Source organism: Notechis scutatus, chromosome 1 (genome assembly GCF_049901735.1).
Source record: "Notechis scutatus isolate UNSWTSFEM ecotype Mainland chromosome 1, rNotScu1.2, whole genome shotgun sequence".
NCBI lineage: Eukaryota > Metazoa > Chordata > Lepidosauria > Squamata > Elapidae > Notechis > Notechis scutatus.
Window position 1 is genome coordinate 322,626,199 of NC_142009.1, and position 139,773 is coordinate 322,765,971.

General features: G+C 41.7%; 6 protein-coding genes across 35 annotated transcripts; 2 read left to right on the forward strand and 4 right to left on the reverse strand.

Moving 5' to 3' along the window:
- Nucleotides 1-6,415: 6,415 nt before the first annotated feature.
- On the forward strand, nt 6,416-10,100 carry KLF2 (KLF transcription factor 2). The gene is made up of 3 exons (XM_026670918.2): nt 6,416-6,983; nt 7,475-8,324; nt 8,871-10,100. Exons 1-3 carry the CDS (start codon nt 6,483-6,485, stop codon nt 9,044-9,046), a joined length of 1,527 nt encoding a protein of 508 aa, XP_026526703.2. The 5' UTR covers nt 6,416-6,482; the 3' UTR covers nt 9,047-10,100.
- An 8,669-nt stretch (nt 10,101-18,769) lies between these two features.
- Nucleotides 18,770-70,054, reverse strand: EPS15L1 (epidermal growth factor receptor pathway substrate 15 like 1). Of its 22 annotated transcripts, XM_087952502.1 has the most exons (27): nt 69,969-70,025; nt 68,325-68,480; nt 65,015-65,056; nt 63,132-63,221; nt 61,184-61,231; nt 60,765-60,860; nt 60,503-60,559; nt 59,536-59,661; nt 58,930-58,989; nt 58,355-58,591; nt 57,380-57,537; nt 57,004-57,160; nt 55,936-55,998; nt 55,256-55,341; nt 53,635-53,707; nt 51,259-51,420; nt 50,657-50,854; nt 48,871-49,035; nt 47,268-47,379; nt 46,957-47,007; nt 45,151-45,287; nt 40,983-41,046; nt 40,578-40,666; nt 39,076-39,123; nt 36,784-36,913; nt 30,552-30,757; nt 18,770-19,413 (listed from the first exon to the last, which is right to left on the reverse strand). In XM_087952502.1, the coding sequence occupies exons 3-27, from the start codon at nt 65,036-65,038 to the stop codon at nt 19,267-19,269; spliced, it is 2,784 nt and encodes a 927-aa protein (XP_087808628.1). In that variant the 5' UTR covers nt 65,039-65,056; nt 68,325-68,480; nt 69,969-70,025; the 3' UTR covers nt 18,770-19,266. The 22 variants fall into 22 exon arrangements, 21 of the variants coding, with proteins under 21 accessions (XP_087808628.1, XP_087808624.1, XP_087808630.1 ...); XM_087952498.1 differs by lacking the exon at nt 68,325-68,480 and having other exon boundaries at nt 69,969-70,054; XM_087952504.1 differs by lacking the exon at nt 55,936-55,998.
- Nucleotides 70,055-70,567: 513 nt separating this feature from the next.
- CALR3 (calreticulin 3) lies at nt 70,568-85,209 on the reverse strand. 5 transcript variants are annotated; one of them, XM_087952521.1, is made up of 9 exons: nt 85,081-85,203; nt 80,059-80,163; nt 78,164-78,367; nt 77,834-77,928; nt 77,141-77,350; nt 71,849-71,962; nt 71,612-71,755; nt 71,359-71,451; nt 70,568-70,872 (listed from the first exon to the last, which is right to left on the reverse strand). In XM_087952521.1, the coding sequence occupies exons 1-9, from the start codon at nt 85,160-85,162 to the stop codon at nt 70,732-70,734; spliced, it is 1,188 nt and encodes a 395-aa protein (XP_087808647.1). In that variant the 5' UTR covers nt 85,163-85,203; the 3' UTR covers nt 70,568-70,731. The 5 variants fall into 5 exon arrangements, with proteins under 5 accessions (XP_087808647.1, XP_087808648.1, XP_087808645.1 ...); XM_087952522.1 differs by having other exon boundaries at nt 80,059-80,160; nt 85,081-85,200; XM_087952519.1 differs by lacking the exon at nt 70,568-70,872 and adding an exon at nt 70,894-71,207.
- C1H19orf44 (chromosome 1 C19orf44 homolog) lies at nt 85,143-92,851 on the forward strand. 4 transcript variants are annotated; one of them, XM_087952518.1, is made up of 9 exons: nt 85,143-85,278; nt 85,515-85,914; nt 86,017-86,120; nt 87,127-87,418; nt 88,877-88,944; nt 89,243-89,681; nt 89,788-89,883; nt 90,241-90,407; nt 92,437-92,851. In XM_087952518.1, exons 1-9 carry the CDS (start codon nt 85,246-85,248, stop codon nt 92,518-92,520), a joined length of 1,683 nt encoding a protein of 560 aa, XP_087808644.1. In that variant the 5' UTR covers nt 85,143-85,245; the 3' UTR covers nt 92,521-92,851. The 4 variants fall into 4 exon arrangements, with proteins under 4 accessions (XP_087808644.1, XP_026526707.1, XP_087808643.1 ...); XM_087952517.1 differs by having other exon boundaries at nt 85,179-85,423; XM_026670922.2 differs by having other exon boundaries at nt 85,515-86,120.
- CHERP (calcium homeostasis endoplasmic reticulum protein) lies at nt 92,838-109,227 on the reverse strand. 2 transcript variants are annotated; one of them, XM_026670920.2, is made up of 18 exons: nt 109,111-109,227; nt 106,260-106,433; nt 105,210-105,391; nt 104,492-104,629; nt 103,490-103,641; nt 102,759-102,870; nt 102,573-102,662; nt 100,326-100,566; nt 99,686-99,864; nt 99,110-99,539; nt 97,985-98,223; nt 97,557-97,690; nt 96,891-96,977; nt 96,268-96,417; nt 95,173-95,283; nt 94,848-94,942; nt 93,951-94,136; nt 92,838-93,419 (listed from the first exon to the last, which is right to left on the reverse strand). In XM_026670920.2, exons 1-18 carry the CDS (start codon nt 109,148-109,150, stop codon nt 93,415-93,417), a joined length of 2,745 nt encoding a protein of 914 aa, XP_026526705.2. In that variant the 5' UTR covers nt 109,151-109,227; the 3' UTR covers nt 92,838-93,414. The 2 variants fall into 2 exon arrangements, with proteins under 2 accessions (XP_026526705.2, XP_026526704.2); XM_026670919.2 differs by having other exon boundaries at nt 102,573-102,870.
- An 8,526-nt stretch (nt 109,228-117,753) lies between these two features.
- Nucleotides 117,754-133,056, reverse strand: SLC35E1 (solute carrier family 35 member E1). The gene is made up of 6 exons (XM_026670924.2): nt 132,556-133,056; nt 130,074-130,144; nt 129,673-129,810; nt 128,172-128,297; nt 124,027-124,272; nt 117,754-121,974 (listed from the first exon to the last, which is right to left on the reverse strand). The coding sequence occupies exons 1-6, from the start codon at nt 132,968-132,970 to the stop codon at nt 121,735-121,737; spliced, it is 1,236 nt and encodes a 411-aa protein (XP_026526709.1). The 5' UTR covers nt 132,971-133,056; the 3' UTR covers nt 117,754-121,734.
- Between the last annotated feature and the right edge of the window lie 6,717 nt (nt 133,057-139,773).

Sequence of the window (139,773 nt, forward strand, 5' to 3'; positions counted from 1 at the left end):
TAATGCTGAAGCCATGGGAATCTGCTCTGAATTACAGTCTTGAGACGAATGTGGGAGAAGGCTTCAGACTTTTAAAGTAAGGTGCGTAGGGATTCTCATGAATCTTCCAACGGCTGCCAACATGAGGACACCGACAATGGTTGACAGAGCTCTACAGACATAAAACAGCTATGTGAAGGGCTGTTGTGGCTTATGGACCATCCAATGAAGCAAATACCAGGAGGAATTATCTCAGAATAACAGAGTTGGAAGGGACCTTGAAGGTCTTCTAGTCCAACCTCCTGCTCAGGCAGGAAATCCTATACCCGTGGTGGCGAACCTATGGCACGTGTGTCACAGGTGGCAAACAGAGCCCTCTCTGTGGGCACATGTGCTATCGCCCCAGCTCGACTCTGCCATGCATACACACGCACCTCCCACCGGCCAGATGCAGGGGTGGGATTCTACCAGTTCGCACCTATTCACTAGAACCAGTTGTTAACATTCTAAGCAGTTCAGAGAACCGGTTGTTAGAAGAAATTACTGGCCTAATCCTGTAAGGAAGGCAGGAAGGAAACATTCTGGTGTTGCTTACAGAAACTGCCTCTCCGTTAACCCTTATTACATTCTTGGCAGGACTAGGCTTCCTGTCTCTGGAACTTCTCTAGAGTTTTTCCCCCCTCCTTTGTTGGTACTTTGTTTGTGTGGAGTGACCATTCAAAGTTACAATGGCACTGAAAAAAGTGACTTATGACCGTTTTTCACACTTACGACTGTTGCAACATCCCCACCATCATGAGAGGCCAGGTGAGGAGATGCGTGCCTCGATGTGAGTGATATTGATTTGGCCACATCCAGCCAATAACATGACCACTAAGCCATGTCCACCCAGTCACATGACCACCAAGCCACGCCCACCACCTAAGCCACACCCACAGAACTGGTTGTTAAAAAATTTGAATCCCACCCCTGGCCAGATGGTCGTCGGGTCTTTGCCGTGCATGCATGGGGGTGGGGCGCATGTATTGGGAGGCTGGGTGCATGCATGGGGGGCTGGGTGCATGCATGGGGGTGCATGCGCAGGGGGCACACACATTGCATTTTATGTATTTTGTGTATTTTGCATTTTGTGTATGCTTTGGGCGCTCGGTCCCGAAAAAGTTCCACATCACTGTCCTCTACCATTTCAGATAGGTGGCTGTCCAGTCTCTTCTTAAAAACTTCCAGCGTTGAGCATGTTGGAGCACTTGCACTAGCCGTGATGATGCAACGTCTGCAAGAAAATAACCAGGCTCCTTGAGCACCAAGGACCCCTCGTTTCTACCCTGAGCTACAAAAATATTCTCCTTTATTAGCAATGGATTTGCTTAATGGTCGACGCAAAGAGGACCATAAAATTGGGTCAGGATGACCTGCTTTATGACTGTCATGATTTACGACCAGAATGAACTGGTGTTAATTATGATGCTAAGTCGAGGAATACCTGTACGCTTTCCATTTAGGTTGCCTGGTTTCGCTTTGCTTTTTGTCTTTCTCATGGCGCCACCTTTGGAATGAAGAGCTGGTATATGTAACTTTCATAAATAAACAATTGAGGGGAAAAAATGTGAATGTGAAGCTTCCTGCTTCCCTCCAAACATATCATGCACCGAAGCTCTCTAAGGTAGCTTTTGGTGTTTCTTTGCTGACCTTTTCAAGCTGCAGTTAGTATAACACAGGGATGGAATTGGTTTGGAAAAGGGAAGGCCATAACTCTCTCTGTGTGTGTGTGTGTGTATGTGTATGTGTGTGTGATCAAGCAAAAGAGAAAGGACTCCAATGGGCTAATTGAAGCTTTCCCTTCTCTTCTCCTCTCCTCTCTCCCCCTTCCCCTTCTCTTCGCTCCCCTTCCTCCTTTTCTTGCCCGTTCCCCCCCCCCGCCCGCCCGCCCATTTAGGAAACCAAATTGGTGTAATGCAGTGTTTTTTTCAAACTTGGAGATGTGTGGATTTCAACTGCCAGGATTGAGGACATTTAAGGTAATGAACTAGGAGCAGGGAAACCTGAGTTCTAGTCCTGCCTGAGGCATGGAATGCAATTGTGTGTCTTTGGGCCGGCCATTCTGTCTCAGCCCTAAGAAGAAGGCAAGGGCAAGTGAAAATGTTGCCAATGAAACTGCAGGACTTATCCAGATAGTTGCCAGGAGTCAAGACTGACTGGAAGGAAACTACTTTCAGATGTATCCTTCAGCGGTCAGTTTTAAAAAGGCAGGATATGGAAATTAGGGAGAATCCTAGGGATTGCAAAAAATAATATAAAAGGATTAGCTTGATACCCGTGCTTCGCTACAGAACTATGTGGTCAGCCTTAGATTTGGGGGAAGAAAATAAGGGGGAAAAAATTCTGCCTCTGCCTACTAGCATCCATCGGTATTCATCTGGCTAGCATCCTGTCAGTGTATGAGAGAGTTGAGAGCTGTTTGGAAACTCAAACAGTATTTGCTGTGTAAGCAAGAAGGAGACAGCAATATATAAAATACTAATACTCTGAAGGTCATTTTGAAAAATCCTTTCTTAGTGAGCACCTAGAAGCCAAGAGGAACATACGTGCCAAATTTCAAGTTTGTAGGCTTTACAGTTCTGGAGATTTTGTGATGATGCGTGAGTGGTATTTTGCTTTTATAGATATATAGATTTTGCTGATGGTCTTCAAAGATAAGGATGGCAAGTTGCCTATCATATGTAAAGTGTAGCATTCCTTTAGTAGCGGCTTTTCTGTAGGCAGGAATCCAGGTTCAAGTTATCTCTGCAGGAACATCTCTAGATGGCCCCAGGACAGTCAATCGGAGCCCAACCTACCTTACGGTGTTCCTGCTGATGACGACATAATGAGAAGTGAGCCACTGGATACCATGCTGCTACCCGCTCTGTGCATCCAACAGATAAGCAAGAGATAGATAGATAGATAGATAGATAGATAGATAGATAGATAGATAGATAGATAGATAGATAGACAGACAGACAGACAGACAGACAGACAGACAGACAGACAGACAGACAGATAGATAGATAGATAGATAGATAGATAGATAGATAGATATAGATAAAAATAGCAAACACGAAAATAATTTTGTTATTTTGCGTTCATGGGGAAGGGACTTTTTTTTTTTGCACCGGAAAACTTAGCTTCTGACATTTCGTAGCTGCAGCTTTTGCAGAGGAGCTAAAACCTTGTTTTGCAATAGTGGCGAATATCTGCAGCTCGGGTGTAAGATGAGGGTGAAGGTTCGTTCTCCGAACTTGTGGGTTGGTTTCCCAACGTTTCGTTGCCAAACATCGTAGGCATCAGAGGATCCCCTAAAACCCCGCTGAAGATGTTACCTGGCCAGGTAACGAAACATTCGGAAACCAAACCACAGGCTCGGAGAACGAACCTTCATCTTCCCCCTCGCCCCCAAACCGCGTTTGCTTGAGAGAGGAGAGGGTGTTTTTTTTTTATTTTCTTTTCACCAGCAGCAATCGCAAGAAATTACAGAAGTGTGAAATTATAAAGGCATGACTCACCACGCTTTGTGTACTAGGCAACCGGGCGTCTCCACCAGAAGGCAATCAGTGCTTCGCCAGTGAACTCTTCCACGCCAGCCTGACATCACCGTGGTGCAAGTTCACTCGCGCGGGCGGGCGGAGGAGTTGACAGTTGCCATGGAGACAATGTTTTCGCGGAGTCAGGAGCCGCGGGGTTTGCAACGTGGAGTTCGGGAAAACAAAACTGACGGCAACGTGGAGGAATCTCACGGGAACTTCAGAAAAAGCAGCATCTGAGCTGGGCGCTGCACACACACACACAGAAGCATCGTCCCGGGACGGAGGGAGGGGGACCCCGTTCATTTAGAGAAGGGGGAGAGCAATGAGCCCCCCTCCACCCCTTCCCTGGAGGACGGAGGGAAGAAAGTTGCAGAAGGAGCATCTTGAAAATGCGGGCGAGTGAGAATGCGGACAGAGCCATCCACACAGGGGGGTTAAAAGCAACCAAGGGGAGCAATTCTGTTAGTGCCAATACTGGCTCGCCCCACTCATATAGAGAGGAATGTGTGTGTGTGTGAGTGTGTGTGAAACACGTGTCCAAGGCTCTGATCGAAATGGGGACGCGCAGAAGCCCCTCTGAGCGGTTGAACGAAGCCACCCGGACTGTGAGAGGCGGGGGCGGGGGCGGGGTGAGGGCAACAGAGCCTTTGGAAATCGGTGGCTGTATTTTGTTCCCCGCTTCGGCAAGAGGGGTTCGACTAGATGCCCTTTCAGGTAGCCCCTGATCCCCGCGCTGCTATGGTTCAAGTCGAAGAAGACCCGAGCTCGCTCCCCCCCCCCCTGACTGTCTCTGCTAACCACCTGCTCCAGGACAGAAGTAAAGGCTCGCCGTCTCCCCCGTTTCCAAAAGCCCTCAAGCTTGAACTGGAAAAGAAAAAGAAAAAGAGGAGAAAACGGAATAGCTCCGTTTCAGTTCCCAGGCACGGATTTCGGGGTCTGGACCGAGATTTGCACAGATTTTATTTTATTTTATTTTTACAGGTAGGGTTTCCCGCTCCAATCAACTTCTTTCCTCTCTTCCAACTCCCCCCAACCCAACCCAACCCCGCATATCAGGTTTTGTCGGGCTCCCCCTTTCCCCACCCCTTTTGGCGCGCCGGTAAATCGTTTCTGGGTCTGCAGACTGGATCTTGCGGGGGCAAGAATTAGTAGCGGTCGTGGCGAGGCATCCCGCTTCGGGAGCCTCCGAGGAGCCCGACCGCCGCAGCAACTTCGAGGAGCTGGAAGCGAGGAGGGGACTTTCACTGCCCCTCCCGCCCCCACCCCAAGTTCGCCTCCTGATACGACCGTGACATCGCCGCCAAATCACAATCGCTTCACCCTTGTTTTGTTTCTATGCCGCCCGCTCATTTTCGTTTTCGACTGTTTTGGAGCCTGAGGGGGGGGAAAAAAACACACCAAAACAAACCTTTCCTTTTTATTTGGTGGGGGGAGGGGGTGAGCATGCGTTTGCAAATCCAGTCGAAAATCCAGCCCTCATAATTAACATTCCGTTGTTCTGGCCCATAGCTGAGAATATATATCTCGAACGGACAAGAGGGGAGGGGTATATTTGGCTTATGGGGGGAAGCGAAGGACAAGCCCCTTCCCAAAGCCCCCAAGAGACGCATTGGGCGGGATTCCTCTCTCCATTGAATCCTCGCGGCCCCCTCCCCCCCCCAGTTCCCTCAGCTTCGTTTCAGCAGCCCGATCCAGCCGTTTGGAGCCCCTCTGAAGCGCGGAGGGCTCTTCCCCCTTGGGAGAAAAGGCGGGAGGGCGAGCGAAGGGTTAAATCAGAGCTCTCCAAACTTGGCAAGTTTAAGACTCGTGGACTTCAACTCCCAGAATTCTCCAGCCAGCTATGCTGGCTGGAGAATTCTGGGAGTTGAAGTCCACGAGTCTTAAACTTGCCAAGGTTGGGGACACCTGGGTTAGATAAATGCTATCTAACGGTTTTGTTAATGTTCTCATCCCACGGGGGCCCTGTTGCTCTCTGTCTTGCCTCGCAGCCGGGATGGGTTTTTTTCGCGCGGGGACCTTCCAGCAATAGTTGACCGTCTGAAATACCACACGAGTGGCCGAGTCCAGACGTTTCGTTGCGCCGTTATCCCCGCCCTGGTCCATCGAAGCCGACCTGGTTTACCCCAATGCCTTAAAAGTCCATCAAATAAATCACAATGGTGGTTTAGGGCGACGTGTGAACGCTGCCCAAGGCTCGGCGTGCTCCGGTCTCTAAGCCAAGAGAACCTGGAGAGATTTCTCCTCAGTTCTCCTTCACGAAGGATTCTTTTGGACTGTTCGGGAAGAGATGGCGCCAGCAACCGACTGAGTTCAGCCTGGAAAGTGATACAACTCCCGTTATTTCATCCAGCTGCTTATGCGCTTGGCAGTCACGGGAAAGCACACTTCACATGCCCAGAGGCACGCCTTTTCAAATGGCCAAGACATTTGGGGGACCAAACAAAGAGGTAGTGAGGTGGAAGGGTGCCTGCAATTCCTCCCCCCACACACACCCCGTTTGCGTGCTGTCCGAAGCGTTTGACGGCCATATTCATTGCAACACCGAACTACAAATACCCTCCTTTATTGGTGAAGAGGTAGCGGTCTGCAAATCCAGATTAACTACCCCGGCGTCCACAAGCTTCCACCTTTTTGCTCCGGATTAACCTACTCAGGACTCCTTGGGCTCCCTCTAAACCCGGGAGGAGCCGCGCCAAAGACAATGCCCTCGTGATGTATGGGGACCCCCTCAGTTACGTTTGTTTGGGTCCAAGGTCGTCACCTTTTGTCTCCCCCAACGTCAAAATGAAGCTTAAAGCCGTTGCCGGAGAGACCAGAGGGATAATGGGTATAAATGCCCGGCGCGCCGGGTTTAGGCATCCGATGCCTTTGAGGCGAGTGGGAGCGTTGTCGCTTCTCACAAGCTCGGAGAAACTTTGCGTTTCGTTGGGTGTCTGCGACATGGAAAACTCGCGCCAAAGACCATCTCGGGACCCAGGCAACCTGGGCAGCCAGCGTTTCCGTCGCGTGAAAAACGCCAGACCCGCGCAGCTCGAACCTTTGGCTCAGCTGCCGGGAAACAGTCCGGCTAAGCCGGCCATTAGCTCGCCGCGCCCCGAAGATCAGCGGCCGCGGCAACCAGAGCGCCTTCCTCCGCTCCGGACTCGCTCTGGCGGCTCTCCTTTTATAGGGGAGCTAAATTTAGGCCCGCTCGGCCAGGCAGGAGCGGTAACTGTACATCCCCCGAGCGGGCCCCCCCCGATCCGGAGACGCATTTCCTCCGTTAGCGCCATTGGCCTGCGCTCTTCCTCGGCGCGTCTTAAAAGCTCTCCGCCGCCGGCCAGGCCTTCCACAGCGCTGCAGATAGGAGAGCGGGGCAACCCCGAGGCAGACATGGCGTTGCCGGCCTCCAGCTTGCCTTCGTTTGCCTCTTTCCGCAAGGACAGCCGCCCGGCTTCCCAAGTGAGTGTCCCGGAGACGGTGGGGAGGGGACGGCCTCTCTCTCTGCACATGCTCAGAGGCACACCCGCTTGCCCCGGAGACGGGAAAAAAGGGCCAGCGTGGAAGCTTCGGGGGGAAGGGAGGTGGGGGGCTACGACCCTGATCAGCCCTGAGAAGTGGCCCCACTGAACTGGGTTCAACGCTTCGCCGGTTGCTCTCGCAGGAGCGCCGGCTCTTTGCCCGGGGGATTCGTGGGAAGGCGCCCTCTGTTCTCCGTCACTCCTTTGTGAGGCTACCTGGAAACAGATGCAGGGTTTTTTGGGGTGGGGAGGGATCATCCCGACCCCTCCCCGGGCCAGGCCAATGTCAATGGAGGCGGGTTTGGGACGAAGCTGCTTCCGCTCGCAGAGGGGTCTCCTCCCGCGAAGTGCAGCGGAGGGCGAGCGAGCAGGGTCCGGCCGGCCGTCTGGGTCAGCGCCTACTAACGCGCCCGCTTCTGCTCTCCTCTTCAGCAATGGTCCTGCGGCTTGGAAGCTGCGATGCCGCTCAGCCACTGCCCCTTGCCGGACCTGAGGATGAGGACGGAGGGGGTCGCCCCTATCAGGGACGAAGAGCTGAGCACCGTGCTGGATCTGGTCCTCTCCATGGGCAGCAGCGACAACAGCCTCCTCTCGGACATGCCTCGGGGAGATTACGCGAGACCGGACGATTATTTCGGCATCAATTCCGCGGCTGGATACTACAGTCCGTTAGAAACTCGCACGCCGACTCCCTATAGCCCCGCTTTCACTTCCGAATCGGAGCCCTCCGAGCTGGACGCAGGGAATTACGCCCACGGGCGTTTCTTCGTGGGCTTTGCCGGATCGCCCTTCGTGGACAATATTAAACCGGAGCCCGAAGTGGAGACTTACGAGCCTCTGCCAGGCTTGGGGCCCCAAGTCTGCACCAACATCAAGCGGGAGAACACCCCAGGCCCCTGCATGCTGTCTGGCTCTCCTCAGCTGCCTTGTGCTGAGACCCCTCCACTGAGCCCTGATGACCTGCTGATGGCCTCCAAGCGCCACGGACAGTTGATGCCTCTCTCCCAGCAGGGCTACCACCCAGGCTTTCCACAGCCTCAGTACCCCCAGAGACCCTCCCCTTATGGACTCTTTGAGGACAGCCTTCCCTGCCAGGCCTCGGCCTCCAGGACCCTTCTCACCCCACCTGCCTCACCCCTGGAAATGCTGGAAACCAAAACGAAGAGGGGACGCCGTTCTTCCTCCCGCAAACGAACCGCCACGCACACTTGCACTTACACTGGCTGTGGGAAAACCTACACCAAGAGCTCCCACCTGAAGGCACATCTTCGAACTCACACAGGTATGCATCGTTTCATTGCCTCCTAAGAGGAAAGGGGAGGGAAGGCAGATTTGGACTGAAGGGAGTAATAAGTAGCTTGGCCACACATTCTTCCATGAAGCTGGTAGGTTTAGCAGAAGCTCACTTTTCAAGTAGAAAGTTTCAGAGTAAACACACTTCCCCTCCTCTCCTCCTGAGGTTTGCAGGCATTTCTGGAGGGCTGGGGAGGTGGACACAGTGGGAGGCATAGTTATGCTGATGCAGCTGAGGTCATAATGGGTGTTTTACCTGCCCTAAGGGAGGACAGGGCAGGAGAGAGCACATCACAATGGACAGGTGTGAGGTATATAGCTGTCAGAAAGCCACAGGGACTTTTAACTTTTACAGAAGGGATGTTTTGACAGCCTTTTCCTATTTAGGATAAAGGGCAAGGCAGATACATTTATAAGGCATATAAGTTTAATAAATTAAAAAGAGAGATCCTTTCAGAAGGAGCACCGAGTCTGGTGATCACTCTTGGCCTGGCATAAATCAATAATTTTTTTTTCTCCTCTTCTCCCCAAATAGGTGAGAAACCCTACCACTGCAACTGGGAAGGGTGCGGATGGAAGTTTGCTCGCTCAGATGAACTGACCCGCCATTACCGGAAACATACCGGGCATCGTCCCTTTGAGTGCCACCTGTGTGACCGGACCTTCTCCCGTTCTGACCACCTGGCATTGCACATGAAGAGACACATGTAGCTTTCTCACACCTGTGGTGTGACCTGAAGTACTCTGGAGATGGGGGGGAAATCTTGTAGCTGGTACTACTACGTCTGTCTATGCAGAGAAAAGACTTGGGAATGACCCGAGGAAGCCAGTCGTTCCAGTGCTTCCTGAAGAGGCCAAGAACCTGACTTGACTGTTCTTTCGCCGTGGAAGAGCAGGACTTATTTATAGGATGGAGAAGAGACCAAAATGCGTGACTGCAGCCCTGGGATCCAAAGGCATGTAGCACTTGGAAGAAACGCAACGCAGATAAAAGTGTGGACGTTTTTAAACAGTGGTGCTGGAGGTGGCTATTATGCATCCCATGCACACAAAAATAACAAACAAAAAAATCCCTGACTGACCCTCACAAAAAATACTACTTGAAGCCAAAATTGAGGCTGTCATACTTGGATATCAGAGTCATCAGAGCTGACTCACTTGAAAAATCCAATTGTGCTGAGTAAAAAAAAAAAGAGAGAGAGAGAGAGAGAGAGAAGGGTGCCTCCCCAGCACCTGCTGGCTGGCTACTATAAAAGATGATACTGAGATAGCCATGGCAAATCTGAAGGATGCAGTGTGAAACAAAGTGATCCATAGATCACTTCTGGCCAAGGGTCAGAAATAACTAAATGGTTGGTGATGACAGAGAAGAGACAAAGGGCTGGCTGTATGTACATAGCTGACTATGCCCCAAACATAAGCTGTATTTGAGGACTGTAAAGTTTACTGCAGTCAAAAAATAACCTTATTTTCTGAGACAGGAGTTTCTCACTGAGAACATGCCAAATCTATGCTGTACACTCAAAGTGTGCACTCAAGGTGCCTTAAACTATACTAGAACTACTGGGTTACAGGTCCTGTAAATAAACTTGTCTTTGGACCGGAATTGTATAAATATTGTAAATAGTTCTTATACTGAAGTTGGACCATAAACAGGAGATAAAATAGGTTTTTTTTTTCCTCTGCCTATTCTTTTGTTTTAAATAAATGTTTTCTGAAAACTGTTTTAAAAAAAGACTTTTCTAAAATAAAGCATTTGCATTGATGTGTCTTTCGCCCTTATTTAAAAGTCATTTGCTGAGAGTCAAGTGACAGGATGAACCAGACTTGCCTTAAAGCTTCTTTGTGGTTCTACCGATGTCTCAGCTGCACCATAGGACAGAGCTTGGTAGCAAAACTCTTGAGTTCAAAAGCGATCAAGGCTATAATTTAGTCTCATTTTTAGTTTACTTGATGGCTATTTTGGTAGCACCCTCAAATCTCTTCCAGATGTAGATACAACTGTGCCAGCAGTAAACCCATGGGCGGTTTTGCTTGGTTTTTTTTTTTTAAACTTTGGAACGTAAACACTGCTTTTCAGTAATAATTACTGCTTTTCAGTAATTATGGATTTTTAATGCATGAGCTTTCCCCTGCATTTGTTCTCAAATGCTGGGTGTCACGATACATTTGTGAAGAAGTTGTCTTCATAAGTAGGTTGTAAAGATAACACTTTTAAAATGAGGATCAATTCCTAGAGCTCATTGGTTTTAATCTGTTTTTTAACTGGATGTTAAGTTTCCCAAAGTTGCACAGCAAGCGGATGGCCACACAAATGAAACTGAATAAGGTACTATACCCACTATACAATGCTTCAAGTTTTAGTATTAGAAGAAAGTAGAATCTTTATAAACTTTTCTCATAATTCTATACGCCTTCAATTTGTCCTCCCTTTTTCCATATTTTTCCCTTAAACAAAACCATTCAGCCGAGCTCCGGTCATATTTCTAGCTGCCTTTTCTGAGCTGCTCCATCATCATTATGCTTGTTGAGATAGAATGTCCCAACATGCATAATATTCCACAGATCATTACCTACCTCAACATAGAGAGGTAAAATCAGACTTCTAGATCTGGGCTGCAAAAATCCAGATGACTACAAGATGGCATCAAAGAGTTGTTCTGCAACTCTCTGCTACCATCTGGTGTTATTTCAGTTTTTTGCTATCTAGATCTGGCAGTCGAAGGTAAAATAACTTCAGGATCCAAAAGAAAATGAGGTTCAACCAACTCATTGGTTCTTTGCTGCCCTGGGAAGTTGGATATGTTGTCCTATCAAAGTCAGGTTGTAATGCTGGGTTGGGAATGTCAAGCGTTACAGGACAATGAAAGGACATCAGGTTGGGAAAGGCTTGGTCCACTGTATATGAAAGTCCTCACTACTATGTTTGAAGATTCTCCTGATATACCACTCAGTGGTTCTAGAGCTAAACAAAAGGATTATATGGAATAGAATTAAATCCTATCAACAGATTTAATCATGTCACCTCTTCCTGGTCAATCAGCACAGCAGGGTCATAAGAACAACTTCTGACTATTTATTACCCAAACATTGACATTCAGCAACATGGTCTTTCTTTAGCCCAGGGATAAGCATCCTGACTGGTTGAATATCTACTGAATTTCTCTTTTACACTATTTGAATCCGTGGCCAAGTAGATTGTAATTTCCCAACCTTCAATTTTACTGAGTGACCCAGGGTTTCAAACCTCAGAGGGGAAAAAGTGACTCTTTACCCATTTTATCCACACTGCACATAATTTTATAAATTCCTTCTTCACCCCCCCCCCTTAAAAAAACAAAACCAAAATGCTCCAAATTACATCATATTTTCTCATAAGGAAACTGCAATATCCCTGAACATTTTGATTGCCACTTTTTGCTATTTTTGCAATCTCCTCAAGAGGATGTTTCTACACAATATTCCAAGTATGTTTGTACTACATTGCCGTATTGGCAATTCTAGTTCCATAATTGCACCAATGCAAAATTTGCATCTCCCCCCCCTCCCAGCTGCTGCATTTGGGTTGACATTTCCACTGAATGTTCCACCATAACCGCAAAAATCTTTCTTGGTTTAGTCATTCCTAGGTCAGATCTCCTCAATTAACATCCCCAATACTTAAATGGTTAACTGGTAAAGATAGAAAAGGAAAACAAGTTTAAAATTTGCATGGAGGGATGGGCTGTTGTACACAACATTACTAAAATTAGCACTTCAATTATACACTTGCAGAAAATGACTGGGAAGTTATTTAAAGTAGCTGCAGAAATAACCACTCTGCTCTGAACAATGAAATCCTGTCATTTCTTTAAAGTGGCAAAACAAAAGTGGATTTCCCTTTTGAAAACACTGCCTAGAGAAGGGATTTTGCTGTTTTTTGATGGTGGGAGGCAGATCCTGTGTTTTCACTGCAGAAAGCATTGCACAATCCCTTCCAGAAAGTATGAAAGATATGCTAAAATGATCGTTCCGATTACTGCCATTGTTTCAGCTCCTCCTCCTCTTTCCTCCTCTTTCACCAACTACAGGGCACAAAGACATCAAAAGCAGCTTGGGGTTTATGTAGTGGTGTAATAAACAGAGAGTGTTACAAGAGCAATATTTATGCCTTGAAAAATTACACTTCTTCTTTCAAGAGGCTTGTTTGACCACAAGTGCCTTTCTCACAAGTTGGAAAGCTTACTCCAAATTTTGCACCTCCAGAGATCAACCTATATCCCATTTTGATTAGATCAAATATGTTTGCGGAGGTGATTCACACAAGCTAGCCAGCTCTTTATCTGTATTTGAACTTTATCTGTATTTGAACTTTATCTGTATTTGAACTATCTGTATCTGTATTTGAACTTTGCTGTAAATCACCGAACATTAATTAAAAGCTTATTAGCCACCGGGAACTTTAATATGTTTCAAATCTCATGGAGAGTATTCACATTCTTTGGAATTGAAAGTTGACTTGCAATATTTCCTCTGACTCTCCATTTCAGTGATTTAGAGTTTTTCAATTTCAACACTCTTAAGATTGTGGACTTCAACTCCCAGGATCCCCCAGTCCACATATCTTAAAGTTGCTAAGGTTGAAAGACACCAATTTAAAACATTTTAAACAAAGTAGGCATGGGCAAGCTTTTGGGGCACATTTAATTTTGGGGAACAAGATGATGATGCAAAGTGTTGATTCTCCTCACCAATGTCAACAGTGCCAGTTTTAAGATTACTTTTTTAGGATTGAGGAATTCTGGGGCTTGAAGTCCATAGATCTTCAGGTTGGACATCCCTGCACTATTGTGTAAGTATAGTATAGTATAAGTATTTCTGTATTCTCTGAACAATGCAAGGCATAGTATGTTGCTAAGTGGAAGCATCTCATTGTGTTTCACATTTTGGAAATAGGTATTTAAAAGGCAAAACTAGAATGTTGGACCAATCAGAGATAATCCATGTCCTATATTCAAAGCTAATTGGCAATTTCCCATTGATCTTGGAAAATTTCGTTCAGAGAAGATGCTTTTCTCATCCCCTATTTCCTTAACCTTTGGAGATCTCCTCTCTAACACATTTAAGCTACATTCTGAAGTTGCACAACTGAACAACAAAGATGCCTGCTTGCTACCAAATTAGGACTGCTTCCAGGGGTAGACATTTATGTCTGTTTTATATGGAGAAGGGTCGTCTAAAATAATCTTCTGGCTGAATTCTACAGAAAGCTGTATCTAGCACAATTATGCCGAGAAGGGAGTATCTGTCAGTAGACAAGAAGAACCTAGGTCATATAAAAAAACCACATCAACCAAAACAAAAGCTGGTCTGACCAAAAAAATGAAAATGAAAGCCATCCCAGAGTCTCAAATGCTCCAAAATAATTAACTTTTTGACATTTATTATATTGAACAATAACACCTCTTTTATATTAAACAATAAACATAGAACAATCCTACCTTCTCTTCCACTCCACCATGTTCTTATATGATAATTTCAAAAATAAATAGAGATACAGCAATGTACATATTTGAATATACATTAGTCAGCATCTGTAAGTTTGCCCTTTCCTACCAGATTCAAGGGATGGAGCCTAAGAGCAGGGTTTAGACTCCAAACTCACCTGAATGTATTCCTTCCATTAATAAATTCCTCTCCCACCAAATCGACAAAATGTTTGAAATTCTCTACCGATTCACCTTTGTTGATGCTTTGGAACCTTAGAATGAAGTTTAGCTGTTGTCTCTTTAAAAAAACAAACAAACCTATGTACCCTTTGCATTCTGGGACAGCAGAAAGGGAGGAGGAGAATTACAAAAGACAAAAGGAAACAACCTTTTTATCTTCCCTGTTGTCATTAGTGGCAGAAAGCCCTTCCTTCCCTCCTGAAGAGAAGCTAAAAATGTTAGAAGGCAGGCATCTCTATCATTTAGGGCAGGGGTCTTCAAACTTGGCAGTTTTAAGACTTGTGGACTTTAACTCCCAGAATTCCTCCTCCAGTCATGTTAGCTCAGGAATTCTGGGAGTTGAAGTCCACAAGTCTTAAACTTGCCAAGTTTGAAGGTCCTTGATCTAGGGCTTGCTTAAAAAGAATCCACAGTGACATAAAAAAAAATCCACTTGATCCAAAGATAAACTGCATCTCCTCTATGGGACGAAATGAACTTTGATAGAGAGGTAGGAAACTGGTAGAAAAGAATCCCATTTCAAGTTAAAGAATGAAAAGTGTTACAGACTCAATGGGATTAACAAATTATTCTAGCATAGATAATATGTGTCTGTAAAGAGGATGGACTGAGTAGTAGAGCAAGAACAGAAACTGGGGAATCTTATAGCACCGAATGAAAGGCAGGAATGAGGAGTGCGTGCATTTGTTCCCAAGCCAGAAATTCTTACATGCACACATTTTTTTTTAAAAGTGTGCTGGCTGACAGAAAGCAAAGAAGCAGCAAGCAGGAACACTCAGAGAAAGTCAAGAATTAAACTTACTTGTGAGGTACAAACAGCGCCCCAACAAAGTAGGGGGTAGCTGAACCAGATGACAACAGCAATACACCGTGTTCTCAAAGAATCATGAGGAATTTACTATAAAAAGCAAAAGTGAGTCAACGGTGGGCAACCGGGAGGCTGCATTTGCCTGCTTGATCTCACCACAGTCCTCACTGAAGCATCTATAGTGACATAGCAGTGTTACTAGGAGGGCAGGCTTCAAAAACACCGGCCTGTTTTTGAGGAACTTTGAGAGTTTATCTTGCAAGGGTCTAATATACTTACTTGCAAAATACTTTTTAGTGCTAAAGAAACCTGGCTATTTTGCCATCAAATTTCAGCAGCACAATCTGGGGGAACTTTGGGTAGATACAAAAAAGTCCAGAGTTTTATATGCAGCTTGCCCTGCTACAAAAATGCAAGGCCCAAGTGATGTGTCTGTGTATTTCTGCCTGTTTTTGCAATCCAATCAAAGAACTAGCCAAGCTGTAGTGCTTTAACAGCTCCTCTGCTCTAAAAACCATTTAAACCCCAAATGATGTGTATATGTAAAACAGCATGTAGGATATAGCCTAGGCTGCTAGTGAAAAGTGCTTTTTTTTTTTTTTTGCAACTGTAATTGCTATTGTATTAACCGTTCCTTCAGATTTAGGAGGTCAATGGTCACCAGGAACTCCTGAGAGAAGTTATCTATCCTTACTTCTTGAATTCCTTTAATTATTTCTCATCTCTGGATGTGAGTCCCTTCCTCTCAAGCCCCCAAAGCCCCCATTTTTTGCTAACAAAAAATGAAATGAAAAATCACCTCATGTACAAATAAAGGAAAGATGAAGAATATTATTGCAGCAGTGGCCAAAAGGAGATTTATGTTCATCTAAGAAGTTGCTTGGATGAGTAACAGAATGTCTCAGTTTAATAAACTTTGGTCCAGTTGCCATGATTTAAATTTTTTAGATGTTCATCAAATATGCATTTCTAGACTTGTCAGCTCAGTACATTAATCAGGATATTAGTTGCCCATGCAAAATTAGACAGAGATCTGAACTGTTTTTGAGAACAGAATGGGACAACTCGCCACAGCCAACTCATCATGGAATAATTTAACAAGTCAATTTAATTATTTAAAATAATTTAAAAATTATTTTGATTTTTGTCATTTACATTTTATTCTGTTCCTCCTTTTGCATCCTTTCTTTAATGATTCCATTCCACCATTTATTCAATATTAGTATAACTCCTGTCCCATGGTGTATTGGTCGTGGCGAGTTGGCTGCGTTGAGTTGGCCATGGTCAGTTGGCCACAGTGACCCATAGTCCTAGACCAGGGGTTCCCAAACTTGGCAAGTCTTAATTTGCCGAGTTTGGAGACCTCTGTCCTAGACCCTTTTGAGAAGCATCTGGCTGAATTTGTGTGACATGTTACATGTCATTTGTACTAGGACCTTGAAATTATAACTACAACTATTGTTTATTTCCAGATCTATACACTAAATATACACAACACATACACACAAACTATACATTATTTATGTACAATATGTAATTATATTCCATAACAGGCAGGTGATAATAAGAGCTATGGGAAATCTGCCAGTCTGTTTGTGTGTGTATATATATAAATACATCCAATGTCCAAAGCCAAGTAACATGGAGTAATGATAGATGAGCTAAGAGACAGTAAATGTATACAAAGCAAAATATATACAACATAATACATGTTTTTTTTTTAAATCTACGAGTATATTTTATTTACTTCTTAGTAAAAGAAAAGGGGCTCCAAGCCACTGTGGTTAGGGTTCATGGCACCCTCTCAATACCTAGAATGGTTTGCCTGAGCACCAGAGGGTCTGCATTTGGGTCTAGAAATATGCTTAGGTTGCATAAATATTGCTGAACATGACCAAGATTTGTTTTGAAGAGCTTTCCTGAACAAATCTCCGTAGTAAGATTTGCGGCAAACATGACTTACAGCGTTAGCTTTAAATTTCTACATACATTCTGACTATTTAAATGAATTGCCAACACTATTAATGGATTAAACAAAGAGGCTTAAATCTTGCTGTAACTGTGCCCCAAACTCATTTGTTCCAAGGCTGTTGTTCAGGATTGCCAATCAGTTTGCAAAAGCAGGGTATCAAATCTTTCTGGGACCTTTATTTTTTGAGCTCTCCAATCCGTATAGTTTGGTCCTGGATCTTCCCAGATTACAGGAATGGGTAGCAGAATAACAAGGAGAGGCTTAATCCTGCCACTAATGTCAAGGGTGGGAAAACGGGAAATGGAGATGAAGAATGGAAGTAAAGAGAGAGTGTTCCCAAAAGGAAATTGCAGCATGAATCCAAGCAGGATACCAAGCTGTGCTAGAAAGTAATTTTATTCAGGCACAGAGAACTGAAAAATTGAGATGGTATTGAGAGGTGGCTTCAGGAGGATTTTTTTTGGCGGGGGGAGGACAGAGAGGCATCTTGGAAGAAGAGACTTAATTCTCTGTGTATCCAAGAAAGAGGAATGCACAGTGAGATAAAGGGAGTCAAGGAAATGAAGGCACATCAGTGGTTCCTCTCTACAAATATCCTAGTAAGCTTGGATGCCACATATTCACTCAGGTTGGGGGGTGGGAATTAAAGCATTTTTGGAATGTCCCATAGGAATGACGACCACAGGATCATCTCAATAAGGGCTGTGGGAGTGTGCTGTATCTGTCAGGTTTGAGAAGATGCCATCCTAACAAAAACTATAAAGACAACTACTCTCACAAGTAGGCAACCAGGAAACATAACCCAGAAGGTATGGCACAAGAAATCAAGAATGGAAGACCAAAGCAAGCAGAGTGTAGTTTACAGTGGAAAAATCCAGTGAAGATGGCCTATCCCCAAGATAAATCATGGGATTCTTTTTGTAAAGTCAGGAATATTTTTCTGAATAAGGCTATGAGGAGATGAATAAGCTGATCCACTGAGAACTGATTACTTTATAAAAACAAGGTAGGGGTTATACACAGTAGCCATAAATCAAACTTTCAGCTTAATCCCAATATTTCAATTCCCTTGCCCGTTCTCTGCCTTTATAAGGAATCTCAAAGCCCAAATACATACGCACGTGCACAAGTAACCCTGAAAGTTAGCTGAAGTCAAATCCCAGAATAAAGGCCCATCTGGCTCTTCCCTAAATCATGGAGGACCAATAGCAAAAACAGAAAGGGTGAAGTTAAAAGAAAGCGTCCCATTTGCAAAGAAAGCAGTCAGTTGTGCACAGTTGGTTGAACACCAATTGTTGCATTGGCATTTCTTCCTATTAACTGAAGGCCTGCCCCCCCACCACCAACCCCCCCCCCCCCCCCCCCCGGCCACATCTCTCTCATCAACAAAACACATTTCAGAAAGACAGGCAAACACACACAAGGGCAGCCACAGTTCCGAAGATACCAAATCATTATTATTATTATTATATTTTCATCTGTTTTCCAGGTAACATACACACAACGGCCCTGCCCTTAGCCGCAACAGTTTCCCCTGGTTTCAGTATGATTTGGTGTTGGTTAAAAGATGCTCTCGTTTGTACAACAAAGCGTTTATGGTTAGAAGCGAAACTTCTTGTTCAACAAAGCGCACTTTTGGTTGTAGAGAGATCTGGGCTCAGAAGGTAACGGACTCTACGCAACCGATTTAATCAAAGGCATAAGGAGTCGCTTAATTTTGGCCTTCTCCCCTTACTAGCATCTCGGGAGAGAACTCAGCTGGAACCTTCTTCTCTCTCTCTGACAAGTTGGCTTTCTATAAACAGGGTAGGCTTTTTCACGGAGAAGCATCCTATCAGCCGAGCTTCCAGCCTATGGTTTGATGAACGTCTACCCTCTTAATTTATAAATATCTAGGGAGAGGGAGTTGTTTTCTTAAGACAAAGCACAAAATGCACAAGAAAGGAACTCTGATGACGAGTTGTATTTCAGGCCACTGACCAACAGAAGAAAAATCAAAAGAGACTTAACTACAGAATAAAAACAATCAATCTCTTTATGAAGATCACACTTCTCTCCCAGAGGCGAGTGGCAGCTTCCGTGACTGCGCTGACACTCCACAAAAAATGAAGTTTCGAGAGGCAGCTCCGTTAATGCTACTGTTTTCTGCAGTGCAGCAAAATCTGGCAGTCAGTGGGAAGGGGCTGCTGCAAGTTCTCTTACAAGCAACGTTTTCAGCCTAGAACGTCTAACTTAATTTAAAAACAAAACAAAACGAAAAGACCGCCGTGAAGCCAAGCCCATCAATAGCAGTTTGCTCCTCAACAGTCAGCCCCACGGGTAGCTGGAAGTCATGAGAAAAAAACGGGAAAGAAAAAAAAAAAAAAAAGGAAAATGGCCCAAGGACATCAGGGATCTAGAACAGGTACCGGGAAATAGGTCTGCTTGATGGCCACCCTTGCTTTTAAGAAGTTGGCATGTCGGCCTTACTGAGTGCAATGGCCAATTCCAGGTCTTCCTGCTCTTGTCTTCGCCATCGCGCCAGCCTTTCCTGCTCTGCCTTCTCACTCTCCCGCTTGGCCCACGCCAACTGCTGCTCCTCATTGCCAAGCTAAAAAAAGTAACAAAACGAGACTTGGTTAACAAGACAGAGAGAAGAAAAAGCTCAGGGTGGTAGCGGTAGCAGCAGCAGCAGCAGCAGCAGCATTTGGGGACAGATCCATCTCCCACAACCCTCCATACCTGACTTGTATCAGTAGGACCTAGGGATGGGAAGAGGTCGAGGGTGGTCAGGAAACCTTTCTCTTTGCTAGTTCTACTCATTTTTCTCCACCCAGGTATCGATTAACATTCCCCCCATGTTCCCAGGACCTGCTTTCAGTTTAATCTAACCTCTATCGCTGATCACCAAAACAAACGCTTGAAAGATGACCTAAGTAATCTAATGCTCTCTTTCTGACCCGTTTTTGTATCATTGGTCCATTTCACCCTCTAATGAATCAAACCAAAATGCTGTCTTGCCTGGGCTTTTAGAATCTTTTCGACTTGATCCCTCTTGCCTACCAATATTTCATTTTCCTCTATGGCCTCAAACTCTTCCACATATCTTGCTTGATACTAGAATTCCATTATTACCTCTGAATCTTACTGGGTTTTTTTAATGTTGAAATTATGTTAAGATTCTGCACTATAATTCCATAAAATAACCATTTTACATAATATAACTTTGAATTGTATTAGACTTAACAAACTATTTAAAAAAACTGCAAAACCCAATGTTTGTCTCTTGTAACAGAGAACCCTAACAAGTGCCCATGTATCTTGGATCAGGCCAATTTGGAGTGCTCTTAACATTTGGGACAGGATGGCTCATGGCTTGGATGGCAATGTTGTGTATATGTTTGCTGTTTTAGCTGTAAGAGCCAATTTGGTGTAGTGGTTAAGGTGCTGACCTAGAAACAGAAGACTATGAGTTCTAGTCCCACCCTAGCCATGAAAGCCAGCTGGGTGACTTTGGGCCAAACACTAGGAGATTGAGAGTTCTAATCTCATTTTTGGCATGACTAGCAAGCTGGTGAGGAGACTTGGGCCCAATCATTCCCTCTCAGCCCATTTCCCAGGGTTGTTGTTAAGGGGAAAATAAAGGAAGGAAGGAAGGAGTTACTTATAAAGTAATAAAAGGTGGGATAAAAATACATAATAAATAAATGTGGCTTGTGTTACAGTTACAGTTTACGGGTAATTCTTATTTGCAAAATGTTAGTGGATTCTCAGCAATCATAACCAGAGGGGCTAAGAGCTACATTTGGAGATGCTGCAGGTTTCCATCTCTGCTGTATAGGAAGGGTCCCAAAGGGTCTCTTTCAGGTTCAAAGTCATATCTGATACGGGCTACAACTATGAACATTGTTGCTGTCTTCTTTTTTCTATTACAAGCTGGTATTAAGGGAAGAAGAAAGAGAAAACACACACAACGTAATTCTAAAAAGGATACCTAACATAAAAGCTGAGATTTAAAAGGCTCTTCTGGGCTTGGGTTTAAGTCTGCTCTCTGAAGAGATATACTCTATAAGGCATGTAGAAGCCCTCAAAGTCAAGACCTGATGCTTCTCATTAAAAAAAAAAAAAAAAGAATTGGGGAGCATGGGATGAGAAATATTTTGTGGCCTGAGACCAAAATTCTGCCCGAAAGGCAGAACAGGGGATGGATGGATGGATGACTGGTATAAAAGCAGCAGCATCTGTGAGACAACCAGTGTAGTGCAGGGATTACATTTTTGATGAGACAAGGCCTAGTGAGTTTATAGCCACCCCTGTCCCCAGAAACTCAGCCGGACCAATAATTTTCTCTCAGCTCAACCTATCTCACAGGGTTGCTGTTGTGGGGAAAAAACTGGAAGAGGGAATGCTACATATGTCTTCTGGAGGAAAGGCAGACTACTGTATAAATCTAACAAATACATTAAAATAAACAAACGTTGCAATCCTTTGCTAACACACATTGAGGCCACCACTAATTACAAGGTGAGGGGGTCCTTGGTGCTCTCTGAGTTTGGTTGTTTTCTTGCAAGAAAACAACCAAGCCCAGAGAGCACCAAGGACTCCTCATTTCAACCCTGAACTACAAATATTCTCCTTTATTGGTATTTACAAGTTCTCAGGTCAAATAGGACAGAACTAAAATCATGTCTATTGCATCTTTCCCATGCATAAAGACAACAACTGAAGCTCCAAGAAGAAACTTCTCAAAACCTGTTAATTTTCCATCTTCTCCAGAGCAACCAGTTTAGTGAAGAAAGAGGAACTTCTCCTCCAATGCCTCTTTATTTCTTGAATTAGATATCAGGCACACAGCTACTGAACAGTCAGATGACAGCATAAAGTTTTTAAAGTGACCCCCTGAAATAAAACTACACTCTCCCAAGTATTGAAGGATGAAACTATTTTTAATTGCCCAAATAGAGAAAACACGGAAATAAGAAACAAGTAGGATCCAATCTGGGTAAGTCATCAGCATCAGAAGTTTTGCCTTCCGAACTTTTGGATTTGTGCGGGAGCCCATCTTCAGGGAACTTCTCTAGGGAGTTCTGGTTCTGGTGACCTACCCATATTGGATCCTGCAATATTGTCCTGGGACACATATATTTGCCTTCATTTGTATAGAAAGTAACGTCCAAGAAAGCCAAAGGCATTTGTTGAAGATGTTTGGGGAAGACACCAGAATTAGATATTTATATACTTATTTGTTGGTTTTCAAAGCAAGATGGGGCAGTTTTATACAGGAACTTATAGGTAATGATGGTAGTATACTGGAAATCTAGTGAAACAGGATCACTTCTAGATATAGTTTCAAAAGGACAGGATAGGGAAAGCAGCAATGATAAATGTGGGACATTGTACAGTAAATCAAGAGAACATAATGTCAAATTGCAGAAGGAAGGGACTCACAGCAACTAACCATACTTGGCATCCACGTTCATTCAGTAGTACTAGAGAAGATCCTGAAGGGGAAACTTAAATCAGGAAGGAATCTAAAGGAGAAATCATTCCAGCAATTTAATATGAGGATAACTGAAATCAATGATTCTCCGACTGAATTACTGTAGCAACCTGACATGAGTTTCCAAATTCAAGTCTTGTCAAAATAAAGAGGTACAAATTCTACAACTCTAGAAGATTAAACACAAAGTCATGAAACTGAATCAATGGGATGCTAATTTGCATTTAATCCTAAACAGTAAACAAGATCTGCTGGATATATTCTTGAAACAAATGGAAAGAAGCAACTGCGTAAATATAAGTTTAGAGCCAGGGGGGCTCAGTGGTTAGAATACAGTATTGCAGGCTAGCTGCACTCTCAGTGACAGAAATTTGATCTTCACTTGGCTCAAGGTTGACTCAGCCTTCCATTCTGCCAAGGTTAATAAAATGAGGACCCAGACTATTGGGGGCAATATGTTGACTGTGTAAGCTGCTTAGAGAGTGCTGTAAAGCACTATGAAGCAGTATATAAGTCTAAATGCTACTGCTATTCAAATCATGTATTAGTAGAATAAACAAAAATAAGTTCAATAGTTATATAAAATTGGAAAGGATTTTATTTTTTTTTAGAAAAGAATGGTTTGGTAAGAATGTGGTTGAAAAGGAAATTCAACAGGCCAAATCTATCCAAAATAGAACAAACTCTGGAGATCATATAGTCCAGATGTCCAAACTTGGCAACTTTAAGACTTTAACTCCACATGACTGGCTGAGGAATTCTGGGAGCTGAAGTCCACAGGTCTTAAAGCTGCCAAGGTTGGACACCTCTGATCTAGTCCAACCTCTGTCCAGGGATCCATTACTAAGCAGTCTACTGTTTCTACTTGCTATTAGTCTTGAATAAAGACAGGTCTTTGGCCTAGTTTTGAAGAGCTATCTTTACATTCTCAAGTTCTTTATAGCTCTCAAGCAGATCTGTTTAAAAAATGACTATACTGAGTATGCTGTACTATACTGAATATAAATAAAACAAATGAATATTGTTTACTTAAAATTTGAAGATTCTTTCATGAAAGGGCTTACCAAAAATCCTGAGGAAAAGGAGAGTTTTAAGATGAGGAAAACTCCTCTTATGAAGGAATATTCTAGTTAGGAGAACAAAATACACGAGGCAGCTCTTGCAAGGGAATGGTGTAAAGAAGAGAGAAACTACCAAGCCTCAGTATTGGAACTAGTACTTTTTAAGTTATTCAAGATGATCCAAACAAGAAGAACATGCAATTAGATGGTTCATGTTTGCTGATGACAAAATGGTAAAAGATAACAAAGGGAAAAAAAAGAACGACTCAACTCTTATTTTGCTACCAGAATGGGATGAGAAAGCTGGATTAAAGTTTGAATTATATAGAAAAATAATCAGAATACTCATTTACCGTATTTGCCGGCGTATAAGACGACTTTTTTGCCCTGAAAAACATGCCTCCAAGTGGGGGGTCGTCTTATACGCCGGGAGGACTCCGACTCCCACTTCGAGCTTGAGTTGCAGCCGGGAGGGAGGCTGGGGGGAGGGGGGTGTGTGTGTGTGTGTGTGCGGCGGCTGTAGGTTAAGGATGGGGAGCCCCGGGTGGGTTATCAGGTTTTACAGTGCTTCCAACATGTGCGAACGGTGGGAGAGCGGAGAAGAGAGCGAGCGAGCGCCCGCTGTGTGAAATCCTGCCGTCAAAGCAACACTGGGGGAGGCAGGGTATAAATTTACCAGGTTAATGTAGCAATGGTGATTAATGCCCAGAACATTGTTTGCGGGTATTGGGGTGTGTGTGTGTGTGGTGGTGGTGAGGAGAGGTTGTCCTTTGAATGCGGAAAAGTAGGTGTGACCTTGTGTAGGAAAATAAAGAGATCCTTTTTAGCGTGTTTGGCTTCTTTGCCTCCCTCGTTCGTTTGACGTGGAGATAATGGCCTTGAGGGCGGGAGGGGAAGAAAACTGTAGCTGGATCATTTCAAATTTCACTTACTCTCCTGCCTCACTTCAATATGTCTGAGCGACTCCAGATACTGGAAGACTTTTTGAATGAAAGTGTTACCTCCATTTTTTTTTTTAAAGAGGGCCACTTGGGGAAAAAAAAAAGATTCTAAGGAATTCCTTGTTTCTTGATTAAAGAGAAGGCATTGAATATACTGTTCCTTGGCAGCCTTTTCAGTGTCCGGGTTTTTGGTTGTGTGTGTGTGTGAGAGAGAGAGAGAGAGAGAGAGAGATCAGCTGTATTGAGAAGAGAACGTTTCCTGTGTTCTCATTTTATTTACAACATATTTTACGCTTAATGGTAAGCAATGAAAAATATTTTTAAAACTCATTTCTAAACTCCATAGCTATTTGCATATTCTTGGTTCAAAATTGGATTAGCTCATTTCAAAATTGTCCAAAGCAGAAAAGTGCGTCAAAAAAAAAAAAGTGCAAAAGTGGAAGGTGTGTGGAAGGGGGTAGTCTTATACGGCGAGTATATAACAAACTCTATATTTTGAGTGGAAATGTTGGGGGGTCGTCTTATACGCCCAGTCGTCTTATACGCTCGGCAAATACGGTACTTTAAAATCTCTAGGATCAAATGAACTGTGTCTGAACAAACTGAGGGTCTGCCCAAATCTTTATGTATCACCTTTGAGAAATCCTGTGGGTTAATTGTTCTGAGTAATTTATTAGGTGAAGGTGGGGAGTTGCAATAGCTGCTCCAAGTTTTGTTTTATTTTTATTAGGTAAAGGTAAAGGCTAAATGGCACAACTATTAAGTGGATACACTGGTGGCTCAATAACAATTCACAAAGGGTGATTTTCCTCCTCAAATTAGAGGGGAGAATCAGGCAAGGTGTAACAAGGTGCAGCTCTAGCACTCCTCCCCCAATTTAATCATCTGGATGAAGAAGTGTAGGGTATTTTTATTCAAATTTGCAGGTGGGTGAACTGCATGCTGCATACAGGAGAAATAAAATTCAAAACTATCTTGGTGGGTGAGAAAAACTGAGTTAAAACAGAATTCAATTCATCAGACAGAAATGCAAAATCATATACTTTAGGTAACGAAATTCCTATGCAGTGGCATAGAATGGGGAGTATGACTTTGGCAAAATTACCTGTGGAAAAAGGCACTGGAATAACAACTATTCTACTTTATTCTATATACTAGACCTCCTCCTTGAATATTGCTAATTCTGAGCATCACATTTGGAAATAAAAAGATTCAGATCATTGGATCTAATTCAGAGCAAGGGAGTAAGGACAATGTGTGGGGATTGGAAAGCTGAATGTGTTTAGCCCTGGGAAGCAAATACTAAGATAAGATATAATAATACTCTAACTGTACCTGAAGGAAAGCCATTACCTGTTTTCTAATATCCCAGATAGCAGAACCTGGAATAATGAGGTTATAGGAAGGAGTTTCTAGGCTGCGAGGTCTGTTCCTCCTAGTGATCCTGCTGGATACTGTCCATCCACCAGGGCGATGCAGAATTGAACACAGACCAAATTGTCTGCCCTGGGGAGTGGTTTTTTTTTTTTTTGCAATCCATGGATCTACAGTCATATCTGTTAAAATGCAAACGTGACCTGGATGCTGCTTTTGAGCATGCATGATGGCATTTTTTAATCCAAAAAGCAGATCCTGCACCTATGGGAATAGCAATAGCACTTAGACTTACATACTGCTTTACAGTGCTTTACAGCTCTCTCTAAGCGGTTCAGCCTATTGCCCCCAACAATTTGAGTCCTCATTTTACCCATCTCGGAAGGATGGAAAGTTGAGTCAACCTTGAGCCTGAGGGATTTGAACTGCCAAATTGCAGTCAGCCGGCAGTCAGCAGAAGTAGCTTGCAGTACTCCACTCTAACCACTGCACCACCGAGGCTCATAACACTAGGAAGATGATAGAAAGAAGTTTCTAGCTAAATGTTTAGAATAAAATACCACAAAACTAAACATCCTAACAGTACACTGAATTTAACAGTGGGACCAGTTACTCAGAAGAGATTTCCTTCCTTGGAAGTATTTCAACAGAGGCTGGACAGCTGTCATGCAGCTTTAATTTCTATTTCTGCACCATTCGGGAGCTGTAGGAGATGTGATGGCACAGTGTTTAGAATGTAGTATAGCAGGCTAACTCTGCCCACAGCCAGGAGTTCAACCTGACTGTCTCAAAGTTGGCTCAGTCTCCCATCCTTCCAAGATCAGTAAAATAAGGTCCAAATTGTTGGGGGCAATTGCTGACTCTGTAAACCGCTTAGGGAGGGCAATAAAGCAATATGAAGCAGTATATAAGTCTAAGCGCTATTGCTACTGCTACACTGCCTCTTCCAATTCTATAATTCTATGGTGATACTAAAACATTTAAAGTGGTTAAATAAATAAAAAAGGAATAGTGGGAGGTTGCAAAAATATATTCAAACAAAAGAAAATGTGACATTTTGCCTGTCACATAAAGGGACCTGTGGTCACCACAGAAAGCTCAATGAAAATGTTAACCTGGTATGCTATATTTTATATGGTACAACAACACAGAGAATTCTCTGCATAGTTCTGCTTACTGTACCATCAAGAGAATATAGCAGATTTGGGAAAATGTTCCTCAAAATTTCAAGGAGCTGGAGAAGGAATGAAGTTGCCTTCACTCTTTCTCAGAATTAAAATCTGGGCTTATTCAATAAAGCTGAATAATAGGAGGTCGAAAATAGCTATTTGATCCTACAGTGCAAATTACAGAACTCATTATCAGAAAATACAGTAGTACAGAAGGAATGGCAGAGCCTGTCGTGGAGTGAAAAGAGAAGTCAGCCTAGAATCTCTACATAGCCACAAGCTAACTAAATCCAGCCTCCTTTAAGTGCCATTGACCCGTTTCTAATTCTAATTCTAAACAGTCAGGTGCTGACTGTTATGAGACAGATTCCTGTGCACAGACCATTAGCAATAAATTAACTGAACTGAACTTTCACATGTGGACGTGCCTTTTGGGCCCCACAATGGTAGCCACCAGGATGAAAAAATTTAAAGATGATTTATAGAGCCTATGAATACTGGTAATGTATCAAATAGTACCTCACCTCAATTGTCCTAAGGACCTGCTTGGGCACTTCTTACTACAATTGCTGGATTAAAGGTCCATAATCTGATTGAACTAGATTTTTCTTATATTTAATATACTGTATGGTAGTCACATTCTTCAAGAATATCTCTGATACTCATGTAAATCTATCTAAGCCCAATGTCCATCTCATGTCTTCTATAAATCCATTATGCATTTCATAATGAAGGATTCAGTGCTTGTCCGGATGAAATCAGTTGCCAATTTTCTACACATAATTTAGTTTTTCCTTGTAGGAAAATGGCCTAACCTCCTGATCAAAGTGGGTACCCTATTACTTGACTACACCAGGAAAAAAACATGTTTTCTATGTGTTATGCAGCTGTGAAAAAAATTTCCTCTGTTTCCTCTCTCGAGCAAGGCTCAGTTTTCTGTGCTTGACACCTGAAAAGAGAGGCATGTTGACAGCTCCAAAGGGTGTGGGAGAATCAGGAATGTAATGAAGCCCATCCCATCTAAAATTGCCAGCAATGCAAGCAATGGAAAGGTCAACAAGTCCCAGAGGGCTTTCCCCAGCTTGGAGAAGTGGAATCATGCCAGTTGCTGGAGTCACAGCCTTTGCAAGGATTAATTTGGCATTCTGCAGGTCATGGATAACACAAGGCACAAGAGAAGCTAGCCTAACCCTCTTCCAGGGTCACCCTTCTGAAGCTGTGGTTCATGGACCTTAGGAGGAAGAGATGAGGACTCAAACCAAACATCAAGCCAGCGGGAATGCAAAGCTTAGCCCACAAAGACAACATCCTCTATGCTTTCTCGGTGCTTGTATTTCAAAGCAATAGTAGAAGAAAAATCAGAAGCATCCTCCTTGCTGCTACAGATGCATGCATGCTATGCTATGCACCAAACCGCATATACAAGCTGTAAGTGAAATTCAGTATTAGGATGCAACTAGGAATTAACTGTAAAAAAAATATATCTCCCACATGGCTGGCCAAGATGGGTAGTAGGGATAATCAGATTTTTAGCATAAGAGGTTTAAATGCACGTACACATACCCCATTGCCCCATTCATGTATACACACCCAGCTGGACGGAGGAACTATATAAAACTTTAGGTTAAATGGAGTTTAACATATTAAGCGTTAGAGAGGGGGGGGGGGAGAGAGAGAGAGAGAGAGAGAACTGACTGCTTCCATTGAAGGAATTACACAAGCTCTTTCTGAGAAGCGAGGAGGGCTTTGGGGGAAGGGGATGACTGGCTCATCCTCCTATTCAGGGATCCAGGGCTTGTATGAGTTATCATACCAGAGATGGCAAACCAAATGGCAGATTAAACACCAGAGACTCTTAGAAAGGTTACATAACCAGAAAGAAAACAGGTTTTGTGTTTAAAAAAAAGGAGGGGGGGAAGGAGGACAAGCAATTTTCACAGGTGGATTGTATAGCTCAATTTCTGCCGAAAAACTGAATGTCCAACAAGGAAAACAAGAGGTTGAAAGTGTCTTTGAAAAAGACAAAAAAAAGCAAGATTGTGTTAATGTAGGTTTTCCTGTTTATCAGTTGAACTTTAATCATACCAGCATTCATCTAAAATCTAGTACTAGAAACCAGACCTTTAAATAAATGGATGTTAAACAGACACCCCTTGCTTCTCGATAATGCTCTGCTGCACCATGGAAATATCTTTACTTGCTTAGCCTAAACTAGGCTGGACATATCCCTGTATGATCTTTTCTCAGAGGTGATCAAGAAGGAAACCGGTATAACATGCTCCTTGTTCATTCATCATGCACCTTTCCATGGGTACAATACCCCGCCCCCCACAATTATTCTAAATTTGCTTCCTTCCAACGCAGGGCAAATATTTATCATATATTTATGAAGAGAGGAAGCGTTCATTTACTGTTTCTGAGAGCTTTCTAAACATTGGATTGTCCTTAGCTCCAAGTAGCCTCTATTTCTCCAGGGTAAAAGAAAAATCTAATTTGGTAGCATTAAGACATATGGACTACAACTCACAGAATTCTGGGAGTCAAAGTTCACACATCTTAACGTTGCCAGCTTTGTGACAGTAGTATAGAGCTTCGATTGTGTAACTACAGTCAACCACCATCCTGACTTTTAATCTGTCTTATAGATGTCCCTGCCTCCACAGGGGCATCAGCAAAAATACTCTGCAGCCTGAAGCAGGCATATGACCATATTGTACATCTGATGGTACCTAACAATGCAATAAGGTTATTTCTCCATATCTATTCTCAGGCACTGAGTTCAGTATGTTGATTGTAAATTTCCATTTCCATGCTTCTACATATTTTGTACAACAATGATATTTATTATTATTCTATTATTCTCATTCCTAAACATTACATTGTTGAGACATGTCACTTTATCTCAGCTGTCCTTCTCTGAGCAAGAAAGTCAATCAGAAGTCTGATCTTCTCTATTTCCCTCAAAATAGTTGCCCCCAAATTGACACTTTCTGAATAAGTAGCAATTATAACATTCTTAATTCTTAACTGTCCCAGCAATTGGCTAGGGTACTTGGGCATCCTGGGAGTTGTAGTTTAATCATGTTTGGCACACACAAGCAGGGGAAGGCTTTTTAAAAACTACCGACGTTCCCACATGGCCTCGTTTGCAATTTATTTCACATTTTGTAATGTACATGTCTACTAAATGCGTTAAAACAAAGGTCTTGTGTCCTTGCAAATTACTGGCTGAAATAAAATCTGGGCACAACTATTAAACCTCATGTTAATCTGTGGAATACAGAAAGAAAGTGTTTGGTTGTAAAATGCTGAAAAGTTACAATAAGCAGCATTTTTTTTTCTGAATTCCAGAAGTTCCTGAAGGAAGCTTCAGGATAATAGTCCCCTCTCAAGGCCTCCAAAGAACTCTGGAAATTTGGAAGAAAAAGCAGTATTCCACTGGACAAGCAAGCAAACAAACCTCTCTAATTAGCAGCATCAAACTCAAACTCTCTTTATTGATCTGCCAAGGTGTTGGAATACCGAAGTAAATACAGAACTACATCAGGTGTGAGAGAAACAGCATGAAGGATTAAGAGACGAAAAGCTGCGGAAAGGAAAAAGAAGAAGAGGGGCAGTTGAAACAGAAACGGGGCCCAGAGGCAACTGCTGTTAGCAGCTTAGAAAAAGCAGCTGTTGATTCAGAGAGAAGGAACTTAACTTACAGAGCTGAAGTCAGCAAACCCCCGGGAAGAGTCTTTAGAAGGTTTACTTGAAGAGGAAGGAGCAAACAGGACTCTTCCACTAAATAGGTCCCCAAACCCCTTTTTACTCTGAAACGGGTCACTGCTGTCAGCCCCGAATGGCTGAAATGGATCGGGGGGCTTGGCAAAATCGGAAGACCCGACTTGGCTTACAGGAGGACTTTTACCTGGAAAAGGTTGAGAGAAAGAGAGAGAGAGAGAGAGAGAGAGAGAAGGGAGAAGGAAGGAAAGAACAAAAAGGAAGAAAGGGAAAGGTTACTTACCATAGAAAAAAAATATCTAACTCTTACCCAGGAAGGTAAAGCGTCCACCACTGGCACACTACAATGAGTTTATGAGTCATTAAAATTTAGAAGGGGGGCACTTTTGCATAGCCAGACCAGGCCCAGATTTAAATGGGACCTTGCTTTTAATACTTCTCTTCCCTCCCCAATATATCTGCATTACTCAAAACCAAAGTCATCATACAGAAAGTCCCAAGAGTATCTAAAAGTTTCAGCCCAACTAATAAGACTTTTTTTTTTTTTTGGCTGAGACAAATCTTATGCCATCTGGTATCTTTCAGGGACTGCTTAGGAATCCTGGGAGCAGCGAGGGGACATAAGGAACTGTGGAAGGCTAGGCCTTACAAACAAACAACCCCCCCCCTCCAAAAAAAAACCAGATGCAGTTCAAAGAAAGCTAGAATAATTTTCATACGATGATCAATACCACAAATGGGCTCCTGTCAAGGGTTGGAAAAAAAAACAACCACACACACACATTGCTGCTGATATTTTAAGTACTCTGTTGTTATCATTGCCTAATGTATTTTCCCTTCCCCCAAGTAAAACAGGTCCCTCGACTGAAAACCACAAGATTTTCAGCAGTTGCCTAAGTGGTGAACATAAACCACACAGAGGGCTCACTTCAACAAAATGACGATAAACAGCAGTTTTCAATGCAGGGGGGGGAAAAAAATCAAACAAGCACCAGCAGCTTCCCCACCCACCCCACTCCTGCAGCTCTGAGGGAAGACCCACGGGGGCAACGAGGAAGGCCTTCTTCCCGCCTATTTGGGGCTAGAGGAGGACTGCGAGGGGGCCTTTGGCCGAGCCTGCTAACCTGACAGGAATTGCTCAGAGTACCTTCCCTGTCAATTCAAACCTCAGGCTCAAAGCGGGAGGCACGTGCAGGGTGGCTTTGCGGCAGCTGCCGCAGCAGAGATTCGTTCAACTTCCCTTTTCTATTCCAGCAAAGCTGCCTTCCATTGAGTGAGGCCATTGAGGTAGCCCCCACCCAGTGTTTTCTGCTCCGGCTGGCGGTGGCTCTCTAGGGCTCTCGGGTGGCACTGTTCCCATGGCCTACTTCTTGGAGGTGAACCTCCTAGCCAAGTCCACCAGCCGCCTTTCGGTATGTTGTGTAAAGTTCATGCTCTAAGAAAAGCCACAAAATTTGTAGATGCACACGGTGGCATCGGATGTCTGCTTCTCCAAAAGCAGCCATCCCACTACAAACCGGAGCAGAGCTTCAGAAAGCAGTGTGCCAAAGAAGCTCTGGGGTTCAGAGAGGGACAGCAATTGGCAACCAGCTTCAAACTCTTGGGCAAGCTAGACAAATGATTCTGGGTTCAACTCCCGCCAATCTTCCAGAAGTCTTAAAATAAAGAAGACCGGGAGGCAGATCTCTAAAAGTTAAAAAGACTCTTCTGTTTTCTCCACCCCATCTCAAAAAAAAAAAAAAAAAAAAAAGCTATTTTCTCAACCCTCCCGTGTACTTTTGGGAACTCCAATCAACATTTGGGTTCAACAGAGAAAGCACAGAACCAGTCCAGTCTACACAAGGAACAGTGGGAAATGCAGAGGAGGGGGAGAAAACAGTGCTGAGACATTATCTGCACATGGGAGGAAGGAGGCCTGAATAAATTCCAGGTAAGCAGTAACCTATTACACCTTGCTCTTCTGCCCTTTGCTCAAAGCTGACTCGCCAATGGATGTTTTTCAAGGGAAAATTACCTAAACCTGAAAGAGAGCTGCACTAGCCCCCCCCACTTCTGTCCCCACCTGGAAATAGACTGAAGCGATAAATCCCTATTCTACCACTTCTCCTTGCTCTCTGCGTGCAGGCCAAGACCACGACTGAATTTGTGTGGGGTTAAACCAAGCAAGCGCTATGGGAAATAGTATCAAGAGCTGCTAAAAGGCTGTTGGGGAGAAAAAAAGTCACTGATGCCAGTTTGCTGAGATGGCCAGAGAGGCATTCACTGATCATTTTCAGTGAGAAGGGGCTCCATCCTAGCCTTTTCACAAGCAGGGCTGCTCTCCCCTTTCAAAGGGCCCAAGGCAGGATTGTGACTGCATTGCTCTCTCCCCAGAGACCTGATGCTGATGGGCGCAAGTTGCCCCCATCCTGCCAGATCTCATGGCAGCCCCCTCCTTTTCAGGTGGGGTTTCCTGCCTATAGTCAAGAGGAGGCAAAAAAAGAAAAAGAAAAAAAGGGAGGGTGCGGGGAGAGAGAAAGAAAAAAGAAAAACAGGAGTGCCCTCAGCTTGCAAACCTGTCCCAGGCAGTCCATCAAAGGACCTGCAAATGCTGAGGAAGCTGAATGTGCCCACATGGAGCTCAGCTCAGCTCCTCCATCAGAATGTTTCTCTGTTCCTAGACTGCCTAGAGAACTTTCTGATGAAGCTGAGCTGAGCTGAGCTGAGCTTGTGGGCACATTCAGCTTCCCCAGCATTTGCAGGTCCTTTGATGCATCCCAACCTTGCAGCGCCGTCCTTGCAGTACGTGATGGAAAAAGCCCGTGACCCACCGGAAGCACTTTCATCAAAAATGGCGGCGAGCTGGGTAGAAATGGCTTACCCGAAAAGCACCGAGCGCGGCCGCATCTTTGATGAAAGGCAGCTTCCTGAAAAGCTCACCGAAGCACTTTTCATCAAAAAGGGCGCCACAAACCAGCGGCCGTAGGACTTGTTCCACGGACTTGTCCGCTGACCGTGGTTGGGGACCCTGCTTTGATGGACTGTCTGGGACAGGTTTGAAAGCTGAGGATACGGCTGTTTTTCTTTTCTTTTCTCTCCCCTGCCCTCGCTTTTTTTTTTTTTTTGGCCTCCTAGATTGCCAAAGACAAGGCAAACATGACTTTCCCACCTAGCATGCGATCTCTCATCTCTGCATGCGCAGCCATCTCATCAATCCAATTTGTAGGGGGGGGGGGAAATGCCCACCCTGCACATAAAAGACAATCCCAGACGCTTTTTTGAGAATTCCCCCTGCCATTAAAATAAGGCTACAAGTGGAGAAAATCCAGCCACAAAACCTGTGACGGTACCTGTGAAACCTGAAAGCAATTGAAAATATCAGTAGCTGGTAAAATAAAAGGTATAATTTAAGTGTCCAAATAGATCGACCCAGATACCATAGGTGGCCTGGTGATGCGTCATGCAATTTCTTAATATTTCAGCCACAAGAAATGGCCTTCATTGATGTGAAAACAGAGTTTAGGTTCTGAATTCAGAAATAGAGGTGTTAACCACCGAGGCAAGCAATGGTGCCAACTCTGCAAAGGCAGAATTTCTCACCAAAGCAAACTTTTCACGAAGGTGGAACAGGCTAACGATGTTAAGAGATATATCTATGCACATGGACATATATTTGTTGTTTGAGGACTCCGTTTCGAAGACCTTAGATCAGGGGTGTCCAACCTTGGGAACTTTAAGACTTGTGGACTTCAACTCCCAGAATTCCTCAGCCACACCCCTGCCTTAGATATACCAAATGTTGCATCATGTTCGGTCTTTGAAAATGATTTCCGACATTCACATGTACACAAGCCTCTTCCTTTCAATGTTGTTGCTCAAGCAGTGTTAAAGGTCTACAACAGCCACGGAATTTCAGGTCAAATAGATAAGAGCACCTGATCGCAAACTGCAATCTCAGCATAACAAATTAATCAGTTAAGCTTTCTTAAATTATGGACTCTGAAAACACATCTTAACAGATTAGAAAGCTTAGCTTGCAAATTCCCTTTGAGCCCCTGAAAGCACTTTTACTAGAGCACTGCTTGAAATGTCTGACAACATTATTATACAGTGAAGCACCTCAGTCAGGAGGAAACAGCCTCCCTTCTCTTTCTGGCTCATCACCAGAATCTTGCAAGTATATTCATCCTATACATCTAGTTCTAGAATCTGCAGGGGGAAAAATGGCTCTGTTCTCATCATACTGATAAAATAAGCAGCAACATCTTTTAGAAAAGACTTGCTTAATCTCACACGGTGTTTGATTGCAAGCCTCAGCCAGGGTGGCCTTTAAATTAGGCTGTGACTGATCTACCAATTGAAAGCCATCTAATTTCGTTGCAATAGCTCACAACCTGAAAGCATTCTTATCTATGTTGAAAATGTTGCCTGTTTCATTGTCTCCCGTGGCCTTGACAGAATCCCTTGCAACCTCTCTAGCATCATGTCTCCATAACATAGTGAGGCCCTGGCAGCCCAAGGAGGCTGAACCAAATCCATCTGAAGATGATGAATATTGTATAAAGTTTGGCTTTGTGCACAGCAGACTTTCCATCCCGAAGCCTAAGCGGCTTCTTCTAACACCCTGATTGAGCACCCGGTCTGTCACGTCTCTTGTGCATTTACTCAAAAAGGGAAAAGCAGGCAAGCCTGCGTCAATGTGAAAGTAATTCCTGGAGGAAATACACGAAGTCAATTTTCTGCACGCTCGTGCCCAGAAAATATAATTGGACCAAAGCCGTGGCCAGTTAAAAAAAGAAAAGGAAAAGAAACAAACTTGATACAGACAGCAACCACCTGGATGAGGCCTAATGAATGTTTTGAAAAGAATGGTAGGTTTTCTGCACTATTATTGTTCCTTGCAGGTTTAGAAGAATACTATCACCCTACTCTTCTGTGTCAACAGGAGAACGTGCTTTCTGGTATTGCTAGCTGGCACTGCTGCTCAAACCATGTTAAGAGGATGTGAGTCTGGGTGGGGCTGATGCAGCTGGTCTCAGGATCACAGACCTACAAGGGCTACACTAAACTGACTTGCAATCACTGACACCCACACAGACATTTCCTGTACTTAGAAAAAAAAATCTGTTTCTCTCTTTTGAGGCTCAACAACTTTTACCTAGAAGCTAGATAGCGGTGAGCACTGAAAGATCTCTTATCAGCAGTTAGGTTCCTTTTTTGTTTTTGCACTAATAATCTGTTTGAACTCTTAGAAGAGGTCTTAACCAACGGTTTTTAGCAGATATTTAATGAAAAAAAAAATAAGGGAGGGGAGTTTTCATGCCCAAATGACTGAAATGAGCAACTAACCTCTGGCGAGGAAACGCTTTGAGATTCTTCACATTAACATGGTTATAGTTACATGGCTCCTTTCTGGACACTTCAGCAACATAGCATAGCGCTATCTGCAACCTGTGTTAGACCTTTAGCAGCAGGTGAGAAGAAGTCAATGAATCTTCTCCAGATTTGGAGAGGTGGGGGAAGAAGCATAAATTTTTACTTGTGTCCCATGCTGGCCAAATTGGGCAATCCAGGACCTCAACCAAGCCTAAAGCCAAGAAGTACTTACTGATACTATGAACTGTAGGATAAGAGAACCTGCCGGCCCAATTAACATTGCTAAGGGGGATTTTGAATTTTGTGCATGCATGCATGCATACACGCACTCATGTGCCTGTAAAACAAGATCACCGCAGAGAGAAACATTTGCATGTCATAAAATTATTTTATGACTTTTCCTGTTGGTGTCATGCAGGATGCATGGGACAAAGCAAGGGACAAAAGAGACCATGTAGCAATTTTGAACGATGTTCAGTCTTTTCAAGTCGTGGTGGAAGAGACAATAACAACATAAAATTACTCTGACTTCTATTTTCCTATTTATTTGGGAACTTGGGAAGTGAAAACTCAAGCCACCCAGCACAGAAACTAGTGCATAGCTTCCAGAAACCTTGCAATTTTTCCAGCTGAGGAACAGAAAGAGCGAAAGGGACAGAAACAGAGAAAGGGAATCAAAGCAAGCAAGTGAAAGTATAAGGGGGGGTGGGGTGGAGTGGGGGAGGGAGAAAAGCTACTCCCTAGAAAAAGTTTGCTTTAGAGGAAACTCAGGGAGTTTCACCACCACTACCCCTCAAAAAGCTGGCCAACCATTTGCTGTCATTGGTGAGCAAGCATCCCAAAAGAAATGTAACTCACCACTGGGTGGCTCAGGCCTGGGAGGCATATTTTTCTTCGGCGGGAGGGCAGGAGTGTCTGCTTTAGTCTTAAAAGGATCGTCAGAGAATCCAGCTCCTCCAAAAGAGGAGAATGGATCAGAAGCTGGAGGCTGCATGAGAAAGATCTGCATTTAGACTATTGCACAGAGAAGCCAAGGAAAAAAACAACAACATCCGGGGCGGGGGTTAGGGATGCCGAACACGAAGGAGGACAGGCTCCATTGCAAGCTTGTTGGGTGGCGAGGGAGGAGGGAGAGAAGGACCTTGGAAAGACAGCAGAGAAGCTGACAGAAGAATCCCCCCACCATCTACTCAGCAGCTTTGGGCGCCATGTCAGTGCTGGTTTTCACAGACACCTGCTTAACATGGTCGTGAATCCCATTTTGCCCAAAGGGCAGGCATGGAGTGAGTGAGGCAGCAGTTATACTTTAAGCTATACAAACTTGCACACATCTATGTCTGCAATAAATTTCTTCCAAAGTTGAGAATCACTGGATACATGCACGTACACACGCACGCACGCACACACACACAAAAACACTGCTTCTTAAGTCCCAGTATAGCTGTTTCCACATCTAAATATTAGAAAGGGGGGGGGAGCAAAACTAGACATATAATAACTGCAAAGGATTTGTCAATAGCAGGAAAACAATCCTACACTCAGACACAAGTTGCCATTGGACACAATGTGAAGCTGTGCTTGGGTTTCCTGGGTGGGCAGAGCTCCAATAAAAATCAATCTAATCGCTATCTAGAGTAGACTATCCTGGCATTTAGTGCAGGAAGAAATACAGAAGTCACTAACTTGGATTCATGGCATGGGACAGGGTTATCTGAGGGACTGCCTCTCCCCAGCTACACCAGCCCACCCCATTAGATACATCAGGCACACCGCAAGGACTATCTGCGAGGGACCTGCACTGATGGATCCCAGGAATTGGCCTTCTCTGCTGGAGCTTAATGGAACATTTCCCATCCCCCAAATTCAAGTTAGCTCCATTCCTGTCTTCATGTTGAGGAATCAAGACTCAATTCCTCAAATTGGTTTCGACCTGGTTATATCCCCAGGAACCGGCAGTATCTTAAGGTGGCTCCCTTATTCTGCGGTTGATACAGGCAGTCCTCGATTTACAATCACCACTGGGACCAGAATTTCTGTTGCTAAGCAACACAGTTGTTAAGTGAGTTCACCCAATTTTACAATTTTTTTTGTTAGTTGTTAAGTGAATCATGCAGTCCTTAAATGAATCTGCTTCCTCTACTGATTTTGCTTGTTGGAAGCTGGCTGGGGAAATGGCAATCACAAGCCCCTAGGACATTACAACCATCATAAATGCATGCTACGGTAGTTGCCAAACACCTGATCATGTGGCCATGGGGATATTGGGACAGTCATAAGGGTGAGGATTGATCGTAAGTTACTTTTTCCAGTGCCGTTGCAACTTCGAAGAGTCACTAAAGAAATGGTTCTGAATCAAGGACTAGCTGTATGTGGTTTATATACTTACTCTGTGCTTTGTATACTCTAATTTTTAAATAATATTTTGATTTTGAATAACGACTGTTCATATTTATGACTGTTCTTATAATCCCTGGTTTTATATTATTTTATTTGGTTATTGTATGCTGCACAGAGTAATTTTTGGTGAAATAGATGGCTGTACACATTGGATAAATAAACTGCTCCTTGAGAGCACTCCAAAGATTACAGGTAGTCCTGAGCTTACAACCACAATTGAGCCCAACATTTTTGTCGGTAAGTGAGAAATTTGTTGAAATTTGTCCCATTTTACGACTTCCCTTGCCAAATCTGTTAAGTGAATCATTGCAATTGTTGTTAGAAACATGGTTGTTAAGTGAATCTGGTTTCCCCATTGGCTTTGCTTGTCAGAAGGCTGCAAAAGGGGAATCACATGACCCCGGGGACATTGCAACTGTCATAAATACGAACTGGCTGTCAAACATCCGAATGTAAATCACGCCACCCTGGAGAGGCTGCAACGGTCGTAAGTGTGAAAAATGATCGTCGCTTTTTTCAGTGCTGCTGTAACTTCAAACGGTCACTAAATAAACGGTTGTAAGTCGAGGACCACCTGTACCAGGTTTTCTGAGGTAAACTCTCTCTCGTCACCAGTATATTTGACTGTTCTAGAGCCTCTGGAAGCTACTCAGACAAACTACTGAGCCTCCCACCTCCAGGACTGGCAAGCAGCTTACATCGGAATGCCAGAAATTACACAATGACAACAACAGAGAGGAAGGAGCTACTTGCCTGCTCATATGTCCTGCTCCTAAGCCTTCTAGAGACATCTGTTTGCGACTAAGAGAAATAAGGATATTGACTAGATGGAAGGATCACCTCTACTTTACTATCAACTCGAAAGAGCAGCAGTGAATTAGAATCTTGGTAAGAGCTTTTCACATCAGCTGCTATAGAATATCTGGAGGAAAGGTCCAAGGAACCCGAGACCATTTGCAATTAAAGCATGAACCCTTACGTTGAGTTTTGATTTTTCACAGAAAATATCCTTGAAGGCTAATCTTGTTTGTCCTGTTCTTCAGCCCCCTATCCACACATTTATAGTAAATATTTATGATTACTGTAGATTTGCAGAAGAAAAAAAGAAAGGTTTGGATAGGATAAAAAGAATATGAGTTTCCTGGCTGCTTAGCTCAGTGAATCTGAACACCTTGATGTAGAAAAACAGCTGCTGCCATCTAGTGGGATTAAGGGCGTTACATAAAATGTTTTAAACATGTAAACGTGTTTCTCTAAACCCTGGAATAAGATGGTTTTTGCTCCATAACCATTTCTAGAGCCCCACAGAATAGGCTGAGCTGTGGAAAAGAAGAAATAATGGCCATTTTACCCAATAATATGCAGCAACTATGTCAGAATGAGCCAAACTCAATTTGCTTCAAAGGTAAGAACTGCAGTATTGGGCACAAGGTGCTCACAAGCACAACAAAACCTATGAAGCTGGTCACACTGCTTGTGAAGGAAAAAAGATAATCCGATCCTTCTTTTGTGCAGTTCTTGGTGCTCTCTGAGCCAGTTATCTGCCTGCAGACATTTTATTACATGACTGCCATTAAGGTACAAAGGTAAAGGTTCCCCTCGCACATACATGCTAGTCATTTCCGGCTCTAGGGAGTGGTGCTCATCTCTGTTACAAAGTTGAAGAGCCACCGTTGTCTGAAGACGTCTCCGTGGTCATGTGGCCCGCATGACTAAATGCCGAAGGCGCATGGAACGCTGTTACCTTCCCACCGAAGTGATCCCTATTTTTCTACTTGCATTTTTACATGCTTTCGAACTGCTAGGTTGGCAGAAGCTGGGAGAAGTAATGGGAGCTCACTCCATGCATGACATGGCACTAGGGATTTGAACCGCCAAACTGCCGACCTTTCTGATCGACAAGCTCAGCATCTTAGCCACTGAGCCACCGCATCCCCTTAGGTAATGTCATTAAGTGCTAGTGAAATTTGGGGGTTTTCTCCCTGTTTATACAGATTAGCTTGCCCTGCCAGTATTTTGTGTGTGTGTGTGTGTAAGTTTTTGTCTTTAGTAATTCCTACTTTAGGGTATTGTTTTCTGCTTTGCTTGTCTACCCCCAGTCTGCCCTTTGTTCAGCCCTGGGCTACACATGTCCTCTTCTTTTGGAGTTCTTCAGTCTCCAGGCCCGGTTCCTGTTTTATCACAAACCAGCACTGCAGAAAGCAACCTTCCCATTTCCCTTAGCAAAAAAAAAGAACCTTCTGAGAGAAATTTACCTTTGACATTTGACTGAAATCTGCAAATCCTTCACTACTGTGGGCATTGAAGGTGCTGCTACCAAAGGCGTCTAATGTCCCAAAAGGATCTGAAAGCAAACACAAAAAGTGCAATGATTCTGAGTTTTAATTATCAAAATGCAAAATGAATTCTGGCAAATATGTCTCCTGGCTGGGGACACCTAGCCAGATCAGGTGTCTTGCAATGCGGGAGATCACAAGTAAACCTTTCCCTGGGCGCTTTGTGCACAAAATTCATTTACGATCACCTTTAAGCAAATACTACTGGCTGAAGTGGAATAGAAGTGGATGGATGTAAATATGGACGATGGGAAATACCAAAGCATAAACGATGAATTCAAACTTGTCGAGCAGGAGGAAAAAGGAAGACACCTCTATTCTTACCTGGCCCTTTTGAAGAAGACATGCTCAGAGTTAGGAAAGGGTCACTGTTCTCAAAGACTTTTGGCTGAAACAGAGAGCAGAAGGGGGAAAAAACCATTAGAAGAAGTTGGCTTGCTAAAGATAGGAAGAGAATCATGTCACAGGAAGCCCTCACTTCACAATGGCAATTAGTATCACAATTTCCATCACCAAGCAACACAGTCCCAAAGAGCGATATGTGATTGTTTTGCTTACGTGACAGCAGTTCCGGCACTTCTAATTGCCTTTGTTAAACCAATTCTCTGCTACTGTAAAGCACAATGTTGCGGGATCATTCAAGACCTCCTGCCAGCTTCCCCATTGACTTTTGCTTGTCAGAAGCTGGTAGTGAAGGCTGTAAATGAAGATCATGTGACCATGAGAGTCTGTGATGGCCACACCTAAAGGGCCCGATGGTAAATACCCCTCGTTTAATGCCACTGCTGATGAGTATCGATAAATGAGGACTATGTGTTATCACATTTAATTTATATTCTAGCATATCTCAGGATTCTTGGCAGTTCACAATTATGAAATAAAACAAGTATCCAGTTCATTTTTTTTTAAAAAAAAAAATCACATCAACAACCCTAAGAGTATTACAAATTGCCCCTAGGCTATCCACAATAACTCAGTTTCACAAGTTCCCAGAAGTTATTTCCACTGGAGTCAATCTTGTCTCTGGGGAAGCCATTCCAGGGGACCATGGCCATCACAGAAAAGCAATGCCTCTGAGCTCTGCCCCCTCATTTCACAGTTTCTCCTGGGAAAGATGTCTGAGGTAAACGAAATCCAGTGGTGGAGGCAATCCTGAAGATATCCGGGGACTAGCCATAACAGGTTTTATAAGATAAAACCAGCATATTTAACTGCCTGTGGAAACCTAATGGCAACCAGCACAGCATCTGCAGAATTGCCATCACACGAGCAAAGCAGCAAGTGCCGGACAGGACAACGCATGAACCATCTCATTCTGAGTGAGTTGCCCTTTTCAAGGATCTTCAAAGGCAGCCCATGTGAATATACTATAGCAGTCCAGATGCATGGTGATGTGGGCAAGGAGTTGTTGTAATAAGGGTAGAAGCTGCAACTGGCACAGCAGATAGAACTGGGCAAAAGACCACTTGGCCGCATCCTTTCCTTGACTCTGGAAGACTTCCAAGTCACAGGTCTGTTCCCCCAGAACATTTGCACAGAAGAACACTAAGTGTTGATCATCTGTGGAGACGTTCCAGAGCTCCAAACCTTAAATACCACCACTTTCACTCTGCTGCAATAATGGCTGTCTGCTCTGACCACCATGGATTTCTGAAATGCTTTCACTCAAAAGGCTTGTTTGACTTTATATGCTGGCTCCATTTGCCCAGGTTCTCAGATCTTTGTGATTTTATAATACATTGGGGCAATACTGCTGGATCCATTGCTGTTTTGCAAGTTATTCTAGAGAATTATTAGTCAATGGGGTGGAATAATAAGTGATTCTAAATCAAGGGTCTTCAAACTTGGCAAGTTTAAGACTTGTGGACTTCAACTCCCAGAATTCCTGAGCTAACATGACTGGAGGAGGATTTCTGGGAGTTGAAGTCCACAAGTCTTAAAGCTGTCAAGTTTGAAGACCCCTATTCTAAATGATTAAAACAGCTACAGCATCCAATTACTCTCTGGATATTGGAGCCTCCTCCAGATTGGTTATGGAGACTGGGATGATGCCATCTTTATGCTTTGTGGCTACTGTGCTGATATTATGTTGGCATTATGTTCCTTTGGTAAATATTTGGTAAAATCACAGGATTGGAATGGACCTCGAGGTCTTTTAGTCCAACTACCCTGCCTAGTACAGGAATCCTTATATCACCCTAGACCAGAGGTCTCCAAACTTGGCAACTTTAAGACTTGTGGAGTTCAACTCCCAGAATTCTCCAGCCAGCATAGCTGGAGAATTCTGGAAGTTGAAGTCCACAAGTCTTAAAGTTGCCAAGTTTGGAGACCTCTGCCCTAGACAAATGGCTGTCCAATCTTTTCTTTAAAACCTCCAGTGATAAAACATCCACAACTTTAGGAAGCAGTCTCTTCCGCTGTTTAATAGCTCTCTCAGTTAGGAAATTCCTCCTTATTTAATGTTTGGCTATCCCTCTGTAAAGTTTCCAAGAATTGCATCTTATTTTATCCTCATGTGTTCTGAGAATAAACCCACAGTCTCTTCCCTGTGACAACCCTTCTTGCATCAGAAATCTCTGCTTAGCCTAATCTTCTTTAGACTAAATATACGTCAAGTTCCTTTAACTACTTTTCACAGAATTTATCTTCCAAGCTTCTCATCATCTTTGTCACTTTTCCCTGTATTCTGTCCTCTTTCAGATTTCAATCACACGCAGTTGCTAAGAGACAATTTACTCCAGACTTAAGGAAACAAATGGCAGACAAGCAAAGGAGCATAAATCAAACCGTCTCTACAGGCTGCAAGGCTTGTCCTGAGTAGATTTCACTTTCCGAAGAAGCACACAGGCGGCTACTCAAGATCCAATCCAAAGTCAGGAGAGCCAAACATGATTTGTCAGCTGCTTTGAGAATCAGTTTTTCAGATTTCTCATACAATCAGGAGACGATGGCATGTCAGACACAGAAGATCTGATAGTTGCTTCCAACAAGGAAATGTGGGTCACAGCTGCCTCTTAAATTAAGGCTTCAGCCAGCTGTATTTAATTAAGGCAAGCACTCCCTTGTTGGCAAGAAGCCTAGCTAAGCATCTTTTCTCTCTCTCTCTCTGTCTCTGTCTCTCTCTCTCTCACTCTCTCTGTCTCCCTCTCCCTCCCTCCCTCCCTCTCTCTCTCTCTCTCTCTCTATCCCTCCCTCCTTCTTCCCCCCACTGCAGAGTCCTGGGGCTTTGAAGCCACACTGCATCGTCTGACAGCTGCAGCTTTGCTGATGCTGTCTGTGTTTGATCAGCTTCAGAAGATTCCTCACTTGGTGTCTTCTGAGGCTGACACTCCATCGGTTCAGCTGAAACAGCTCCTTTACATTGAGAGTTATCTACGTCAGTAGTCGCCAACCAGTGGGCCGGGGACCCCTGGTGGTCCGCGAGAAAATTCTGGTGGTCTGCAGAGAAATGTCACCTCCAAAGCACCCTGCAAAGCAATTAATCCAGGCTGCGCGGGAACACAAGTCTGCACTGCCCTTGTGGGAACACAAGGCTTGTGTCGCTTGCATTGTGAACAACACGAGGTAGTGAGGAGAGGGGGGAAAGGGCAGAGGGGGGGAACTTGCCCCACTTGCCTTCCCTGGCCACCAGGCTGCTTCTTTCCGATTCTTTCTTCTTCTGCTTTTGGCTGCATGCAAGGAAAGCAGCAACAGTCTTTCTTTCTCTCACCCAAACTCCGCCAGAAATGAGTCTTTGGGATCCTGGAAGGCATCTTGCTCCAAGAGGCTGCGTAGGCGCAACAAGTCTCACAAAGACACATTTCTGCTGCTTCTCCTGCTTTCCTTGCATGAAGCCAAAAGTCTCTCTCTCTCTCTCTCTGTCTCTCCCCCTGAGAATGGAGCTGGAGATGGTATCCTGCGATCCCAAATAAAGAATGATCAATCAGTAGGAAAACAGGATGGGGAATTTTCCTGCAGACTTTTTTGGGGATTTTCCCAGGGTCTCTGGTCCGTGGGATTTTAAATTATGAGTTTGGTGGTCCCTGAGGTCCAAAAGGTTGGCGACCTCTGATCTACGTCATGGGTCATGACATGCTGTTTCCGGTTCCTTGGCATTCTTTTGTATTGTGGTGACCAAAACTGGACACTGCATTGCAGGCGTGGTCTGACCTGTGCAGCCCAGAATGGTACACTCACTTCCCGTGATCTTGATTTTCATATGAATAACTTATAGCTTTAATGTAATGCTTTCTTATTGTAGATTTTTAGCTATACAGTTGTGGATTTTATTAATCTTCCTTTTTTGTTAACCATTCAACTACAGTGGGGCAAAAGTCTAAAGCAGGGGTGTCAAACTTGCGGCCTGTGAACCAGATGCATCATGCACTGGCTGCCCCCGCCCCGTGATTTAGCAAGGGGGGGAAGTGGCAACACGTCACGTGACGACAATGTGATGCCATAAGTTTGACACCTCTAGTCTAAAGAATAAATAGAATAAGCCAAGCCTTCTTACTTTAGAGGGCAGTGTGGAATTTTGCAAGAATGGGTCTGAAGTGAATGGATCACTTTTTTCAGCCTTTTTAAAGAAATCCTCAGGCACAGATGTCCGGAATGGGTCACTTTCTTTAAACGGATCACCTCCAAATGGATCTGATGTAAGACAGTTAAAGGTAGAAGATTAACAGGAGATTAAGACAAATCAAGTACAGGAAGGCTGATTTTAACTGAATGTTAGAAAAGCCTTTCTAAACTACAAGTACAGCAAAACCCACTATCCAAAGAAGTAGAAGGTGTCCCTTCACTTAGATGTGTTCAGGGGACCGAGGACTGTCTATTCTGGAATACTTTAACTTAAATCATTGAAGAAGGAATTGGACTACATGGCCCTTTCCAACTCGATGACTCTACAAATTTAATAGCCATTTTAATGTTAACTATTTATATATTCAATTTATATGCTGCCCATGTCGCTGGGAGGTGAGACTAGGAGGCTTAGTTTACTTTATTATCATTGCACCTTGTACAACGAAATCAAACACCATCTTCAGTGCACATCATGACCATGACTATGAAAATAAACACAAACACACATCCTTCACCCTCCACACATTGAACTGGAAACCCCTGACACCACACCAACACTGCACTATACAGCAGAATTCAAAAGAGCTATTGCCCTGGGATAGAAGCTGTTTTTCAGCCTATTTGTCCTTGTTTTTATTATTCTGTACCGTCTGCCAGATGGTAATAGTTCAAAAAAAGAATGCCCAGGATGAGATGGATCTTTGAGAATGTTTTGAGTTTTCTTAAGGCAGCGGGAGCTATAAAGCTCTTCCAAAGAGGGGAGAGGGCAACCAATGATCTTCTGGGCAATGACGTTATCCCTCTGGACTGGAGTGCTTTCCTAACTGCCACTGTACAATTGGCAAACCATACAGAGGTGCAGTATGTTAAAATGCTCTCTATGGTGCAGCAATTAATTACAATAATTAAAAGCTAATAAAAACATTAAAACATTAAAGCAATAGATAGTCACATTAAATTAATTAAAAATGACAGAGATGAGGAGGAAGGGAACAAGATACAGGGGTGAGGGGAGTTGGGGTCTTGTCTTAATCATTAACCACTTCCAGAATGTGCCCCTAGGCCACTTGGCAGAGCCAAGTCTTCAGTCTATTTTGAGGGCCTAAAGGGTGGGTGTGGATTTCATTGGGTGGGGGGCAGAGGTGGGCTTCACATGATTTAACAACCAGTTTGCCTACTGGAGAACCTTCCGCGCTTGCACACAGCTTCAAACACACGGCGATTTCATGCACGCGGTTTCCAGCACACCCTCTCGGGCAGCCGCGGTGAGAAGAGCGGGCAGGGCACGGGAATCAGCTAGGCTGTGTGGGCAGGGCAAGCGAGCCAGAGAGTGAGATAAATGCGACAGGATAGCACCGGGGCGGGTAGGTGGGCGTCAAAACTACTGGTACGGGTGAACCGGTCCGAACCAGCAGCAGCCCACCACTGGGGGAGCGGGAGAATGGGGAAGAACAATGTTCCAAAGGGCAGGAACCACAGCAGAAAAGGCTCTTCTCCTGGATAACTGCTACTATTCTAACTATGGGATGCTTTGCTTTGTTATGATGTACTACAGCTAGTTTTAATCACCATGCATGAACCTACCAACTATAATTCATATTAGATTATATGGTTTCCCCTTACTGGCTTTTGTTACAAAAATACTACTGTCTAGGCACCTCGCATCCAGAGACAGAAACTCTTTTAACTTTTAAAGTAATAAATAAATAATATGAACCTTTAATATGAACCTTACCAGCTGCTGCAGGAGGCTGTTCAGCAAAAGGGTCATTCTGAAAAGGGTCGCCTGTGTGAAGGAAGAAAGAAATCAGAAATTAAAAGCCACCGAAACCAACACTAAGAAAATAGGAAGTTGAAAACACAGTTTTTAGGTGCATTTTTTCATCAAGAGACATGTTTTTGCTTTGCTTCTGAAATGTCTTGATAATGAGAAACAGTGCACTTGCAGATTCAAGGCAGACTGTTAGCAATAGGCTGTTGCTTCTGTCTTTTTTGTCTGGGCAGCGTTTAAAGTGCCAAACAGCCCCCTGTCCTATGGAAACTTACTGCCTTTGAAGGGATCTGCTCCTTTGAAGGGATCTTCAGTTTGGAAAGGATCCGTCTGCAACTCCTGGGCATTATTGCTGAAAAGTAGAGCTTTGTTCTTGAATGGATCATCCTGGAATCAAACATAAAATGATTACGAAGGTCAGATGAACAGCAGGCAAAGGTGCAGGGTTTAAAGGACCTCTCAATCAAGGTGGCCATGATAAACATCACTTAATATGATACTCTTTCATAGTTTCAAGGTTAGCTCAATTTAACCAACTGCATCCTTATCCCTAATTTTAACTCAATAGCCCTCGTTCTAGACATGCTTATTTATCTTGTATACTGAAACTATATTTATTGGACACCAAAATATACCTTCATGGGGCTGAAGTGTAAGGTGGCAGGCATTAGATTTTGTTTTTCTAACCATTTTTTTTGCAGCTTTTACATTTTAAATTAAAAATGAACTTCCAATGACAATGTGGCTAGATCCTTATTAATCATTAGTAGACCCTTATTAAAATCTTCATATAATGGACATAAAAGTCCTTTTTTAACATAACCCAATGGGCATCTCCTTGCAGCTCATCTGAAATCTGCTAGGACTAGACTCCACAATCCTGATATTTGGGCAACATAAAGAGCTGCGATCCAAATGGGTAAGACAGGACAAGCTATCCAACAAAAGAGGGTTTCTTTTTTAAAATCAAGAACTTTATTTTTGCAGAGGTGGGCAACCCATTATCAATTTCACCCAGTCTGTAGTCCCTAGATAATTTCCATGAAATCTGCTACAATCTGTAGCAAATGCAGAATATTTGGCAGCATTATTTCCAGTTTCTAAATTGGAATAAAGCGCAAATTATTCATTTCAGTTTCTCATTTCTCTAAGGCCATCCTCATGCTATCAGCTGCATATCCTTTAGCCCTCAGAGGATGATGTTTTTAAAATAAAAGCGCACCCCACCAGCTTCCAAAACACTGCCAGCTCCCGTTGTCGGGTAATCCTCAAGACACTAGCTGATCTGGACTGATATCAATGAAGCTCAGCAGAATCAGAACTTGCTAGTAATACTTGGAGATCACTAGGAAATTTGGGGCTTGTGAGCTGGTCAAAAAATATCCCCAAACAATGGCAAATCGTTCCATAGAGTTGCCAAGAAAACAAGATTGGCCTATCCTTGGAATCACCAGGGGACAACTTAAATTCAGTGAAGGTTTCATTGCCATCACTATCTTAGGGTGAAAAAGATGTTGAAAAACACCAACTGAGAATGGAGAAGAGGGTAGAAATGGGTGGCATCAAAGGGTGTGTTCTTTTCCGCTATGAGGGTAAAGGTTCGTTCTCCAAGCTTGTTCTGAAGAACAATGACATCCCCTAAACTCTGCTGAAGATGTTGCCTAGCTTGGTAACAAAACGTTTCGAAACCAACCCACAAATTCAGAGAATGAACCTTCACTCTCATCCTACATCGGAGCTGCAGATATTCGCCGCTATTGTAAATTTTCAACTATTCTTTTCCACACCTTTTTTTTTTATTCCCTTCTCTCCAAACACATTCCTCCACACCTAGGACCACGCACACATGTACTCCATCTATTCTACACAATTTCTCACCAAAGTCCCAAACCCGGCCCGGTCTTTTTGGATGTTTCCCTCATTCAGATCTGCCAGGTTAGTCATGCTGCCACTGTGAAGTCCATTTAAAGCTTCATTGTATTGTTCAATGCTCTGGTTGGCTTCCTGAAGGGTCTCTTGAAGCCGAGATAACTTACTCCTTGCCTGTAAGAGGAAGGATAGAACCAAGGTTAGAAAGAGACCGCTGATTAAAAAGCTTTCATCTTCCCACCTACAGGCCTAAAGTAATAGAACGGAAACTGGAAGGAGCCATTTAGGACACTTGTCCAAACCCAGGGCAGATTAAAGCATTCTGGACTGATGGCCTCTGCTTGAACATAACAAGTAAAGGGGAATCCACCACCGCTCTGGATAAATAGTTCTACTAATGTATTTCCCAAAATACAACCTACCCTGAAAACAAGCCCATGCCAGATTTTCACACCTGCGCCTAATATAAGCCCTATCCCAAAAATGATTCGTAATTAAACCCCGCCCACTGTCTGGTTGTACAAGGTGAGGCATGGCAAAGGCATAAAAATCAAGCAAGGCCAGGGGTGGGGGACTGAAGCCCACACTGCCTGCTTCCGCTTACCTTAGGACCACCACAGCCAGGCCTCCCATGCCCCGACACCTGTCGTTCCGCTTCCCGACTTCTTCTGCAGCTTCTTGTGGCCACTTGTGGCAAGATACCACGTGGCGCACTGTGCCACTGCCGCTGCTTGCACATGCAGTGGCACAACAAAACATGCACCCTCCTGCCGCAAGCAGTGGCACGATGAGCCATGTGGCGTCTGGCCGCGAGTGACCGCAAGCAGCTGCAGAAGAAGTCAGGCAGTGGCGTAACTGATGTCGGAGTGTGGGAGGCCTGGCTGCGGCGGTCCTAAAGTAAGCGGGTAAGACTTCCCCCGAAAACAAGACTTGGTGTTTGTGGCCGAAAAGAAAATAAGACTGGGTCTTATTTTGGGGGAAACACAAGTATCAAGTTATATTTACTTTTACATACAGTAGGTTTTCTTATCATCTTAAAAGGTAAGAGGTGCAACTTTTAGATCACTTTCACCTGTACCCCTCACCACCACTCATTTAATGATCGTTTGAAGATACAATGTCACTGAAAAAAGTTCTATAGCTGAATCCCCATAGTCACAGGATCAAAATTTGGACACAACCACATATATTTATGACAGTTGCAGCACTTAACAATTACAATGATTAGCTTAATAACTGTTAACAAAAAAAAGTCTGAAAACTGGGAGCTTCTCACTGCCTTGTTTAGCAATGGAAATTCTGTTTCCAATTGTGGTCATAAATTGAGGAGTGTCTCTTCTGAATACCTTTAAAAATAAGGCCGAAGCATACACGTTTTTTGCACTCTGATCTCGTACTACAATTTTCAAAAAAATGACATCAGAAAAGGTTTCAGTATTTGTGAAAACATTTAGAATAGGTTTTAGGATAAAAGCGGGATTTTATGTTTTTGTTAATTTCCCCTTAAATCTGGGGGTTAAGTTGAATAAAAGCTGCAATTAAAACCAAAGCAGGGAGATAAGGGATTGTTTCCTCTTCCAAGAGAAAAAAAGTGGAAAGGGACTTTGGCTTTCAGAAATGGAAAACCTCTAATGAATGGATAGAATGAGGCACGTCTCCTTAAAGAAGAGAATAACAATGTCAGCATGGTAAGTTCTAGTATCCTGAACCTACAAAACAGATCTGATTGACTAGACAGCCTTTGAGCCAAAAATGGGGAAGACAAGAATCTTATTATTAGAAATGTTCACACTACCTGGTTAATTTCTTCCTGAGTGGATTTTAAAGATTTGATTATTGTTTCCAGTTGTACTTTCCCAGCCTGGATGCTCTGCTCCAACTGGGTCTCTTCCTGCTGAAGCCGATTCAACTCAGTTTTTGCTCTACTGATGTCGTCTTCTTGGGACTTTAGATCTGATTCCTGGGACTGAATCTGCATTTTTAATGATGTGATCTAAAACAAAGATTTCAACTCAGATTTGGTAGCAGGAAAGGCTTTTAAAAACTAGTGTGAAGTTGAAAACCACCTGCTACTTCCCATCTCGGCATCTTATAATACCCGACTCAGACCAGCACCAAATATGGAGGGTTGGTTTAGTCAGGACAGATGAGAAGGTAGTTGATAAGATTTCTATGCCATAAATTTATTTGCGCAGATTTATGGATAAACTTTGGTTAAGTTTACAACTTTGGTCAAACTCTTTGAAAATGGTATCCTCATATAACTCAACTTAGGAGTATGTTCAGTAAGTTCTTTTAACTTTTCTCTCATTCTTTGAAGGAATATTTTACATTCTAGGGAATAAAAAGAATTGAAAATGGATTTCTTCCCACTCAGCCAGCATCTTTCACACTCACCACTTGTGACTCCTCCTGGCACTTTTGCCTTACATCATTTAACATATCTTTCAGCTTTGCCTTTTGTTGATCCATCTCATCCAAGCGATCTTGAGCATCTTGCTTTTGAGCCTCCAGTTCTTGCAAGCTGCTGGTTTCCCGGTCTAAATCGTTTTGCAGTTCCTGCAGAATGTTTGTTAAACACAGCTCTATGAAGATGTGAACTAGAGCATCACTCATATGTGTGTGTGTGTGTGTGTGTGTGTGTTATTCAGCTTTGTTCAGGCATTTCCCACGTCATTGTAGTTGTGCTTTTAAAGTTGTAGCAACGTTTGGCAGAATCTCATCTGCCATCATCTGATGACGAACACAATACAGAAGCCTGATGATGGCAGATGAGATTCTGCCAAAACGTTGCTACAACTTTAAAAGCACAACTACAATGACGTGGGAAAATGCCGAACAAAGCTGAATAACATACATGTAAGTACCCGCGAAAACTTAAGAAAACACACACACACACACATACACACACACACACACTCTTAACATGGAAGATACTAAAGACGCACCAACAAAATAAAGTACAGCAATTATCAGAGCATCTTGTCATCCTGGTTCCGAAGGTTACAGACTTGAATATTTATCAGGGGGAAAAAAGAACTACATCAAAGCTAAGAATTATTTCTGCCTCCTGGAAGAATAAAAAGGGGCTGAAGGACTAAAAACTTGTATCAGACACTAATGAGGAAAAGTTGGGGAAAGTTGCTGAGAAAGTAGTAGTAAGGCTGAAACACTGAAGGGCTCAGGAGGAAACAAATTATGTGAATCTGTTGCAGTTGGGTTTCAGGATGAGATTAGCATCAGGAAGGCACTGATTGCATATGTAAGCGACCTCTCATTGGCCTGGGATGTGGGCAGTGTATCTCCTTGATCTTTCAGTAGCTTTCAGTGCCATTGATCATGAAATCCCTTTAGATGGGCTGAAGAGGCTGCAAGTGGAGCAGACAGCTCTTTGATAGGTTTTCTCTTTGTTCAGAGGTACAATCGATGTTGGGGGTCACGGATTTAAGTATCATCAGCATGCTACAAAACTCAATTATACATTTCCGCCTTAGGATGTCCAAAGGATGCTACTGATGTTCTTTCTCAGTGCTTGGAGGCTGTGAAGTCTGGATGGGGAAGAACCATCTTTCGTTCAATCCTGGTAAAACTGAGTGGCTGTAGGCTTAGGGTCTCTTGTATGTAGTGATTAATTCTGGATGTGGTAACACTCTTTCAGGCAGGGTTGGTGTGCCCTCTGGGGGTTCTCTTGGACTTGTGGTTTCTACTCAAGAAGCAAATGGTGGCTGTGGCAAGAGGACTTTGTCCGGTTATATCTGGTTTGCCAGTTACAGCCATTCCTAGACCAGGAGGCATTGATCATGCCTCTCATTATCTTAGTCACTCCAAATTGGATTATTGTAACATGCTCTACGTGGGGCTACCCTTGAAGAACATTCAGGCTTCACCTGATCTAATACTCAGCAGAGTTGGTGTGCTATCTTTGTGCCGGTATTGGGTACATCATGACGCGTCCACACAATATTGCTGCTACCTGAACTGCACTGTATCTCACTGGGCTATTGAATGTAAGCCAACTGCTGCTTATTATCTTTAAAGGCCTACATAGCAGGAGAAGCCTGTTACCTGCAGTAGTGCTTATGCTTCACTGTTTCAGTCTATCCCAGTAAACCTGACACAATGGCCTTGCTCTAGCTTCGATTAAGGAAAGTGTGTCACCCAGAAAATGTGCCTTCTCTGTCATGGTGCCTGTCTTATGGAATGAATCTGTCTAGCTAGTTTGTCCTTGGGAAAATGCATAAACATATACATGTGTTAAACAAACCAAAAATCCCTCTTCCATGTGTGTTATAAAGACTAAGGACTATCTGTCATTTATCATTTTGGGAGCCATGCTTGATTGGATCACTGATAGAACTTTTTTTTAAAAAGGAGATCAAAACCCAGGATATCAAGAGTTTATTCCCCACCAATTCCAACAAAATCTTTTCCATGGCCAGTGCTAAAACATTGCAGTCACCTCACAATGGGAGAAAAGACAAGGCTCGATAGATATCAGGATAACTAGTTGGATTCTAGAGAAGGGATTATTAAACAAATAAAATCTTATATTCTTCATTTTTTCCCTCAAAAATACGTAAGGGAGAAGAGAGAAAGAAGGGAAAATCTCTTTTAATCCATCCCCAAGCCCTTGGAGAAAAAAAAATTGGGGTTTTTTTTTTTTTTGAAGAAAATTATTTTTCTTGGTAGAGGATTTAGTTGGTCTTATAACTTTTGAACTTTTAGTTATCTTAAGACAGATGGACATATAGACACAGCCATTCATAGCATTACCTGAACTTCATTGGTTTTCTGCCGGATAGCTCCTTCTCTTTCTCGGATGTCTTGTTCCAGAGAATATTTCTCTCTACAGTGTAAACAAAATAAAAAATAAAAAATCATGCCAGACATGTTTGATTTTCTTCATCTAGCCCAGGAATCCCAAAACCATGGGCTGTGGCTGAAGGTTGATTCAGTCTTCTATCTTTCCAAGGTCAGAAAAATGAGGATCCAGATTGTTGGGGACAATATGCTGATTCTAAACCACTTAGAGAGGGCTGTAAAACCTTGTGAAGTGGTATGTACGTCTAAATGCTATAGCTATATGGGCTTGTTAACACTGACTGGCTGGAAGAAAAAAAATAATTACAAACTGAGATATGCATTAAATAACTCAGGTAAAAATCCTTCCAACTAAATCTGAATATTGAAACCATGGAAAAAATGATATCATTGATGTTTTAGTTCTAATTAGAAAATGACACTCTCACAAATATACAATTAACACTGACTTTAGTTACCTGTTGCAACAAATTTGGGTCCTTGAATCATGACAACAAAGCACCACCTCTCCAAACAAGTTTCAAAGAGGAAGTTGTGATTCTAGTTATATTGCTAAGAAGTAAGTTTTTCTATTCCTACAACCATGAGCATTTCTAGCAATGCAAAACTTGTTTTCTAGAACACCTAAAGAATCTCAGCTTACCAAAGCACAAATTCATTCTTAGGAATCAAAATAATTCTCAGAAAAGGCCATCTTCTGCAGCTAAAACTAAAGCATTATAAAATGGGACAAAACTCACGTTAACAAATGTCTCAGTAAGCAACAGAAATTTTGGGCTCAATTGTGGTTATGAGCTGAGGTCCACCTGTACTTTGCAGTTGCATTAATGGCAGTTTTATTTTGTTTATGGAATTTAGTTGGATTTTTAAAACACAGCATTCTATACAGAGGTGGAATTCAGCAGATTCTGACCAGTTCTGGAGAATCGGTAGTGGAAATTTTGAATAGTTCGGAGAACCAGCAAATGCCACACCTCTTGACTAGAGATTTTACAGTATCCTTCCCCTGCTACGCCCACCAAGTCACGCCCACAGAACCAGTAGTAAAAAATATTGAATCCCACCAATGATTCTATAGAAGAAAAGGTCAATAACGAGGCTATTCTAGAGAGTAAGGAAGAAACCTTTGATGGAGATATGCAGGTACTATTGTCTAAACAAGAGGGGCTGAATCAAAATACTGGATTTTCTGGATTTTTTTTTAACTGAGCATGGAAAAAAATACCATTTGGAAATGGCTCAAGAAGACGCCTCCCTCCTTCACTGGAGTGTAAGAAGGGGAAGGAGCTTCAGTACAATCAGACCTGCAAGATTCCAATTATTATAGCCCAACTCAATAAAAGTAGTTTTAGCTTTTCTGTGGAGTTGATTTCCTGCTCTGATCCACCTTTTGAGGCTGTTGGTTACAGAACATCACATGTAACCATTAATTTACAGGCTACATCAGACTTCGCATATTAAAACTGCTACACAATAGATTGTATTAAAATAAACTTTGCAAATCATGAGATTGTCTAAAGAGACAACTCTCTCATCCCCAGTTCTCGGTCACAGCCAAATGTATTTGTTTTACCTTTGTAGCTGTGCAATCTCTTGGCTGATATCATCCAGTTCTTTCACGCCAGTGAATTCCCCTGATCCAACAGAACTGGAACTGTCCTGTTAGAAAGTAAACAGTCCCATTGAAGCAGCCAAATCCCATGTCACACCCAGCCTCACGAGCCCATTCATTTCGGACATTTAGTACTTTTCATTCAAGCATATGGCAGGTCTCTTGCATTTCCATTCTACAGATACACAACTCCAGCCACTGGCATGTGGAATGGGATACAGCAACCCTTAAATTATGCAAATACCCAGCTGGTGAACCGTCTTGCAGAAAATCAAATTTTCAAGCAGCAGAAATAGCAAAAAAAAAAAAAAGTCTGACCAGACAAGGATGAAACAGCTTTGAAAGGAAAAAAAAAGCAAAACCTCACACAAAGGATGCCGGCAAAAAAACACACGTCTGAATCAAGATCCACTTTTATCTATTTTGAGCTGCTATTAGGAATCATTTCAGATGACTCAGGAACAGCAGAATTCCTCCTTTTTCATCAGCCACCCCCCACCCCTACCCTCCGCGTCATGTGGGGGAAGCTCCACAAAGCTGCGTAGGTGGGGGGAAAAAAGGTGTTTTGCATGGACAAAGCAAGTGCCACCTGAGGTTTGATGGGGAGGGGCTGCGTTCTTCAGAGTGCCCCGTTTACTCACACGACGCATTTCTGTGAGTGTCGAGATCTCAGTTCCTACAGAGGCCAAGTAGCCTGAGAGAGTCTAGAGGAAAAAAGGACAGGGGGGCAGGAGCTCAGGCAATTCTGGGGAAAGTGAAACAAGAGGACTTGCACAGTCTTCCACAGAACCATAGGAAAGAGGAGGAAACAAGAGAACAGGAGCAGGGACAAGCAAGAAGGTGAATTCACTGCATCCGAGCCATGGTGATTTAGGGACAGCAGTCCGCGAGAGCCATCTTTTCAACTGCTGAAACCTGGCACTGGCCTTCGGACATCTTTATATGCATACTAGGCAACCCATTCTTCTTTCTACACATAATATAGGCTTGTGCCATTTTCCTTCCCCTCAGGACAGCCTGGTGAAGCTGCCACTGCCTCCTCCTCGGCTGACCTGCAGAACTCCTTGCCACTTTTCTGAGGGGGTGGGAAACAAATAGAGCACAAGGAAAATTGAATCCGAGTCACCCATCCTTCCCTCAAAGGACCCAGCCATTAAGACATTTACAAATATTGGCCTCGTTTCCAAAGTAGTCAATGGCTGGCCACTCATCGAGCCTTGCTGCCAGCTGATTGGGCACAAGGCCAAAGGGAGGAGGGAAAGAGGTAAGGATAAACCCTTCCCATCTTGCCTTCGACCACACCACCTATAGGTTTCTGGGAAGTGTAGTCAGAAGGTGTGGAGGTCACAACTTTCCTAAATTTTTACCCCTACAGGAGACTGGGCATTCTGTATATTAAGCCATTTGGGTTACTTTGGTTCAACAGTTGCTGCCCTATATTTTCCAAATCTCCCCATTTGAAGGTTACAAACAAACAGACCCAAGAGCTTTAGCAGTATACAGATTCAAAACAAAAACATCAGGAGCAAACAGGGCTACCTTTCTTGCTCCAAATATGGTCTCATGTTTTTGGCAGCAGGAAGACAAAATCATTTAACAGTAAATAGGTTCAAGAACTTTTCCCTCCTGCAGCATATCAGTTGCCAAAGGAAAAGGCAAGCAAGGTCCTTATGAGAGTGTCAGAATAGATGTCTATGCTATCAGTTCACCTGGACAGGAGTGGTCCTTTCGGAAGGAGGGATCATATCTGGGAGCAGCACCTGTGGTGGGTCAATGCCTTTGCTGACCTTCTGCTGAATGAGGTACATGGCGAGTGCAAACTGATCTTTGTTGAGCTTTCCCATTTGCCTTGTATCAGCCAATGCCCTGCCAGAAAAATAAATAACAGACTGCTTCCATAGACGTATCTCAGAAGTTTTCAGCTGATTCCACAGCTTATTCAATCTCAAGACAGCATCTGTGGCATTAAGAGCAATGCCTGTACTTTCCATAAACGAATAAAAAGGACAATTTTACACAGTACTTTTGATTGGAAAACGTCATCTCGTATGATTAAAAGAGAGAGAGGAGAAGGAAAATTCATACCATATATGTGCTAGGAGGTTCTGGGAAAGCCCCGAGTGCATGAAAATATCCTTCACTTCCTGGCCGCTCACAAAGCCATCCAGGTCCAAATCTGTCTTCAGAAATATTTCATCATAGCGAATCTTGTCAGTCAAGGGCACCACCCAGTTTGCAGATGGCTGAATTAAGAATAGAGCCTCTTAATTCACTGATTTTGCAGATGAAAGTGTTATATAAGTTACATCCTAGACAAAACATCCCACTGCCAATTTTCTCCAAAGTTACTTGGGCAGAAAACTTGTCCCATTGTTGGCTGTACATCACTACTCCTTCCAGTTTCCCCAGTATTCTTCAGTCTGCACAAATACAAGTTTATCTAAAAATTAAGCTTATAGTTTTAACCTACTTTGGTTTCAATTATTCAGGATAAAGGTCCTGAGAAGAGACTTCTTCACTGTACAATCCCAGAAATCATCCATCATGAGCAATTTGGCAGCATGTCAAGCTCAGCTCCCTCCTAAGAAGTTTCTACTAAGTTACACTGAGTTAAAAAGAACAGCATTTAAAACCAGATAGGCTAGTTGCAAGTGGCATCCTTAGAAAGATCTCAAGTTATGGTCAATCTACCAATCACTTGTGGAGGCGCTCTGTTCAAAGGACATAATTTGCTTCTCATTGCTTTTGTTGGGGAATTCTATGAAAGAAGAGTTTTGTCCACTATTTGGAGTTTTTCCAGATAACCAAATAGTCATTTCTGAAGTAGAATACTGAATAGGATCAAATTTGGCACAAATGTTACATTAAGTACGGAAATCAATACTGAACTTCTAGTCAGATCTATTATACTTACATGCCACAAATATAGAGATCTCCTAGACCTAGACACAATCCTTTCTACACATACATATTCCAATTTTTTAAAAAAAAAAAAAGAGGGGGGGGGAAGGCTCACCTTTGCACAATATGCTCGCATCATCTGCCAGAGGCTACACCTACCTGTGTTTGCTTCAGGCTGTGTTTGGGGGATAAACTTCCTGTGCTGTTGAGGCTGTTGACGCTGCCGTGTGACGGAGTGGACCGCAAACTGTCTTTGGGGGGAGGACTGGCTGGAAGAACTGGCACTGCCCCAGGAAAGATTGGCACTTTCTTCCGCTTGGAAGGTGGAACAAGAGATGGGGGCAACACAGAAGGGACGGGTTCCTTCTCAAGGGCACGGTAGACCAGGTGCATCGCCTGCAAGGCCCAGAGGGAAAAGACGTCTGCAGAGGGCAACAAGGAGGAGGAAGAGGAGGAGAAGGAGGAGGAGGAAGGGAAGATGGCGGAGAGGTAGTGCCAAGCATGAGAGAGCAGGTCAGGCAAGGGCTGGAGGGAGGGAGGCTGGACTAACAGAGGTGGATAGAACCCTGGGAAAAGGAAAACTAACCAAGGAGTTTGATATTGTGGGTTCCTACTGTGATCAGCCTCTTCTATGCAAATGTTGGCTTGGGACATAACCCTGTCCCTGACCTGGAGAGTGAGGCACTCAGGAACCCCCTTTGGTTACATGACAAAAGCAAGCAGAGGGAACTTACCACGGCAAACTCATCTCTGTCAAGGTGCCCATCTTTATCAATATCACTGAGATCCCACACCTATAATCATATGGGCACAAAGGTAAGGGGGAAAAAGGATGTATCAGAAAAGTAGTTAAAGGAATGTTCTTTTAAAAAAAAGACATTTCATTATGGTTTGTCGTGGATAACCCCAGATTTTTTATTCAGCTGGTTAATTGTTTTTGTACCCCCCCCCCAAATAAGCAAGTCTAATAATTAGCTGACCGTAATCTAATTAACAATTTAAAAACTTCAATAACTGATTAGAAGCAAAACATAAGGCAAGAGGCACGATAAGTAGATTTCAAACGCACATGCAAAAGAGTGAGGAAGACTAATATTTGAGCAATCTGATTTTGAATACAACTCTTTCAGCTGATCGTTTCTCAGCTCCCTCATTTTTTTAAAGGCAGCAAGATAAATAAATCGAAACTGAACTTTAAGAGCCCAGATTGCTTGAAATTCTGGGTAGGGTCCAGTTTTGTGTACCCCGGTACAAATATTTGCTTCAATTGAAAGCATCGGAAGGCCAGAGGAATGCACTCAGATTACGTAGATGAAAAAAAAGGGTAGAATTTTGCTTACCCTTCCCAAGACATCAAGAGGTAGTTTGGAGTTCATCAATACTGGCTTCACTTTGTCTCCCGAAAGTAAACCATTGACTGGTAAAAGGCTTTCAAAAATGCCATCAAACTTGGCCCTCTCTTCCACCTAGTTAAGAAGGAACAGACTAAAATTGGTTTATGCTGAGGTGTAAGATGTTGTTTTCCAAAGATTGCAAAACATTACTGCCTTGAATTCGGTTTTCTATTTCCATATTAAGTAATGCTCTTGTATGGGCAAGTATTAGAGGCTATTAATCAAAAATTATGCCATATAACTGTCTTTTCTTCCACCATGAATCCTTTGTGGAAGGAGAAAAACGTGAAAGAAGCAGGAGGAAAACACAAGATAGTTTCAAATGGAAGATAATATTGCCTGGACTCCCTGTAAAATTTTGCAAAGAAAGCAGGGGGACTGCATAGTTAAAAGTCTCACCTGGAAACATCAAAGAAATAATGCTACAGGTGATCCTCATTTAACAACCCCAACTGGGACCAGCAACTTGGTCATTAAGCAAAGTGGTTGCTAAGTGAAACTGTGACTGTGCTTATGATCTTATTTCAGCTTCCCCATGCTTTACAGACCTGCAAAGGTCGCAAATGGAAGGACTGGTCGCAAAGGTGTTTTTTCAGTGTAACTGTAAATAGTTGTTAAATGAGGCAGTTACTAAATGAGGAGTAACTATAAAGAATGTTTGTAAGTTCCCTTAAATTATTGTCAAGGTTTTCTAAATGTTGCATATACATTCCCTGGTAAATGTTGCACTAGGAAAATAGTAAATTCAGCTTCATGCTGCTTACAGTAATTTACACGAAACAGGGATTAATCATTCAGATTAATTAAAAAAAATAGAGTTCAATTGGGGCACAAAGTTTAAAAGCTTAATTAAGAAAAGGGTCTCCTTACTGGACCAGTGAGGCCAACTCATACTTTTCTCTTGAATACTTACTCTGACAGCCCAGTGAGCATCTGTGGAAGCCAGCAGCAGGGGGCTTGTATTGTCGTGCTATAACAACAAATAAAATACATCAAAGCACTTCCTATGGTTTTCTTTGAAATATAGAAATACTTAACTGAGGCAGCCAAGCCTCAAGTCATAAAGTTTATCAGCCACATTTAGGAAACCAAAAACTCTTAATTCTGTATCTGTCAGGCACCACTTATGTTTCTGTCAAAAACAGCCCTTTTCAAGGCAATATTAAAAAACTTACAAATTTTGGAGGAGGTAACGTCAAATGTAAGTTGCTGAGAATGACATCGTGGCCACTCTGGGCACAGGCAACCAGCCGCAGCGCAATGAAGAATCCCTGAATGAGACAGAAAAGCATGGAGAATGAGGGGAAAAAAGGCCCTCTGTTCACAAGCCCAATGTCTACCTTTATTTTCATGAAAAAGAACATTCTTCAATAGACTGTCTAGCTCTCTCACCAGACTGGTGGACATTCAGTAACAGCATTGTCTCGATATTCAGGCAGAACTAGACCTAATTGTGTCTTCCGCTCTTTCAAACAGACATTCGCACTGGAGAGGAAGCCCTAGTTTCAACCCAGATTCTTTAGTTTAGCTACTTCAAAGGAGAAGTTTCAACAGATGGAGGAGGCTTTATCTCAAAACTGATGTACTCACATACCTGTTTATCCAGAAATCCTTTGCCCTCTGGATCTGCTAAATCCCATATCTATGAATATACAAAATTATATGCTGACATCATTCAATTTAAAGCAAAAACCCTTTCAAAATAGAGATAGAAAGTAATCTGCTTCTTCAAATCTGCTCCTCCTAGAGACAGGAAGTGCTGCATCCAATGTTCTATTATTTTCTCTTGCCATTTTTCTTATATACAGCCACAATCATAATTCACAGATTGAAATTAATGAGATCTAGAGCCCATCAAAAAAGGGATGCAGTGGCTCAGTGGCTAAGACGCTGAGCTTGTCGATCAGAAAGGCTGGCAGTTCGAATCCCTAATGCCGCGTAACGGAGTGAGCTCCTGTTACTTGTGCCGGCTTTTGCCAACCTAGCAGTTCAAAAGCATGTAAAAGTGCAAATAGAAAAATAGGGACCACTTTGAGGGGAAGGTAGCAGCGTTCTGTGCGCCTTCGACATTTAGTCATGCCGGCCACATGACCACAGAGACATCTTCGGACAGCGCTGGCTCTTCAGCTTTGTAACAGAGATGAGCACCGCCCCCTAGAGCCAGAGACGATTAGCACGCATGTGCGAGGGGAACCTTTACCTTACAGCCCATCAAGCATCCAGTAGTAGCACATACAGAAGAATTTTTCATGCCTTTATCTTTCTAATATATTTCAGATCATTTTTAAAGCCTTTATATTTGCTAGTATCATTCCAGATATATACCGTATATGCTGGCGTATAAGACGACCCAGCGTATAAGACGACCCCCAACATTTCCACTCAAAATATAGTTTGTTATATACTCGCCCCTCTTCCGCACGCCTTCCACTTTTGCTTTTTTTTTTTTTTGAGGCACTTTTTGCACCGTGGAAACGAATCCCGTGAAGCCGAAAGGAGCAGCCAGCCTTCTCCCAGCTCCCAAGGAAACGAGGCTCGCACCGCCCGGGCTCCGCTGAGGTATCCGGCTGGGGCTGTCAGGAGTTGTTACCGCTGGCGCGGCTCCGCGGCTCCAGTCCCGCGTTGCCTCGGGAAGGGAAAGGCAAACCAGGAGCCGCGGCGGCGCTTGCAATGGCAGCAGCGGCTCCTGGTTTTGCCTTTCCTTCCCGAGGCAATGCGGACTGGAGCCGCCTGAGCCGCGCCAGCGGTAACAACTCCTGACAGCCCCAGCCGGATACCTTAGCGGAGCTCGGGCGGTCCGAGCCTCGCTTCCTTGGGAGCTGGGAGAAGGCTGGCTGCTCCTTTCGGCTTCACGGGATTCGCTTCCACGGTGCGCAAAGTGCCTCAAGCTGCGGCAGCCGCAGTGCTTCCTAATTACTATTTGCCGGCGTATAAGACAACCCGGCATATAAGACGACCCCCAATTGGAGGCATGTTTTTCAGGGCAAAAAGTCATCTTATACGCTGGCAAATACGGTATTTAAAGACAAAAAATAGCTTATAAATTGATGAATCACAATGACTCACACATGACAGGGAGAAATTCAGTGTTTAATAATAAATAATAGCAAGCACTGTTTCTCAAACATGGGAAGTTGAAGTTGTGTGGACTTCCAGCCCCAGAATTCCCCAGCCAGCTTAGCTGGCTGGGGAATTCTGGGAGCTGAAGTCCACATATCTTCAAGCTACTAAGGTTGAGAAACACTGGTAAATAGTATTTATGATTTATTTATGATTAATTTTTTATGCTGCCCATCTCCCCTATAAGGTGATTCTAGAGTCACCGTAGAGAGGAGAGTCAAGACCTTTCCAACCGACCTTTCTCTCTCATCTTCTTACATTTGTTTTATCTGAAAGCAGCTGTCAAAGCCAGAAAAACAGCATGAGGTTTCTTCAGGGATTCAGGCAATCATGAGATTGTCTCTGAATAATGTACATTTGCAACTGGTTTCCCTAACATGCATTTTTCTCTGGCATTAGAACAGAGAAGATGCCTGACTTACTTTCCCGAGGATAGCATCGGCAAGACCAGACTTTTTGAGAAACAGAGCAGCATCACTGGATCCAACTCTACCAGTGCAAGCTGGATCCACCTGCAAAGAAAATATTAACTCTTCAACAAACCCCAAAAAGGAAAGGAACAAGCCACTTTTATCTCACTTCCTCACTATGGGCCAACTCATAAGATGGGGGCTGCTATATAAATGTTTTAAATAAATAATCAAACTCTACCTCCTATTTCCCACTGAAATTAGGCTTCTGTTGGCTTGTTCTGCTCTCACTATAACCCAGTGGTGTCAAACTCACAGCGTCACATGATGTATTGGGGCTTTTTTCCCCTTCGCTAAACCGGGGAGGGGGGGGGCACAGCACATAATGCATCTGGCCCGTGAGCTGGGAGTTTGACACCCCTGCTATAACTTCTTCAAAAATGTGTTAAGATACTTCTTAAGGGTGCTTTTATCCACTATTCTTTTCAATTTAGCTTTTAGCCTCATTATTTTGGACGATTAAAAATTCTGATGATATTAACAACATCATAATGCCGAGTACAACATAGATCTTTGTTGACATGATGTAAATCTCCTAATCTTATTTCTTTAATGCAAAAGTTTGGCATTCAATCTGGTTTCTTTATAAATTGCAATAACTCTGGCTTGGTGCCAAAAGTTGTAATATCTCTGCTGACAAAGCTTTATATGCTTTCTGAGTTGTTTACACTGAGTTTGAAACTGAAGTAAATTTCTTTCGATTTGAAAATGCAGGTAATACAAGATTTCTCAACATGTTGGATTAAAGTACGAATTTTGCTGAAAATAAAATATGGAAGTAGAAATGCTAATTTGTAGGGTCTGAGCTTGCCTTATTGTTGCTACATTTTGATCTGAAGTTAACAAGGCCAGGTCTACGTGTTCTAGAGTTGAGTTCTCAACATAGGAGGAGACTCTGTAAAGGACCTCCTCCTTCGTGCCCTACATGTTCCAATCCACAGGCTCAGTGGGGCTCACAATGCCTCCCGGGAAGCCATTTTGTGAATTATGGCAGACCCCAGAACACGCCTCAAAATTCCAAATGCATCCATTAGCCAAAAAAATTGAACACCCTGTCCTAAGTGATATATCAAAAGTTATGGATATCTTGTGTATAGGGTAAATGTTCTTATATAGTACTGGAAGACCAGACCTATAATTGATTAAAATAGGTAAACTATTACCGTACATATGTTTTCCCACCACAGTGAATCAAGGAAGAAGGTTTACAGGTAATTTGGTCATCTTTTGAACAATTTCATCTATGCCTGTGTAAATTCAAGCAACTTTTTAATTTATCCTTTGTGACCTATTGACAGGGGTTCATCAAAGCATGAGCATTGCATGCTATTACATTCTATCTCACATGACATGAAGATATAATTCATTACAATTCTAGTATCCAAAATGCATCAGCAGCATATTTATGTATATTATTCTTGCTTTGTTTACTAGAGAATCCTATTAGTTTAGCATACAGCTTGTTCTTGGTTTCTTTTGGGGATTAATTTAAATAGAGCAAACCATGATCCTTATTTCATTTTAAAAGAGTTTTATTAGCCAGGTTCCCTCACAAGAATATTCAAGGGGTGCAAGAAAAATCTTACAAGCTACAAATAGGCACCCGGCTCATGAATTTGAGACAGGCAGCTATATAAATTGACATAATAATAATACATAAATCAATTCTGGCTTCTGTAATACTAAATGAACTTGTAAATTTTGTATTCACTTTCTAATAGACCAGCACAATGTCTACAAAAACACATATGCTGGGTGCCCATATTAGCCAATAGATAAGGAAAAAAGGCAGGATTTCAAGGGAGATGAGAAAAGGAGAAATGTAGCACACTTGCCTGCTTGTAATATGTCTCATACATAGGGTTACTGGCGGAGAGCTAGAAAAAAAAGGGAGAAATGCAAGGTGAAAGTTATCCTCACACACAGCCAGGCCTACCCATTGTATTGCAGAGTCCCCCAAGCTCTCTGGCTTTGCAGACTGTGGGTGGGGGAAGGGGATAATTCCATGCAAACAGCGGACAACGCCTCCTGCTCATGCAACTGAGGATGCATGCGTGCTCTCCCGTCTCTTCCACAGCCCAGTTCCGGACCCCTGCTCTGTTTCTGATTGGGACCTTCTAAAAATGTCCCACCACCATTTTTTTCTGAAGAAATGGCTTAGTACAAGGGAGACTATATGAATAAAGTTAAAAGGACATGCATAGGAATCGCATCAGATCATTTGTAGCCAGCTGGAACACAAGGCCAAAAGATGCTGCCTACCACCTCAGCTTCTCCTTTTCTGACCGCAATAACATATCATTCACTTGCCCTCCAAAGAATTATCAATGCACAAACATTTCTTTCTTTAAACAGACTCAAGGACAGTTCGGTTGTTATAAAGGACTTCCCACTGCTCTCTAGTTTGAGTTCAGTCTAAATAACACCCAAAGGCAATATTTGGCTTTCTCTGAGAAAGCTGCATTTGTACGTTCAGCAGTGGATGATAGAGATAACGTTAAAAAAAAAATCAGTTACTGCACATTCTTCTTATTTAATTCAAGTTAATTTATAATGAAAGGGGGGAAAAAGACAGTCACCCTGGTTGAGCTTAACAAAGATGGAATGAGACAACAAAGCATTAAGAAGCCATCATTTAGTGACTGAACTAACAACATTTTTTTTCCACAAGATCAGGAGTAAGCCCTGAAACTCCGCATGGGAACAGAATGTCATGGAAACAAGAGAGGGAGAACACAGAAGTTCCATTCTCTCTTGTCCTCAATATACAGTGCTAGAATACCATTATCAAAAGTTCAGGTAAAGTGTAAAATTGCCACAGAATTTCACCTCATTCTGACATTGCTAAGTTACAGACATCCCCATCCCCATACAATGAATAAGTTTTACTTCTGTTTTCTGCACAATTGGTTGGTTGGTTGGTACCTAACTTCAGGTAGTCCTTGACTAATGGTCATAATTGAGCCCAACATTTCCAATGCTAAGCAAGACAACTGTTAGGCGAGTTTTGCCCCATTTTACCACTTTTCTTCCCTCAGTTGTTAAGTGAGTTCACTGCAGTTGTTAAGTTAATAACACTGTTGTTAAGTGAATCTGGCTTCTCCGTTGATTTTGCTTATCAGAAAGCCGCAAGAAAACCTGATCATATGACCCTGGGACGTTGCAACTGTCATAAATATGAGTAGTTGCCAAGTGTCTGAATTTTGATTATGTGACCACAGGGATGCTGCAATGGTCGTAAGTGTGAAAAACAGTCATAAGTCACTTTATTCAGTGCCACTTCACTTTGAACGATCACTAAACGAATGGTTGTATGTCGAAGACTACCTATATACATATATGCCTCCCTTCTAGAAACCATCTATCTATTTTTGAGTTCTGTTCTAATCAGCTTCAGATAGCCTGACCAATTATTCGTGATAATGGGGGTTGTATCCAGATATGTCCTTCTAGAAACTTTCAAGAACCCCAATTCAGGCTTAATTTGAATGCCTTTCTTTTATTCTTCTTTACTGTCTGAAAGGCAAACAGAACTCACAGTGTGTAAGGTAGTCATGAAGAGCTATGCAGCTGTCTTTACGATTCCTTCATCCTCCAATGGGTAAAATAAAGGCTAACCACATGTCATGAATACCCATTCTGTTATACAGAACTGTGACCTATCATTTGGTTTTAATGCTATGCAAAATCACCAACAATGATCCCTCTGGTCAATACCAACAATGTTTCCTCTGGTTTTCCAGCAAGAGACAGAAATCCAAATTTTATCTGCCTTGAAGGGTGGGAAAGACATGCAAGGTCAAAAGAGATTCTTTTTGCTCAGGACAAATGATAAGTTGTAACTAACAGCTCTGATGAATGGGCAGCCCAGTACAAGTTCTCATCCTACAGACTCCTGGTATTCAGCAACCAATTCTATTTCCCACAATAAACATGTGATATCTTTGGCAATGTATGGAAGGTGCGATAGCTCATACAAAAGCTATCCACATAAACCTTCTTTAAAAACAGAGGGTTTTTAAACAGAGCCTAGACTAAAACTTCTCTTTATAATTGGCAGAATCTACAGCATCAATACATTCAGCATTGGTGTGTAAACTTACGGGAGAAATACCATCAGAACACAAGAAAATGCCTTCTATCATCTATTATTAGGTAGATGAAAAACACTTGTAAGGCTAGTATAATTAGGAGCAATATCTCAGCCTATCACTAATTTTCATTATATCAGAAAAAAAATAGAGGAAAAGGTCCACATTAAATAATAAAAAGACCCAAAAGATTCAAGGGGAAGGATATTTTGCTTGGGCCTCTTCCTCCACAGTACACAGCCTTGGAATTTACAAGTCAGAATGAGATGCACCCAAAGCTTCCAGAAGCGCTTGGCTTCAAAACACCCTTTCTGAAAAGAGCAATTTATAACTGACTGGTTGTGCTTGACATCTGGGCTATGCATGGTTCTGCGCTTTTCTGCAAGCAGAGCCAACATGGAGATGCTTTCTCTGCTAGACAGCAGCCATTAACTTTGCAGGAATACAAATTAGCCTGGGCAGAAGCAGTATTCAGGGTTCTAAGGACTTTGGGTCTGTGTCCAAAAAAAGGAGCCTGGAAAACAGTACTTGGCATCAGGCATGTGATTCTCACTTGAACCAGAATAAGCTCAGAAGGGATGCTCTTAGCAACATTATTTATTAACATGCACGCAAGGAATCTACTCTTTATCTATACGGAGACTGCTGGATTTTCTTTCTTATACACAGATCTCTGAATCAGCTTACCTCCAAGATATATACATGTTTCTTTTCCTGAGTACTCATGACATATTCCATACACCAGAGATCCCTCTGCCATCTTACTTTGTGGTTGAATGTTTACTGTGTACTATTTCATTTGGGGGGGAAGCCTCATTAAAGCCCAGTTACATCCTTAGAATAATTAAGCAACCTGTCTACTAGCATGACTGAATTTTTGCTCAAAAGGTCCTTATTTAACAATTATCCCTAGAAACCTGTTCCTAGTTTCTGCTAGAAATTGCTGTAAATCAGCAATAGGAGACATGTGGGGCCGGTACACAAAGTTCTGGATTTAACCAAGGCGGAAGGGAACACACCAGTTTCTGGACTGTGTTTCCCTATGTAACCTTACCAGTCATTTATGAGAGTTCAACATGCAGGGTTGCACAAGATGCCTCCTTGATTGTGACAGACCTTATCCGGCAGGACAGTCAGCTCAGTGTCAGAAGCCTTTGTATATTCTCCCCAGCTTTGCACTAATTTCCATCCCTTGCAACATTCCTCCAATCTGGTAAGAAAATTCTTCTGTGGCTGAAGCTGCCTAAGGAACTGAAACTTCCCTTGAACTTCAGTGCAGAATCCAGGCAGCTTCAAAAAGGCCACTGAGCCACTTTTTAATGCCACCTGAATTAGGCTGCAGATTATGAGACCATAAAAAAGTTATCTTCAACTATTGCAGGTTACAGACTATCTTCTCCAAAGAAGCTCTCTCGGTACCACTTCTACAAATACATTCAGGTCCTCAGGGCAATGTTCTGCAAGGACTTGGTAATTATTATATCTTAATCCCTAGTTCTTACTTTATGGGCTAATATGGCTTTTAAATTTGGTGGCAGCGTGTAGCTTTTTACCAAACAACTTTGTAATTTTTGGCCTTCTCTTACAAAGTGGACAATATTCCATATGCTATTATTTGACAATGTGATCCTCAGATGTTTTCATTGCTTATATATCATTTTTAATTTGCTTGTTATTCAGTAAGAAATATAAAAGCCCTAAACATCCTCATACTTCCTCAGTTGGCCACTAAAACGCTGGACAAAGCAGAGCATAAGCTGTAAGATCTGCAGCCTGACTACACCCATCTTTATCTGGAAATGATTTTTATTTGGCTTAATTTCTAGATTTCTATCAACAAGCTTTGTAATGTTTTCCCAGAAGAAAAGACACCACTTGCTTGAACTGGTCCCACTTCAGTCTTTCTCGGTTCTGTACTGGGCTCTCCAAATTTCCCAGTGTTTAAACTGAGTAAATTCTCAACGTTTAGTTGTAGCTGGGTCTGTACCTCTGCAAACATCCAAGCCAACAAACTGCATCATTTGGGTCCTACTTTTCTGGGAAAATATACTTCTGTGGCTAGATTTGGCAGCACTTAAACTCTTCAGCACCTATTAGAGTCTCTCCAAACACATGCACACCCACTCCTATACACAGGCAAAGGCACACAGCGGTCCTTCAATCAAATCCCGGCCTAGAGGACTAGCAGCCCCTTTCTCTTCTCCGCTGTAGCATCCCAGCTCTCTGTACTGGTGGATAAGGTTTCTTTCCAACAGCCCTGTGAGGTAGGCTGGGCTGGGTCCTTTGGGTATTAAGAAGGGGGCTTCTCGGCCGTGGCCCTGAAGGGTGACGATGGGACCCTCCACGCCCCAGTCCTGGGGGCAGCCGAACTGTCCCCCTCCAGGCTGAGTTGCCTGACCCCTTTCCGCCGCCGAGGACGACTGGCCTTTCCCAGGTCCCTCCCTGTCAGCGCCCGACGCTCCGACTCCTTTCCCGGGAAGGAAAAGAACGGGCGCCCCCCACCCCCACGAGAGACCACCTCCCATCAAGGTCGCGTGTTTTGCGGGGAGGAGGTGGCTGCCCTCCCCGCCCCGACTCTGTTTCTGACTCACGCCGGGATTATCTCGGCTTTCTTGAATCGTGACCGCTCTTCGTCCTCTTCCTCCTGCCGCCATTCTCCCTTCACATCCCTCCGCCGCCCTTCCTCTTGGTTCCCTACCTGCGCGCCGCCGCCGCCGCCGCCAAGGGGGCCGAGCGCCGCCATCTTCCTCCTCCTCCTCCTCCTCCTCCTGGGAGGGGAGCGGCCAAGAGAGGGACGGGGCGTGGCCACGAGAAGTACAGCAGCAGCAGCAGCGAGCGCGGGGCCAGCGCCGCCAAGCGACCAACCGAGGAAGCGCTGAAAGAATGCCCCTCGCGGCGTCCCCGCCGAAGGTCCGCCGAGGATGCTCCGGCCCGCTGACCTGCTTTCTTGCTGGGAGGCGAGTCTGTCTTCCTCGGCAGCCTTGCCCGGCTCCATTCATGCAGGAGGGGCGTCTGCGGTGCTGCTGCCGCTGCCCTAGAGGACTTCCGAAGCTAGAAAAGGACATTTTCCCCTCTTCCTCCTCCACTTTTGCATAGGAAAGATTTGGGGGGGGGGTTAATTCAGAAATGGTAATGGGACCCCCACCTCCTTTCCCCATGCAACCCTGAGCCCCAGGGGTAATTTGGGAGAGTCAATCGCCGGCCTCGCCTGTTTCTGGGTTCAGGCAAACGCGTCTTTGCTCGTGAAGGATGGATGACTGGACTTGAAGGAGAGAGGGAAACGAAGTCATTATGGACTCTCTTTGTCAACAATTTATTTTACTAAACAACAACACCTTTTGATATCATTTTTAGCCTAAACCAAACGGTTTCTCAAGGTATCTGTTTAAAGGAACACGGTCCCTGGCCCTTAATATCTTCCTCTGTCGGCTCCAATTTAAATTCTGAGAGAAAGAAAGAAATCAGAGCTCCTCCTTCTGTGCTACAATTCTCTCAGATTTGTTCTTTTGAAGTGGTTTCTTTTTTGGCATCTTCTGGGTTTTTCGCTCTTCCCTTTTCTTTTCTTTCTTTATTTCTTTCTCGCTCATTGTCTGTTCCGGCTTCTGGAAATTTTAAATGGAAAATGAAAGGTCACCTTAGGAAACCTGCTGTCGTCTCAGATATCCAGCTGGGCAAATCTATTCCCTTGCAGGAATTTTCCTTCATCTGTTTCCTCCCAGCTAACCTAACATGACAACTGGAAGAACAAACTGCAGGAGGAACAGGCTCCGGTTCCAGCTACTGGCATTGCAGTAGCTACTGGCATTGGACAGAGCAGGGAGGCTCCCCTTTGTTTTCTAATCCAGGTGAGAAAACTGTCAGCATCACCATCCAGGTGTTCTGGCAAAGCCATCTGAAGCAACCTTACTGTGAGGCTGTGGCTATTTTGGAAAGGCACCTGCAAAACAATCATAGTGGATTCCCTGTTCCAATGTCAGCCATCCAAGCAAAAATAGCTCTTTGAGAAAAGGGTCAAGTAATAGAAGAACAATACAATGACAAAGGGAATCTACACCTTAGCTGCATTCTGAAGAAGAAATCATTCTTACCTTTGTTTTGCCCCACGTTTCATCACCAAATTTCTTTGCATACTTTTCATCGTCAGTGATCAAGAAATTATCAAAAATAGTTCCAGATCTCACCTGCAATTAAGGAACACAATAGTGTGTCTTTATATACATTTGAATCAATACAATTAGCTTTGTATTGCCAATTTTTTCCTCATGCACAGGAGTCTGCTCACTTCAGTCAATGAAGATGGCACAGTAATTAACGTACGAACCAGGAAGAAGTCCAACTGACCTGCCAAAGATCTAGACCAATGACACTGATGTTCTCATAGACAGAAAGGTTTGGGTCTGGCACATGCTCAGGATTCACAATCTGAGGATGGGGCCAGATGCCTTTGTAGTTGGGATTTGGGATTTTCCTGGGCCGCCACTCCCCCTGAAATAAACCAAATGTTCTTGTTATTGGCTGCCCAAATGGCCACCCAATTCCTCAAAGTTCAACTGAAAACCCCAAAAAGTGGTGCCGTACTCTGTAGAGAGGATTCTTGAGTAGAGGAGGTTTCCAGGTGCCCTGTGCTGCATCATCCCAGTCTTTAGGTTTTTCAGCACTATTGTCCACAATGTATTCATCAATATCCCAATCCTATCACAGGGATGAAAAAAATACAGAAAAGAAAGAAAAGCGAAATGAGCCACTCCTGATCAGCAGGTAAAATCCAATGGCTTTATGGGGAAAACAATATATAATATGTTTAGTATTTAGTACAGTAAATAGTTTTAATCAACCTTGCCATATACTACAGTACACGCTCATCCTGTCAGACTCGTGCCATAGTCCAGAAAAGAAGCCCACTCAGAAGTATTGGCTCAAGCATAAATTTATTGTAAGGTTACATTAACAAAATCTGTATGCCGAAAATACATCTCTCACCCCTCTCCTTTACATTCCAAAAAACTAGGGAGGGTCCATTTTGAAGTGTTTGCCATGCCCACATTCCTTCTGCGAGCTCAGTTGCCATTTATCTGACCATAATCTATAGCACTTTCTCCTATCTTCCAAGATCATTCCCATATCCCATTGCCCATCTCATGAATAAATCTCTAATCCTTAGATATTCATTCCAACAGGATACTCAGCTATGGGATTTTCCTGCTTCCTTGCTCACAAATTTTTGTATTCAACGTCTGAGCAGTTTCTAAAAGAATTATACCTAGTTCTTATTTAATAGGCTTTGAAGGATTGAAAAAGTATTCTCTTTGATATAGGGTTACAGCATCCAGCTAGAATTTGATATAGGGTTACAGCATCCAGCTAGAGACTATGAGTTCTAGCCCCCCCACCTTAGACATGAAGCTAGCTTGCTAACTTTGGACTAGTCACTCTTCTTTCTCACCCTAGGAAGAAAAAAGCAAGAGCAAACCACTTCTGAAAAATGTGGTCAAGAAAACACCAGGGACTTTTGTCAGGTAGTTACCAAGAATCATGACCAGCCTGAAGGTGTGTGTATGCACTTCTCCCCATACGTCTGATAATGAAATAATAATGTGTAGGGAGATTCAAGAGAAATGGGCAAGATAAATGCCATGAAATGGATTTAGCAATAATAAATGGAGAAAAATAGAAATATTGTGGCTCCCATCCATTACAGGTATGTAGTATATTGTTTTTATTATGACATTATCACAACGAGAATTGCAAGATTGCAGCAGAATGAAAAAAAGAATAATTAAATATTTAAAGGATCTGACAAAGCAAGTCTCAGAACAAGCCCCTTTCTGAGCTTGGTTTACCTCGTTACCTGGGAAAGGCTGATTGCAAAACTTGGCTCTAGGATGCCTAACTCTTCTGGCTGGCATTATTGCACTGGTAAATGTATAGTAGCAGCGGAAATAACAAAATAATATATCTACTGGGAATCAGTATTGAGCAAATCCTTGGCATCTTGCTGAAAATGTTCTTATTTAGAAAAAAAAAGGAGTCAGCAATCCTAAATATTAATAAAAAGTCAAGAAATGGCCTGTGACAGTAAGGTAACAAAAACCTTGTGAAGAAACTGCTAATGCTGTAATTTTTGTCATTGTGAAATGTGAATAGTAAGTGGGCCTATAGCTCTTGTTTTAGAAAATGTTATTTCATTGAACCCAAGCAAATTCTAGTAAAAATCTTATAGCTGATAAATGAATAATAAAAAGGGCCCATCATTCTCAAAGGAATAATTATAACATGCATTCTCAAAGGAATAATTAAGGGCACAAAGAACTTTAAGGGAAACACTTAAAAGTGTTAGTAATTATGTTTAACAAAATTCTGATAAAAAAAGACTGGATGCATATAAGAAATGGAAAGAAGGGCGGGTCAAGAGCAAACATATAGAACTAGGTAGATACGCAGCGATACTGCCAAGAAACCTAACACTGGGAATGCTCCAAGCAAACTGAGGGAGGAAATAATTCACTGAAACAATGACATGTTCAGGTGAACAAAAGTGAAATATTCATATTTTGTCTCCTCAAAATTCTGTGCCATTTTCTATAAGCATGGCTGGTAAACTATCAAGATTCCTGACCAAGATTAGTAAAAAATTGGTCAGAAAATATCCAGCTACTTTCAATCTGCAGACACCCCTGAATGATGTTCATTTCTTAATGACTACACAGACACTTCCATGTGAGGGTGTTTTTTTTTGGGGTGGGTGGGTGTAACCATATCATGGTGATCTGCTACAGCCATCTTCTAATATGGCTTTTTCAAACTGCCAGCTCTGAAATTCATTGGAGATCTCCTGCCCAATTCCTAACCAGGCCTGGTCCTGCTCAACTTCTGAGGTCAAGGCAGGTTGAGTCCTGCCAGTTGCTGTACCATATCCAGCCAAGTAAAGGTCTCTGATTCTGAAGACAAAATCGGTTCGGCAGCCCATCAAGAGTTAGCAGCTCCATTTGAAGGAAGAGAGCTCTGTTTGTGATCAGGACTTTTACATGTAAGCCACCAGGCAGCAAAAGCAGCTTATAGTGGTCTCTTTGGAGATGACAAGCACTGGCAGATTATACTAGTGCTAGAGAGGTAACCTGTGTTGCAAAAATCGAAGTGGCCACTAGATAATAGAAAAGGTAATTGTTCTCTTAGCTCTCTGCTGCCAGCTAGTAGTAGTTCTGGTCAGTATGCACTGAGGCTGATGGTTGCTCACCTGAGCCTTTTTGCCTGTTGCTTTATTCTGACAGTAAATACCTAGATTCCTCTGTAGGTGACATGCTGGTCCCCATCTCTAGTGAGTTCTACCACATCTGCCTTGATTCTAGCCGTGCCACAGTCTCCAAATATCTTAAGCAAATTTAAATCAGGGTCAGATTACCATAGTTGACCCCTAACACAAAACAGGGATTTTATGATTTACATACAAAACAAGCTCTGAGAAATTCTGAAGAATAGATGTCACAGGAATATAAACATGTTTATAAAGCAAAACAGAAGAACCAGGAAAGTAAATTTGCAATTCCATGTTAATGAGAAAGAAATCAATTTGTTACAGGGAGAGAGAAACCCTAACATACTGCTTAGTAAAAGGTAGGGTAGATTTGCCAATAAAAAAGATCTGCATTTTACAATCAGTTACTAGCTAATCATATTACAAATACTATTTACATAATTTATCTTAATATTAGCAAAGCAAGGGTCAAAATCCTTTTTATATCCCAATAGGCCAACTGGCTAACTGCCCATGAAGAACACTCAGAGGCTGTAGCCAATCCAGAGTGACCAGTGCACAGTCATGGGTGTGTCTTGTGGCATGCATGAGCTATATAGTATTTAGCTTCCAGGTGGAATTTGTGTGTGTGTGTACACACTCACATATTTGTTTTTCATTTTTAATATTACTCACCATCCCAGTCATTTATTATTTATTGGCTATTTAAATACATTCAAGATGTGGTTATCACCCATAGTATAAAACCCATCACAGTAGAGGACCTAGCTATTTGAGAAACCTCATTTCCATTGTTTCTGCCTACCCTGTAACAATGGACAGAGAGTGGGTGTGCTGTGGCTCCCATCTTTAAAGCAGCGCCATCTGATGGGAACTAGGTGACATGCTTTCTCAGCTGCAGTGCCTGTCCCTCTGCAAGAGTATCTCCCAGATGGTTTGAACAGCCCTCACCCTGCTGTCCTTTTAATTAAAGCTGAAGGCCTTCCATAGGCTCTGAAATAGGTAGGGATATATGCCCATCTTGAATGAGATTATTTTAATGGCTGGGATGATTGCTTCCTCGTTATAACTTCCTTGCATTATTACTTTTTGTTTTATAGATAAGATGTGTTTTGCACGCTCATTGTGGTTTGGCATTATAAAGTCTATAAAATTTAATTCTAAATAAATCAATAAGCATAGTTAAAAATTTAAACATAAGTAAAACCTGATTAACAGAACGGTCTTTCACATCTTTCTAAATTACAACAGGAAGGAGGCCAGGCTGCAACTCTGGAAGAAGTACATTGCATAATATGAAAGCAACCACTGAGAGACAGATGACCTAATCAGTGGTGGGATTCAATTTTTTTTTTTTTGCTACCGGTTCTGTGGGTGTGGCTTGATGGGCGTGGCAGGGGAAGGATACTGTAAAATATCCAGTCAGAGGTGGTATTTGCCAGTTCTCCGAACTACTCAAAATTTCTGCTACCGGTTCTCAAGAACTGGTCAGAGCCTGCTGAATACCACCTCTGGACCTAATCTTGTCAGCCAAGTCCCTCCACATCATTGCTGGTGCAGAAGTACCATTTCAGATTTCATGCATCTTCCCTGCAGATATGATGAAGTTGCCCACCAATGGCATATCAGCATCTGCCAATTCTTCTTTTGCATGACCTTCCACAAAGGACAAAACTTATGCTACATGCTTTTCCTACTAGACAAGTTACACACTGGCTTTTCCCATTCACCACTTGTGCACCTTTTTCTATAAAGGAGGAAACCAGAATAGTGGTTTTCCAGGTGCTAAACAAATAAAAGGATGTTAGTGGGTGAGTCTTTTGAGGAGTGGGTGGCCTTTTTTTCCTTAATTCCTCAATCTGCATATTACTTCACCTACCACCTTTCAAGTATATGATCAATTATTAATATAATATACGATATGGTACAATATCAATGTAAATATAAATATCAATGTAAAAAAACCCTGGTGGATGGGATTTTATCAAATTTGCAGTTAACACAGAATTTTTTTTGGGGGGGGAGAGACTTGATCTTGACAGAATGAACACTAACTGAAATCAACAATAATTGGGAGAGACAAATTCAAATGACAGCAATGGTACATACATAGCAAAAGGATGTCAGGATTGTAGATCATCAATCATATCAAAAAGATCTAAGGATTGTTCAGACCTTCACAATCTGAACAAAGGAGTGGTGATGTATAGTTTCTATCTCATGAGAAGTAGTAACTCTGTAGCACTAATCTAAGGTCATTTGGCACACTGAGTCCAGTAGTGGATGCTGTACTTTAAAAATGGAATGGACTTGGTGAAGAACAACAAAAATTTGTCAGCATCTCCCAGGTGGGAACATTGAAAGTACTTTCAGTCTGAGAAGACCTAATGGCATTTTTTAAACCTTAAAAAGGCTATCCCTAAGATGAAAAATGCTTATGTTCTGCTCTCACAAAGCCCTACATTACAAGGGAATGGTGTTTGGTCAAATGTTAGGACAACTATTTTAATCATATGATCCACACATTCTCCTTGTGGCTAGCCATCTGTTGGGGATGCCCTTGCTCTGGATTTTTCACATTGGACAGGGGATTGTCCACTTCCGTCCTAGAGCATCACCTCTGGCTTAGTGTCCTCTGGATCATCAATTTCAGCTTCATCATCCCAATTCTCTGGTTTCTTCACTGCTGGATCATTTATTCTCCTTGGTGGCAAGAAGTCCCAGTCATCTTCTAAAATGCCCGATATTACCATTTTATTATCAATTTTCACTTTATATGTATGATCTGATTTTAAAACCAGTGTATATAGGTGTGTGAATCCATCCACCTAAATAAAATGTGGGAAAAGATAATAATTAGTTTGTTTCAACATCTTCAGTAAAACTAATTTCAGACAGATGGCCATAATAGTGTGCCGCATCACACTTAAATGTGTATTCATACATCTGTTTCCTCCCTGTAAATGTGCATTCTGTTAAGTTTACCATATAGAAGTTTTAAACAAATAGCACCTGCATTGTTTGCTGTACAAAATATCACTTATGTGTGGTTTTGTCTACTAAAGCATATTGCAGTAAAAAAGTATTTTTGAGTCATGCATGACTCCTTAAAATTATATGGACATATGAACATAGTTTTCTTGGCAACAAATTATATTCTTCCATGCCTTTTTTTTCCAATTTCCCAGTTTAGTTTACAAGCTTGGTATTTTCCTATAATAGTTAACAGACATATTTGATCTGACTTTGATGGCTCAAGATCAGAATATTATAGATCACATCTTTTAATTATCATTATTTTTTATACTTACTTTGCAGCGAATTTGTTTCTTAACAGGATAAACTTTGTTCTTATAATTTAAAATGATATGGACTTTCTTAGTATCAGAACCACATATATCAGGCCCTGAAACAGATAATAAAAGTTTGCTTTTTTGTGTTATTTAAAGTACAGAAAATGCCTCAGATTATTTCAGATTGATAAAACCTTTGACTTTCTAAATAATGAAACTTTCTACCTATCTCCAGTAATAACTGCAGATAAAAAGGTAAGAATCACAACTATCAGGATCTTCTGTTTAAAGCCTGTTAGTGCCAATTTTGTTACATGGTTTTAGGCAATTTTATCAAAACCAACTCACCAAACATGATGTAGTAAAGAGACTCCCCACTCATATTATTTTGGTTCAGATTGGAGGGAAATAATTTCACATAACCACCACCACAATCAATTTTCTGTTCGTGCTTTACTGTATACTGAATTACCAATGATTTTCCCTTATTGCTGAATGGTTGAAATCGTGATGAGATGGCATAAAACTTTAAATTTTCACTTGTCTGCAGACCTAGAGTATATGAGAAATCATTTCACACAGACACCAAAATTATAAATAGAATTGCCAAAGTGCTTTGATTTTTATCATAATAATTAGAAAACAATAAAAGCATAACAGCTGTCCCTAGCATGGAGAAGGGAAAGAGCGCACAAATATCACATTTCAGACACTTATATTGGAAATGGAGAATAAATCTTTTTAAACCTTCACGTTCTATGTTATGGTAACACAATATCTTTATCTAGACAACAGTACAAACTGCTGAGCGGGGTGAGACAATGAATAAATGAAGAGAGGAAGGGAGTGGAGGATAGATATTCAAGCAGAATAACAGAGTAAATTGGAAGAGACCTTGGAGTCTTCTAATCCAACTCCCTGCTCAAGCAGGAAACCCTATAACATTTCAGACAATAGAATAGAATAACAGAGTTGGAAGGAACCTTGGAGGTCTTCTAGTCCAACCCCCTGCTTAGACAGGAAACCCTCCACCACTTCAGACAAATGGTTATCCAATCTCTTCTTAAAAACTTCCAGTGTTGGAGCATTCACAACTTCTGGAGGAAAGTTGTTCCACTGATTAATTGTTCTAACCATTGGGAAATTTCTCCTTAGTTCTAGGTTGCTTCTCTCCTTGATGAGTTTCCACCCATTGCTTCTTGTCCTGCCCTCAGGTGCTTTGGAGAATAGCTTGACGCCCTCATCTTTGTGGCAGCCCCTGAGATATTGGAACACTGCTATCGTGTCACCCCTAGTCCTTCTTTTCACCAGACGAGACATACCCAGCTCCAGCAACCGTTCTTTATACTGTATGTTTTAGCCTCCAGTCCCCTAATCATCTTTGTTGCTCTTCTCTGCACTCTTTCTACTCAACATCTTTTTTACACTGTGGTGACCAAAAACTGGATGCAGTATTCCAACTGTGGCCTTACCAAGCAGAGATGGTATTCAGCGGGTTCTGACCAATTCTGGAGAACCGGTAGCGGAAATTTTGAGTAGTTCGGAATACCACCTCTGACTGGCCCTGCCCCCATCTATTCTCTGCCTCCAGCTGGGTCTCCTTTTGTTGCCCCGCACAGGGGAACCGAGCTATAAAGCAGATTAGTGGAGTGGGGTGGGAATGGAGATTTTCCAGTATCTTTTCCCTGCCATGCCCACCAAACCACGTCCACCAAGCCACGCCCACAGAACCAGTAATAACTTTTTTGGGATACCACCACTGTAAATACCAAGGCATTAATAAAGTGGTATTCACCCTTCCTGTGATCCTGATTCTATCTCTCTGTTTATGCAGCCTAGAACTGTGTTGGCTTTTTTGGCAGCTGCAGCACACTGCGGGCTCATATGATCATCCACTAGGACTCCAAGATCCCTCTCATAGTTACTATTATTGAGCAAGGTGATGATTGCCAATCTCTTTAAAAACTTCCAGTGTTGGAGCATCCACAACTTCTGGAGGCAAGTCATTCCAGCTAGGCCCATTTGTGTATATAGGACATGCCCAAGACTGAAATTAGCAGAAATGACCTCTGACTTAGAACCAAGGACAGTTGGGGAAGAAGACAAAAGCATACTCTCATGACTGGCTCTTAGTACTTCTAATCTCAGTGTGAACTTTCAAAAAAATCTTTGAAGGAACAGAAATCATATCCAAATGATGAGCATCCATCTAAATAATTATGAATTTCACATTAACTCCAAACCTTTGTCTGCTTCACGATCGCCATAAAAATGTCCAGCTGTCAACCTAAATTTTCCATAGTTGGATTTATACTGAGAGACCACCCATCTCTCCTTCCATTTTGCTGCTAACAAAAATGAAAATATTTGTCACCAAATGAAACGCCAAATGGTAGTAATAGCAAGCCAGGAACCAGAAACAAAATCAGAGATAAACAAAGCGTACAGTGAATACAGAATACATAACAGGCAGAGGGTTAATGATAGATATAAAAAGTTGAAGTGGATGGATAACACATACATATTATATGATCAAAATGACTACATACATGTAAATATGCACCTATGACCTATCCATGTACATGCAGTCATTGCAAATTTGGACAAAAGTCAGATTAAAATGACAAGCACTCAACAAGTAAAAAACATAAGACATGGAAGTGGAATTCAAGAAGAATGCTGTCAATTTAGACTTTAGATGCTTGTCCTAAAATCAACAGCGACTCTTTTGATGAAAAGAGTTAAAAACAGTTAAAAACAGGCTACAACCACAAAAGATTTTTGGTCATCCACAAGACCACTGTCTTTTGCAGCAAAGTCTTAACATGACTTTCCTGCTGGAAGTGGTTACAACTGCTATAGAGTAGTTGGAAATCACCAACTACTCTGTTGGTGTAAAATCTCTATTCGGTAGAGAGAAGAAAGTCAGCTTTCTGCAGGGATCATATTAAATATTTTAGAAACATTATTACACTATATATGATATTTAGTTCTATAGAGGTCTAAATTGCTCTATTATATATAATATATAATATACACAAGAGAACATAGAAGGGTTGAGCAATGGAGTTTTTGATGCTCTCTGAGATGGCTGTTTGCTTGCTGACATTTCATCACCCAATTAAGTAATATTATCAGTGGGAGTGAGTGTAGAGTTGGTCCCTGTTTATATGTAAAAGCTTGCCTGGTCAGTTTTCGTGGAGGGTGTTGCTTTCTCCTTGATAGTTCCTTGTTTAGGATATTATTTTCTGCTTATTTGCCCAGGGTTGATCTTTATTTATCTGGGTGTTTGCTGCTGAGAGGATATGCTTTGGTCTTTTTGTTTCCTTCATAGCTTTTTTATTGTCTCTTGAATTGTGTGTAAATATGGTTTATTTCTGTATGTCCATTGAAGGCTGATTTGTCTGAATGACCAACTTCTTGGAATTCCTCAGCATTTTTTCATTTAGCTTGGTCTAAGTTGTTCACAATTTCCTAATTGAGTCAATTAAAAAGCTAAAAGGAAAAAAAAAGAGTAGTGTTGAAAGAAATATCCTTCTGGGTTCAGTTCCAAGTGGAGAAAAAGACACTGGAAACATGGAGGCTGCTTGGAAGGTTTTATGGTGGACAGGACCACATGGCCTGGAGCTCCAGAGAAGGGTGATCACATGCTTCAAGGTGAGGAGAGATCAAGAAAAAAGGGTGAGAAGAGAAGGTCCAGAAGGTCTGAGTTGCTGAGTGTGCCTGGGTTTTATACCATCTGTTGGGCCCCACCTTAGTGTTTCCTGTTAAGTATTCTGGCCCAGGCCTTATGGCCCACCCATTAACAAAGGTGGGGGTGAGTTTCTGCTTCTTAAGTTTCTACTCTTTTTAGAGGAAATATTCTGTCTTTTTAATATTTCCTAGGCTATTTCAATTTTCTAGGAGAGGGGTGGGTGCTAACTTCCTACAGTAGAATACATCCTCTGTGGCAGCCAATACCCAGATAAGGTGGGATTAACTCCAAGGCAAACAATCAAGCAGAAAACCACATCCCCATCAAGTGACAGGGAAAGCTACTGTATGTAAACAAGGAGCAAACCCCACACTCACTGCACTGGTGTTACTCAGGTGGATAATGAAATATTTGCAAGCAAACAACCAAGCTCAGAGAGCAGTAAGGACTCCACTGCTGTATCATCCTGAAGATCTAAGTGACAAATAATATTTACACGGTGATTTATTTTTGTTTTATTTTGGGGATTTATCTATATTTTAATTGGTTGACTCTTTAGTGTGAATCAGCAAATCCTTTAATAATAAAAAAATCCCTGCAAAATGGAATATGCAGGAAAGCTTTTTAAATGAATAAAAACCTAGATTGTACTATCTCTGGATGGGGCTGCTGCATATTTGTGTTATTACGTTTATGGGTGGCCAAAGATATTGGTTTACAACCTCTACTTTTTCAAAGATATTGGCTGACAACTTCCACTTCTCCTCAAGGAAATCCAATTTGCTGTGAAATAACTTGAAACTGACACAAGTAAATGTCATCCATCATCATTTATTCCATAGTCAATAAAGTAGCCATGTTTTTGATTACAATTTAACAAATTCTTGAAACAATAGAATGTATGAAAATGGCATGAACATAATTATCGGTAATCCTAACATTTCGTAGCACACTCTTTTGAGCCAATAACTGCAATCAAGATTTTCTGTAGCTCTGAATAATTTATCACATTCTTCTTGAGCTACTTTCCCTAATTGTCTTAGGTCTGATGGGTTTCTCTTCCCAACTGTGAGTTTCAGCTCTTTCCATAATAGTCTATTGGATTCTGATCAGAATTCATAGCAGGCTACTTCAGAACAGTCCAATTCTTGCTTTTCAAATCATTATTGGGCCCTTTTAGATCAGAGCTGTCAAACTGATGGCAGTGGGTCAGATGCATCATGCACTGGCCACACCCACGACCTGGTTTAGTGAAGGGGAAAAAAGTCCCAATACGTCATGTGACACCGCCATGACAATGCAAGCTTCACACCAGTCTTAGATGTACATGTTGTGGGTCATTATCCTGCTGGATGAGCATAACCTATGGCTGAGACAGTTTTCTTCTTTCAATGTGCCTTGAACATATTATACAGTTATAGTGATTGATTGATTGATTGAATGAATGAAGATGGAGCCCCTTCCATAAGGATGGTGGTATTTCTTTAAAAACATTGTCTTTTCTTCTGTAAATATAGAGGTGCTGTGACATACCCAAAAGCTCTAATTTGCTTCATCTGTTCCAAGGAGGTTCTTCTAGAGTGGCTGTGGCTTGTCAACATACATTTTAGCAAACACTAGTCTGGCTTTTTGATGTCACTTTCTTTCAGAAGTGGGGTCTTCCTGGGTCTTCCATGATGGAGCCATTTTCAGTCAAACAGTGACAGAAATCATCCAGGGTTTGTTTTGAAGATGCTCTTCTGTTCAATCTTGTTAACTTTCCTCTTTCAGCCATGCTCCAGGAGATTGGCTAAGGTCCCAGGGATTTCAAATTTTAATTTCTTGATAATATTAACAAGAACGGTTACAGGATCACGAGGCTGTTTAGAGATGGTTTTACAGCCTTTACCATGCTTAACTATTAATGCACTTTCTTCCTTTCCTCCTCAGATAATTCTTAGGTTTTCTAATCTTTATTCACTAAGCTGCACACAATGACACAAAATGACAGAGTGCTTGTCTCTGTTCAAACAGGTTGAATGATTACAAGATGAAAGGCAGCTATGATACTAATGAAAGTAAATAGTTTCCTTGAGATCACTATAGTCCAGGATCTTTTATCTTTTAATGGTACCAGTAATTATGTTCACACCATTTTCATGTAATTATTTACAAGAATATGTGTAGTGATCCATCCAAAGCAAAGTGTCTTTTCTATGGACATACAATAAAGAATGTCATTTACTTGTGTCAGTTTCAACTTGTTTTACTATAAATTGGGATTCTTTGAAAAAAAAAAAATTGGAGGGGTATCAATACTTTTGGCCGTTTCTGTACAACCTGCCTTTCTAGTAACCTTAAGTTTTCTCATTTCACAATGTGAAAGTGTGTCAGATTGGGAAGTAATATCTGATTCTGATCCCATATCACAGAGGAAACACCAACCCCTCTTTGTCCGTGATCTTAATTCTTCCACCTTTTGCACAATATCACATCCATCACATTAAGGTTAACGGTTCTCCGGCCTTTGCAGCCTAGATCCAGTGGCCTCATTTACAGGAGCAGGGTGTTTAAAAAAGCATGTTTATGTAATGGAGAATTTAATGTAAATACTATTTCATCACTGTTTGAACATCTTATCTTTTCATACCAAGCTTTGACTTTTAAGACTATGGCTGAGTTCCTATGGCATACATCAAGGCTGTCAAACTTGTGACCCATGGGCCAGGTGCGTAACACGCTGGCCACACCCACGCCTGGTTTAGCGAAGGGGGAAAAAAGTCACATCACGTCACATGATGCCACCGTGACAACACGAGTTTGACACCCCTGGCATAAGTAGATGGGTCAGCAAAGAGCTAGTATAGGTAATCCTCGACTTACAACAGCTACAACGGCACTGAAAAAAGTGACTTATGACCATTTTTCACACTTAATGACCATTGCAATATCCCTATGGTCATGTGATTTACATTCAGCTGCTTGACAAATATTTATGAGGTTGCAGTGGTCCAGGGTCATGTGATCCTTTTGTAACCTTCTGACAAGCAAGGTCAATGGGGAAGCCAGATTCATTTATCAACTGTCTTAGTAACTTAACAACTGCTGCAAGTCACTCAGCAAATGTGGCAAGAAATGTTGTAGAATGGGGCAAAACTCACGTGACAAATGTCTCACTTAGCAAATTTTGGGTTCAATTGGGATCATAAGTCGAGGACTACCTATATATTCGCACATGTTTAGTGTGGCTATTAACTTTGGTTGGGTGGCCAGAACTCAGGTCCTTTGCTCATTTCTAGTCCAAACGGGCAATCCTTGAAATGGGTTAAGGAATCATTTCGCCCGTGTCACTTGCCGACCTGACCCCGCCCCTTGCCCTGCCCCTGCCGCTGCTGCCACCTCCGTCCAGAAACTGCTCCCGGAAATAGATCGTGCCATGCACTGGCAAAGCTAAAGCCAAAATCAAGGTGAGCGATTCCATCGAAAGACAGCAGAGAACAATTCTTGCTGAGGCAACGGCTGCCGGAGGCCCACTTCCGATTCCGCGCGCATTCAGAAACGTTCCCTCGCCCCTTATTGCTTATTTTCCCACCTTTTTCGTCGGGTGGATGCTCATTGGTTGCAGTTAGACGTCCTTTCTCTGATTGGTCTTCGAGCGCCGCCTGACGGCGCATTGATTATTAGCGCATTGATTCTCACGCGACGTTGATTAGCTATCGGCTTTCAGGCTCCCGGCCAATGAGGGAGCCCTGCTAGGATGGCTCTGGACGAATCAGGATCGAAGATACTGGTATGTGCGGTTGCTAAACAACGGAGCGCTGGGCCGGAGGAGAAGGACGCGATCCTGCGGGGCTATGCGTAGGGGTGGCCAGCAGGATTTTACTCGGGCCGAGGCCCTCCTGGCGGGGAAGCGGGTCGTCGCGAAAGGGAAGCAGGTGATGGTGACGTGGCTGTTTTACCTTAACATCCAGAAATAAGCACACTGTATTTCGGTTCTAAGTCTAAAATCTTAAACTTGATTTGTAGGAGCAAGAAGGGATTGGCAAGAGCCAGAGGACCGCCCGGGCCTCCAGCAGCAGCACTCGCTGCCTTTCCGTGATCCCCACGGACAGTGACCTGAGTAACCTCTCCAGTTCGAAGAGTCCTTACGTGGGAAGGGAAAATGGGGGTTCTGCTGACACCATCCGACTGGCACAGCCTGGCAGCCGGTTCCTCAAGCAGAAGCCACAGAATGTGGAGGTGGACAGCCAGCAGGTGGGGCTGGGTCCTGTCACCAGGGTGGGACGGGGTGCTGACTCCAAGGGGAGATCAAATGCCATCCTCAGAAAGTTGGCGCAAATAGAGAGCAAGATCCAGAGCCGGAAGACTAAACAAAGCATGGAGCAGATACCTGCGATGGACACTGAGCTCTCCTTGAGTGAATCTAGTAAGGATTTTGAATTGAGGACAGGCGGGTTGAAGTTCCTGAAGAAGACTGCTAGGCTGAAGGAGAGTGTCAAGGCTCAAACAAAAAATGTGACTCTTGCAGGCATAACTGGGGATAGCAAGGAAGATGCAGATAGATACGGACAAGAAGTCCCCCCAAAATCCAAAGGACAGGAAGATAAGTTCAAATTCCAACCCAACGGAAAGGTAACTTGAGCTCTTTTTATCTTGATTTGGACTGATAGCTGTTGGTGAAGAGGAACTTGACCCAACTTGCATCGCCATGATTATTTTTCTCAAAGTTGGAACTTGTTGGCAAGTAGTACAGGCCTCCACTTAATTGAGCCCCAAATTTCTGTTGCTAAGTGATAATTTTGTTATGTGAGTCTTGCCCCATTTTATGACTTTTCTTGCCATATTTGTTAAGTAAATCACTACAGTTGTTAAATTAGTAACTTGGTTGTTAAGTGAAACTGGTTTCCCCATTGACTTTGCTTTTCAGAAGTTGCAAAAGCTGAACACATAACCCCAGGACATTGCAACCGTCATAAATGTGAGTCAATGGTTAAGCATCCAAATGTAAATCGCATGACCATGGAGATGCTGCAACGGTCATAAGTGTGAAAGATGGTCATAAGTCACTCTTTTCAGTGCTGTTGTAATTTCAAATGATCACTAAGTGAACTGTTGTAAATTGAGAAATACCTTTATGTGGTTTGTATTTATGAAACCTATGGTCTGACTCATCCATTTCATGGCTGAGGAAACTTTCTCTCCACCTGAGAATTAAATATTTAGATCACTGTAATTTTTTTCTACTGATCATGGAATCCATAGCTTAGATTTCTCTATTTAAAAAGTTTGAACATAATGTTTGGAAAATCCAAAGGCATGGAGCCATTCATTTTTAAAAATCAAATATCAGTAAGGATTAGCTGTGTCAGGTAGGAGCTTTTTGTCCCAGTTGCCTTCAGATACAGATCCTAAGCACACTCATAAATATCTGTCCTTTATAAAATATAAAGAACCTTTATGTTTTTGTTTCATCTGAAAAAACTTCTATTACAAATGAATTATTTTGAAGACATTTATTTTGAAAACATGGAAAATGTTTAGTTCTTTCAATATAACAGAATACCAAAATTAGTAAAATATCCTAATCTTTCTTTCCCTCCCTGCTTGTTTCCCTTCCTTTGCATTCATCCTGATCCAGTTGCTACTAGAGATATCTTCCAGTTCAAGATCTCTGCCTGAAGAAAGTCAAGTGAACAGACTTCTATATCACTCTCCCTATTCACCAAACAGGGATACCAGAGGAAGCCAGCTACCAGAGGTAGCTTCTTGTTCCTCCTCTTCATCTATGAAAGACAGTCCAGATACAATATCCCATAATAGGTGCTCCAGCTACCAAAGGAAATCTCTTTCTGAACAGAGTATCATCCGATCCTTGGATGAGTTGTTCTCAGAGGTGACTGATATACACAATGATATTTCCAGCAACAGTGGTGAGTTAAACAGGTCATTTTGTGATGGCATGCTCTTTGGAAGAAGTAAAAACTTATTGTGGTCCCGAAGTTGCTGAATTATAATTTACTGTATTTGGGTTGGCAAATTTTGGAAGACTACTAAGTTCCCATCTGTGTTTTACTATACAAAAGTAAATAGATCAGTAAACCCATCAGTTGTCCAGAGTCTCTGGAGAAGTAGAACAATTGACCTTTAGGATTATTTCTTTTAGGAAAAGGGCATCTCAAAGTAAAAGATAAGCAATAGTTTTTAAAAAGAATGGGAAATGTTTTTTCTTCAAAGGTTTATCCTTGGAGAAACAGGTACTAGTAGCCCTTTTTTTACATCCATTTGTTCAGCAATTGCTCAGTTATGGTATTGCTGAAAAAATGGACAATGATCAATTTTTGAAGTTCTGTCTGTCACAGCACCTCTGTGGGCGCATGATCACCATCCAGACATTTGTGTGCCTGCTAGGTGATTACAAAGACGATCCAGGGAGCCATGGTAATCACCAACTGAAGCCTTGCTTGCTTTGCTTCCCATAAGTAAAGTCCATGGGTTAAGTTCCCCTGAATTTTCTACACATGTACCATGCCATGGTGGTGCAGTGGTTAGAAAGCAGTACTGCAGGCTACTTCTGCTGACTGCGGCTGACTGCAGTTTGGCAGTTCAAGTCTCACTGGCTCAAGGTTGATTTAGCCTTCCATGCTTCCGAGGTTGGTAATAGGATCCAGATTGTTGGGGCAATATGCTGACTCTGTAAACTACTTAAGAGAGGGCTGTAAAGCTCTGAAACAGTATATAAGTGCTATTGCTATACCCGCCATGGAAAAGCCTTCTTGCATTTGCAATGTTGTACTTTCCACCCCATGGCCTTCCTGTGCTTACATGGTACTATAGCACCTCCCTTAACCTGTGTGTAGCCTACACCTGAGCTCCCCCAGCACCCCACTCCCTCCCATGCTCCTTACTTGGATTCCCAGGGTTACAGTGGCAAGCAGGACTGCTTGGATTGTCACTAAATGATCTGATCATATAACACCACACTTTACAACCCTATCATTTATCGATGGCAATCCCAGTCCCCTCATAATCTGAGAACTAGCTGTATTACAGAGTTATGAAAACAACATGACTTTTATGCAATATATTTTCTGGCATTTCCAGTAACATTTCCAGATCTGTATTTAGTTATCAGAAAACTAAATTATTAGCATTGCAGTTTAACCTTATGCATGTTTTGGCCTTGGTCTTTCCTCCCATTTTTGAGCTGTGACTCACAAAGCCTAGCTATACAGATTCTTCAGCAGAAAAAAAGCAAATGTTGAAATGTTTTTTGTGGAAATCATGACCAAATTGGCCAGATACCAACAAATAAATAACTTGGCTTCTCATAAGATAAGATGTGAGTTCTATCACTAGATTACCCTAAGTGATATTTCTTGTTGCTGTAGATTTCAGAGTGAATATTTTGAGCCTGGATGAACTGGAACCCTACCAGAAAACAGAATTAAAAGAAGAGGTAAAGCAACTCTTGTGTTTTGAATAGGAACTAATCTATGCATCAATATTGGTCTGTGTCATCCTAGAGCCTTTATTAAGGAAGCAAAGATTCAGGACTGTTGGGTCATAATTGCTTTCTGCTAATGCTATCAGAGAAAAGCAGTTATTCTGACTAGCGTGTGAGGATGGTGGAATCTGTAACATCTGTTCATTTGTTCCAAGATAAATATTGCAAGGAAATGTGTTTTTTGCTTGCTTAGCTTCTATTTTCTGCTGCAGTCTTGATTCATGCTAACAGAAAAAAAAATATTTCTCAGGTAATACAAGCAGTTGAGAAGTCAGACAAGAACTTAGGAGGAACAGTTCTGTATCCTGCTAATCCTCAAAGCCTCTTTAAAACCTCAGCAGTGTCCTTGGAGGAAAAAGAAAATCTGGAAGAAACTGATATATCTGAGCAGCTAAGCAGCAGTTCTGCTGGATATTCCCCCTGCAAGGAGGAAAGCCTCAACAATACTGAGTATTCTGAAGACTTTGAGCCCTCATCATTTTCTGCCACACCTAAGAAAACAGGAGGAAAATCGTCTTGTGAAAAATCAGATGATCTTTTGGATGCTTCAGTTCATTCCATCCAATCTAATTTATCTTCTCCCTGTTGCCCTTCTGTGGCACTCAAGGACACCAAAGCCATAAAGAAGATAGAGGTGAAAGAAGCAGCTGTTCAGACCGGTTTCTTTTCACTTGCTTATAGGTTACAATGTAAGTCAGTCAACATGCAGTGGATTTAGATGCAGATGGTTTTTAGAAATGGTGCAGTGGCCTCAGTCCCTTTGCCATAAAGTGTCGTCTTTTCCCTGCCCCATAGATGATGTTCCTGCTGTTGTTGGCCATGCAGTACAGCAAAGCTCTGCTGAAGCTCCGAGTATTAGCAGCCATAAATTGAACATGGAAGCCATAGAAGGTAATACCTCTCCATACCCCTTTACAGAGAGGCACCTCCTTATGGAACAAAACGGTCACCGTTCTTCCTGATTGGCCAGTGTCATTTAACTAATTTGTAACGTAAATGAACTTCATTTAAAAAACCCTCATCTGTCAACCTGGTGCATTCTGCCACCCTAATTATACCTGAAATCCTCTTTAAGAGAAGGTAGCAGGAACTGAGCCAATGCATGCAAAGTCTGAACTGCATTGAGACACATTTCCTCCCTAAGGGGTGATCCCATCTGTAAAGATTGTCAAAAGCAAAAACACCTTAGATTTGAAGCATATCTACGATCAAACTGCTTTTATGCTTATATCTTTTTGCCTTCTGCAGCTCTGTCGATGTACAATCCATCTATCTCTGCTTTGAATAACATGTTAAAACAAAACTTGCTGCTTATTCAGCAGTCCATAGAGATCAATCGACATCTTCATGCCTCCTTTGTGGCATCGCTGGAAGAGGAGGAATACCGCTATCACACCTTGGAAGAAGCCAAAATGGTAATTTTTGCAATCCCTAGATTATGTGCACTTAAAAAACACCCACTTTGCAGCTTTTCAACAGCTTAGAGGGCTGTAAAGCATTATAAAGCGGTATATGTCTAAGTGCTATTGCTATTTTCAAAGATAAATTTATTGTTTTATTCTTGCATTCTGAATCTGACATTAAAGATCCAGAAATGGAGTCTTAAATAAAAATGTAAATGCTGCAGATACTTAAAGAGTCTGCCACTATCATCTATTCTTGAGAGCTAAAGATTTGTGTATCCCACATATTATACTTAGGACATGCACGGGAAATGTTTTATATATTAAAGAGATGCCTCTTTAACAGTGCCTATCATTTCGGTGAATTAACAGTTGCCGCATCAGTCATAAAACAAAACCTCTATTTTGGCTTTTGAGAATCGCTGACAGGCCAAGCTTCAGTAACAATAGCTGCAATTTTTAAATGATAAATTTCAGCTTATAAACAAATTTTAAACAACTGAAAGCTTTTTAAATCCATTCTTTCTTTTCCGTAGTTACTTCCAATGTCTTTTTTGGTTTGGTTAAAAATAAAACTATGTTTGGGTATATAACAAAACAAAAAATAAAGGAAAAGGGTATGTGTGTTAAATTGTTCCAAACAATTTAATATTAACAAAAAATGTTCATTTTTTACATTGCATTTGTAGTCTCCATATTCCAGTGTTCATTAATATGTAGCAACTAAGGCTGCTGCTTCAATCAAATGTAGTTTAAAGTTTGCTTTTATTTTATACAAACCATCTGTATTATTTAAAAAAATGTAGGGAGAGTTATGTTCATGCACAATGCCACTTAAATGTAGTCTGCTTAATGGTGGTGAGTGAGTTGTGTGTAGGAAGCCCAAGCTAGTGTTGAGGATCAGGATAAAAATTCTGGTTCTAGTAATGGACTAGATGAGGTCTGACATTTTCTTAATAGGTGGTTTGTTTAGGTCAATGTTTCTCAACCCCAGCAACTGTAAGATGTGTGGACTTAAACTCTCAGAATTCCTGAGCCAGCATGAAGTCTGAGGCTGAAAAACAACTGATCTAAACATTTATTTAGTTCTGAAAGAGGTTTTGAAAAATAAAGTGTTCACCTCAATGTATATTTTTAGATTAGGGATTGGCAACCCATGGTGGCAATATGGGATCTCCCCATTATCCCATTTGCCATCTCCGGAAAGAGGGAGGTTAACCAGTTTTGCCCTACACCAGTTGCAGCCAAATAAATGAAACCAAACCATACCAGCCATGGGGACAGGTGTCCTGTGTACTAGCACATAGTACTTCTAACAGTTTAAGATAATTACAGGACTGCTGGAATATAGAACTTGGTTTCAGGCTGTACCTTGATAATTCCTTGCCTTGATTACCGCAATACATTATGCATGTGTCTGCCCCTGAGGTAATTTGGAACTTTCTTAGTACAATAGAGACTAACTGAAATTAGGCTGTTGTAGTTTCATATTGAATTATTTTTACATGATATTCATTGGGTCAAAAATTAATTTCTGGTTCCAATTCAATGTGCTGGTGTCCTGTAGGAACAATGGTAATATCCCCAAATTTCTTAGCCAAACTTATCTTCTAAGAATGAGTTGGGATAAATGACTGACCTGAAGCTTTCGAATGTACTATCCAGCAAGGCACTTTTGACACACATCTTTCCAGTGCAAAGGCATTTTGTTACACTTATTTTTTTTAAAAAAAATACTGATATTAATAATTTATAGAATAATTTATAGAACGAGAATGTTATTGATAGTTTCCCATTATGTTGTTATAACTTTAGATCCTGCTTAGATTCATAAATGTTGTATTTGTGGTTTCAAAGTGCTGCAATCTTAGTTTTAAAGATTGGCAGAATTCTTATTTTCTTTTTTAAAAAAATACATCTCCCTCTAGAAAAATTTATAATTCCAAGTACCCCAATTATGTAATGGTCAGAGTAAAGAAAGCTGTGGGCATGGAGTGGTTTGGTTCATTATCTTGTTTTTATCCGGCTTTGTTTCTTGCAGTATATTCAACAGCACAAGCCCCTGCCTCTGACCATGGAACAAGCCTTGCAAGAGCTGAAAGAATATGAACAAATGGCTTCTTAGGCCCATTAGTCCTTTTCAGGCCCAACAGACAGCAACCAGAGTTTTAGAAAGAAGCTAAAGTTGTTTCTTCAGTCAAGCACAAATCTTGGGAATCACAACTTGAAATATGCATTTAACTGGATTTTTGAAGAGAAACCTCAACAGAGATAAGGGAATGACTCGTCTTTACCGCATTTTGATCTAATTATGCAATATTCAATTCAGTGCTTTAAATCGAAGAAGTCAATCTCTCAACTCTCCTCCACATCCAATGAGTAGTATCAAATGAGACTGAGAACATATTCTGTTGCTGCATCACCTATTAATAAATCTCATCCTTATATAGAAAAAAGTTTTTATTGGAAGGCAACAGTAAATACAAGATGGTAGCTGACTCATGACAAGGGAGTTGAAAGATGAATAAATTTCACAGCTATAGTAAGTCAGTCTACAACAGTTGCTACCTTATGTCAAAATGGATGGCTGTGAAAGAACAATTCTACTAGACTGAGGAAAACGGTTCTTTCAGTTCGCTCAGAGCAAGTTTTAGATCACTTAGAACTGCTGATCTTTGGGCATCCAGTTACAAAAGATGTTTTCAGACAGGGCTTCTAGAAATGCTTCGTATTTTGAAACAAGCAAGGAAATGCAATGGCGCTACAGATGAGTCAGTCTACAGCACTCCTCTTAATTCTTCTTAAAAGGATATATACAAAAATATAAAAGACCTAAATATTTTTTTCTTGTTACAAATCCTTAAACATCTAGAAGTAACTAGAGTGGTTAAGCCCTCTGTTCTGGATGGAGCTGTGATGGCTGCAGAGGGGTATCTTGGGGATTTAGAATGTACAGTAGATTCTTGATTCATTTGCCCAGTACTTGGTAGCTATCTGGCTTCCTCCACTTGAAACACCATTAGCCTTTAGAAGAAAAATATAATTGTCAGAAAAATTTAAATTGTGAATCAGGGAGCTTGAAAATGCTTCTGAAATGATTAGCCCCTTATGCACTAAAAAGTTTCACATTTGAAATGAAGTTTTGATTTCAAAACATTTTGCATAACTACACATGCTGCAAATTTATATAGCCAATCCAAAGGGAAAGATTTACTATTTGTTTGCACTGCCCCCAATTTCAATGCATGCAATTGTTACTGGGCGTCTTTCAAATGCACCCAAGCTTAGTCCAAACATTAAGAACTTAACATTATTCTTAGAAAGGTAGATACTTCCTTTTTATTCTTTTAAATATGCATACACTACATTCAAAAAGACAAAAGATGGTTCACAGCAGCAACTTGCTGTGCTGCTTGTTAAGCATCAGTAACAAAAGCAGCCAACACATCTTCCTAAAACAAGAATTCCCTTTTAGCCAAAAGCTTGCTAACCTGATGGAAACTATCCAAAAGTTTATGTCCTGATTATTGTTAACCTGCAAAACCAGGCACTTACTTTCGTCTCTGGCCTTCATACGAGCAATAAAGGAATAGCTTTTGTTCCTGCGATAATTCTCATAGGGATCATCTAGGGATACTCCCACACCCTTATACTGATCCCATTTGTCTCTGATATCCCCTCCTTTAATAGGGTCTTGGATCCCTTGCTCCTTGGCACCCAAGCCCCCAGATCCACTCCATCCTGAAAAACAGAATAGCATGATCAACCACACAAAAATATTCCAATTGCCAACCAACAGAAGCATGTCTATGTGTTCACTTCCTGTCATTCCAGACCAATTTTGCTCACTCCATGTACAGATCTGCCTCAGGAAAATTCTTCCAGCAGAGGAAATCCTGTATAAAGAAGTAGATTCAGGACCCTGGATAAATATTTCACAAAGTAGGCTAGGAAAATGCTTGGAAGATTAGGCTTTTTGCAAGAGTAATAAGACTGCAATTTTTGCCATGTATTTAGATTATTGGCAAAATGCAGCCAATCCTGACGTGCAAAGGAATGATTCAGGTGGACCTGGATTCACCCATGTTTGAGTCAATTGTACATGCAAACTATTCAACCCCCTAAGCATGTTGGAATCTCCCATACCAAATATAATGTGCTGTTTTCTTACTGAATTACAATGACTAAAAATTTCAAGTTACAAAAGATTTGAAAATTGCAGCTAAAGATTGAGCATGTTGTGTAAATCTTGGTTCTCCACACGTCTGTTCCCAACTTGATTGGACATGAAGTCCCCAGGTTCATTGCACATATGAGTAATAGGTACATTGGCCGAGAAATCTGGGAGCTGAACTCGACACATGTGAGCAGTGACTACTCCATACAGGGAACAAATTTGGAACATTGCATGGAAGATAATGCAGTCAGAGAGAAATAAGCAGTCTTTCTTACCCATTTTCACCAGCATCTGATGTCCTTTATTCTCCTCTCCAAGTCTGGATTCTGGTATGGGAGGTCCTGAGCTGGAGCCCAATCCAGCTGCAGAGCTACAACAGTAAGCAGAATGTAGTAAATCAGACATTTTATATATTCTTGGCTAACACTTGCTGAAGAATGACTAAACGAAGACAGCAATGATGGCAACAGCAAAGAATCTACATAGGATTTTTTTTTTTAAATATAGTTTTAACTACTGTGTTAGATAGTTCCTCAAACTTTTCAGCCTTTTGCCCCCCTCTGACCAAAATCCTTGCAGAATAAACAAGTCAAATCTTACGGAGGTGTTTGACTGCGAGATCGAGATCGCCGCCGCCTACTAGGGGAGTAGGATTTTGATCGGGACCTGGAGCGGGAGCGACTTCGTGAAGAGCGGGATCTGCTCCTACTCCTACAAAATAATACAGGTGAAAATTAGTTCCATTCCATAGACATACATTGTATGTTTCCTGATTCCTCCCTACCAATAAGAAAAGGCCTTGGGAAAGCATTGGAACCGTTGACTGATAGTAGGGAAGTAATCAGAAGGCTGTCAGGCGTGAAAAACCAGATCCACACCTAAAGGTTCAATGAAGCTGATTTGTTCCTAAAAAGAATACGAACAGGAATCTTCTCAACTAACAATCTGGCACCTGATTCTGGTTAGATAAGGGCCAACAATAGTCAAGTGGGGGGCGAAGGGGGCTGGACCTAGTTCCCTTGTGGCTTTAGGGCAGGTGCGTCAAACTACATTTCATTGAGGGCTGCATCAGGATTATATTTGACCTTGGGGAGGTGGGTGTGTGTGGCCAGCTCAATGCCACTTGTGTCGGGGTGTGTGTGTGCCTGTGGTGGCCCAAGCACATTGCCAGTGAAAACAGCCTCCCGAGCTCCATTTTTCACTGTGACGGCCTCTTGCAACCCTCTGCCAGAGATAACAGAGCTTGGGAGGGACCTCCCGAGCTCCGTTTCGCTGGCAGAGGCACCGGGGGCCAGTCCTTCACTTTTCCCAGGGTAGCCCTGCAGGCCAGATCTAAGCACCCCGATGGCCAGATCTGGCCTGTGGGCCTTGAGTTTGACACCCCTGCAGTAGGGATTCTAGGCTGATCCCCATTTTCACTCTGGCCCAATTCCGCCATCCCTTGTCCTACAGTATCCTCCAAAACATGGAAAGTTATCTGTTACATTAGCATGAAGTTTTAAAGCAAAAAAAAAAAAAACTTCCAAAGGAAAACACAAGAGCTATGACTTATATACAAACACAACTTCTGTAGTTTTCCAACAATAACGTTCAAGTTTCTTAGGAGACAGTACAAAACAGTACAATCGCTAGCCAAGTAGAAAAATCTTCCCAACCGTCTTTTTCTAAACCTAGTTTCCTCCCCATTTTGTTCACCTGGACTGAGACCGGGAGTAGGACCTTGATCTGGAGCAGGATCGAGAGCGAGACCTTGAATAAGAGCCAGAGGATTTTGAAGACCTTGAATTGGAGCGGGAAGAAGACCGTCCTCTGCTTTTAGACCTGCTGCGGGATTGTGAGGGGCCACTGCACCAGAAAAAGGAGGAAATAAAAATACGTCTTTAATTGATAACTGAAAAAGCAGTGTGCAGGAGTATCTAGCAATATGAATGCCGAAAGTGAATCTGAATTTAAAATACGATCCAGTCCTGATGCACATTCATAGCCAGGCCAAAATTAAAAAAAATAGCTTCACAAGGTGAAATATGTGATACCTTTCACAATCCTGTAAACTTTGTTAATATGGGATGGGCTTACATGCCAAGTGTTTGCCAGCCTAAAGTAAGGTCACATTTATATTTGAGAAAGTGTTTGATTGAGATGCATTCAGCCTATCTATAAGTACATTTAGACCCATGCAAAAACAGAACTTTTCTGTTCCACATTTATGCCTCACATATATACAACACAGTACTATACTGACTTGACAGTACTAAAAATTCAACTTTGCCTATGAGGTTTTGTTACTTTCACTGGGATAACATGAATGAAACCGCTACCTGTTTCTTTTCTCTTGCCCTTTGCGGCGCCGGGCTCGCATCTTTGCTCTAAAGAACTCATACAGTCCATTCTGCTCCCAGCCCTCACTGAAATAAGAAAACAAGGAGGAAAAGGGGAGCGGGAGAGAGAGAAATCAGTTTGCCTGAGTGTTTGGTTGATCAAATGTATTGGCTGGTCATCTTACACCACAGGGTAACTCTGGGTGAATTACAGTATTTAAATATAAAACTATATAAATAGAATGCTACAAAACTATAAAAAATATAAAACACAAAATAGGATAGCTAAAAGGTGGGGAGGGGGAGAAAGCAGGATGGGTGGAGGGGAGGTGGGATCTGATATTAATCTATGGAGCCACCTCCAACATGAAGTCTTTCCTTTAGAGCCCCAAGCCAACTAGGCAGAGCCAGGTCTTAAGGAAGGTCAGGAGGACTGGGGCAGACCTGACTCCAGGCGCTCAAGATGTTCCAGAGGGCAGGTGCAAAAGCAAAGAAGGCCCTTCTGGACCTCACCAGGCTCTACCTCGGTAAAGATGAAGATTCATGGCATTTCCTGCTATAATCTGAAAATGCCTAGAACTTCAGATTTGGAGCAGTCAGAAATCAAAATTATCAGGAAGACTGCTGAATCCAGAGAACACTTAGGCCTAGCTCAATCTTTTTTACCTGTTTCTTGGCCTATCGTGGGATGGGGGGCTATAAAAGGCTTCAACTGCAGCCAATAATCTCTCACTGGGAGGCATCGGAGGGGGCAGGCGTATGTCCTTGGGATCCAAAGGCTTGTACTCGTGATCTTCCAGCTAAAAAGAAGAAAATCACAGACTCAAATGAGGCACTTGTGAAAACTGGACCCTTAAAAAAAACATGCCTTGCAGAGATAAAACTTTCGGGAACTGCCGCAAGAAGTCATAAATGGAAACGAGTTACCTGGCGTTAAAAGAAGCTAGGTTCCTAACATTAATTATCAGCCTAGACACCTTGCCTCTCCTGCAACCATTCAGGAGAAACATTCATACGCTTGTGGACAATACACAAGTTTTCCTTGGAGAGCCCATAATCCAGTTGTTCCCAAATCAACTATTGAAAGCACGTACTTTGACAAGAGGAGCCATGAGTCCAGCAGGAAGATCAAAGTAAGGGACGTTTGGCACCAGGCTGGGGTCGTCGTGGTTAACGTGAGGTGGCCCCTGCCTGCGCATGTGAGGTGGCTGCCCATTGAAGCCATGGGGAGGAGGTCCAAAGTCAGGATGCTGTGGCCCACCCCACGGAGGGTGCTCACTTATTCCAGGATGGGGCATGCGGTGCCCAGGGTGGTGGTGAGGTGGTCCAATTTCTGGAAAAGAATGTGAGAAGTTCAACACTTGAAATGACTCAAGGCAAGTCTTGTTGAAAAGGGACTTATACAAATAACAAGAGCAGGGCAGAGAACAGAAACAGACAGGTATCCCTTTTTTTAAAAGTCCAAAAACAAGGTTAGAAAATGAAGATACAGTCTCCCTGAACTTACATCAAAACTGTCTCACAAAGATTAGCTAAACTAGGACTACTTCCAGCTTTCCTCGGCAAGGACTTATAAACTCAACTTGCCCCAGTAGCGCCTGCAGGATTTCAAGGGCCTTTTCCAACAAGCCCTGTTTCGAATAAGGTGCACAAAAAGAAGGATCAGAACGGCTAACCCGTAAAGAAATAATTCATGCCAGGACAGAGAATGTAGCCAGGTTCAGGGAAGAAAGGACGATCTACTTGGTGCAGGACAATCACTGACCAGCAGATTCAGGCAAATACCTGGACGTCAAAATTCTAGGCCAAGCGGATAAGTGGATTGGGCTTTAGTAATAAAAAAGAGCCCTTCCTATCCCCTTTGAGGCTGAAACTTCTTCAGACGCTATAAATTTTGCAACCATCAGTTTCAAAGGGCACCAATTCTTGGCAATGATGAAAAGGATCCTGGTTTTGTTTTAAGGGGGTAGAAAAACCAGTGACCACAAGCATCCATTTAGAAAAGCCGTACTTTACAGGAAAGATATTCCAGAATCTTAAGTAGGAATACGCAGATGCCTCCTTTTTCGGAATGCGCTGCTTGCGAGCAGACTGAGGATTTCTCAAATAGGCAAAGAATTTTAAAGGATCCCTTCTGACAGGAACCGGATACCATACCAGTATAGCAATCAAGACTAGAATAACCCCCCCTGTTCTCCGCAGCCTTACTATCCACTCACCCTGAGGGAAATCCCCCTGAGGGTAGTCAAAGCGATGGGGATAGGGAGGCCGTTCAAAAGGATGCCGTGGGGGAAAGTCATCCTGCATGAAGCGAGGTGGGAAGCGGTTGAAGTTATGTGGATGAGGAGGTTGATTGAACTGAGGGTGCTGCTGGTGAGGGGGGAAAGGCCCTCTAAAGTGAGGCGGGCGCTGCATACGGAAAGGGGGTTCTCTCTGGCCCCCGGCCCATGGCGGCTGCTCATGCTGGTTGTTCCAGGGGGCTTCAAACTGATTATTCCAGGATGGGTCTGGTTGGTTGTTCCAGGGGGCTTCACGCTGATTGTTCCAGCCAGGCTCCCTCTGTTCGTTCCACATCCCTTCGTGGTTACTGCTCCATGGAGGACAGTGGGGAGGACCCTGGTGGTGTGGGAATGGAGGTTGATCGGGGGGCTGCAGAAGGAAAGACACGGAGTTAGGTTGATTGGGGGGGGCTGCTCAGAAAACCAAGAGCTTGAACTAGATGCCGCTTCACACAAGGGATCTTCACGTCCGGTAAGACTTCCCACTCTTATACCTCCCAGACCTTCTACTAGTACCTGCTGTTGGCCCCAAGGTGTGACAGGATGCGGCTGATCAAACCAGGGCGGCTTATTGGGAGGAATGTGATCGTGAGGCCCAGGTCCACGAGGTCCAGCTGCAGCAGGATCAGGGGGCCCAGCTCCGGTGGCTTCGTATTCTGTGGAGCCTGCAAGGGGCAGCGGAGCCTTCCCTTCATCTGAAAACAAATCCCAAATGTGAGAAAGGACAGCAGCCTCTTCCCTGGGCATGGCATAAAATCAGCCCAGAGACCATTGCTTAGGTTAGGACACTGCCTCAAACCTTTGCTCAGGGCACATTGTCTCAAAGGCTGGGGAAGACCGGATGTACTCTCCGCGACAGCTGGGGGAGTTTCAGCTCCACTGTAACCACTGTTGATTTTACTGGATAGTGCCATCTAATGAAGTCTAGTCATTAATACTCAGAATGCCCCACTCACTGCATTCCCAAGCTTCTCAGACAGCCAAACCAAAGATTGAGCGGTGTTGAGAAACCTTGGCAATTTGAAGAGATGTGGCCCAAATTTGGCTGGGGAAATCCATGCCTCTTTTGCAAGTTGCCAAGGCCGAGAAACCCTGGATCAGAAGGCATTCTCTAGAGACCCAGCAGGAACAGAAACTCTTTTGTCATCTGCTGTACCTGCTTGCGCAATGGAAGTAGCTGGAGGAGGAGCTAAGGCTGCAGGAGCTGGTTTCACCTCACTTTCCAGCGGAGGGATTTGCATCTGTGGCGGCGGCGGCGGCTGTTGCTGCTGCTGCTGCTGCTGCTGTGTGAGGCTGCTGACAAACTCTTCATGCTGAGTTTTCAAATTCTGAATCTGCTGCTGAAACGCAACCTGAATTGGCTGCACAACATTGGCATATTCTGTGATCAGAGTAGCCTGCCAAGGGAAAGGGGAAGAGAGGGTTGGAAAAGGAAAGATGTTTTCAAGTACCAGCATCATAACTGAGAGTCCTGCCAATGCTAAGTATCTTGCTCCGTCTCATATGGCTCTTTTCACCCAATGCCCCATAATCAGATCAATTATCAAGCTAGCACCTGGGTTTGTATAACATACTCAGCCCAGTTAGTTTGTTTTAGTATTTCGATAGCTTAATTTGTTGCTTAAATCCAGTTTGCCTCTCTACTATAATTTTCAGTTCAATGTACTTGTAAATTGAAATAAGGTTGATGTTATATTCCAAAATTAAGACAGATATACGGTGACTCTTCCAAGCCAAATTCTTTATGGATCCACACCTACAGTTAGAATCTTGCCCAGCTTAACCACTCTACTATCTACCTATACTCTGAGAACCATTAAGGACAGGCTGTCTTCACCCTTTTTCTCTTGCGTAAAGTATTTGGCCTGAGCTGGCTCTTATTCCTCTGGAATGTACTCTGTCCCTCCTGGAAATCCAGCTTATTACATTTATCAAGGGCAAGCACACACAAGATTGTTACTAGAGAGCTGTCCAAGCACCAACATTTTATTCTGCATAATGAAATAGCTACTGCGTATTTGTTTGCGTGTTTCTGTGTTGCCCTCATGAGCATTTGCCTACACGTGTGCTCGGAAGCATAGGTCAGGCTGCATATGTTCTGCACCAGGTCATATGACAAGGGAGGGTGGCTTCAAATGGAGAAATCGACAGTATTCTAATCTATCTCCAACAGCCTCCATCTTAAGGATACATTACAGCAGGGGTGTCCAACCTTGGCAACTTTAAGACTTGTGGACTTCAACTCCCAGAATTCCTCAGCCAGCTTTGCTGGCTGAGGAATTCTGGGAGTTGAAGTCCACAAGTCTTAAAGTTGCCAAGGTTGGACACCCCTGCATTACAGCATGCTTTTCTCCACAGACCCCCCGTCTGATGTAGCCCTCCTTTTTGTACTTCTTTAGCAAACCTCCTTTGCCCTATTAATTTGGTTCTGTTCTATTTCTGGAGAGGCATCCTACCAGTAAAAAGGAGTTCCAAGCCACTTCATGCAATTTGTATCCAACAATCCGTTGGGTTGGGAAAAATGAAAAGGGATTAGTTCAGTTACTAAGTTAATTCCATTTCTTAAAAATGTAGCTTACAGGTCTGTATGTTGAAATAAAGGAAACAGGTTTATCTCTAACAAAAATCTCAAGTCTATGCACAAGATTTCAGCCATTTCCTGACAGAACAATTAATCAGTGGGACAACTTGCCTCCAGAGGTTGTGAATGCTCCAACACTGGAAGTTTTTAAGAAGAGACTGGAGAACCATTGGTCTGAAATGGTATAGGATTTGCTGCTTGAGCAGGGGGTTGGACTAGAAGACCTCCAAGGTCCCTTCAAACTCTGTTATTCTATCTGGCAGAAAGCTGTGCAGTATCCCAGGCCTTTCAATTAGTGATATTACACAATGTAATTATTACATAGCCACTTCTGTTCCCTCCTATCAACAACTATGTTCTGAAAAATGTGTTATGTGTTTTTCTTTGTGAGACACAATGAGTCCTAAGAGATTATAGCAGGTTTTGCTCAGGTGAGTAGTAGATGTAATTTGGTTGACGACATGAGAGTTATTGGCTAGCACAGTATATAAAACTGGGTTACTTAATGTACAGTCAGAGTACAGTAGCTGCCTAGAGTTTAACTTCTGTGAGAAATCCAGAGCGTTAGCTGCAGTGAGCACCAATATGCTGCCTTAATGCAATTTCACCAAGAATTCACTCCTATCGCCAAATCCTCTAGCACCACTTAATTTTTCAAGCTGGCTATTAACATTTCTTACATTATAGATAAAAAAAGATGCTTTTTTTTTTTTTAGCAAAGAAAGATCATAGACCTGAGGTCAACAGCTGGCTCAGATTAAACCTAACCCAGCACCCTTTCTACCAAGCCTTTCCTTGCTAAAATCTAGTGCTAGGACTTACCTGATACTGCCCGAGTCCAAGGGCTGGACTCTGGAGCTGCTGGATAATCGATTCATCAAAGTAGCCATTTTTCTCCCACAGCTGAAGGAGCTGTGGGAAATCAAGAGGAAGAGAAAGGCTGTTACTTGGCAGGCCGGACTTCAGGCAAGCTCTTGGCTGCCCCTGAAGTAAAGCCGAGCTGCTCACCCTGGCGATCTTCTGTTGTTTGTCCTCCTCCACAGCCAGGAAGCTAGTGCAGTAAATGGGCACCACCACTTTTTGCAGGGCTGCCAGGAGATCACGTTGTTGCTTCCGCTGGCTGAAAACAAGGCAAGAACAAGGGCTTCATTAGAGGAGTAGATTATTTTAAGTATGTAGAGTTCTTGACCTGGACATCTAAAGCATTTCAAGTCACACACAAGCTTACTACATCCTAGGTTCCTCTAGATGTCTGTCAAGCAGTCTTAATAAAGATGCTAAAAAACCCACACCTATATTCCAAATAAGGGCCAATTTCATGTATACTTGGCTCCCTGTTTTTCAAAATTTGCTCAAGTTTTTCAGCCAAAACATTTTTATTTAATATTTGGTATTTAAAATAGGGGTTTTGGTTACCATTTCGGATTGCTTTACAAGTGATTACTAGAATTATCTAAGTCAGGGGTGTCAAACTGGCGTCCCGGATGCGTCAAGCGCAGGCCACACCCACCCCAGCTCCGCGAATGGGAAAAACATTGCAAAAGTCACATGATGGTGATGTGACACGGCAAGTTTGATACCTGTGATCTTAATGTCTTTAAACTCTCTGTAGTGCCAATATAACATGCAGATTAGTAACTCCTGGAACCTATCTGTCAAAGTGGGTCTGAGCAAGCATTCATCATCCATTCCTTTGCCCTGGGAACCTAAGAATGGGCCCAGAAAGAACCACTTCTCACCAATGGTGGAGGACATCGTTAATCAGATAGATTAAATGTAGTCGCAGTTCAAAATGTGCTCCCTCGGCAGTGATCTGATTGCGCAGATGCTCAGCCATTAGTTCACAATGCTGGGGAGACTTGGCATTGCTGAACATCCAGTTCTTTCCAGCCTGAGAACATAAAATAGTGTGAAAGTATGTGATAGTAAACAAAAGTTCAGGTTCATAAAAAAGATTAGGTGCAAAATAAACCAACCCAGGAGCCGGAACAGAGTTAAAAAATATTACAAATTTATTTCATGCTCCTATACACAAGAATCTGATCTACTAATGGTCAAGGGAAATTGGTGCTAGATAAGAATCAATGGAATTCAAGGGGGACTGGACTCAGGTCTCTTGTGAGTGGTGTGACTTCAAACCGATGATGAGTTTGACCCCATCAAGATTATGATTATTGGGACTGTGATTTCTGTTCCTAAGCAATGCAATTGTAAAGTATGACTGCATTGCTTACCAGCAGCAATTTCTGCAGTCCAAACTATCATGAACCCATGACAACACAGCAGTCACAGTAGTCCTCACAGTAGAAATCACCAATTGAAATTATGCTATAATAAATAATTGGAGATCATTACATGGATTCATACTTCACTTAAGAATTGACTTTTTTATCTAAAGAGTTTCTATCAGAATTTCATGTGCTACTTCAATTTGAATGTAGTAGTTTCTCAACCTTAATTCAATTTTCTATAACTTTTCCAGTTTTGTAGATATACCAGATCTGCTCAATATACCAAGACAGATCCACTTCATTGTTCTATTGTTAGTACTCCACTTATCTTAAAGCTATGATGGAGAAACACTGCTCCAGAGAATAATCAGAATGGATAGACTTGATTGCTAACTCCTACTAATATCTACAAAGAATTTCATGACCATTTCATGAGTCTTCTTCAAACATGTAACAAACATTTTATCTTTGTACCAGATACCACTTTGCTCTGATTTTGCCATTACTTACGGAGATAGCATCTTTGGTGCATGTGTCAATGATTGGTTGTAGCAAGTTATCAAACTCATTCATGTCCAGCTGGGTTTCCTCTAAGACTTTCTGCATTTGTTGCTCAATACCCACAGCTATTGCAGAGGTGATTTGCTCCTAAGCAGAATTAAAGAGGACAACCAGAGAATTAAAAAGGACAACCAAAATCACCACTCAGCAGTCACTCCAAATTTTCCTACTTCGAAATCATGTTTGACTGCAACACTTCTGACATTTAATGATCTATGGCAGAGGCAGTCCTTCTTTTAAGCTACAATTTGCTCTGCTTGAACTGTAAAAATACTTTTTTTCCTCAAATAAAACAATACACCTGCCCAGAGCCAAATCACAAAGCAAGAATCCACCCAAACAGGAAAAGCAGGTTCTTAGTAGATTCAGCGACCATATTTCAAATAAAGTCATTGCAGAGGGTTTAAGAAAAACAAGACAATACTCAGTAACAATTCTTCAGTATCTCTGAAATAGCCTGTATTCTAAATGTATTGGGCAAAATACTTCTGAATGAATCATTTTCACATCTTTCTTAAATAACCAGCATATTCCACTGCAAATACAATATTTGCCAAGTACCTTGCAACTTTGATGTAGTTATATAAAAACAATTGGTATGATTTATGATGGCTTGCCCAAACCAATCCAAAGTCTAAGATCAACAATACTTTTGTCAAATCCATACCTGTCGCAGGGCAAGGAGGTGCTGCTCCTGCTGCTGGAGATTCCATTGGCTTTGCTGGATCAATTCCTCCATTGAAGGAGTCCCCTGAGGAGTGGTAATAGGGGCAGCAGGAGCCAAAGGTGGCTGGGGAATTGGCTGAATCGGTGGGGCAGCCTCAATATCTTGACCTTGCTTGCACAATACTGTAAAGGAGGAGCACAGAAGCCTAAGATAGCCATGTCTGAATATTGGATCATATATTCTCTTCCCCAGTTATCAAACATTTTGCAAACAGCACGTTGCTGGTGGAAAATTTCTCATCCCGATAAAGGAAACTGCTTTCTTTAGGAGAAGTGAAGATCTGGAGAGTGGTTTTTAAAAATGGCTTTTTGGAAATGAGGATTCCCGAGTCCTTTTCCCTACCTAAGGCTAGTCATCAAAAGTTACTTATTGATGATTTCTATGCACAAGTAATTCTGAAGTTATCCAAAGAAATTGGGACCTTCAGCTAAAATATTAACAGGTATGCAGCAGCTTTGCTCTAAAATGATCAGGAACAAGTTTCAAAATATGCAAGTGACATACGTGTTCTTTTCTACAACCTTCAGCAATCCCAAAGACTGTTTAAATTTCAGAAAGAAAGTGGGGGGAATTCAAGCAGTTCTTGAAATTAAGATACATAGCAAATAAAGAACCAAGACAACAATATCTAGCCTCTTAGAATACACCTAGCTTGAATGCTACATATTTTTTTAAAAAATTCATGGGTCTCTTAAGAATTCAATTGAATGATGAGCTGCAGTGAATTTCTGCTCAAACCAGTCATCCCCAAGAATATAATGGAGCATCTCAGTGTGTAGAAGACAGGCAATGTAACTAACCCAAGAACTAATGAAGTCAAATAATACAACCATTTTATAGTCTCTTAGCTTCAGACACTTCCCATTCTATTTGCAAAATGGGGCTAAAAACAACAATCCTCTTTTTAGCATTGCTGATACCATATGGTATGTTTTGAACAGTTTATATTATCCACAGCAAATTCTCTTACCACCCTCCTCCCTAACTCACACTGTTGCTGCTCCAGAGCCAGCTTATATTTGTAATAACCATAGAAATCTCCTCCAAACAGAAATGAGAATTTAGGATTTTCCTTTTGCTTCTCCATTGTCATCTTTTCAAACTCAGGACCATTCCGCGCCACAAACTGGGCCAGTTTGTCAATGACATTGCGTAGTTCTTGATCTGTGAGGAAGGAGGAGAAAGAGTAAGAAAAGATATCACTGTGCATTTTTAACTATTAACAGAGTTGGGAGGACCTTGTAGGTCAGGGATCGCCAACCTTTTGGACCTCAGGGACCACCAAACTCATAATTTTAAATCCCGGGGACCACATGAATTTTGACTGACAGTTGCTTGCTGACGTTGGTGGGAGAGAGAGATCGATCTGATCTAATCTCCCTCCCTCTCTCTCTCTCTCTCTCACACACACACACACAAAGAGGCAGGGGTGGGATTCAAATTTCTTAACAACCGGTTCTTGGACGTGGCATAATTTGTGGGTGGTCATGTGACTGGCTGGGAATGGCTTGTATGTAAATATTATATTTATGTACATATTGAATTTTTTATAAAAAAAGAGCAACTTTTACCCAAAATCAGGCAAAGCAGGCAGGCAGATTGAGTTGCTCACAGAATCACAGATCCACTTAGATATCTGTGTTTCTGCCATCGGCTACCTGAGTCTGCAACTGAATAATAGAACCTTTAGTCCAAAAGGAGGTTTGGCTCTGCTTTTAAGGATCTAAAGATTAGCTAGAAAGCAAGAAATCCAACATTTTCCTGTTTTCTAGCTAATCTAAATCTCCTGGCACAGCAGAACTGCTGATGGTCGGGGGAAAAAAAAAGGAAAAATAGCAACTTAGCAGGCAAGTTTGCCAGGTAAGGGGTAAGTGGGTGGGGAGGGTTCCCGCGGGCCACGTGTGCAGCGCAGCAGCTTTATCTTCTGGTCGGCGCAGCCTGGATTAATTGCTTTGGGGGGTTTAGTTTAGTTTAGTTTAGTTTAGTTTATTGTCATTGCACCTCGTACAATGAAATCAAACACCATCTTCAGTGCACATCATGACCATGAAAATAAACACAAACACACATCCTTCACCCTCCACACATTGAACGGAAAACCCGACACCGCACCAACACTGCACTACACAGCAGAATTCAAAAGAGCTACTGCCCTGGGATAGAAGCTGTTTTTCAGCCTATTTGTCCTTGTTTTTATTAGTTTGTACTGTCTGCAAATGGTAATAGTTCAAAAAAGGGTTCCCAGGATGAGATGGATCTTTAAGAATGTTTTGAACTTTCTTAAGGCAGCGGGAGCTACAAAGCTCTTCCAAAGAGGGGAGAGGGCAACCAGTGATCTTCTGGGCAATGACGTTAACCCTCTGGAGTGCTGTCCTATCTGCCACTGTGCAATTGGCAAACCATACAGAGGTGCAGTATGTTAAAATGCTCTCTATGGTGCAGCGGTAGAACGTCACCAGCAGTTTTTCATTCAATTGTTGTTTTCTGAGAAGTCTCAGGTAGTATAATTTCTGCTGGGCCCTTTTGACCAGTGCTGCAATGTGAGCACCCCAGGTCACGTCCTCTTTTATGGTAACACCTAGAAACTTAAAACTGGCCACTTGCTCCACTTGGTCTCCATTGATAAGCAAGGGTGCTCTGGGGGTGACATTTCTCTGCGGCCCACCAAAATTTTCTTGCGGCCCACCAGTAGGCTGCGGCCCACTGATTGGCGACCACTGTTGTAGGTCATCTAGTCCAACCCCCACCGCCACCCCACAGAAGAACCTTCCTACACCATTTCTGACAGATGGCGGTCCAGTCTCTTCTTGAAAGCTTCCAGTGATGAAGCTCCCACAGCTTAATTTATAAATTAAGAAATCACCTCTACTTAATCACCAATCTATAAATCATGACTTAAGAAAGTGCTATGGGTAATCACCAAAATAAAACAGGAAACAGATACCAATTGTACAAAAAAACAGCAACCCCACCCTACATAATCTGACAGCGTGCTTCCTAGCGCGGACAGATTGATTCTCCAGTGGGTCATTTTTTTTAAAAAAAAAATCTAAATGATGGTGGTCTACTTCACAGATGACCTTCCAGATTCTATCCTCCTTGCTTCCTTTCCCCTTTTATGGAGAACACTTTTTAGGTTTAGATTTTGTATTTTAGATCTTTTCTGATCAGCCTTGAGACTGGCATTCTTATAGGAATAAACATGCGGATTACTTTCAACCCATGAGGGGTTGGCTCCTCTAGCACCTTTGCAGAGCTGAGAACCATTCAAACTACTTATCCCTTTTACCAAGGGGAGGGAAAGGCAGCCAAGCAGCTGGTTCAGAAGTGCCGAACTATTCTTGTATTCTGCTCGAGCAGGTCGCCTCCATCATGCCAGCCGGCACCTGCCAATCCAGCCAGCGCTGCATCGGGTGCGCGGGTGGGCATAAAACCCACGGAGTTACCGGTTTTTTGAAAGGTAGGGGAAAAGGTTAAGGGGGCGGGGCCCTAAGGTTAATGTGGCTTATGTTAAACATTGTTCCTCCCACATTTTTCGGTTGGGGAAGCCTCTTGGCCTTGGCAAGCACCGTCAAACTGGGCCGAACCTGTCCCTCAAGGCCCCTGAGCATGTGCGGAGCGCCTGAGCATGTGCGGAGCGCCTAACCTCCTTTGAAAGCCCGGTTTCTGCCACAAGCCAAAAGCCGTGACGTTGTTACGGAGCATCCTCCCCATTATCAGGCCAGGTTTGGGGGACAGTCGAAGCTGCCCTGCTTACTACACACACACACACAGACGGACGGACAGACAGACACGCCGACTTTGTGGCCCACCACCCTCCGAGAGGTCATAGGAGGCTCACCTTCGGGCGGGGGCAGGAGGGGCGGGGGCGGCATCTCCATGGCGGTAAAAGAAAGGGAGGACAACCACTCAAGAGCGCCTTCGGTCACGCTAGGCCCCGCCAGCCGCCAAGCACTCCTCTGTCATAAAAGAAGCCCCGCTTACGACATCGCTTCCTCGATGCTTCGCTCGAGGTCGCTCTTGACGGCTTCGTCGCCATGGAGATCCCGACTCCTCCCCCCCAGCGTTCGAGGGAGGAAGGAGACGTTTTGCCTCGCGAACGACGAGCTTTTGCCTGGGCCAATCAAGTGGCTTCCGATCGAGCGCGCAGATAGAGGCGAAAATCGCCGCTTTCATTCATAGAAAGAGGCTGCTGGAACGCCTCGCGAGATGCCCTGAAGCTGAGGGCTCCAAACTTGGCAACTTTAAGACTTGTGGACTTCAACTCCCAGAATTCTCCAGCCAGCTGGCTGGAGAATTCTGGGAGTTGAAGTCCACAAGTCTTAAAGTTGCCAAGTTTGGGGACCCCTGAAGCGAGGGGATTTGAGCAATGTGCATTTTTAACAGAGCGATCAAATATTGCAACTTTCTTCCGACCCGTTATTTTCAACTTCCGCCTAGAGATGTGGCGGAATCCCTTTTGTGAGACGAAATTATTTGCACGCTATTTACACACGCGCACACATATTTGTATGGCCGCTTAATGAGTCGGTGGCTCTGGGCGGCTTACGAAAATAACCCAATATACAAACCATAAAAAATAATTACCCCCCTCCCCTCCATCGATCAATCTGACGAACTTGGTGGGTGTCGTCGCACACCTCAGTTGGCAAAACCAGATAGGTCTTCAGGGTCTTGGGAAAGGGTGGCCCTTTTTGAGAGCTGTATGCAACGAAATTCCATTTTAATGTATGCCGATTACTGTACATGCAAAGTGATAATAAAAAGGCTATTCCTATTCCTATACTATTACTATTCTATTCTATACTATCCCATCCCTATTCTATTCCTTTTCCTAATTCTATTCTATTCCATTCCTATTCCATTCCTATTCCTATTCTATCCCTATTCCTAATTCTATTCTATTCCATTCCATTCCTATTCCATTCCTATTCCTAATTCTATTCTATTCCATTCCTATTCCATTCCATTCCTATTCCATTCCTATTCCTAATTCTATTTCTATTCTATTCCATTCCTATTCCATTCCATTCCTAATTCTATTCTATTCCATTCCTATTCCATTCCATTCCTATTCCATTCCTATTCCTATTCCAAATTCCATTCCATTCCTATTCCATTCCTATTCCTATTCCAAATTCTATTCTATTCTATTCCTATTCCATTCCTATTCCTATTCCTATTCCTATTCTAGGTTGGCTCAGCCTTCCATCCTTCCAAAGTCAGTAAAATGAGGACCCAGATTGTTGGGGGCAATGTGCTGACTTTAAACTGCCTAGAGAGGGTTGTAAAGAGGCCTGTGAAGCACTTTATAAGTGCCATTGCCATTGCTTGTTCTATTCTGTTCTATTCTTATCCCTATTTTAATTGTGTCAGAATAGGGGCCAATCTACTCTCCACAGGGATGTTCCAATCCAGAGGGAGGGAGCCACCACGAAGGCTCTTATTCTGGGTCCCACCAGACGGACCTTCTTAGGAGAGGGGACCTGCAACATTCCCTGCCTCCCTGCTTGGGGTGGGGTGTCCAGTAGATGTGACCAGGAAAAGAATGTCTTATCTACACATTATAAAATTTGGAAACTGCTCATTTCACTCACAGAGCCAAGAAAACCTAATTAATTTTCTGTCGTGTTAAACAATTTCATTTCAGCAATATCTTTGCACCAACTTTTTTTTTTTTTTTTAAAGTGGAAGTTTGGATTATGGACTGGTGGGATCTGCAGTAACAAGATCAGGAAGATGTGTCTGTAAGGTTGCTTGCTTTTTCTTTCATAATCACCTAGCCAAATGGGCATTCTTGCTCTCAGATGGACTCTGTTTGCGGATGGAGGCCAGTAATGGTCAGAGGAAAGCTTTCAAGTTGTTTACACAACCAATAGGCCTTGATGGGAAGGCCTGCTGTTGTCACTGTTCTCTTCAGTGTTGTTTTAGGTTTGGCTCCCACTCCAGATGATTTCCCCCTCAAAATCAACATTGTCCTGCCCTTTCCTACCCTCTGAAGATACAATTTATTTTTAACAAGAGAACAAAAAATGCCGGTAACATCAAGTAGCAGGCAGGGGATATTGCAATAGCACTTAAGACTTATATACTATAGTTAGTCTTCAACTTACGATCACAATTGAGCCCAGAATTTATGTGCTGAGAAATTTGTTAAGTAAATTTTGCCCCATTTTACAGCTTCTCTTGCCACATTTGTTAAATGAATCACTTGCAATTGTTAAATTAGGAACATGGTTGTTACGTGAATATGGCTTCCCCATTGACTTTGTTTGTCAGAAGGTCACAAAAGAGAATCACATGACCCTGGGACAATGCAACTGTCATAAATGTGAACCCTAATGTAAATCACGTGACCATGGGGATGTGTTAAGGTAATTCCCCGTTAGGAGAATGAGCGCATACAGGGAGACGTATTTGAGAGTAGTGTTTGAATAATACACACACAGAACACAGATACACTGTACAGTAAATGTAGGTTTTTACTTCCAGACAGTTTAAGCAAAGTTCAAGATAAGCAGTCCAAAAGTCATTCACAGGTAAATCAGTCAGTTTTTCAATCCAGGGATAATCCAAATATCAAAGTCCGGTGTCAAAAAACAGTTCAGTATCAGACTTACATTAAATCCAGTAATATCCGTCAATTGGAAGAAATGGAGCAACGGCAATACTTTCCAACAGAAGGAAACAGAGATACACTCACACTCTCTTCTGAGATTCAGACTAAACAAACCAGGTTTCTGGCTCCATCTTATGGCCGTTTGAGAAACCACACCTAATTGCAGTTTTTGCAATGTCTTAAAGACATAGTACTAAAATGTTTATTCTGGTTTATATATTTCTAACCCAAATACCTGTTAGGTGACTTATATTCCTAACATTCTCCCCTTTTGGGTAAGATAATATATACAACCTTACATTCTAAGTCCATAATCTTCACAGCTAGCCTTATGCTTTATAGAGCCTTGGGTTTTTGTAAAATGATCTGCTATATTGTTTTCTAACATACAGTATTCTAGCTTAATCATCTTACTTTGCACACATTGTCTCACATTTAAATATCTTAAATCTGTGTGTTTCGTTCTTGTTTTAAAAGCAATATTTGAAGCCATCTGTATTGCTGATTGGTTATCTTCGTAAACAATAGGATCTTTTACATCAATTCCCATATCAGTTAATAATTGCTTATACAAAACTAAATCTGTACATAATAAAGACAAACATGAGAATTCAGCCTCCATTGTTGACAAACTTAGATGTTTCTGTCTAATAGATCTCCATCCAATCAATGCTTTTCCCAATAATACAGCAGTACCTGATGTAGATTTTCGTGTATTTATGTCTGTAGCAAAACTTGCATCAGCATATGCAGTTAAATTCAGTTCATCTTTTGGCTCCAAATACAACACATAATGCATTGTTTGTTTCAGGTATCTTAACACATGTTTAGCAGCTTGCCAGTGCCTTTCAATTGGCTCAGCGTTAAATCTCGCTAATTGATTAACACTGTATGCAATATCTGGCCTTGACCAATTACTGAGATAAGATAAACTACCAATCAAGGACTGATAAATGTTCTTATCAAAAATAGGACTTTGAACATCACTATGGCTAAACTCCTGGCTCATTGGTGTCTTAGCCGGTTTACAAAGTTCCATTTTAAAACTTTTTAGTAATTGGTTAATTTTATCTGCTTGTGAGATTTTGTTATCCTCCCCTAGTTCTATCTATCTTTAAACCAAGATATTGTTTGATTTCTCCTAACTGTTTTGTCTTAAATTTCTTTTGCAATATTGAAATTATCTCAGTAGCTTCTTGTTCAGTTTTGGTGATTAATGCTATGTCATCAATAAATAATAACAATAATGAAATTACACCATTACTTTCTCTTTTAAACAAACATGGATCAGCCATGCCAGCTACAAAACCTATCTTAGTTAATTCTTTAACTATACATTGGTTCCACTCATATCCTGATTGCTTCAAACCATAAAGACTCTTTTTCAATTTCCAGCAATCAGTTGTTTTATCAGTATTATCATTTTTGAGACCTAAAGGTTTCTTTAAATATATAGTGTGTTGCAACGGTGCATGCAGATATGCTGTCTCTACATCCAAATGATTTACAATGTATTTCTCCTTAGCTGCCCACACTAATGCTGCCCTTAATGTAGTAGCCTTCAGACTAGGAGCAAACACCTCATCATAGTCATTTGCTGTCTGATTGAACCCTTGTGCTACTAACCTGGCTTTATGGGTAACAGTCCCATCTACACCTGTCTTCAATTTATATATCCATTTACATCCTATAGCATGTTTACCTGGTGGTAACTTAACGTTTTCATATACCTCCAGTCTTTTTAATGATTCCAGTTCCTTATCCATTGCTTTCTGCCAAGCAGCCTGATCCTTAGCAGGATAACAGTTTTAGTTCACTATAATTACTTGGAACTGTATTCACTTGGCATACAACACTAGCCTGATATCTATCAGGTGGTCGTGTTACTCGGGTTGAACGTCTTGGTAATACAGGGCTTACTGGTGGACTTTCCTGTGCCACCTGCTTCTGTTCTTCTAATTTCTTCCTGTGCCTGTTCTCCTACTTCCTCCTGTGCTTCCCCTTTAATGGCTATTTGTTGTTTACTGATATCATCTTTAGGGACTATTTGGGTGTCAATAATAATATCATTGCTGGATTCTTGTTCCAGTTTATCCCATCCAACGTGCTCAAATTTTTTTGCATTAGCACTGCAATAAACATGAGCTGTGCCTTGATCCCAGAATCTAAACGATCTATGGTTGGCCTCATAACCCACAAAAAATAACTTCTTAGCTCTATGTTGCCCTTTCAGTCTTACTTGTGAGGGAATATGCACCCATGCGTGTAGATAACTTAAATTTGGCTTTCTGCCATGACGAGTGAATGGCAATTATCCAGTTGTTGTATTAACTACATTGTTTAAAACATGGTTACTACACATTATGGCTTCACCCCAGTGTTTCAGGTAAACCTAAATCAGATAACATAGTGCGAGCCATGGCTTGTAATGTTTGCCCTCTTCGTTCTATAAATGAGTTATGTTGTGGTCTGTAAGGTGCAGAACATTTATGCTCAACACCAGCCAATTTCAACATATTTTGGAATCTTTTGTTAACAAATTCAGTCCCATTATCAGTTACTAAAGTAATTACTTTACTTTTCATTTTTGCTCAGCAAACCTTAGCCAGTTAAAGAAATGTTGGAATGTTTCTGTTTTGTTTTTCATAAGATAGCAGAAACCGTATTGTGAGTAATGGTCCATAATACTCAAAATATAGCAGGCACCTCCTAAACTTGGTTTTTTAGGACCAATTATGTCAGCAAACACAACCTCTAAAGGTTCTTTGGTCTTAAACCCATTTAGTCTGTTTGCTGGAGTAACCTTACTCTTTTCTTGACCACAAGCATTACAGTATAAATACTTGCTACAGGGTTTCAATTTTACTCCCTCTGACAATTCAACAGTTTGTTTGAGCATTTTGAAATTAATGTGCCCTAGACGTCTATGCAGTAAATGTATACATTCATCATGTGGCTTAACATTGTTATAAACTGAATTAGCCATCTTCAACTGGTCATCATGTATCACATATAAATCATTTTTTAAAGTAGCAGTAACACTTTTACCCTCTTTCTCTATTATACAGTTATCTCCCCTAAAGGTTACTACATAACCAATATTAACTAAAGCTCTTACTGATAATAAATTAAATTTCAGTTTAGGTACATATAACATGGTTAAATGTTCGTTTATACAAGAACAATATGCAGTACCTTCACCTGATGCGTTCATCTTCCATCCATTTGCCAATGATACATGTTGTTTACTCGTGGACATCTTTACAAACCTTTTTCTATCTTTAGTAATGCATTTTGATGCTCCACTATCAACAACCCACAAATCATTGTTTACAGTTGAATTGCTAGACATAGCTAAACTAACATTCTTCTTAGCCTTCTGGTGTTTACTAGTATTCTGTTGTTTTCCCTTCTTACAGAATTTAGCTATATGTCCCCTAGCCCCACAAGAAAAACATTTCCTAACAGTATAGGCAGTTGAAGACAAATCCTCTTCTTGTGGTTGTTCCTTCCTCATTTGGTCCCTATCCAGCCGTCTTCTTGCTTCTTCTAACAATCTTCCAGTTATGTCAGTCAATGTCAGTTTATCTCTGGGCAGTACTTCCAGTGAAGATACATAGTCATAACTTTCATCCAATGAGGAAAGAATGATGTAAACTTGATGCAGCTCTGAAAATATCAGTTCTTTTTCATGTAGCTCTTGAAAAGTTCTTTTTTCATGAAGTTTAAATGAGCTAACATATCTCCACCTTTCAGAAGACGTGCTCCGCTGCTCTAAACAGTTTATGTGTAAGATGTATGTGTGCACCTACACTGTCACGAACATAAATTCTCTTCAAATTCTCCCAACACCTAGCAGCAGACTCTTCTCCACGAATATGGACTAGCTGCTGGTAACTCAGTGTTAGTCCAATTATACAAAGAGCTCGTTCATTGTTCTGTTTAAAGTCAGCAATCTTCTTGGAATCGTCCTCATTAGCTGGATCCCAAGCATTTACATCTGGTGGGTCTTGAACTACATTCCATAAACCTTCTTTACGCAGAAGTAGACTGCACTTCATGGACCAGGAAACATAGTTTGTTCCATCCAACCGGGTTATCAGTGATAGACTTGTTCAAGTGACTTGTGCCATCTTTACCAGGATAGTAACCCACAATTAAACAGTAAACAGCTGTCTGTATACAGTACTGTGTATTCACACTAACTCTCAGTTATCTGAGCCTAGTATGGCCTGGGCCCAAAGCCAGTGTTGAGGTAATTCCCCGTTAGGAGAATGAGCGCATACAGGGAGACGTATTTGAGAGTAGTGTTTGAATAATACACACACAGTACACAGATAAACTGTACAGTAAATGTAGGTTTTTACTTCCAGACAATTTAAGCAAAGTTCAAGATAAGCAGTCCAAAAGTCATTCACAGGTAAATCAGTCAGTTTTTCAATCCAGGGATAATCCAAATATCAAAGTCCGGTGTCAAAAAACAGTTCAGTATCAGACTTACATTAAATCCAGTAATATCCGTCAATTGGAAGAAATGGAGCAACGGCAATACTTTCCAACAGAAGGAAACAGAGATACACTCACACTCTCTTCTGAGACTCAGACTAAACAAACCAGGTTTTTGGCTCCATCTTATGGCCGTTTGAGAAACCACACCTAATTGCAGTTTTTGCAATCTCTTAAAGACATAGTACTAAAATGTTTATTCTGGTTTATATATTTCTAACCCAAATATCTGTTAGGTGACTTATATTCCTAACAGGATGCTACAACCGTCATAAGTGTGAAAAATGGTCATAATTCACTTTTTTGTGCGATTGTAACTTCAGTCACTAAATGAACTGTTTTTAAGTCAAGGACTACCTTTAGTGCTTTACAGTACTCTCTAAGCAATTTACAGGGTCAGATCTTGCCCCCAACAATATGACCAAGAAGGGTAGAAGGCTTGAGTCAACCTTGAAATGGTCAGGATTGAACTGCTGGCAGTGGGCTGCAATACTGCATTCTAACCACTGCGCCACCACGGAATGACTAGTGTACCCAAACTGAAGAATAAGAATAAATGTGGGTCTGCAGAGAGAGAATACAGGAGAAAAAACATGATTAGAGGTAGTCCTCGACTTACAACAGTTCATTCAATGATTGTAAAAAGTTACAACTTTTTTCATACTAACACATCACTGCAGCATTTGCATGGTCATATGATCAAAATTCGGACGCTTGGCAACTGATGAATTTATGCCGGTTACAGTGTACCAGGGTCATGCAATCACTTTTTTGCAACTTTCTGACGTGAAATCAATGGGGAAGCTAGATTCACTTAACAACTGTGTTACTAACTTAATAACTTCAGGGATTCACTTAACAGCTGAGCTAAGAAAGGTTGTAAAATGGGGCAGAATTCACTTAACTGTCTCATTTAGCAACAGACACATTAGGCTCAATTGTGGTTATAAGTTGACGACTACCTGTATTCAGGAGTGGAATAGATACAGGATGTTAAGAAATCATGTGTTAGTTTTTTAAAGGGCTAGCAGAACTATTGCCTTACTTCCTTTAAAAGCAAAAACTATGAAGTTGAAGAAAAGCAGGCTAGACACTGAACGAATGTTTATTTATCTATCACAGGTTTTTTTGCCACAATAACTCACATATATTAAAATCTGTGATGATAGGATGATCTGAAGAAGTCAGGCATCATGCTTCAGAAATGAAGACCCATAAGTCTTATTACAATTCAGGATTTTTAATGGTGGAAATTCTGCCTGGCTCATATGCCCTGGTACTGGTGGAAAGGAGAAAGAAGTTGCCAATAATCTTTAGGAAAAAATGCTGTTATTTTCAACATAAATCCAACCAAGAAAGTTTCAACTTTGCAGAATTCAGCTTTATTTACATATTCAAATTTAAAAAGCATAATTACAACACACTTTGTTTTATCCAATTTTTAAATGTGCAGACTAAAAAAATCATGGTTCCTGTACACTACAAATAAAACCTGAAAAAAGTTCACCTTACTTAGGACAGGAGTGACTGCATTTATTTATAGTATTTATATCCACACCTATCAACTCAATTAAATATTCCTTTTTCAGACATTGTCAATGCCATATACAAACCACTGAGACTGCCCCTCTGAGAGGCAAGTGACCGACTACACAAACTAAACATTTATTTGGAAATAGGCAGATCCATCTTGCCAGTTTGAAAAGAACAAACTTCCAAATTATTCAGAGTCAAAAGGAAGCTGGCTTAGGAAGGCTGCATGCGCCCTTTCCCAAGCTGCCACAATTCATAAATGACTAACTTTTTGAAAAGGTTCCTCCCTTGGCAGGGAAGGCTTAGAAATGTTTTAAGACACAGAAAATAGCAATCAACTTGCCATGCTGCGTAATATGAAGTTTAAACCTAACACTTGTGTTCATAACAAAGGAAATGTTTCAGCAAAAAGATACCCCAGAGAGATACTAAAGGGCATGCCCAGGATATGTTGACTCTGCTCTAGTTCTAGTTGTTCTTCATGCTCCTAGTAACTCTTTGCATTACGATTCTAAAAGTAATTGAAAAGGAAGTCTTCAAAACTTTTAAGGAATTTGTCCTTTGCTAAATTCAAATATTCTTGAACTCTATAGCATAGCTTTCTCCAATCTGTTTGTTTTCAATTCACATAATTTCTAGTTATCATTGGAATTTGGCCATATTGGCTGGGATTATATGAAGTAACATCTAACAAATTTGGAAGACACCAGACTGAGCGAACCTGGCATACCCTGCTCGTTGCTACTTTCTAGTATCCTTTGGTATTTACAAATTTTGACAGTCCACTTTGACTTCTGCATGTATCAGAAGCCATCATCCAAGACCTTCATTTGGCTATCCAGGGATGTGCATTAAAAAAATGGCAAGGACATATGTAAATAGTCCTTAGCATGAATTTTCCAAGCACCAAAAATGTCCCCTTTAGTGAGAGACAAAATTTTACTTATTTACAAAACTAAGTTGCTTGTTGAATCTTAGATCTAAAAGCCAATCTTTACAACTCTTACAAGCTAGCTCTTTGTTCTAGTTGATCGTTTTGCTTTGGGGGAATTACAGAAATTTTACAACACATTCAAAGCCAAGTACACACCAGGACTTCCAATTACATATATACAGCTGCACCCCTCCCCCGAGCATACACACATACATACATGCACTGTTATCCTATCAATCACCCCCTCTGAAGACAAATAAACATGGGAGTCGATGAGACACCTAAAATTAGTATATCAAGCAGGCTCAAAGTAAATACAATACTCCAAATATTGAATTTCACTTCTATGTGAAATTTGCTGAGAACCTTTTTTTAACAGAATCTAATATATGTGCTCTTATCACATGTAGGGCAACGTCACACCTCATGCTGCTCCCTTCTCTTGGCTCTAATTGGGCTACAACTGCTCAAAACCAAAATAGTACATTAGGACTACACTAATTACAATCAGCATCCTGTTACTAAGACAAGATTCCCAATGTCTCTCACTGCTTCAGAGAATCTAGGGAGAAGGAAGAGAAAATGAATCTCTGTCCAACCTGATTATGTGAAAGGACACAAAGGGAAGATATGCTATAAATTACTGGCTCTTGCTGTTTTATATTGTATTCTGGACATACCTAGTTCATTCAATCACCTATGCCTCAACAAGCCTCTTAATAAAAATTATCAGCTTTGCATTGTTAAACCATCAATGAGACTGGAATGTTTAATCGATACTAGAAGGCAGATTTATGTTCCCAACTGAATTATCGCAACATAGGAACCTTCTCTTTATTGGTCCTAAACTGGGTGACATATCAAATCTTTATTTATGATAGATTTATAAAAAAAAAAAATCCCACAAAGTAGACTCACTCTCTTTGGACAAATACACTTTTGGTGAGGAAGTTAGTTCACATATGTAAGAATAACGTCCACTTTTAAATTTTGGGACCTTATATTCTTCTCAAAAATGAATTAGCTATTTTTGTTTTATAAATCTATCTCCCCCCCATTTTTGACTCTGGTCTCATGCTCAAACTGCATAGAAATGAGTTTCATTTTGTTTCCATTTAGTGGCCAGGCATGCTCATGTTAAGTCCAAGTTTCGTTTTGTTCTTCTATAGCACACATCTTAAAAAGAAAAGCACCTTCCCACTTTATTCTGTTTGCCATCTGTTTTCATTGCTTTAGTATTATGAAAAGAGAGGGACGTTGGTAGAGAGACATTCCTGTCTTTCTGCTCTAGAAAGAAGGCAGAAGAGATGAAGCCTAAATAACTTGGAAGGAAAATAATGTCCTTTTGGCCTAGAGACCTTTTGAAATCCTTTGGGAACAGATCAAGGTCAGAGTTAATCTTACCAGCCCCTGCAACCTCCCCATATTGCAATCTTCATGAGGGGCCTTATTATAGAATGCAAATCTTCTTTTCCAATTGCGTACAGCACAAATGCATCCAGAGCTGCATTTTCTTTTCTACACCCAGATTAGAGAACTCACATGTCTTTAGCTTCCCTTTGCTCAAGGAGACAGCAGTTTTAAGATAATCAAATGGACACCCTAAAATGGGTGAGCATATTTTGCTTTTCCACTATCAGCAGAATCCAGTCAAATTTAAAAACAAACAGGCCAAGGTATTTGGCTCCTGTCTAAGAGTTGCTTTTTTGTATAAGCTAAGGGCCTCTGTCTTACCTGGGCAACCTAGAAACATGATTACAAATTCACAAGAGCATAGTGGACATATCAGAGACTTCTGCTGAAGATCTCAGCTAATCATGGCGCAGGAGAAAGCTAGTTGTTCCAGTTTCAGTACCCAGGAGAAGAATTCTTAAGAGGCAAAAAGCAAATGTCATCCACAGCAGGAAAGAAAGTATGAAGATTATTTCAAAGAGACAACATAAACAATCCAGAACAATGCACATAAATTATGCCCAAATCTGACATTAGGATAGACCAATACTCATACTGTTTTTTTTAATTCTCCTTGTAAACTAGAAGAGCAAAAAGCCCTCAGAAAATAATTCCTGAAGCTGCATGATATTAAGAAACTTTGTCCTATGGAGCAAATTATATGCTATACGGATCTCTTTGCTTTTCCTTTTTTATATGAGGGGGGAAAAAACAAACAAAAAAGGCTTTGAGACCATGATTAAAACAGGAGCCAGAGAAGGAGGATTTCAGAGCCATATTTGCTACATAGCGCTAGCAGCAAACTCCTGCTATTACATGATTATTATTTTTTTTTAAAGAATAAACTCATTCATTCTTTCACCAGAGACGGGAAACTGTTCCCCATTCTTCTTCATTTTTGGCAATCCCTCTCGTAATGCTGCAAATGAAGGCAGTAGATGAGCAGCAAAGCTACTCTCATTATAGAATACAACAAACCTTCTCCTCTTTTCCAGAAAAAAGAGGGACCGAGAAAAAGAGTTGTTTTTGTTCCATTTTGAAAATAACTGAAAACAAATGGCAAAGTAAGGCAGAATGCAACTCAAAAAGATCTACAACCAGGAGTGAAAAGAAGAAAAACTGGCCCCTTTTGTGCTACCGTGGACAATCAACATGTTCAGGGGCATCTGGAGATCACAGAGACTCAGAGGCTACAGACTGGGGCTTTTGCATGGCCCAATTTTACCTGATGAAACCCACCCCAGTGGTTTCTTCCACTAGCAAGTATTGCTTGGCATGCAGTACTCTCTTCTATAGCATTTATCCCACCTTGGGACATATGCACAGACCCCCGCTATTCCTTGAGACTAAACAGTCACACAAGTGGAAGGGGAAAACGCCATGTGAAAAGTTCACATTGTTTAGCAATGAATAAGCCCTTGCTAAATATCATAGCGACTGGAGCCGTACGATGTTGGATAGTTCTGCCGGGAATACTGGAAGTGATCTACGAGGACATTGCCTCTGCTGCTACCATACTGGAAATCTCCATGATGTGCAAAGGAGGCAAGTCCATTCTGAGGCTTTTCCGGGGTACTCCAGCGCCGATCCAGGTTTGTTAGATCTCCCGTCGTAACAGGAAGGAGCTGCTTTTTTGCTTCCTGGTTTGCATCGTATTTGGTCTGTAAGATAATTATCAGTCTCAGAAATCAGAGTATCTAATGAAGTACAAACAACCTAAAGACAAGGGATACGTTAACTATCTTGAGAAATATTAAATGAGAAACTGCTAAATTGCTCTTTCCATTTATTAATGAGAAAGCAACTAAGTGCTCCCATTGATGATTGATAGGATTAAGAAGTCACCTCAGAATGTAGAGGATTGAGAAAGGAGTCCATGTGGCAGACACTATGGTGGGCTTCCATTATGGCAAAAGGAGAAGCAACATTGCCTTTGGAATCTTGGAGCAAATAAGATGTCCCAACAGGGCAAAACATAAACTCTAGCCTGATTGGTCAGTTCATTTGACTTGTAGAATCTCACACGAAGTCCCTGCCCACTATAACATCATAAACTGATGTCATCAATATTCCTGTAAAAGAATGAGCCAGACTGATTCCACTTTGGCTGGATGGGATCAGTGAAGCAAAGTGAATGTGGCCATATCACACTCAGACAAGAGGTGGGATTTTTTTTCCCTGTCATTTTTGAGAGGAAAACAGAGTTCTTTGCATTTTTCTGTCTGTACTGAACTGTAACTTGTTATATTATATTATACTGATTTGTTTAAGTGTGGTGGGCTGCTAAGATTACAGGCCACTAAGGAAACTCTCACATCCAGCTTATATAGTGTCAAAGTTTCTTTGTGGCATTTTGAAACAACATATCACTCCCTTCGCATCAACTACCAACCTCAGGTAAGAGGGCAGAACTGTAATCATGTCCTACCTAGACTGTTAAAGGCCATTTCAACTCTCAAGACTGGGGAACTCTATTTCATTTGATTATTTTATCATACTCATCTTTCATAACAATAGCTAGCTAGTCTTGAGTAATTTTTATATGGTATTTAAAATTGTTGCATATTTAAAATTGTTGCATATTTTATACTATAGCTTGTGAGGAATCAACCTAACTTTTGGTTTGTCTTTACAACAGGGGTCCCCAACCACCGGTCCGTGGACCGGTACCGGTCCGTGGAACAAGTCCTACCGGGCGCTGGCTTGCTGGCGCCGCCATCTTTTTGATGAAAAAGTGCTTCCGGTGAGCTTTCGGGTAGAAAGCTCACGGAAGCACTTTTCATCAAAAGATAAGCGGCATAGCGCTCGTGAGCTTTTCGGGTAGAAAGCCATTTCTACCGGAAAAGCTCACCGAAGCGCATGCCGCCATCTTTTGATGAAAAGTGCTTCGGTGAGGTCACCGAAGCACTTTTCATCAAAAAAGATGGCAGCACCCAGCTAATGCCGGTACCGGGCCGCACCATAAAAAAGGTTGGGGATACCGGGCCGCGGCATAAGAAAGGTTGGGGATCACTGCTTTACAATATTTGTCAGAATTAACTTTTTTTCTGTTTTCTTCCTAAACGTTTAAGGCATACACTGTTTAGTTTTCTATTCCAAAACTGTGGAGAACCATGTTGTTGATTTTGCACCATTGAAATTTGGCCATGTTGAGGACTGATAGAAGAGAATATTTGTAGCTCAAGACTGAATTGTAGGGTCTCTGGTGCTCTCTGAGCTTGGTTGCTTTCTTGTGGGCCTTTCATTACCAAATTAGGTAAACATTATCAGTGATGATGTCACCTAGTTTGGTAATGAAATATCTGCCAAAAAAACCCAGTTCAGAGAATACCAAGGTCTCCATATGTTGAGGAGCTACAAAAAAAGAGAACTATGGACCATTTGTGGCTCTCTAGCCTTATACAGCCAACATTTAAAGTACAACTTCATTCACGTGATTGAGAAATCAGGAGATAAGAATCCACAAATACAGACATATACCCCTTTCTCAAGTCATTAATGAAACTCAAAAGGTAACCAAAACTCATTCTATTCATTTTGAGGAAACAGAAAATGAACCCTGAGCTAGCCCCACCATTTAAAAAGTTAAACCTCAATTATGGTTGAATTCCAGCCTGAGTTCCAATCAGGGCTCAGAGAATGCTTGAACTACATACATTTTTCATTCACTGTTTGGCCTGAAGTTAAAGGAAGGTTTTCCATTGGCTACATACCTTGTTGTACAAAAACACTCCCAGGATAGCAGTCATCATGCCCAGAATATTGGTGGAGGTGACAGGGTTGCGAAGCATGATCAGGGAGACACTAATGACTGTGATTCTTTTTGTGGCATTTGCAACAGAATAACTCAAAGGGCTGATAAGGTTCAGGATGCTGAAGGCAATGACATTCTGGGCAAAGTTGCAGAAGCCGCTGATGGCCAAGAGAAGGATGGTCCATGGCCAATGAGCCATTGAACTCTGTGGAAGAAACAGTCTGTCAGACATCACTTAAAAGGAACAGAAGCAGCTACAACCCACCGGTTGTGGTAATTGGTTGGTTGTAACTTAATAGTTCTCTAACTAAGCACAAGGATTCCTAGCTTTCAATTCCAATCATTGCTTTTAGAAATGCAAGTCTTATAAATTGAAATTAAGACAGACAGACAATTGAAAATTCAGCCATTCTTCTGTATAGTCCATTGCCACAATTCTGCTGGAATATGAAACATGTTTCTCATACTCCTTGCTTAAAACAAAAAAAAGGTGCAATCTAAATTCAGTAGCGTATGAAGATACTTCTATAATATTTAATCCTAAATGGCTGTAAGCAATAAAAATATTACAAAGTAGCATTTAAATAAATATAGCATTATTGCATAATTATATCTGAATGTTAGGATTTTAGAATTTAAGAGCAGCATGAATTGGCTGTGAATTTTATTTTGAAGTCAATGTTTTCCCCCCAAATTTTATATTTCTTCCAATATTGCATAGTGATATGAAACTGAAAGCAGCAAAGAAAACAGAATAACGAATGATGTGATTATAAAAGCAGTGCACATGAGTAATAAATAACAAATCCAAATACTTTCCCCATAAAGCATTTTTTTAAAAAATATTCTGAACTTGAGCAGTAGGAGCCTATATATAATGAACATTAAAGCATAATATGCTTTGCTTTCAAGGGCATAAAGATATTTTAGAGTAGGCATGCACATGATGTACCATCTGCAGCTCCTTAAATAAAATGTAATTTTCCCAGTATTTTCCCATGTTGTTAAAGCATTTTTTTGCCTGTGAATCCAAGTCACAGTATATAGTTCACCAGTTGTTGACATAAAACTATTTTTATGATAGAATTGCGGTGGCGCAGTGGTTAGAGTTGCAGTACTGCAAGCTACTTCTGCTGACTGTTGGCTGCCTGCAATTTGACAGTTCAAATCCCACCAGGCTCAAGCTTGACTCAGCCTTCCATCCTTCCAAGGTGGGTAAAATGAGGAGCCAGATTATTGGGGGCAATATCGTGACTCTATAAACTGCTTAGAGGGGATATAAAGCATTGTGAAGCGGTATATAAGTCTAAGTACTATTGCTATTACTATTTATATGCACCATAACCATTGTAATTAATTTATTGTCAAGTAAAGAATTTTCAGTTCTGATATATCCTCTATTTTTTAACATTTCATTCAAAAATTATCTTTTAGTAAGAGCATAAATGAAAGAGCCATGACAATTGAATCATCAGTTTGAAAGTCAATCTATTAAACTAAAACAGTCTTGTGGGAAAGGTTTGCTTTCATACGATTAAAACAAATTAAATACACTTTTTTCTATAACATACTGAAATCTTGCTTGCTTAGTCTGTTACGGGTGGTACTTATTTAATGACCAATTGTTCAGTGACCAAAGTTATGAAGGTGCTGAACAAGTGACAGTTATGAACAGTCTTTATATGTTGCATCCCCAGGGTCACCTGACCACCATTTGCAACCTATTTTCCTGGCTTCCTATCCAGTCAATCAGGAAGCTAGCAGGGGGTCACAAAAGATGACCATGTGAAGATCTCACACTTCACAACCTGTGATGATTCACTTAATGACTGTAACTGGGACTGCCAGAATTTCTGTTGCTAAGCAGCAGTCAAGTGACATGCTTTATAACCATGTTACTTAGCAACAGAAGTTCTGATCCCAATTACCTTGTTTAATCAAGGACTGCTATTAATATAAGAGAAATAAGGCCAGCCAGCTTTCAAAAAAAGTTGAAAAAAGATATAGTTTTATTATTGAATAACTAGTTTTCTTTTAGAATTATTTAACCTGTTAGCATACTGTGCATAATTTACCAGATGTAGCTGAGATTTCTAAGTGCAAAGAAATGGATACTCTATAAGGTATTTTAAAGGATGAAAAAGTTATCAAGCTTTTGCAATAATTTCTAAACTGGAATGGGCAACATGGCACTATTCGGATTCAATAGTCAAAAATTCTTACTAGCTACACTGGGTACAGTTTATTTACTTAGCCACCTACCTGCTAGGCAACTACACTATAATTTAACAGCAGATACCTTAGTGGGGACATATTTGCTAAAAAACAGTATAACTTAGTGACAAGTTTAAATTAATATAATTTTGGTAAGGAATTGTTTACTAATAAGATTTAGATTTTTCTTTCCTCAAAGAGTTCAACAGTCCTTCAATTTCAGCAAACCCCTTGAGATTGGCTAGCCTGTCACTTGATCAAAGTTAATACAATGATAAAATCCATAAAAGCTGAAAACTCAAAAGGCATGAGCAAAAAATACATTTTGAGCTCCCTCATAAAGTACAGCAATAAAGGCACTTCCCGGAACAATTTATTATACAACCTGCTACCAAAAAAGGCAAGATTATTCGTGTTAACACTAGCTTTGCCTTTAGCAGGGTCTGCAAAAGTGCCTAGTTAATGACCTAAGCTGGTCATCATAAAGAAAATCTATTTTTGCAGCCACTAAGAGTACACGATGACTTGATGGCACATAATCAATCCAAAGCTATGAGACTCTGAGTGCTTAGAACTGGTTTATAAAGCTACTGGAAAGCAGTGCAAATGTTTCAGCACAGTGATGATATGGCAACACTTTTCTAGCCACATTTTAAGCAGTTGCAATTTCCATACTGTCCACAAAGGGCTTCCCTCAATACATACATGGCAATAGCCTTTCAGGTTACCAGCATCTGGATCACCAATACCAGGTCTCCATCTCCAGAAAGGGGCTCAATTTATTTTTCAAATAAGCTGATAAAAGGCCCCTTTGCCACTGATGTGATGTGGCTGTCCATTCCAGATCCAGGAAGGACCCCCAGACTTGAATCTGCACCTTCAGGGAGAGTACAACCCCATCCAGCATAGCCTTATCTCCTGAATCTTGAAGTTCAGCCCCTGGATCAGCAACAATTCCATCTTGTCTGGTTTCAGCTTCACTTTGTTCTCCCATAGTCAATCCTTTACAGCCCGGAGACTTGCAGAAGCTCTGGAGGCATCCAATCCTGAGCTTGCAGGAAAGGAGAAGTATAGCTGAGTATCATCAGCATACGGACAGTGACTAGCTCCAAACCCAGCAGCCTCACACAAATGTTAAATATTATTAAACTCTGCATGATCTGCAGGACAATCCCAGGGGTTGAGCAGCAGTCTCTGATAACACTATCTGGTAGTGCCTTGAAGTGAAAAGAAGCAGAATTACTGAAAACAGTGACACTAACTTTCAGCTTTTTCAATAGTTCCAGCAGGTTGGCATGACCAACGGTATTAAAAGCCACCAAAAAGGAGACCATAGGAACATCAATATGATTGCATTTTCCTTCTCTTTCTCCAAGCAATGGCTTACTTTTTAATGCAGATTTCACTATTTAACAATATACCAAATGAGGTACAACACAAGTATACATTTCAATAATTGAAAAAGTTATTTAGTTAAAAGCAAACATCTTATTGTGAATCTTTCCATCTCTACACTATTCATTGTCTACAACGGGCTGAGCTCTTCCATCTAAGTACCCTTCTTCTTGTCTACCAGAAGACCACAAGCTCCATTGAAGAACATAGGCTCAAAAAACGTCGACAAATTTCAAGAATTCCGTCAACCTGTCATTCAGTTCAGTTTTGGAGCTCTCGTGGTTTTATTGCTAATATGCTCAAAGTCCTCCATGATGATCAAAATCTGGGTTCAATATCAGTTCTAAACAATTAAGACAAAAATATGGAAGAGCTGCAATGAGAAACATGATAGAAATACCACAAAAAAAGCAATGGGAGCCTCTTGACCACAACTCACTCCAGGGGCGTACTTCAAGCCAAAGGCCTTTTTCTACAGGCTTAGTTAACACTTACCAAGTCATTTTCTACCAGGAATGAGGATAGATCAACCAGCACCCATGTTGGGATCATGAAAAACACAGCATGGCACCCAAGGATGTTCAACAGACGGAGATGGTGTATTCGTGAATCTCTTAAAACCTGTAAGAACAAAGAATTCAGAAACAGCTTCTCCTTCAAGGAATCATTTCTTTTAATTGCTTTTCTTCCTGTAAACTGAAATGCAACTGCTGTATCTCAAACACATAATTTCGCTACCTGTGTACAACTGAACACAGTGGCAGTGATTAAACCATTTTTTTCTAATTTGATGACCTACAGATAAATTGCATCTCAGCTTTCAGAATTCCCAGCCTTCATAGCTGTTGGGCAATGTTGAGACTGTAGAAAGAATGCAGAGAAAAGCAACAAAAATGACAAGGGGACTGAAAGCTAGAGCAGATGATGAACAGTTGTGGGAACTGGGGTGTCTAGTCTGATGAGAAGGACAAGAGATGACATGATGATAGCAATTTTCCAATATTAAAGGGGTTGCAACAGTAGAGGAGGTCAACCTATCACCAAAATACCTGATGATAGGGCAAGAAACAATGGATGCAAACTTATCAAGCAGAGATACAGCCTAAAACTAAGGAGAAATTTTCTGACAGTGAGAGCAATTAACCAATGGAACCGCTTGCCTCCAGAAGTTGTGGGAGCTTCATCACTGGAGGTTTTTAATACGAATTGGACAGCCATTTTTCCGGAGAGGTATAGGGCCTCCTGCCTGAGCAGCAAGGTAGACTAGAAGACACTTTCCAGCTGTTTTTTTTTTTTTTTTTGTATTATACATAAATGAGATCTTATTTTGAATCTGAGGCACCAAGTTGAAAAATCTCGACTAAACAATAAAATAATAAAATTTGAAAAATCTGGACAATACTAGCATCTAACTACAAACTAATTGGGTGACTCTGTGCGTGTCTATCTTAAAAAGCCTTCCAAACCAATATCTTTAAGCTGTTCAAGAAATTATATTATACATTGAACTTTTAAGTCACTTAAAAAGCCTGAAAATTCATCATATAAACTAACATACAAAATCCAACTTACTTAGTGTATTTGTGCTATATGTTAAGACTAAAAAAATTGGATGTTTAAGGTTCAATGTGCTGTGAGAACTCAACCATATTCTTATAATGCTGTGTGAATAAGGCCATCGTGTTAAGGCATGATTTTTGAGGTATGGCATGTTATGAACATAAACTACCAGCTGACTTAAGGAAACCCTCCCCTACTCTCCATTTCAGTTTTCCATCTATAAATTGGTTAACAATTGTAGCTTAGACTTTGTGTACCCAAAAAAATATTCCTACACCATTAGACAGCATCAGAGGATATGGATTTGAAATGTGAATATATTGCATGTGTGTTACAAAGATCAACAGCATGATCGTTAGTGCAGAAATATCAAGTATATTTGCAAATGTGTATCCCAATGCAAATATATATATTAAAACAAATAACCACAGGGTACCTTCTTTGAGAAAATATTCTGAAGTGAGAAGCAGAGAGTTGCAGCCAGGGCACTGATAAGCCCCCAAGTATCAAATGAGAGTTCTGTAACTGTAGCCAGCAGGACTCCACCAATAATAGGGATGAGGGATAAATATACCTGACAGAAGAAAAGAAAAAAGTACTATTATTTATTAATTAATTAAATGTGTTTGCTGCCCATCTCACTTCACAGAAATTCTGAGCATCTTACTTATATGGGACATCAGCTGTTTTCCAAGTTCAGGTGGTATAGAAAGTTTATGCAAGCTTCACAAAACTCTCTTTCCAAATGTTTTCTTTTTCCAGATAAACATTTCAATGGAACAACTGCAGAGAAGCATCAAATACTTCACCCCTCTGACTACTCTTTATTTTTCTTACCTTGGTTGTCTGCTTTTCCTTCATGATGATTCTTGACAGGAGAACAACCCAGATAGGCATTGTTGCTTTAACTGGAAAGAGGAGGAAAGACACAGAATTAAAGTGAGAAGAGAGGCCGGTAACAAGGCCTGTGAAATAAAAGCTACTTAGAAACTGACATATTGCATGCAGATATTACTCAACACTGTTTAATGTAGTATAAATAATTGTTCAACTGTCATTTGGGTATGCAAAAGCTTCCATGGTGATACTGTGACACTACTAGACTGACACTTTCTCCCATACTACTTCCTGCTTTACAACTAAACTACGTGCTAACTACTCGTGCCATTTTGAAAAAACAAGGACTGCTTTTCTAAAAAGAAAAGATACAAAAACCTTGCCTGAACACAATTTTTAATATGCAAATAAACAAGAATTAAACAACTACAAGAAGCTTGCAGTGTGAAATACAGATAGACCTCGACTTACAACAGTTGGTTTAGTGACTATTTGAAGTTACAAGGGCACTGAAAAAAGTGACGTATGTATATTTTTCACATGACTGTTACAGCATCTCCAGGGTCAGATGATCAAAATTCAGATACTTGGCAACTAGCTCATATTTATGACAGCTACAGTGTACAGGATCATGCCTTTTTGCGGCTTTCTGACAAGTGAAATCAATGAGGACGCCAGATTCACTTAACAACTGTGTTACTAACTTAACCACTGCAGTGATTCACTTAACAACTGTGGCAAGAAAGGTTGTAAAATGGAGCAAAACTCACTTAATAACTATCTCGCTTAGCAACAGAAATTTTGGGCTCAATTGTGGTCATAAGTCAAGGACTACCTATATTGAAACATATTCTATTTTACCTCCACAATAAGTCTGCACGGATAAAGATAAATAGAGATATCAAGGCTCTATGGGATTTCTGAGATTACTTAAATATGCCTGAACATTTCTCTGGGGAGAATCCTTTGTTGGTAAAATAAATTTACTTGAGGAACAAAACCTTTTATTCCCTCAGCTTCTCCAGTATCTCCCTGGAGCAGAATGTGATATTGTACAAACTGTATGGGGGGAAATGAATTATACCCCTCACTCCTCCCACGTTATTTATACTGACAGAAGATCTTCAAATGAAGATGGTTCACTGGATTTCATTATTAGACAGCACAACCCTGAGTTTTCCCTGCCTTTGCTTCCCTCTTAAGTCCCATCAGGCATTCTGACTGAACCAGATTATTGGCAGTAAAAGTTCTTTTTAAAAAACAATACCATACCCTTGAGACATGTTTTTTCTTCCTCATTCTCTTGAAGTTCTGCCAACATTCTACACAGAGATGGAGACAGCCCGGTAATCTAATGAAAGCTGATACCTCCATACAGAGAAATCCCCCCTTCTAGCTCTTTGCACATCCACTTGTGAAATAGTTTAGCACTGAACTACGAAGAGAAATACAAGTAGTCCTTGACTTACAACAGTTTAATGACCTTTCGACGTTACAATGGTGCTGAAAAGAGTGACTTATGACCATTTTTCACACTTATGATGATTGCAGCATCCCCATGGTCACACTTGCAACTGGTTTCATATTTATAACGGTTGCAGTGTCACGCTTGCAGTGTAACGTTGTCAGTTTTTTTGTGACCTTCTGACAAGCAAAGTCAATAGGGGAAGTGAGATTCACTTAAACTTCACCTAAAGGTTCACCTAAACTTAACAATCACGTTACTAATTTAACAACTGCAGTGATTCACTTAACAACTGCAACAAGAAAGGTTGTAAAATGGGGCAACGTTCACTTAACAACAGACATTTGGAGCTTAAGTGTGGTCGTAAGTCGAGGACTGCCTGTAACCCAGATTCCAACTCATCCTTAGTCACAAATGTTCACTGGGTAATATTGGGCCCATCACTTCCTCTTAGCCCAGCTTACCTCACAAGACAGTTGTGGGGTATAAACAGGAGACAGCACAATGCACTGCTACCCCTTGTGACTAGTAGCCCTAGAGTGGGGACTGGCACCAAAGACACCCAGCTTCTATCTAGCCCACCCTCAGCCATAGGAAGCAGCTTACTGGTGACTTTGGGCCAGTCATTCTCTCAGCTCAACAAGGTTATTCCTGGGGAGAAAATGGGAAGAAATGCTACTAGGGATGCTGTCTTAGGTCAACCAATGCGCAAGATGGTATCCTCTGAGAGATAAAGGACATTCGGCAGAAGTGCTTCCTTCTTTTCTCAGTTACTCAACCACCAGGCCCGGGGGAAGAAAAAAACGGTTATTCCCACTTGCCAGCATATCCGCAGGCGACGTTTCACCATCTCTACTTCTAGAAAAGGGCAGGGCAAAAGTGAAGGACATCTCCCTCCTCCTCCTCCTCCCAGCGCGTTTCCTTTTCAACCTGAAAGCAACTCTGCACATGGGCCAGAGCCTCCCTCCCTCCCCTTCCCCCCTCCTCCCACCCCCCCTCGCGCGCGCCCCATCATACCGGTGTGAGCGTAGGAAACCGGGACGCGCCAAAGGGAGACGTGGGCCGAGACGGAGGCTAAATACTTGCCAAAAGCCAGCGGGAGGATGAGGCGCGGGTAGGCGCGAGGGGGCAGCTGGGCAGGGCTGGCGGCGGGCACCCGCCAGGCCCGCAACAAGGGCGGCAGGAGCGCCACCAGGCCCAGCACATGGCAGAGGGAGACGGTGACGGGTCGCGGGAAGTCGCCCAGGAGCACCTTGTTCACCACATTCCCGCCGGCGCTCAGCGCGTACCATGCCAGGCAGAGCGCGGGCACGCGAAAGAGCCCCGTGGATCCGCGAGGGGGCGCGCCGGAAGGGCCGGCGGGCGAGGGGGGGACGGGAGGGGGGAGGAGGAGGCCGGGAGGTGGAGGCGACGGCGGCGACGACGACACCATCCTCCGGTTGGGGAAGAAGAGCTGCACCGGTGCCTCCGCAGCCGGGCCGGAGCCGCTTTGCCCTTTTTTCGGCCCTCGGACGCGTCACTTCCGCACAGCCGGCGGAAGCGGCGTGCCATAGCGACGGAAGCCGGGGAGACGGCGACGTTCAATTGGAGAAGAAAGCGAAGTTTTCACCGAGCGGTCCTGGCAACAGAAGAGCAGCGGGCTCGTTTCGCTTTCTTTACGGTGAGGGGCACCGGGGGAGGGAGCAGGGAAGAGCGAGAAACGACTACGCTGCTTTAGCTCCCAAAGGGTTAAGGGGGTTATTATATTGTGGGAGCTTCATCACTGGAAGCTTTCAAGAAGAGACTGGACTGTCCATCTGCCAGAAATGATGTAGGGTCTCCTGCTTGGACGCGTGTGTGTATGTATATATATCTGTATGTATATATATGTATGTATGTATGTCTTGGACTAGATGACCTACAAGGTCCCTTCCAACTCTGTTAATCTGTTAAGTAATACTACTGATAAAATTAGGCTCTCGTTTTTCCCCTAGAATAACATACTGAGAGGGCGCAAATCCTCTCTCTTCCTAGCCTGGAGTCCCACATTGCTCATTTACTCACGCCTGCAGTGACTTGACCATTTTTCACACTCATGACATGACCATTGCAGCATCCCCCCATGGTCACGCGATTTATATTTGGATGCTCGACAACTGACTCGCTTATATGATGGTTGCAGTTGTCCTGGGGTCATGTGCTCCTGTCGAAACCTTCTGACAAGCTAACTTGATGGGGTAACCAGATTCACTTAACCATGTTTAACAACTGCAGTGATTCATTTAACAAATGCAGCAAGAAAAAAACGTAAAATGGGGCAAAACTCACTCACTTAGCATCATGAATTTTGGGCTCATTTGTGGATGTAAGTTGAGGACTACCTGTTATTTCTACGTGCCATCAGGCGCTGCACAGATGCAATCACAAAGTGTCAATCTCAGTGCTTCCCAGTACTTGTTCTGGGAACTAAAGTACAGTATCTCTAAAATGAGATACTGTAACGGGCTGACTATGCTCACCTCAGCATCATTTCTACTCAGATGTTATGTTAGCTGCTGGTGCTTACTCTTGTAGACAACAAAGCATCGCTTACCCTCCAGTAATGTACACAACCATTGAAGCAGATCTCACAAAATAAAATCCAAAACATGAAATTATGGACATCTGGTATTGAGGATTCCACTAGGATTTGCACAAAGCAGAAAAAAGTGATTCTGTTTAAACTCAGCATAAAAGGGCCTCACAAGGAATATTCCAAATTTGCTGGATTCTGCAGAATAAAATTCAAAATTTCTTGAGTGTCTTGTTCCATCCTCAAACAAAATTCTTCGTATCAAAGTCATAATACTCACATTTACAGTTTAGATGTCAAAATATTTTCAAATGTTTTGCACAAATATTTCATGTTTCTGTCAGAGTAGACCGGGCCTGTGAAATGCGTTTCCCATAGCAATACAATTCAATATGTTGAATTACACCTTTAAGCGTTTGACAGTGTTCTCAAACATAAAAGCCTAATTACAATAAGCCTATGACTCATGCTTGCCCCTTCTTTTCTTTCCCATACTACCTGGAGTTGAGTGGGGAGTGGGATAGTCCAGCAAATGATGACTTGGCGAAGATCCTGAAGTCCTCAAGATGCCTTAAAAGTTTCAGTTTGCAGGCTAACCCTTTCTGAATTTACTTAATTTTACTTTGCTATAGTGCCCATTTTTCTTTTGCTGCAATGAATTAGGTGCAGCTATTTGTGAAGCATCCTATTTTTAATTTAAAAAAAAAGTTTAAATAGTGCTGATGTTACCCTTGTGGGTTCAGGTCAGATTTTTTTTTAACATATTGTATATATTTCTATTATTTAAATTTGTTTTGCCTTGTTTTCCCAGGTTAGTTTATTATTTATTTTTGCAAAAAAAAAAACATTGACAAAATACCCAGTATAAAATAAAGTGATGTACAAAACGTTGATTCCTTCAATCCCACCTCACCAAAGCGAAGGTCTGGCTAAGAAACACTGACTGCCCAAATGTCTCCCAGTGAATTAGAATCTAAATTTTTTACAATCATAATCCAACACCAGCAGCACTTGCCACATTGGCTTACTAAAAAATCAAATCAGCCTACGTACAAAACCTAAGCATGAATTTAAAAATAATAAATTTAAAATTAGCTACAGAAGAATCACAGGCCAAGAGAAGTAAAATATTCTTCCAATGATATCTCCAGGCAGGGATCACGGGTTGGAAATACCACCTCAGAATTATCCAAAGAACAGATTCACATTACTTAGTAAACCAAATCTAACGTAATGACCAAATCTAGAAACTAAATAATTTTAAGAAAAAAAGCCTTAATACCCACTCCATAGTCAACATCAGTCACTGGGTGAGGCACTATCTGTTCATGATTCACAGTATCATTCAGACCTTGGAGTAAGGGTTAACAAGGTTGGTTATTTCTTCGGGCATCTGGAACAAAAATGAGAATATCCACAAGAGAATTGTTTCCCCCCAGCACTCTTATCCTTTCTCTCCCATACATATGGGAGAGGGTGAAATAGGAACTAGAAGAGGTTACAAGAAGAGGATACCGGAAGTATTTTTCTCTCACACCACCTGTTAACTCTGATTCTCATCAGGCCATTGTGGAATTTTTACAACAGCATTTTTAAAAAAACAAGAATTGACAGCACATAAATAGCTGAGATACCAGCTCCCAGTATAATTATACCAGTCTCCTTTGTTTGATCATCTGGCATCAGATTACTGGCTGAGTAACTAACCCACAGGTAGTGCTAGACTGTTAGGCATCTTGTACAAACACACCTGATTATGATGGGAGCTACTAGGAGCAGGAATATTGCAGGAAAGTTGTGCTACTCAGCTAAGGTTAAAAGATCTTATCCGGTCCCACGGTCATATATTTGTTTTTCTATTCTTATTGTAGTAGGTTTAACTAGATGACCTTAAGTTTTTTTAAAAAAATCAGAAAATGATGGGGGGGGGCTTCATTTACTGGATTCTTGCATATAAATTGATGCAGAAAATAAGGAAAAGAAATAAGAAAACAATGCTTTGACGAGATTTAGAGCTTACTGTTCCATGACTGCAACTGCTTGAAAAAAACAACCACCTCAAGAGTCTTTTCACAGGAGAAATTGGCTAGAATAAGTCAGACTGGATTTTTGGCTATTCCATTCCAGCTCTGAAGGCACATAAGATGGTAAAAAAAACTGTGTGAGGAATAGGGAGGCAGTGTCTCTTCAGATTACCCTGAGCAGCCAGTCAATGATGCGGAATACTGAGAATTGTATCTGAACGTCACAAATTCCCCTCGCTAGCAAACATAAAACACCTCTTACTGTATACACTCCACTGAAATATGTCTGTTTTGGGAAAAGCTTGCAGCTTTATTTATAGAGACTGCACATCTGTTGTCTAGAAATTGGTATAGCATGAAAAGATTTAAAAATAAGATTACTACTGTATATGCTTCCAAACTGGAAAAGCAAGTCCAATGAATCCAAAAACAGATCAACACATGTCCTTCCAGGGGCATTGGACTGCAACTCCCACAAACCCTGTCATCAGACATACTAACTTAAGACCAAGAAAAGTGGAGACTTCCGGTGTGAAGGGCTTTGGCGACAGACAGAAATCTGTGATTGTGCGCAGTTTCTGTCTGGGCTCGCTGCTGGAGTGCCCCCAGCTGGCTGGTTTCAGGGCTAAGCCACCCCGTAGAGGTGGTGGCTTAGCCCCGAAGAGGCGGGAGACCGCCAGCAGGGTTGAGGAGAGCCGCATCTCTCCTCCTCAGCTGGCCATTACTCCCTTTCCCGAAGGCGGTTGCAGCGGTGGTCAGAAATGGCCACCACAAAAAGGAGAACTCGACCGGAAAAGAATGTGCAGGAGGAAGATAAGAAGTGAAAGTTTTGGCTGACTGGGCTAAATTGTAAAAGCAACAACTAAGGTACCCTGGAATTTAAACTTACAAAAAATAACATCGCTCCCAAAGAAGAGTCGGAAGCAGCGAAGGAAAGTGAAAAGGGAAAGGTTTGGCTTTTTTTTCTTCTCTCTCCTTCCCTATACTGACAACTAAGAGACTTAAATAAGAAATCGGAAAAATCCGCTTTGACATCAATAGGCAATTAAGCTGAAAATAAAACAAAATGCCAAAGGGATAATAAAGGTTTCTGGACATTAAAAATTTTCTTTTTCATAAGCAGGAAGGGAGAGAAAAAGAATAAGGGCAGGATCTGGAAGAGGGAGGAGACTGCCTGGAATTAAAAAGAATCTACAGTAAAACTTCAATAAGACTTCTAAAAGATATATTTTAACTGAAACTTTGCAACTAAATAGTAACCCCAGGAAAAGAAAGTGAAAAAAGAGCAAAAAAGAAACAGCTTGCATGTATTTGGATTATTTGGTGATCTTTGGATTCTTGGTTATTATATTTGAATGACTAAAATCAATTGGGTGGTTGTTTAAAGATTTATACAATGGCATCACTTCTGGATGAATTGAAAATGGAACTTAAAAAGTACAAAGAAAATGCACAAGAAGGGAAGGGTTCTTTTGGCTTCGTTTTTCAATTCTTAGAAATGGAGATTTGGAACTATGAGAAACAACAAGAAACGACTGCAAAACAAGAAGACTGGGACAAAGAAGAAGCCATCTTCAATGAACAAGCAATTTTAGGTGGGGAAGAAAAAGGAAAGGGGGGAAAGAGAATGGAGAATTTAAGACTTAAAAAAACAACCAAAGAAAAGAAAAATAATTCAAAAAATAAGTATAATACTGGAAAGCAACAGAAAAGGGGAATACAGAAGAGAGAAATAGAGGTAGAGAGACAATGGGGTAAAAAGGGGAGAGAGAAGAGAGTGAAGAAGGAAAGGAAAAGAAGTTACAAAGGACCAGAGCAAGATATAGAGAAACAGGACCTATTTAGAGATAATGGGTGAAAATCTAACTGAAAAAGGGATTCTGTAAAGGTACACAAGATTGCATTGTTATATTAGTAATAGAAATAACTTTAGAAAATTGGAAACAACATATGATTAAAATGAGGGATAAAATAGTTAGTGTAATTTAGTGAAATGTTTGTGAATAAAATAAGTGAAATAAAATAAATGAGAAAATTGAATTAGGAAGGAACGGGAACATTTTAATTAGTTAATGTTTTATAAAATATAAGTGAAGGGGGGGAATTAACTATGGAAAGCTTATAATTGTTCCCACAGAAGTATGATATTTAATTGAAAAGTAATGTTAAAGATGTTAAGACTTTAATGAATATTAATGATAGAATTGAATTGGAATAGAATGTTGTTTTAATTATATACATTTATAATTTATTTATTTTTTAAGAATACAGTGTGTATTTTAAGAATGTACCAAGCAGAATCCGAATCGGAAGTTATGTATTATATTGAACGTTACAACTTTAGGGAAAAGATATAAAGGCGTCATACTCCAATCAGTAACTACAGGAGAAATTTTGTTTAATGAGAAAAGATAATAGATAATTGAAACAGGACAGACAAAAAATATAAATACGATTTGAATTGAGATAATTAAAATAAAATTGAGAAAATTAAAAGAGGGGAGAAGCTATGCAGAAAATGTAAAATAGTAATAAGATATGGAATAGAATATAAAAATGAGCATGAACCGGAATTTGTCTGTACAAAGAAATGTAACCCAGGATTACGCTTTCAAAAAAGATGTTTTATTTGTATTTTTTTTTCTCTTTGTGAAAACTCAAATAAAATTTACAAAAAAAAAAAAAAAAGACCAAGAAAAGTTACGCAGAATACACCAGGCACAGATTTCAAGCCTTCTGAGAGCCTTCAACATTTTGGTGTTGCTTACATAAACTGCCTCTCCGTTAATCCTTATTACATTCTTGGCAGGACTAGACTTCCTGTCTCAGGAACTTCTCTGGAGTTTTTCCCCCCTCCTTTGCTGGTACTTTGCTTGTGTGGAGTGGCCATTCAAAGTTACAATGGCACTGAAAAAGTGACATGACCATTTTTCACATTTACTACTGTTGCAGCATCCCCACAGTCATGAGAGGCCAGGTGAGGAGATGCGTGCCTCAATGTGATATTGAGTTGGCCACACCCAGCCAATAACATGACCACCAAGCCATGCCCACCCAGTCACATGACCACCAAGCCACGCCTACCACCTAAGCCTCGCCCACAGAACCGATTGTTAAAATTTTTGAATCCCACCCGATTTGATCCCCTTTTGCAACCTTCTGACAAGTTGGTGAGGAAGCCAGGTTCACTTAACAACCATGTTAACAACTATAGCGATTCACTTAGCAATGTGGCAAGAAAGATCATAAAATGGGATAAAGTTCACTTAGCTGTTTCACTTAGCAACAGAAATGTTGGGCTCCATTGTGGTCATAATTTGAGGATTATTTGCAGTTTAAATCTATAGATACACTTTGTTTTGACATTGCAGTGGAAAAGCTGTGCCTCTCAAGGTATTACTGGACTGAAACTCTCTCTGCCACAATTTCTAGTAACTGGTGATGAGCGCATAGTATATAGTGAGCATCTAAAATATAAATGATGATTAAATTATGTAGCACTTTTCACAGACATTTGCAAAATTCTTATGCAAATTAAAATACAGGTAGTCTTTGACTTACAACCATAACTGGGCCTAGAACATCCGCTAAGCAATGCAATTGAATTGTGTCCAATTTTAGAACTTTTACTGTGGTTGTTAAATGAATCACTGTGGTCAT

What these genes read in the sequence shown, in the direction of transcription:
- KLF2 (XM_026670918.2), top strand. Translation starts at nt 6,483, where the DNA reads ATGGAAAACTCGCGCCAAAGACCATCTCGGGACCCAGGCAACCTGGGC. An exon ending in ACAGCCGCCCGGCTTCCCAA is followed by an intron (nt 6,984 to 7,474) that starts GTGAGTGTCCCG and finishes TCTCCTCTTCAG; the next exon opens with CAATGGTCCTGCGGCTTGGA. An exon ending in ACATCTTCGAACTCACACAG is followed by an intron (nt 8,325 to 8,870) that starts GTATGCATCGTT and finishes CTCCCCAAATAG; the next exon opens with GTGAGAAACCCTACCACTGC.
- EPS15L1 (XM_087952497.1), bottom strand. Translation starts at nt 69,924, where the DNA reads ATGGCGGCAGGAGGAAGAGGACGAAGAGCGGTCACGATTCAAGAAAGC. An exon ending in ATGCTCACTGGGCTGTCAGA is followed by an intron (nt 59,662 to 60,502) that starts GTAAGTATTCAA and finishes CTTCTTAACTAG; the next exon opens with GTGGAAGAGAGGGCCAAGTT. An exon ending in GAGATTGCACAGCTACAAAG is followed by an intron (nt 53,708 to 55,255) that starts GTAAAACAAATA and finishes TTTACACTGTAG; the next exon opens with AGAGAAATATTCTCTGGAAC.
- CALR3 (XM_087952519.1), bottom strand. Translation starts at nt 85,162, where the DNA reads ATGCGCCGTCAGGCGGCGCTCGAAGACCAATCAGAGAAAGGACGTCTA. An exon ending in TCTTTACTACATCATGTTTG is followed by an intron (nt 77,929 to 78,163) that starts GTGAGTTGGTTT and finishes TATCTGTTTCAG; the next exon opens with GGCCTGATATATGTGGTTCT. An exon ending in AGAAACAAATTCGCTGCAAA is followed by an intron (nt 77,351 to 77,833) that starts GTAAGTATAAAA and finishes CATTTTATTTAG; the next exon opens with GTGGATGGATTCACACACCT.
- C1H19orf44 (XM_026670921.2), top strand. Translation starts at nt 85,343, where the DNA reads ATGCGTAGGGGTGGCCAGCAGGATTTTACTCGGGCCGAGGCCCTCCTG. An exon ending in TCGTCGCGAAAGGGAAGCAG is followed by an intron (nt 85,424 to 85,514) that starts GTGATGGTGACG and finishes CTTGATTTGTAG; the next exon opens with GAGCAAGAAGGGATTGGCAA. An exon ending in TGATATTTCCAGCAACAGTG is followed by an intron (nt 87,419 to 88,876) that starts GTGAGTTAAACA and finishes TTGTTGCTGTAG; the next exon opens with ATTTCAGAGTGAATATTTTG.
- CHERP (XM_026670919.2), bottom strand. Translation starts at nt 109,150, where the DNA reads ATGGAGATGCCGCCCCCGCCCCTCCTGCCCCCGCCCGAAG. An exon ending in TACTTCCATTGCGCAAGCAG is followed by an intron (nt 99,865 to 100,325) that starts GTACAGCAGATG and finishes ATTTGTTTTCAG; the next exon opens with ATGAAGGGAAGGCTCCGCTG. An exon ending in TACTCCCGGTCTCAGTCCAG is followed by an intron (nt 95,284 to 96,267) that starts GTGAACAAAATG and finishes ATTATTTTGTAG; the next exon opens with GAGTAGGAGCAGATCCCGCT.
- SLC35E1 (XM_026670924.2), bottom strand. Translation starts at nt 132,970, where the DNA reads ATGGTGTCGTCGTCGCCGCCGTCGCCTCCACCTCCCGGCCTCCTCCTC. An exon ending in GGTTTCCTACGCTCACACCG is followed by an intron (nt 130,145 to 132,555) that starts GTATGATGGGGC and finishes TCCTCTTTCCAG; the next exon opens with TTAAAGCAACAATGCCTATC. An exon ending in GAGTGTTTTTGTACAACAAG is followed by an intron (nt 121,975 to 124,026) that starts GTATGTAGCCAA and finishes ATTATCTTACAG; the next exon opens with ACCAAATACGATGCAAACCA.